This window comes from Euleptes europaea, chromosome 14 (assembly GCF_029931775.1).
Source record: "Euleptes europaea isolate rEulEur1 chromosome 14, rEulEur1.hap1, whole genome shotgun sequence".
In the NCBI taxonomy this organism is placed as follows: domain Eukaryota; kingdom Metazoa; phylum Chordata; class Lepidosauria; order Squamata; family Sphaerodactylidae; genus Euleptes; species Euleptes europaea.
The window spans coordinates 36,893,855-37,038,033 of NC_079325.1; the positions used below are offsets into that span (position 1 = coordinate 36,893,855).

Here is a 144,179-nt window from a genome sequence, read left to right on the forward strand (position 1 = left end):
ACTTTTTTGGCCCAGGCGTTCCTATTGAGTTCAGAGGGCAAAGCCCCCACAAGAGTCAGAGTGTCTGTTCTTCACTGCCAGGAGTTTGCCAGCGCCTTCCCCAGTCATCTTCCCTTTACCCCCAGCAAGCTGGGTACTCATTTCACCAACCTCGGAAAGATGGAAGGCTGAGTCAACCTTGAGCCGGCTACCTGAAACCAACTTCCGTCGGGATCGAACTCAGGTCGTGAGAAGAGCTTTTGACTGCAGTACTGCAGCTTAACACTCTGCGCCACGGGGCTCCTATTTATAGTTTAGCACAGTATTTATTTATTCATTGACAGCAGGTCACAACATACATAGATTGGCATGGGGCCCCTATGTTCGTGGGGCCCCCGGGCAACTGCCCAGCTTGCCCATACGTTAAGACGGCCCTGGCTACATAGTGTTATGACATCATCATGTTTACTTTGCGATCCCCGACTGGCTGGACTCATTCCAGGAAGGAGGAGGCATGAAGGAAAACAACGCTGAAGCAGCAGCAGAAACAATAGCTGCAAATGATTTCCAAAAGCAGACAGAATGTAGATTTTTATGGAAGGGGAAGAATTTATCTCCCAGATCTCTACGTTCCCCCCGCCCCCAAATGGGTCACAGCCTTAGCACACAGGACCATTGCCGAAGCTAAAAATAAGTCTTTGGTTCAAATCTATCCCTTGCATTTCAGGCTTGCCCCACTTCCAGGGAGCCCAGGGCAGTGTGCATGATTTTCTCCTCTTTCATTTTAACATCACAACAATCCTCTAAGTAGGTTACACAGAGAGTGAGCAACCGGTTGAACACTGCTCAAGCTTTGAGGCAAAGTGAAGACTGGAACCTGACTGGGGAGGGGCTGTGGCTCAGTGGTAGAGCATCTGCTTGGCATGCAGAAGGTCCCAGGTTCAATCCCTGGCATCTCCAGTTAAAAGGACTAGGCAAGGAGGTGAAGTGAAAGACCCCTGCCTGAAACCCTGGAGAGCCGCTGCCTGTCTGAGTAGACAATATTGACTTTGATGGACCAAGGGTCTGATTCAGTATAAGGCAGCTTCATGTGTTCATGTGAGAATCTATCCCCAGTCCTTCACCAAAACTCTAACCACCCTGGCTCTGTGCAGCCACCAACACAAAATCTTAGGCCAGTCATCCATCTCAGCCTCTGCCATAGATGAATAATAATACTGGCCCACCTTATAAGGCCAGCGTATGAATTGCCAAGATGAAATGAAGAGCTATCTTAAGCCCATAAATTTTGTGACCCACTAAGCCAAACACAGTCTACACATTTATTTATTTATTTATTTATTTCTTGCCCGCCCGCCCGCCCTGGTTGAGGCCAGGCTCAGGGCAGACCACATCATTTAAAATATATATCAGCCATAAAAATTTAAAACAATAAAACAATAACATTTCAGCTAAAAAAACAGGCAAGTCTCAAGATGGCTCCAGTTCTACTGACTTGACCGAGTAGACAGGCAGGTCACCCCTCAGATGGAATCCAGCATATAATACGAAGGGGGGGGGTAGGGAGGCCAGCAGATGATACTTCCGTAGCTGCCCTCAACTATAGGCATGGAGGAATAGCTCTGTCTTACAGCCCTGCAGAACACTTTAAAGTCCTGCAGGGCCCTGATGTCACCAGACAGAGCATTCCACCAGGCCGGAGCCACTGCCAAAAAGGCCCCGGCTCTTGTCGAGGACAGCCGCACACTCTTAGGGCTAGGGACCACCAGTAGATTATTATCAGCAGATCGTAATGCTCTTGGGGGGGTATACCATGACATCTGGTGCCCTGCAAGGTGCTTGGGAACCCCTCCTTTTTGCAGCGCCAGGCAGATGGCACAAACAGAAGGCTTATCTGGTCCCTTTCTGGCCATCCTACAAGACTGCCTTCAGTTTGGTGGTACACAGGTCCACCCGACCTCAATGCTATGTCATCCCAGTGCCCCGATTTTTCTTAGACCCCATCCCAGTTTCTCCACAAGGCAAACCAATGAGTGAATGGGGGTGGGAATTCATCCAGTCTTGGAAACCGTTTCAAGAAAGGATGAGGCAGAAGAGGCTGCCCTCTTCCCAACTGCAGGAGGCAGAAAACTTGCTCACGAGTTGCTTAGCAATGGCATGTAGGAAGATCCCTGCCCACTGCTTGTCTGTGGACGGTCTCTGCAGCTTTTGAGCTGGCTGAAGATCGAACACAGACAGCGGAAAAGAAAACGAGAGGATTAATCCGCATGGATCGCTCACCCTCCAGCACCGCAGGGACATTCGCATGCTGTTGTGTAACGTTCCTATTTTTGTACCAAGAATCACCATCTGAGCACCCATTTCTGAGCACTGCTCCATAGCAAAAGGGCTCTGCTTATGAGTGGGACCCACTTCTGAATAGACCTGTTTAGGATGGCTCTCCAAAAGCTGGCTGGCCCAATTCGAACATCCCCCTTTTGATTTTGTTTCTCCCTAGCAAGAAATGGGGCACCTTTACATTCATACCAGCAAAGTTAAATTGTGGAACTCCCTGCCCCAGGATGTGGTGATGGCTGCCAACTTGGAAGGCTTTAAGAGGGGAGTGGACATATTCATGGAGGCGAGGCCTATTCATGGCCACTAGTAAAAATGGATACTAGTCATGATGCATACCTATTCTCTCCAGGATCAGAGGAGCATGCCTGTTATATTAGGTGCTTTGGAACACAGGCAGGACAATGCTGCTGCAGTTGTCTTGTTTGTGGGCTTCCTAGAGGCACCTGGTTGGCCACTGTGTGAACAGTCTGCTGGACTTGATGGACTTTGGTCTGATCCAACATGGCTTTTCTTATGTTCTTATTTTATGTTCAGTTTCCCTGGCCTTGTACCAAGTTTTCCGCATTAAAATTAACACATTTTCAAGAACGATTTGTGTGTGCATTAATTATGTATAAAAACTGCAAAAATGGCTTCAAATGTATTTATGTATTTTATTGTCTTCATTTATACCCCACCTTTCTCTCCAACGGGGATCCAAAGCAGCTTACATCATTCTCTCTTCCATTTTACCCTCACAACAAGCCTGTGATAGAGCTTAAGGCTAAGAGTGTGTGACTGGCCCCAGTTCAGCTAGCAAGCTGTCATGGCAGAACGAGGATTCAAATCAGGGTGTCCCAGATCCTGGTCCCACACTCAAACCACCTGGCTTTAGGAAACCTAAGAATCCTCAACAGCAGCACCTAAGAGAACTGGAACCAATGACCAATTGGCAGAGACGTGACCTGTAGAGCCACACCCACTGAAAGCACTATATACATCAGTGGTAATTGTTGGGATCTGCACGACAGTGGACGGAGCATTGGCATGGCATCGCAGTCAACCCGGCTGGATGTTCACATGGCTGGGTGCATTACAGTGAGCACTTGCCATATTCTCCAGGAAGCATAAATGTCAGGGAAGTACCAACCCAAGGGGGCAGTAAGTGAACGGAGCAGGACCATCACTTATAGTTGGCTTTAAAAGGCAATTAGACAAAGTCGTAGAGTAGAGGTTCATCAAGAGCTAAATGTAACTGCCATGTTCAGAGGCAGTTGACCTCTGAATACCAGTGCTGGGGGGAAGTAACCAGAGAGGGAGGCTGTGGCCACCATACCCTGTTACTAGGTCTTCTGGGGATATCTGTTTGGTCACTGTATGGGCCAGGATGTTGACTCACCTTGGTCTGATCTTCTTATGTTTGACCATAGATGACATCAGCTAAGCTCTTGGTCTACCCAAGAAGCCCCAGTGACTGGCTAGGAGAACAGGAAAGGTTAGCTGAGTCACGCGCTCCCCAAGGGATCAAAGGCCAAGCCTGGCTGAAGGTAGCACAGTGAGTAGAGTGACTTCGGGGGGGGGGGCAACTCATCCAAAGCCAGGAAGAGTAAGCTGAAGAGTTGTCCTGTCCCTACAGAAAGTACGGCAGCTCAAAAAGGACATGAGCATCGCCAAGGATGAAGCAAGAGACCCACCCAGCATCCAATGACAAAAGCAGGAGCCTTGATCCAGTAAGCTTGATGGGATGGGCCTGCAACGGAACTTATGTACTCATATCTTGCTATTCTCTCCAACAAGGACCCAGAGCTGCTGACAGCGTCCATCTCCCCTCCTCCATCTTATCCTAACAACCACGTGGTGAGGTGAGTTAGGCTCAGAGAGAGTGAGTGGCCCAGGGTCACTCAGATGAGCTCCCATGGCAGAGTGGGGTTTTGCATCTTGGTCTCCCAATACCATTGAATGAGCCCCGTGGCACAGAGAGGTAAGCTGCAGTACTGCAGTCAGAAGCTCTGCTCACGACCTGAGTTCGATCCCGACGGAAGTCGGTTTCAGGTAGCCGGCTCAAGATTGACTCAGCCTTCCATCCTTCCGACGTTGGTAAAATGAGTACCCAGCTTGCTGGGGGTAAACGGAAGATGACTGGGGAAGGCATTGGCAAACCACCTCATATAGTCTGCCTAGTAAACGTCGGGATGTGACGTCACCCCATGGGTCAGGAATGACCTGGTGCTTGCACAGGGGACTACCTTTACCTTTTACCTCCTGGTACAATCTGAAACTCTAACCACTGTGCCTCACTCTGTTCTCTGAAGCCATAATGGGAGGACGTTATGACACCACCATCACAGTTATACATAATGTCAGGGCAACAAATCCTGATGCCATTGAATATCAAAGTCACCCAATATCGGCATGCACAACGCAACGGTGAGAATATGCTCCATCCTGCAGATGTGGGGTGGCGGGAGAGTCCATTCGAGTCAGCTCTTGTCAACCATTTGGGTTGCATCTGGGGGCATCGAGGGACGCAGCGAAGGCCTCCACTAATGACTAGGACTGAGAAGCACAGACACAGCTCCAGGGCCTCTCCAAAGGACGCTGCCGCCTTCCCATTTATAGCATTTGGCATGAACACGCAGGCGAGTTTATTCAACTTGAGTGAACAAGACTGGATTGGAAGGCTGCATCTCCCTCAACCGCAAGAAAAGATGCTGAGCTCCACTGGGCTGCAGGGCTAAGAGCACGCTTTGGACAAGGGTCCCTAAACTACAAAAATTCTATACTTTGCTGCTCTCTTTGAACAGCGGCAGAGCGAAAGAACCCTTTCACTTCCCGGGAAAGGCTGCAGGAGGCCAGGAGAAAGCCCATTCCAGCCCCAGCAGTGCTGGTGGTACCAAAGGGGTTCCTCAGTTCAGTCCTGGCAACAACGATGACAGCAGGTGTCGCCTCACCCACGGCCTTCTCCCATTCTGTTGCAGGCCACGGAGGCAAGCTACGACCACCCATCTTTTGGCTGGGCTGTTCTCCTGGCCCACTCCACCCTTGAGCAAATGGGGTGTTCTTGAAATATTTGCTAAAGTGAAGTTGGGATGTTTGCCTCAGGTGATTTCACCTGAGGGAACTGGAGGAAACCAGAAGGTTCAATTAGAGAGGAGGTGGAGGAGGAGAAGGAGGGGGAGGAGGAAAAGGAGAAGAAGAAGAGTTGGTTTTTATATCCTGATTTTCTCTACCTTTTTAAGGAGACTCAAACCAGCTTACGGTCGCCTTCCCTTCCCCTCCCCACAACAGACACCTTGTGAGGTAGGTGGGGCTGAGAGAGTTCTGAGAGAACTGCGACTAGCCCAAGGTTACCCAGCAGACTGCATGTGGAGGAGTGGGGAAACATACCCCATCCTCCAGGTTAGAGTCTGCCGCTCTTAACCACTACATCGCGCTGTAGACAGAGAGTGTCTGGCACTTAAATAAAATGGACTAGTCCATATTGGCCAGCTGATTCTCACCCCCAACAGGGAATGCTTTGACAGAGAGGTGAGCCTAACTCATCCAGGGTGGATATACCAACAGCAAGTGGAACCTTCATCATTAGGGGCAGTATAACTTCACCAAGATGGCAGATGCCTTTTCCCCAAGTTTATGTATTCATTCAAGGTATTTCATAGGGTCGCCATGAGTCGGAAGCGACTTGACGGCACTTAACACACACATTTCATTAAACCTTTAAATGATAAATTGTCTAGCCTCTTAAATACTCAGGCATTGACTGTGTTTTGAGTGGACTGGGTGGGAACCACTTCTCATTAACGTCATGAGTCTTGCACTGGATCAGGATCTCAGTGCACAATGTAGGAACCTAAGAAGAGCTCTGCTTAGATCAGATCCAGGGCCCCTTATCCATCCCTGGCCTCTGTGACCCACCTGTGGACTCCCTGGGAGCATCTGGTTGGCCAGTGAGCCAAATGGGGAATTGGGGTGGATGGAACTACCTTGGTCTGATCCAGCAGGGCTCTCCTTCAGTTTTTCTTTACATCCTGCCTCTCAGAGTTCTCGAGGAAGACTGTCCCTTAAAACACAATTAGAGAGTCTAATCAAATCATTTCTAAAATAATGCCAGCATTCAAAAAGCCCAAACCAAACAGCAACGGGAACCACAGCACCAAAGTTGAGAACCCCAAAGCAACAGTTACATCGTTCCAAATAACTGGGAGAATTAAAATAAACCTAAGGTCTTCACCTGATGACTACAACACAGAAAACTTGGTATCAGGTGGAAGGTGCAGGGAAGGGAGCCCTGAAGGTGGGGCACCACCACAAAAAAGGCCCTGTTCGCATTTTTCTTTCCCCCCAGTTTTTTTCAATTTAATTGTCAATTTCATAAAATACAAACAAAAACAGACCTTACAAAATAGCACCTCAACATAACAAATAGTATAAAACAAACACAACCCACACATCTAACACAAAACAGTTCTAACACAATAATATTATAACATACCAATACATACTATACTAAACACCACTTTTACTTTCTTCGGCTACACTAAATATAAAATGTCCCAACGAGTGTAAGCTGATATTGTATCAAAATATATATGCATTATATATATGCATTATATTTGCATTACTACTATTGTCTATATGTCCCTTTAACTACTCCACCCCCTTATATATATATTCAAAAGGGTTATATAAAAAAAAATTACAGACTTCGTCTGGTCAAAGTTTACTGTTACATATTATCTACCGTGGCGCAGAGTAGTAAGCTACAGTACTGCAGTCCCAAGCTCTGCTCACGACCTGAGTTCGATCCCAACGGACGTTTGTTTCAGGTAGCCGGCTCAAGGTCGACTCAGCCTTCCATCCTTCCGAGGTCGGTAAAATGAGCACCCAGCTTGCTGGGGGTAAAGGGAAGATAACTGGGGAAGGCACTGGCAAACCACCCCATAAAACAAAGGGGGTTACTGCACTTGTATTCCCAGCGATGTATTAAGAGTTTGAAAATGTTATAAAAAATACTGTTCGCACTTTGTTTGGCCCCTTTAGCTGTGAAGACGTCTTCCAACCATTTATAAGCCGTGGTATCCAAAAACCCTCATTGTCAGGCCTGCAAGCAACCCTGACAATGAGGCAAGGAATGTCCCTTGATCTGCTCTGATCTGCTGGGGCAAAGAGACTTCCTCTCTAGCAGAGGCTAGATGGCCATCTGTCAGCAATGCTGATTCTGTGAACTTAGGCAGATTATGAGACGGAGGGCAGGAAAGGTAGCGTCAGTGTTTGGCTCTCGAGGTGAAGTGAGCCAGTGTGGTGTAGTGGTTAAGAGTGGTGATTTGGAGTGGTGTTCTCTGATCTGGAGAACCGGGTTTGATTCCCCACTCCTCCACCTGAGTGGCGGAGGCTGATCTGGCGAACTGGATTTCTTTCCCCACTCCTACATATGAAGGCACCTGGGTGACCTTGGGCTAGTCACACTCTTTCAGCCCCACCTACCTCACTGGGTGTCTGTTGTGGGGAGGGTAAAAGAAAGCGATTGTGAGCTGGTTTGATTCTCCCTTAAGTGGTTGAGAAAATTGGCATATAAAAACCAACTACTACTCCTCTTCCTCTTCTTCTGCCTTACATGCCCAGCGAAATGCTGATCGCCAGTTTGGGGTCAGGAAGAAACTTTCCTCCAGGCCAGATTGGCCAAGGATGCCATCTTCTGGGCATGGAGTAAGGGTCACTGGGAGTTTGGGGGGGGGGAGGTAGTTGTGAATATCCTTCATTGTGCAGGGGGTTAGACTAGATAACCCTGGTGGTCCCTTAAAACTCTATGATTCTGTGATTGTCTCTGCAATTGCCCTCCAGGGCCTGCCAGAGGTAGACAGTAGCACTGACACCTTTTTGGGGGGAACCTACTGCACCCGACACCCACTTGGGGCATTGCAAGTTGGAGCCACTGTGGGGAGGTTAGAGTGTCAGTCTAAGGAGATCCAGGTTCAAATCCTCCTTCAGCCATGAAGCTCACTGGGCTTCCTTGGGCCAGTCATTCTTTGCTTAAGCTTAGCCTGCCATGCAGGGTTGTTGTGATCATGAAACAAAGGGGAGAAGTATGTATGCTAACCTTACAGGAAAGGCAGAAGAAAAATGGGATTTTTTTAGTTTATTCAATTTACACCCCACCCTTTCCCATCTTAAGATAGGCTCAGGACGGCTTCCAACAATATATGGATACAACACATTAAAACATAATTTAAAACAATTTACCACCCATATAATACAGATTAAAATGGCCATCCAATTTATACCTACAATTGCAATAAAATTATGTTGTAAAGGTGAGAAGCACATCATAGATTTCAAGCAGAGGGCCTATATAAATAAAGTGGAAGAGAAAGAGGGGAAGAAGGGAAGGGGATAGAACATTAACAGTGCTGGGTCTTGCTGCAAGATCCCTCTTCGGCCCACCTGAGCCTCTAATGGATTCTCTGGTGAAGGATAAGTGATTTTGCACAATTCACTGAAGAGTGTTTTTCTTTCTCCTTCCTTAATAGCAAAGGATAAATGAGAAGGGGGTTACTTTCTGTCGATGCAACTCCCTTCTCAGGGGTGGCACTTCAGAGGCACTGGCAACAAGCAGATTCTCGCTTGTGCATATCTTTTAGCTGGGGGCGGGGAGGAGACAGAGTATCCTCCTTGTGGAGAATTCTTTTCGAAGTCGTAAGGATGTCAGGGAATTTCCTCAGCTTCCAGTTCCAATGGCTTGAAGCTGCAAAACAATGACACTGAGGGCGCAACGTACCTGTCCTGCCCCTCACTGCTCTGTTACAGACATCCCAAAACAATATTTTAAGGAGGAAGGGGATGCCCAGAATCAGTTGCCCCCACCAACCATTCCAGATAAGCCCAGTAGGGGTTCCAGTGAAACTGTGTCTGGGTTTGCTGTTTTTTGAATGAGTGGGAGGCCCTTTTTTGCACACAGCTGAAGGGCTTGGCTCTGAGGCACCTGCCCAACTTAAGTGACCAAGGGGCTCCGATGCAGGTGTGATCTTGCTAGACTGAAGCATCGCATTTCGCAGCCCATCTTCGCGGCTTGCAACCTGCTACATGGCTCAGGTTCTTTGTTGACGGAGTTGCTTGCAAAGGAGACAAAGGGGGCTGCAAAGAGCTCAGCAGCAATTCCCTTCACCTCAGAGGGCAGTACTTGCTAAAGTCCAGGTGCTCAATACAAGCACACCTTCTAGGTGCTTTTTAAATAGATTCAGGTTTACCTGGCTGAAGCGAAACTGCTCAACAGCTCAGATCTAGCATCCTTTGAATGGGCATTTCTAGGGCTCAAAAATACATATGGTAAATTGGCTCTTTAGCCTCTAAGAGTCTAATGCAGTGGTTCCCAAACTTTTCAGGCCACCTCCCCCATCGTTCCACAAATTCAGCCCCAATGCCCCCTACCCTATCCAACAACACAGTTAAAGGGGCCCACCTCTAGCACCCCTTGCTGCGCCCTTGCCTCTTAGTGCCCCCCTAGGTCATCCCACCGGCCCCCAGGGGGTGGTACTGCCCACTTTGGGAACCACTGGTCTAATGGCTTTGTTTCATAGAATCATAGAGTTGGAAGGTACCACCAGGGTCATCTAGTCCAACCACATGCACAATGCAGGAAATTCACACTACCTCCCCCCATACCCCCAGTGACCCCTACTCCATGCCCAGAAGATGCCCAAGATGCCCTCCCTCTCATCATCTGCTTAACATCATAGAATCAGCATTGCTGACAGATGGCCACCTAACGTCTTCTTAAAAACCTCCAGGGAAGGAGAGCTTACCGCCTCCAGAGGAAGCCTGTTTTATTAAGGAACTGCTCTGTTACAAAATTCTTCCTAATGTCTAGACTAAAACTCTTTTGATTTAATTTCAACCCGTTGGTTCTGGTCTGACCTTCTGGGGCAACAGAAAACAACTTGGCTCCATCCTCTACATGACAGCCCCTCAAGTACTTGAAGATGGTTATCATATCCCCTCTCAGTCTTCTCCTCTTCAGGCTAAACATACCCAGCTCCTTCAGCCTTTCCTCATAGCATACACTGTTCAATGCAGAAGCTGGCAGAGGAGCTGCAGCCTAGGGCTGTGGAAAATACTTTGAACCCCTGTATGCTTGAGGATTAGCAAACAGGCTGCAGCAGCAAGCACACTGCACAAGTCAGGAATCTAGGCAGGCAGGCAAATGCATCAGGACCATGGACAGAGCACAATGTGGTCCAGCCAAGGTCAACAAGCTGGTGGCCTGGAGGAATGCAACAGCTCTGGCTAGAATGCACCACACTGAAACACTGGCATGAGGAGGGGGTGATTTTAGTCCCACCTCTCTGGCAGTCAATCCCCAGTTACTGATGTAGCACTCTCTTCCTGAGGTGTATGCATCAGCAACACCCTGTACCTGCTGCTCTCTCTGAGACCTGCATGATGGCAAAGGTGTGATGCAAGCTTGGGATGTTGAGCTGACATCTGGGGAGACTGGTGGGCAGATATTCCTTGGGAGGAGAAAAGGAAGCATGGCACACAAAAAGTTTTCCTTCTTTGTCACCTGTGGAGATCTCCACAGGAAGGGGGCCCCAAGACAGCCGCTGCCTTCAAGGATGACCCTGGAAGAGGGTGACCACCAGTATCGGAGGTCTTTGCAGGACCTCCCAAGGCCTGTATCCTCCCCACCCAGTATGTGGGCCATAACTCTGCTTTCCATGAAGCCTTTGCTTGCTTTCCTGTTACTCACCAGAGCTTCACTGGAGCCAGATCTCCCGGGAGTGTCCAAGTAACAGCAATAACTCTGTGCTCTTGACAAAGTTCTTATAAAAGGGTCATCCATTTGTTTTTGAAACTGTTAGCATTTCAGTGGAAATCACATGTGGCCTTTAAACATAAATACATTGTTTCCTTTAAAATGCCACTCCCTGCTGCCCACTCACCCTATCTTTATTGTTGTTATTGTGCTATTGTTATTTTAGTTGTATATATGTTTTCATTTAACGTGTCTTATTTCTTACTGTGCACAATATTGTTGATGCATTTGTCTAAATGCAACAGGCTATTAAAACGCTGTCTTCATTTTTCCTCCCTAGTATAAGATTTGTGTTTAAAAGTAGTACAAATATTTAGTGTTTATGTATTTATTCATTTTTTAGACTTATAACCCGCCCTCCCCAGCAAGCTGGCTCAGGGCGGGTAACATCATTAAATAGGCAAAAATAGAATTGATACACACTATTTGTACCCACCTAAGCTTTGTTTAAATAAATAATAAAAAATACTGTTGATGTGTTTTTGTTGTGATCTGCCCTGAGCCCACTTTGGTGGAGAAGGGTGGATGATGATCATGATGATGATGATGATTAGAGTTGGAAGGGACCACCAGGGTCATCTAGTCCAACCCCCTGCACAATGCAGGAAATTCAGAACTACCCGCCCCCTACACCCCCAGTGACTCCTTCTCCATGCCCAGAAGATAGCAACAAAAACCCTCCAGGATCCCTGGCCAATGTGGCCTGGAGGAAAATTGCTTCCTGGCTCCAAAGTGGCAATCAGTATCACCCTGGGCATGTATTATTATCAGGCTATAACAGGATATCACAGAAAGCAGTTCCAAATATAATGATTTTTTCTTCTGAGTGAGGTTTTGACTCCCTCTTGTGGCCAGCCCAAGAATCTCCTCTCTGATGAATGGGGAAGGGGAGAGAAAATGTTTCTTCTTTGGCAGCTATCTGAACTTTGTGGCAATGAAATTAGCAGCATGTCCTTCGGCACAACACAGCGCCATTTGTAAGGAAGATCCACCTGGTACCACCAATTTCCCCTGTGCAACACAAGCTCCAGCAGGTACCATAAGACCACGAGAGAAAGGCTTGCCTAATGGTATCTGTTGTCAGGGGCCACAGAGGGATGTAGCCAAATCTGAACCTGGAGAGGTTTGTCCTGGAAGCTGGAGCCAGAACCAACTTGGCAAAGGCAGAAGGCCAGAAGCCAATTAGACAACAGCCAAACCATGACAGATTCATGTCCCATTCATTCCCTGGTCTGCAGGCATGCAATTTCTGGCAGCAGGCCAAGATCAGGCTGAGCTGCAACTAAGCCTCAATGCTGCGGCTGGAGCCTTCCTGGAAGGAGCTGTCCAGGGCTTGGCCTGCCATGTGCTGGGTTGGAGAGCTGCTGAGCCAGCCAGGGGTAGAGCTCAACTGAAGGCTTACACAGGGAGCTGAGAAGAACCCCACTCTTTCCTGTAGACAGTTAAGCCTTGGGCCCTGCAAATATCCAGAGAGTGACGCTCTCCTCCTGTAGGAAATAGGAGAGCAGGAAGCCTGGAGCTGCCAGGTGTGAGCTTTTTGGCCTGCTCTGGGCTTTGGACTATTCTGCTCTCTTCCTAGGCATTCTGGAGATGGACTGCTGCTTCTCCATGGTTCTCTCTCAGCTGGGAAGTGGCATTCTATAGGGAGTGGGAACTTGCAAGGATGCAGGAAGATGTTTCACAGGTGGAGGGGGTCTCAGAACACAAAGAGCCAATGCCTCTTTCTCTCCAGATTCACGGGAAGGAGCCGTGGTCTGCACAACAGGGCTCTGCTAGGCTGCACTAGGCACATGGCCCGTATGTTGTGCACCTGAGGGTTAGCAGCAGAGGTTGTACCACATTCCATTTAATTGGCTGACTAAGCACACGGGGGACTTTCAGCCAGGTTCCACAGATGCTGGAGGCTCCCAGTGTTTCCTCTACTGTGCTCCAGCTCCACCACTGAAGATGACCAAAGAGGGGTACTGCAGCCAGCAGCACAGTTGGGGGTCAGTGATGCTAGTTGCCAGTGGGGTTCCACATGATCCTACAGAATTGCCGGTTTTAGCCTTACTCCTCACACCGTGCCATTTCAACACACGCTGTTCCCTTCCACTGTTCATCTCTTACTTCATTTCCAAGCAGCAGTGTGGACTGTGGCCAGTAGGGATGCTAACTCTTGAATGGGAATCTTCTTGTTCCTGGATGGGAGGAGCGATGGAACTGAGCTCAGTGTTTTTGTTCATTCCAGGAGGAGAGTCCAGGTAAAAAGGGGTCTATTTCTTTAGATGCATAACTAAGAGCCAGTGTGGTGTAGTGGTTAAGAGCAGTGGCTTGGAACGGTGGACTCTAATCTGGAGAACTGGGTTTGATTCCCCACTCCTTAACATGTGTGGCGGAGGTTAATCTGGTGAACTGGATTTGTTTCCCCACTCCTACACACGAAGCCAGCTGGGTGACCTTGGGCAAGTTACAGCTCTGTTAGAGCTCTCTCAGCCCCACCTACCTCACAGGGGTCTGTTGTTGGGAGGGGAAGGGAAGGTGATTGTAAGCCAGTTTGATTCTCCCTTAAGTGGTAGAGAAAGTCGGCATATAAAAACCAACTCTCCTCCTCCTCCTCCTCTGCTGAGGGGGGGCCACATCAGCCTTGCCCCATATTTTTTTTTTACCCCCGGCCTCAACACAATCCTAGCAGCTCCTATGAGACACTCACTCTTGCCTCATTCCCCTCCCCCCACAACCTTCCACATCCCCCTTTTCCATTTCCTCATTTTAAAGAACCTTTTTTGGCTCTCTCCTGTGGTGCTTTTTAAAAATAGTCTCAAAGCGGCCAAACAGACGGTGCAACATAAGAGGCCCGTCGTGCTGGCAGAAGGAGAGCCATGCCATCCGCTCCATTAGAAATGGCATTTCTCAAGGCTTTTTACGACTCAGCTGCAGCGGGCCGCAGTCCTCAACACAGTGTCCGCCAGGGAACACACTGCTCTGAAATTGGTTTCATGGAGTCTGCTGGCACGCTCAGAAGCACAAGAACATCGTGTTTTGTGCCATTTGATGGTGATCGAGGTGGAGATAATAAATACAATTAGCTGAAAATGTAGAAAGAGCTAGACTGGAATTGGGGGGGGGGGAGGCAGGGCAAGGGAGAGAAAACTCATCAGGAAATCAGCAAAGTGATTTGCCATCTGTATCTCAGAGGAACAAGCTGTTTGGGTGGAAACGTTAGATCTGGCGAACACCCAATAAAATGCTCACCTTTGCCCCTGAGTTGAAGAATGGGACACAGAGGTCATTTATGCATGGTCACTTTAACCTCCTTTATTCCCCGTTTCAGCCAGGATCAAAGTAACTTGGGTTGGGGAAAACTGTATGCATTGGCTGGAATGATCAGGGATGAAACTGTGTGCTAATGGAGGCATGAATACAGAAAAGCAGTCTCCCAAGTTCAAATCAACTCCCACCCTTTTAAATGCTCTGTAATTGGCTTACCTCGTGAGAGAAGATTTCCTTCCCCCCAGACCCAACTGCCACATAAAAAAGCATTTTAAGAACAAAAAACAAAAAACGGAGCAATCTGAAAGAAAGGGGGGGGAGAGATCCAAGCCTCATTTTTAAAAAAGCCTTTCTTTTGCTCAGAAAGAGCCCCGAGGTAGCAGGAAGCACATGAATCCCTGCCTTTTTACACACTGCTTTGTGATTGGCTGTGAGAGAAGCCAATCTTCTGTGCTTCCCCTGTTTGGCTATCAGCATGCTGCCTTGAAGAGGGGTTTGGAAAAGGGTGGGGCAAAACTCAACCCGAGAACGGAGCATGCATGCTCTGTGACTCCGGAATGAGCCAGGATGAACGGTTTAATTTGGGCCAGAAGAGGAATGGGAAAAGCCGGGCTCGTTTTGTGTTGAAACAGCATTGAGCTTCCAAGGAATGAGGTAACGTGCATTCCCAAAAATTTGATCCTGGCTGAAACAGGGAATAAAGGAGGGTAAAGCGGCATGTATAAATGACCCAAGACTATCGACTGGCGAGAAGCAAAACCCAGTTCCCACCTTCAGAGTCAAATTTAGATGCGAGGTTTTTCAAATTTATTTCTCCCCTGACGTTAATAACTTTCCTAACTATCCCAATGAATTGGCACAACAGTACCCATCAGGTAGCCTTCTTCCATCCCAATCCTCCAAGTAGCCCAATGTTAGGAGGGATGACTTGGAATTTCCCATCTAGGCTGCCTCATCCTAAAAACCTCTATTCCAGTTGTGCTTCTCCCTTGTGAGGAATGAACTTGTGATTCTTTATTTTCACACTATTTTCTCCTGTACAATGTATGCCTTTTTCTGCATATGCATCAACAAATCAGTATTAAACAAAAAAGGCATACATTGTATATAAAATAACCTATAAATTGTGCATAGAAACATACCACATACATCCAAAATAGAAACAAATGTAGAAGCCCAACAGAGAGAGAGAGAGAGAGAGAGAGAGAATGAACAAACGTGTTAACAAAGATATAAAACACACACACCTCTATGTATTGTGTACTACAATCACAAATAAAAATCACATAGAGCAACCAAAAACATGGAATAATATACACAATCGTGATTCAAGTATGCAATAGTATAAATATAATACCTATACATACACAAACAATACAAACGATCAAATACACATCTCATAGACAATGAATCCACAATGTATCACTCATTTCCATAACACTACGGTTGGAACTGAGCTGACAGAATGTGGAAATGAGTGCTACATTGTGGATTCATTGTATATGAGATGTGTATTTGATCGTTTGTACTGTGAGTGTATGTATAGGTATTATATTTATACTATTGCATACTTGAATCACGATTGTGTATATTATTCCATGTTTTTGGATTATCTGTGTGGCTGACAAAGATATAAAGGCAGCGACGGTTACATTGCAGTTCGCCTCCTTGTCCCTATGTTTATTTACCTTCTTTCATTTCTTTCGCTGACTTTGGTTTTTGTTCTCCTTTACCTTCTTCTCTGCCCCTTCCTGTTGGCTACTCCCGCCACTGCATTGCATTTATTTATTTCTTTACTGATAGGGCGCCTACTGAATTTTAGATTGTATAAGGTTTATGAGGTTTTAAATTTTATAGTATGTATTTTAAATTGATTGTTTATCCTGGTTGGTAGCCGCCCTGAGCCTGACTGTGGTCAGGAAAGGGTGGGATACAAATCGAATCTAATAAACTAAACTAAAGGAAATAAAGACAAAACATTCAAAGAAACGAAATCAGAAATTTTTGCTCAACACTTCCTGTTAGGAGGACCCGGCTTTTGATGCTTCCACTTTGAATGTCTGAACAAATGCTTCTGGTCTGAATGCCTGTTAGACCATCGATTCAGTATTGTCTGTTACGGCTGGTACTGCCCCCTCCAGGATCTGGTGCAGAAAAAGGTCTTTCCCAACATATGAAATCCTTTAACTAGAGATTCCAGGGACTGAACCGGAGACCGTGAAATACACGTGCCAGTTCTCTATGGCCATTTATGCTGAGTAATTAGCAGCGCGTTCCAGGCTGAAGTGCCCCGCATACTTTTTGAGCTTTTCACGCTGAACCATCATTCAGGAAGTGACTGCGAAGCCAGCACATACCTTCTTCGCATTCCTTAAGAGCCCCTTTAACGCGACCGTTTGTGTTTGCACTGCCCCGCCTCGAAGAATCCCCTCAAGGAAGCATGCAAAATCACAGTGGCACGTTAGCTATGCAAATGGCAGTTGCTAATGGAAGGAATGAAGGAGCAGGCAAGTGTGGGGGGGTGGAATTTCTCCTTTTGCATCGGGACGGTAAATAGGCATTTTAAAGGTCACATTTTTAAAAAGAGCTTTGAAAGAGCATCAAAATTGACCCTGCATAAATGGCCTATATGTTTAGCGCACCAGGACTGAATCAGTGTAAAAAAGGCCACAAATAAAACAGCCTCTCTGGAGTTTCCATCTCCGTGGTACAGCTCCTTCTTGGTTCTGGCTATTAACTTCAGCAATGAGAGACATCAGGCTGAGGACGTCTCTCCAAATGAGAGTGCGGCACTGTCTCTCCAGCAGTGGGCTGCAGCGCACGACGTCTGATGACACAACGGTGGCAACAGAAGTCATGTCGGAACAACAATAAAATTCATGGAGCAGAGAAACATTTCAGCACCTCCAGAGAAAGCCCAATTAAAGACTATTGCGAGCAGTGTTGCATTTATCTTAATTTACTGTGCCACTAGGAGCCCTGTGGCACAGAGTGGTAAACTGCAGTACTGCAGCCCAAGCTCTGCTCACGACCTGAGTTCGATCCCGATGGAAGTCGGTTTCAGGTAGCCGGCTCAAGGTTGACTCAGCCTTCCATCCTTCCGAGGTCGGTCAAATGAGTACCCAGCTTGCTGGGGGTAAAGGGAAGATGACTGGGGAAGGCACTGGCAAACCACCCCGCAAACAAAGTCTGCCTAGTAAATGTCGGGATGTGATGTCACCCCATGGGTCAAGAATGACCCGGTGCTTGCACAGGGGACTACCTTTACCTTTACTGTGCCGCTGGGGCCTGGAAGAAGGGGAGGAGATCAGTGCTGGCTAGATCAGATCACTGGTCTGTTTTTTGGGGGGGCAAGGCAAATTGTTCCCCCCTCGCATTCCTACCCACCTGCTCTTTGTGCACACATTAAGCAAACATTAGTTCAGAATTGATTCCGTATATAACCATGCATTCCCTATTCATTTCCACCACCACTCCACCCTCTTGGATTTGCTTTTTGCATACTTCATTGTTCAAACTGTTGCAGACATAATGGGGGGGGGAATGACAAATTTATGAAAACCTCAAATTGCGAAGCCTTCTCCGTGACAAAGCTCCCTATTGTATACAGCATGATGAACAAATAGGGTTGCCAACCTCCAAGTACTAGCTGGAGATCTCCTGCTATTACAACTGATCTCCAGCCGATAGCGATTAGTTCACCTAGAGAAAATGGCTGCTTTGGCAATTGGACTCTATGGCATTGAAGTCCCTCCCCTCCCCAAACCCCACCCTCCTCAGGCTCCGCCCCAAAATCCTCCAACCAATGGTGAAGAGGGACCTGGCAACCCTATGAACAAATGATGCTATACAAAATATAGTAATGCAGGTGCAATACTTTTAGGTAGGGACTGGAGATCTCCCAGAATTATAACTGATCTACACACTGCAGAGAGCAGTTTCCCTGAAAGAAATGGCAGCTTTGGAGGGTGGACTCTATGGCATCTCATCTCTGCTGAGCTCTTCCCCTCCCCAAGCACCCCCACCCCCAGGCTCTGCCCCCAAAGCACCAGAAATTTCCCACATTAGGTAAGCTTTTTTTAAAAAAAATCCTGAACACCAAATGGAACAACCTTACCTTTCTGATGGGCAGTTCTGAGCTTTCTGCAGCCGAGGCACACTCTTGGCGGCCTGGCCTGGGGCCAGGGTCTTAGATGGACCATAATCCTGCATTGGCAAGAAGTGCTGCTTCCCATTAGGTGCTGCTGCTTCGAGGCTTCCAGGGCTAGACCCACAGCGCTCTCAGTGGTGGGGAAGAGTCACTGCAGGACAGATACCCTGCCAGAGGAAACCAGAAAAAAATGCACATGAAAAAGCCCACACGAAAATTGAGCACAGAAAAAAACCTCACTGTCATAAATGCGCACAAGAAAAATGCCCACATGGAAAACTGCCCACCCGGAAAAGTGTGCAATTTTGGGGTGGGCTTTTTCCTAGGGTTGCCAACCTTCAGGTACTAGCTAGAGATCTTCTGCTATTACAACTGATCTCCAGCTGATAGAAATCAGTTCACCTGGAGTAAATGGCCGCTTTGGTAATTGGACTGTATGGCATTGAAGTCCCTCCCCTCCCCAAACCCTGCCTTCCTCAGGCTTGACCCCAAAAACCTCCCGCTGGTGGTGAAGAGGGACCTGGCAACCCTAGCTTTTTCCGTATGAGTTTTCCCCCCAGAAACCCTGCCAGGCTGGGTTTCTAATGGATAGGGTTGCCAGGTCCCTCTTCGCCACCGGCGGGGTAGAGTCTGAGGAGGGCGGGGTTTGGGGAGGAGAGGGATTTCAGTGCCATACAGTCCAATTGCCAAAGGGGGCATTTTCTCCAGGCGAACTGATCTCTGTCAGCTGGAGATCAGTTGTAATAGCAGGAGATCGCCAGCTAATTCCTGGAGGCTGGCAACCCTACTTATGGAGTGGTGTGCGTGTCTCACTAGTAAATCTAATACAGCAGCAGCAAATAACAGTACCTTACTGGAGCGGGCCCTTGGAATTCCAAGCCCCAGAGTAGCCCCACCACTTCTCCTCTAAGCATGGTATCACCCCACCAAGATGCCTCCAGGAAGCAAACCAGCAAGGTATAAAGGTAACAGGTCTAGTTTTTTATGTCAAAGGCACTCTGCCTCTGAATATGGAGGTCCCATTTTATCAGTCATCATGAGGGTTGGAGTTGGCCGCTTCAAGCTTTTGGGGCCTTATTGCTACAAATGCAGTTGTGTGTTTGGTTAGCATTAAGATTAAGATGCTGATAGTGAAACAGATCCTAGAATCATAGAGTTGGAAGGGACCACCAGGGCCATCAAGTCCAACCCTCTGCACAATGCAGGAAATTCACAACTACCTCCCCACACACACACACATATAGTGCCCAGAAGATGGCCAAAATGCCTTCCCTCTCATCATCCGCCTAAGGTCACAGAATCAGAATTGCTGTGATAGCATACGGGCCTGCCCAGACCTCCCAGACGGGACCTGGCAACCCGCTATGCAGGCACTTGACTACTGTGCTGGCCGTGCGCCCGCCCCAAGCGCTACGGGACAGTCGCTGCGCACTCTGTTGTAACGGACTCGGCCGCTCCTGCGAGCGCCGTGCAGCTAGCAACCAGGAAGCAGATGCAGGGGCAGCCTCCAGTAAACTAGAGGGAAGCCATGTTCCTGTACAGACTCTGTTCCAGCCGCAGCCATGGCATGAGAAGCAGTGTGTCACGTAGTCAGTGCCAAACACCCCCCCTTGCAACATCCACCGCTTAATGGGCCGTCAGCAGCCATCCAGATATCAAGATGAGCCGTTCCTCCAGCCCCGCAGCAGCAATCCCAGGACATTTACACAGATCGCACTTATGTTCCAGTGGGTTAATCTCATCAGCAGAGAATTTCCAGTTCATCACGGGTTGCAAAAGCCATTGGAATTAGAATAGATTTCCAAATTCTCACTACCCCACCCCAGTAGCCACAGCTTAGTTCTTTGTCACCTTTTGCCACCTGGGAACCTAGGAGGGGTGAAACCCCTCTCCCCTCCCCCAGAAAAACAGTATATCTGGGGTGCCCCAAACCCATATCTCTCTCTTGGATCCCAACCTAAGGTCTTTCCTGGCACCTTTGCCGTTACTCTGTTGGTTTGGTTTGCATAGCCTAGCCACGCTCCCTCCCGTCTTGCTGGTCAAGTCTACGGGATCCCCTGCCCCCCATCTCGGCTTTTACTTTTCAATCTGTCTTAGTCTACTTGAATTTGGACAACACCTCATCTAGATACGGTAAATATACCCAACCAAAGACCTCCTGCCACATTGGCAACTGTGCTTGTACTACTCTCTTGATACTCCTAGACTCTCTGTATGTTTGTGTGCATCACTGAATTGAATGAGAAAGACATGAACACATTTAATTTGAAACCATTGTCTGTCTTTATTCAAGGTCTCATTAAACGGATTCTGGTATAGCTGAGTGCGACCCCGCTATAAAAATACATAGTTACCGATTGCTCAGCTAATTTCCCCATATAAAGGAGCAATTCGGCTAACTGCTGACAGATTGCCATCTAACATCTTCTTAAAAACCTCCAGGGAAGGAGAGCTTACCACCTCCCGAGGAAGCCTGTTCCACTGAGGAACCGCTCTAACCGTTAGAAAATTCTTCCTAATGTCTAGACGGAAACTCTTTTGATTTAATTTCAACCCATTGGTTCTGGTCCGACCTTCTTGAGCAACAGAAAACAACTCGGCACCCTCCTCTTCCCCCTCATGAGATTTGGCAATTGCCTTTTCCTTTTTCAAAGCAGACAATAGGCTTATAGTAAATACCAAAAAGATTCATAGGTCAAAAGAAATAGAAAAACCAATAGGGTCATCTTATTAGAACAACCATTCTTCTATCTTCATGAAAGAACACGACAACATTTTTCCATACAGCACTGACACCAGTGGAAACTTCTCTGAAAGCGGAGTGGATTCAGTTTAGTTATGTGACTGATGATCCCACATTTCCCTGATTACCACTAGATGGTGCATCTGAAGCGAAATTGGAGCATTTTTAGAGGGTTCCCAGCTGCGTTTAATACAAAAGCCGAAATGCTTAAATATACAGCAATCACAAAAACACAGCATTAAATTTGACTCCAGTTTCAGTTCACGAGACAACTCGGTGTGACCCCCCCACACACACATTTGCCTGAGTCCAGGAAGGAACTCCCAGAGCTCCTAACCGCAAGGACACACCCTGTACCCTGCAAGATGACACTTGAATTTTTTTTTGCCACATCTTATGCCTTGTCTTCGTTAGAGATCAGCAACTCTTCACCATTTTGCCTGTTTATTTTCATATTTTCAGTCGTCCCGCTTCTCTTTTTTGGTATTGCTTTGTCAGATTTCTGTATGCATATCTTTTATACATACAGTACATACATGTTGCTCATTTAATAGTGTAAAGCGCCACAAGATCAGTTCACACAAGGAAGAAACAAAAATTAAAACAGGGACCAGGGCACTGAAATAGTAAGGAGGAGAAATGTAACCCCACCTTGGTACCAGTATCTTCTTATTCCCCAGAAAACATCTTGCTGTACCTGCCTCCTTAACACTGCAGTCTTAAGCAGAGTGTAACTCTGCGTGGGGTTTGGGGAGGGGAGGGACTCCAATTGCCAAAGCCACCATTTTCTCCCAGTGAACTGATCTCTATTGGCTGGAGATCAGTTGTAATAGCAGGAGATCTCCAGCTAGTACCTGGAGGCTGGCAACCCTATTTCTAAGTCCATCAACTTCAATGGATTTAGAAGGATGTGACTTTATGTAGATTGCAGGGTGGTCTCACTTCCCCCACCTGTTAGATTACCTTCCTTTTATTCCTCTGGAAACTCAGATTTCTGAATTTCCAGAGGTATAAAATTAGAAGATTTCTAATATGGCCTCTGCTGCTATTCAGAGGTATAAAATTAGAAGTTTTCTAATATGGCCTCTGCTGCTATTCACATGGGGGCCTGCTTCTTTATAGCAGGCAGCTAAATGTGTGTGTGTATAGAAGGGTGATCTTCATGCTGGAAAGGGGTGGGGGAAGAGCCCTTTGGCCACATGTCAGGAGAACATGCCCAAGCAGACCTTGGAAGGATGTGAGTCAGGGATGAGGCCTGAGGTCACTTCAGGCCAGGGGAGCAAGCTGTAGTGGTGGAAAGTGCTGTCACGTTGCAGCCAACTTAATAACAACCTCGTAGGGTTTTCAAGGCAAGAGACTCACACAGAGGTGCTTTGCCATTGCCTGTCTTTGCATAGCAACTTTGGACTCCCTTGGTGGTCCATCCAAGGACTAATCCAAGGTCCATCCAAGATCAAATGAGAGGGGGCTTGCCTGGGCCAGCCAAGTCAAGAGTCCTTAGGGTTGCCAACCTCCAGGTACTAGCTGAAGATCTCCTGCTATTACAACTGATCTCCAGCCGATAGAGATCAGTTCCCCTGGAGAAAATGGTTGCTTTGACAATTGGACTCTATGGCATTGACGTCCCTCCCCTCCCCAAACCCTGCCCTCCTCAGGCTCCACCCCAAAAACCTCCCGCCGGTAGCGAAGTGGGGTCTGGCAACCTTAAGAGTCCTCCTTATGCCAATTATGAAATATCTGCAGTCTGCTTTCCAAGTAAAAGGTTCTTCACCTTGGCTCAAAATCAAATTAACAGCAGCACAAAAAGCATAACCAAATTAACTGCAACCCAAACTAGAAGCCACAAAAAAACCAAACTAAAACCAAACTAAACAACACAGGAACAAAACGGTCTTTTGCCTGGAATCCTAGCAGCTGTATCCCACCAACCATTCTCCTAGTAAATTGTCCTGGTTTTTTTACAGCCCTTGCTTTTTAAACATTTTCCTTCATGGAGTAACCACCCCACTCCGCCACCCATGATCCTAAACCCATTCTGCCAATTCTGGCAGTGTTGCTGTGCTCAGAAGCAAACCCTTCTTGCCGAAAACTGATCATAACAATTGACTTCAAGAGGAAAGATGCCAACTGTCCATAAAAATGTCTTCCCCAATATCTCAAGTAAGGGGTATATCAGCATTGCCAGCAACGTCCAGACCCTAGAACAAAGGAACCTCTGTGCACATTTCCCTTCAGAGCCTGCAGAGGATATGGAGTGTCAAGTTTGCAGGGATGTCTCTGTGCCAGAGGCGTGGCTCCTATCTGTGTGGACTAATATGAGTCAAAGGCTAGGAAAAGATTACTTAGCTTTGCATCAGGTTTTTGTTTATTTTCTCTGGCCTGTTTTGCATTCTCACTGCCTGCCTTCCATCCAAAAAATACCCTTCTCTCTCAGGCAGAGACACTTCTCTCCCAGAAAAGCCTCCCCCCCCCCCTTGAGGAACACTTTTGTCTCTGTTCAGGTAAGTTGGCTTTGGAAGAATACTTCGGTCTGATGAAACAGGAGGTAGACTGAAGGGGGTGGGGATAGGGTGTCTCTATTCACTCTGTTCAACCATTGGGGGCTTGATCTACTCATTACTACATCTTTGTGTTTGTTGGGGAACAACAGGAGTCATAGCCCAGTTGATGAGTCTTCATTGGAAACTGACAGCTCCGCCCTTCATGCTACCTAAGCCCTGGTCCTGCCAAGATTTAGGCCGTTAACGCATGGCTCAGAGCTCCTTGTTTTGTCCCTGTTAGTTCTCATGTTTTTTGATCCCGCATTCTGGAAAACCTGACGCATGGTGCGAAGGAGTGCCAGTAGGAGCCCCCACTGCTGCTCTGCGCTCCTCCACCCCGCCAACCCCCAGGTGGAGGCAAGGGGAAGCCGGTGGTGGGTGGAGGCGGTGGGTGGAGGCGGTGGGAACTGGTGAAAGGGCTCTCAAGTAGAACTGGGTTGTGAGGTACCCTGTGCTGTGAAATACCCTGAGACATCATGCCATTAAAGGTGACTGAAACGGAAACTGAATACCCTGAGACACTCCTCTTCCCATTCAGGCTTCTGTTTGTGCCCACCACTTTCGCCCCTAGAGGAGGCTGCAGAGATTCTGGAGGCAGAAGAGGAGGAGGAGGAGGAGAAGCGTTGGTGTTTATATACCAACTTTCTGTACCTTTAAAGGAGAATCAAATTGCCTTACAATCTCCTTCCCTTCCTCTCCACACAACAGACACTTAGGTAGGTGGGGCAGAGAGAATTCGGAGAGAACTGTGACTGGCCCAAGTTTAGCCAGCAGGTTTCATGTGGAGGAGTGGGGCTTCACACCTGGTTTTCCAGATTAGAGTATATGATCCATTCAGGTGTCTCCACCGCACCAGGTCTCTAGCTGTCTCTTTATTTAGAAAATATATATGTGCACAGAACCTGTACAAGATAAAACAAAAACCCAACAAGCCATTTAAACAAAATAAGCCCATAAAAGTAATAAAACACAGACAGACAAGCCAATAAAACAAGTGAATAAAGCAATGACATGTCAATCAAAACCCATCAGGACACAAAAGCAGCACAAAATAGAGCAGTCTCAAATGAGGTTGACAAAATAATCCTCAGGCTAGGAGCAGACCGCGAAAGAGCTGTTGACAGCAAATCAAGTGCAGTTTCTAAAGACTTTGCCAGTTGCAAACATCAAGCTTTTTGTTGTTGCTGTTGGACTGCTCCACTGTTGACCTGTTTGTGGCTGTTCTGCAGGTTGCTTCACCCGATTCCTTCCTAAAAGTGCTGTATATAGCAATCAGCTTTTCATACATGTGTGTTTCCACACAGCCCAAACTGAATTCTAAGACCACCACATCCATCCTTGGTACACTGTGTTCCATAGACAATTAAATCAGTCACAAATCATATAAATCAATCACAAATGAACACCATGCTCACGGAAAATCCTACTGTTCAATGTTGATCTAAGTAGTTCTTTCAGCCCATTCCTGAAATTGTGGCGTGGGGAATCGGCGGGGAAGAGGCGCGGCAGTGCCTCCTCCGATGCTGAATCGGGCACGCCACAAAACACACACAAAAAGGCCGTTTGGGGGCTTTTTTTTTGTTTTACCGGGGCCTTTCGCCCCATAGGGAACAGCGAGGCTAAGCCTGCTGAAAAGCAGGTGCAGCACCGCTGTTACCGGCGTCGGCAGCGAGGGCCGAAACAGGATAGGAAGCCACCTACCCGGCGGCTCCTTCTCCCAGAACGCCCCCGGAATGCCCCCTGCACCGGCGGAGCCTCTCTACGCCGTAGCCTGCGCCATGGAGAGGCCGTGCTGGCGAAGGGGGGAGGCGCGGTCCCGCAGCCCTTGGCCGCCGCTGGGATTGGCCTCGCCGCCAGCGTAAGTGCGTTTAAACACGCGATTACACGCACTTACGCTGGCGGCGAGGTCACGCCACCTCCTAAGAAGTTTCGGCCCAATTTTCAGGAATGGGCTGTTAATGATATTAATGGCTCCTCATCTGTTTAGATAAGCCATGTTTCCCACCACCTTGGGTAAACTACTGAGGGTAAACAAACTTTAAGAGATTGTCTCAGATTTCAGACAGATAGTAAAAGTGTCCTCATGTCAGATGGAATGAAAGACATGGCGCCTTTCCTGATCCTACCCAAGGGATCCTCCCTGCCAAGCTACAGGCAAAGAAAAGGAGAATATTTTTACAGGCCACTCAAATTCTCTCTTGCAGAGCAGGCACAGAGAGATGTGAGAATGAGTTTCTCCTCCGTCCTTTCCCACCATCAGGACCTTGACTAGGGCCTTTTATGCATGGCTATTTCCCTCGCTGTCACCCCTCTGATAACTTTGAGTCTTTGTTTGGATTATGCATGCCATTGTCGACTGTCAGAGGCCACCTTGCTCTCCCCCTGCCTTTCCCCACATTTTGCTCGTGTTTTCAGGGACCTGTTTTATCTCAAATCTGAAAACGTGGGCAAAACGCGGGGAAAGGCAGGGGGAGAGTGAGGTGGCCTCTGACGGTCAGAAACAGCAAGCATAATCAACACAGAGACTCGAATTGTTGGAGGGGTGACAGCGAGGGAAACAGTCACACATAAAAGGGCACACTCTTTCTTTCTTTCTTTCTTTCTTTCTTTCTTTCTTTCTTTCTTTCTTTCTTTCTTTCTTTCTTTCTTTCTTTCTTTCTTTCTTTCTTTCTTTCTTTTTGATAAAAATGGCCCAGGCTCTACATCTCACCCACATACAAACACAGGCCTCGGGCTCCATCCCTTTCAATGTATTTCTTCCAGACCATACTTCGCTTATTCCTCATACCCATCATGGAGCAGGAGGGCTGGCTTGGAGAAAATGAAAGGTGGAACTCAGTAGAGAAGGAATGGCAGGCTAAGATAGGGTTGCCAACCTCCAGATACTAGCTAGCCATCTCCTGCTATTACAAATGATCTCCAGCCGATAGAGATCAGTTCACCTGGGGAAAGTGGCCACTTTGCCAATTGGACTCTGTGGCATTGAAATCCCTCCCCACCCCAAACCCCACCCTCCTCAGGCTCTGCCCCAAAAACCTCCCACCGGTGGCAAAGAGGGACCTGGCAACCCTAGGTTAAGACTTCGATCTCCCTTTTGCCTGCATGCCATTTTGCTAAAAAACAAAACACCCTGACCCACATTCTACCTGTGAATGGGTGAACTCATGCTCTACTCTAGACATCAGGAAGAATTTTCTAACAGTTTGAGTGGTCCCTCAGTGGAACAGGCTTCCTCAGGAAGTGGTAAGCTCTCCTTCCCTGGAGGTTTTTAAGAAGAGGTTAGATGGCCATCTGTCAGCAATGCTGATTCTATAACCTTAAGCAGATGATGAGAGGGAACGCATTTGGGGCATCTTCTGGGCATGTAGTGGGGGTCACTGGGGGTGTGGGGGGGAGGTAGTTGTAAATTTCCTGCATTGTGCAGGGGGTTGGACTAGATGACCCTGGTGGTCCCTTCCAACTCTATGATTCCAGTCGGACTGCGCCTATCAGGAGCATATCTCCTGCGTCACTTTCTCCCTCGATTTATTTATTTAATATATTTCTTCTCCTGCTTTTCTCCTCAGTGAGGCCCCAAAGCAACTTACCAACAAATACAATTTAAATATATTTAAACAAAACCCAGTATAAAGAACAAGCAAAAACAAACAAACAAACAACAGGGCTGATGATGTCTATCAAGGCCATGGGCTGCAAGCCAAAAGCCAAGAGCCCTTTGGTTCACCCCCCCAGCCACCTCCAGACTTTAAATATCTGCAACAGGAGAGAGCAAACACTGGATCTTACGGACTGGCAATTCCCCCTCTCCCTTGCAGCTGCTTCCTTACCCCAATTGCCCACAAGGGAAACAGAAAATTAAAGACAGGGTGAGAAGTGGAAACTGAGAACAGTGCAGCTGCAGCCATTGAGGGACCCCCAGAAAAATGGCTGTGTCCATTCAGGTGTGAAATCAGAGGAAATTGCATTCAAATCAGTTTCCCTTCCACTTTTTAAAGTCACTTCCTGAATGTTTGCCCTAGTGGGTTATGAGGAAATCACTGATACTTCGGTTTTTTGTTCAGTTCAAAATATTTGGTTGCTGACCAAGCCCGTAGACTTTTGCTGAACTGATGTGCTCTGTAACCCAGGCATTGTTTCCTGAACAATATGGCAAGTGGGAGCCTGAACATGGCTCTTTTAATGTACATCTACCTGTCATTGAGTATTAGGCAACTGAGTATGTTCCATCTTGTCCTGGTTTTGAGTCAGACATTGTTTTGAAGAGCCCAAGACCACTCCCTTCTTGAGAAGTGTCTTCACAGAAGCACAATTCATTGTCTGGGGCAACTGCAAGAAACAGAGTGAAAGGCGATGCCTGGGGCCATGTCGCATACCCAACATGAGAAAGCCGCGGTGGGAAAAGGATTTGCTTCTTTTGCTGTGAATCAAGTTGTTTTTGCACACAACACCTTCCCATCTGTTCAGCCACAAAGAGAAATACAGGATATGAGTGGGTAGCTGAATAAAGCAAGCCTGTGGTGAATTTACTGTTCAGAAGCTATGAGGGGCATGCATCCTCTTGAGAAGGGAAGTCTACCTCTGAGTGTTCTGGGGAAAGAATGGGCGCCCAGGGCAGGGTTGTCAGCATCTCGCCAGACTTATAAGTGATTTGGAATAATGGATGAGAGGCAAGGTGATCGGATTTGCTGATGTCGCAAAATTATTCAGGATGGTGGAAACCGAAGGAGATTGTGAATGGCTCCAAAAGAATCTCTCCAGAGTGGACCACAACATAGAAAACAAGGTTCAATGACAATTTAAATGTTTCACTGTGAGGGGTAAAATCTAGCAAATTCCCCAGCGGAATCTGAACTGGCAATGACTGATCGGGAAACACTCTTGGGGTTAGGGTTGCCAATCTCCAGGTTGCCAATCTCCTGCTATTACAGTTGATCTCCAGATGACCAAGATCAGTTCTCCTGGAGAAAATAGCTGCTTTGGAGGATGGAGTCTATGGCATTATACCCTGCTGAGGTCCCTCTAGGGTTGCCAGCTCCATCAAGGTCCATCTACTCAGACTGGCAGCGGCTCTCCAGGGTGTCAGGCAGAGGTCTTTCACATCACCTACTTGCCTAGTCCCTTTCACTGGAGATGCCGGGGACTGAACCTGGGACCTTCTGAATGCCAAGTAGATGCTCTACAAACTGAGCCACAGCCCCGCCCCATGGATGAGGATGCATGCATACAGAGATAAAAACCCCAGCACACTGCTGCCCTCTACCTACACCCCCCCCCCTTACTGGTCCACATGCCACTGTATGTTTGAATGAACATTTTTAGTACGAGGTATAACTAGTAAAATTTCAGTAAATTTTGAAGTCATGGGGGGGAAATTAGGGTTTCGGGGGGGGGGAATAGAAATTTAGGGGAAATTTTAAATATATGCAATACTTACTTTCCTATCAAGCCTAAACTTCTTTTACTGATTTAACAACACAAGCTGCATTGTGTATAACTTAGCATATATTATTGTCTTATTTGGAATATTTATGGAATAGAAAAGTATAAATTTCTTAATTTTCTCTAAGCAAAGCTGCAAGAATATCCAATAATTGAGCAAGAGTTGCAAACTGCTGCAACCTAATACTACCATCGTGTACATATCTTTATTTTTTGACATTGGAGATGTAGGAAAAAATAAAGCTGAAGTAGAATTTGTCGAGAATGCTTAGTCCAAGAGAGTTCATGGGATGGGCAGTTAACACCTAAATTACAAAACCCTGAGGTGTGAATCCACACACCTCAGTCTAGGTAGCTGCTACCAGTCCCTTTAACTATCTAAACAGCTAGAAGCCAAGGGACAAGTTTCTAACCCTCCTGGGATTGAAGTCAAGAAAGTCACCCCTGCAAGGTAGACCACTTGCAAAGTGAATATCACAAGACAACTTTTAACTTGGTAGCCAGAGTCGATCCAGGCCGAGGTACTGAAATTAGATTGAAGCCTCCTGAAGTCCAAGATACCACAAGAATATAACCAAGGTGATTTATTAAAATTGTGCAAGGGATATTAATAAAAGAAACAGTGGACAGTGAGGATAGAAAATAAAAACTCTAATTCAAAAGATTAACTCCACAGTAATAGCATTGGTTCAACTCCAGATGTTAGCACACAGGCTGAAGTCCTTCAGCTTTCAGAGTCCACTCCTCTCCAGGAGCAATCAGGTTTCAAGTCAGCAAGGCCATTTATTCATGGAAAGTTTTGCATTGGATTTGCCACTCTATAGATGCATATTTTCCCCATCCGAATTCTCAAAACTCTGCATGGGGGCTTATTGTTGAGTTTTGAGAATATGGCTGGGGAAAAGTGCATCTAAAGAGTGGCAAATCCAAGGCAAAATCTCCCATGTATAAATGGCACAAGACTCACCCACAAGACAGGTTCAAGGAAGGATCAACGTCCAGGATCATCAAGGGATCGAGGAGCAAAACTAGAAAGAAGGCTCTAATCCAGAGTATGTGTCATTGTTATGAGGGCCAGATGTGACATAAATGTCCTTGGTTGCGCTGGGCCATGTCATGTGTCGCCAGCCAAGATAGAGAGTGGGGTGTGTGTGTCTGCTCCAGCTGGCTCATGGCCGATAAGAACTCACAAGGGGCCGGATTCTCCCTCTCCCATAATACTAGAACACGGAGTCCTCTGCTGAAGCTGGAGTGTGAGAGATTCAAAACAGATAAAAGGAAGTATTTTTTTTACACAACACATACCGGTAGTTAAATTGTGGAACTCCTTGCCCCAGGATGTGGTGATGGCTGCCAGCTTGGAGGGCTTTAAGAGGGGAGTGGACATATTCATGGAGGAAAGGGGTATTCATGGCTATTAGTTAGAATGGATACTAGTCATGCTGCATACCTATTCTCTCTAGTATCAGAGGAGCATGCCTATTATATTGGGTGCGGTGGAACACAGGCAGGATGGTGCTGCTGCACTCGTCTTGTTTGGGGGCTTCCTAGAGGCAACTGGTTGGCCACTGTGTGAACAGACTGCTGGACTTGATGGGCCTTGGTCTGATCCAGCAGGGCTTTTCTTATGTTCCTATGTTCAGGCAGTATGTTTGACACTCCTGCTCTATCTCAATTGGCATGATCTTACTTGGCTATTCAGATGCATGGTCAGTAGGCTTGCCAGGCCCCGTAGCACCACCGGCGGGAGCTTCGCTGGGCCTTAGCGCGCGATGCACCTACGTCACTTACGGTTTATCTTGGTTTTCTAAAAGGGCACAGCTTGATGAGTTTCACGTAACAGCTTTGAATATTTTCAGTTGGAAACTGTTCCATTCCTTACAAGGCCTGAACTGATCTTTGAAAGAACAAGAAACTGCATTAAGGGACTCAGTTTCTTGGCAGAATTCTATCGTAAACCAAAGAAGGTGTATTATTTGGGCAGAAACACTTTCATACAGTCACAATAGGTAGGTTTACCAGCATATTTGGATATCATTAAACTTTTCAATGTTTTCCACATTATATACTCTTTAATAATGTATTCATTAAACACATGGTAGTAGAAGAAGAGTTGGTTTTTATATGCCGACTTTCTCTACCTCTTAAGGGAGAATCAAACCGGCTTACAATCACCTTCCCTCCCTCCACCCCACAACAGACATCCTGTGAGGTGTCTTGGCATGCAGAAGGTCCCAGGTTCAATCCCCGGCATCTCCAGTTAAAGTGATTAGGCAAGTAGGTAATGTGAAAGACCTCTGCCTGAGACCCTGGAGAGCTGCTGCCGGTCTGAGTAGATAATATTGACTTTGATGGACCAAGGGCCTGATTCAGTAGAAGGAGCTTCATGTGTTCATGAGTTCATATAGAACACAGTAGGGAGGAGTGCAGAGAAAGACATAGCGCAGCGATGAGGCAGAGGTATAGCATCCCCAGGGATTTTCCATTCAGATATCTGCGACTCACAAAAGCACATACTGAAATTTTATTTTACTTTCCCTGGGTTAAGCCCCACATGTAATTGGAATGGCCAGAAAGTAGCCCCAGGCACAGCTGAGATTTTACCCCTTTGATGGGGGGGGGGCTGCTCATGCTGATTGGCTGCCCCCTCATTTTGGCTCCCCCACGAACCCTCTCCTGGCTGCATTGGGGGGGGGGGTGTCTAGCTGTTGCTGTTGCTCCCCTTAGGGTTGCTAACTCTGGGTTGGAGAGGTTCCAGGAGATCTCTGGACCCCATCTGGAAGATGGCAACCCTATTTCTTGGGGAAATTCCAGTTCTTGCTCATTCCAGTTCCAGCGCAATATGAGCCTCTGTATACTAATGAGCATTTAGGCGTAAATTAATTATGACTTTGGACGCGTCTTCAAGGCAGCTGTTAAATAATGAGCTACAGATAGGGTAACAGCCTTATCTTTACCAGGCAGCAAATATATTAGATGATAGTTATGTGAACATGCTGGGAAGTGTGAAATCGATGGAGTAATAAAAGAACACTTTATAGGACTGTATAACTCACAGATGAATTAAAAATGGCTAAGAGTTTTGGTCTTTGTCTTTCCACATAGGCAGACGTTCTGTTCAATTGGACTATCTGAGAATCTGCCAAATAATTCATTGAGGGATAAGGCATGTCTGGTCAAGAAAAAAAGTATCCGAAAGGTTGGAATAGTTAAATAATCTGGAAGCCCTGGGAAAGATGGGGTACTCAGTCCGCAGAAAGAGGGTGCACATTTCCTTTTGGCATCACTACATAATTCGAGGTGGCCCCTTCGTTCTACATCTGTTAAGTATCTTACTCAGAACTAAAGGGAGTTCTGAAGGAGACCTTGGATAGGATATCCATAAGGGAGTTTGGAGAGCACTGGAAATGGCAGTTCTCTCCCCTTTCACGGAGATTGCATGGTTTCACATTCCCTCCACAGAAATGGTGCAGACATCCCCTTTGTGGGAGGGGCCCTGGCTGGCTCAGTGGCTGAGCACCTGCTGGGCATGCAGAAACTCCCAGCCTCCATCCCCGACACCATCAATTCCAGGGATCAGGGGCTAGGGAAGCCCCTTCTCTGCCCGAGAGCATCTGCCAGTCAAGGTGGAGGACAGACGATTGACAAGGTGGCTTCATGAGACCCAAGCTGGGTGCAGCTTTCAGAAGTGAGTGCAGCTCCGTGGATTGTGGTTTGTCTTCGGTTGTCACAATGAACCTTACTGACATCACTTATTTGGAAATGTTTCAATTCAGGAAAGTGCTGGTTTGATTAATAACGATGGGATTATTACATATAAAAAGGATACGAGCGAAAACATTTCTGTCTGGAGCCTTGAATGCATTAGCACTTTCAGATCAGACAATGCCTTCATAAAGAGGTAGAAAAGATCAAGTGTTAAAGACTAACAAAATTTCTGGCAGGGTATGAGCTTTTCTGAGCCACAGCTCACTTCTTTAGATACAGCTAGAACTGTCCATCTATCCTTAAGTTGAGAAGAGTGAATTAGACACCCAATGGCAATGTAAATGTCAAAAGCAAGTCAATGATATTAGGAAGTGTGATTGGATTAGGTGTGATACACAGAGGGGTAGTGTGTGTGTTAAGTGCCATCAAGTTGCTTCCGACTCACGGCGACCCTATGAATCAATGTCCTCCAAAATGTCCTATCTTTAACAGCCTTGCTCAGGTCTTGCAAATTGAGGGCCGAGGCTTCCTTTATAGAGTCAATCATTCTCTTGTTGAGCCTTCTTTTTTTCCTAAGAGGGGTAGAAGGTGTGGAGAAATCAGCATTGGTAATGAGAAAGGAATCGCAGATCTCTATTCAGTCCAGAAGAATGCAGACAGGCTAATACGGCTACCCATCATGATAGATCTTCATAAAGAAGAATGGGGACTTTCTGAAAATGGCACCTCTTGGAAAGTTAGAGGTGTAAAAAAAATCCCAAGAGGGTTTCCTGGGCAATATGTGGGTGATTGTGCGATCAGCCAGAAGACTAGGTTTCTGTTTTTGAGCAGCACGGTGTGTTCCCTTGATCCAGCTCTGCTCTTGGGAAATGCTTTTGGCCCTTTAGGCTGATTTTCCAGCTACACAAGTTCACAAGGTTGGAAGAGACCACAAGGGCCATCCAGTCCAACCCCCTGCCATGCAGGATCCCACAATCAAAGCTCTCCCAACAGATGGCCATCCAGCCTCTGCTTAAAGACCTTCAAAGACGGGGACTCCACCACCCTTCGAGGCAGCACATTCCAACGTCGAACAGCCCTCGCCGTCAGAAAGTTCTTCCTAATGTTTAGGTAGAGTCGCTTTTCTCTTACTTGAGAAGGCCAATGGGTGGCACAGGGGCACATGTCTTAGTAACAGTCTTCTTAGACTACTGTAAGGTGTTAATCATGGGGCTGCCATCTGGAAAAGGCAACTGGTTCAGAATGCAGTGAGCAAAGGATGCTCAAATGTGCCTAGTCTATATCTTTATTCAGTTGTATTTTGGTCCCTGGTTTGGTTCTTGGCTTCATTGCTACTGGTTTTGCAGATATGTTTATATTGTGAACCCCTGTCGTATAATTTTTATATGTAGTTTATCTAGTATTTTGTATAAAATAAATTAAGAAGGGAGAAAAATGCAATTAATATTAAAATGCATTGCACATATATAGAATCATAAAATCACAGAATTGGAAGGGGTCATGCAGACCATCTAGTCCAACTCCCTGCTCAATGCAGGATCAGCCTAAAGTATCTCTGACAAGTGTTCATCCAACCGCTGCTTGAAGACTGCCAGTAAGGGGGAGCTCACCACCTCCCTAGGCAGCCAATTCCACTGCTGATCAAATAGATTCCGCCACAAGAAGTATAATTCCAAACATTGTGAAAAGGGACCATCTCTCCACAAATTTACCTGACTGGAACACTATGCTTCTATGCAAGTCAGTCAGTTTAGATAGCAAACCTACTTTCCAAATACATAGAAGCCAACCTGAAATAGAGCAATTCTTCCTCAACAGACAGCAATGTACAGTCTAGCAGTCTCAATAAAACTTTCTACTAGTTCCCAATCAGTGCCTAGAATGCTGTCTTTCAAAAAGCACAGCTAAGTATCCGTTGAGTCATAGAGAATGAGATATGGTGCTGATATAACAATATATTCTTCTTATTTTCTAGGATCCTTCACCAAGCTATCTGAACAGGAGAAATATCATCCAGGAGCAGATACGGCCGTTTCGGAGTCTTCAACAGTCCCGCTTCTGATCAATACAAATTTTCACAATTCATTCAGATTCTGACCGCACCTTGTAGTATCCCGGCTGGGAACTCAGAAAGCTATCCTAAAGTAGGCAGATGGAGCATGACCTTCTGTGATGCTGTGACTCTGACATTCGAAGATGAGAATGAATTGTGAAAATTTGCATTGATCAATAGTGGGACCGTTGAAGACTCCGAAACGGCCATATCCCCTTCTGGATGATATTTCTCTTGTTCAGATACCTTGGTGAAGGATGCTAGAAAAAAAGAATATATTGTTATATCAGCACCATATCTCATTACTGTGAATATTCTACCATTTTACCTGTATGGAGATTTGAACTTTATGCTATTGAGACTTTCATGTCCATTGTGATGAATTATTGCACTTTAGTTTAGGATAGATGTAGTTGATATAATAGTATGTTAGATTCCTTTTCATTGCATTATTGTGTAGCATATTTAATATACCTTTGCACCTTGTTACATTTTTCGTGTCTGTGCTAATTTGCAGACCTTCAGGTGGTAGCTGAAGATCTCCCGCTATTACAACTGATCTCCAGGCGATGGAGATCAGTTCACCTGGAGAAAATGGCCACTTTGGCAATTGGACTCTATGGCATTTTACCCTATTGAAGTCCCTCCTCTCCTCAAACCCCACCCTCCTCAGGCTCCACCTCCAATATCTCCAGGTATTTCCCAACCTGGAGCTGGCAACCCTAATGGTAAATGATCTTGAAGGAATTTTCTTTTAGATCAGATAAATTCAGAGATCGAAGGATATTAACCCTGATCCAAACATGAAATGGTATTTCTTTATTAAAATTTTTTACAATTCGCAACAAAATTCATAGCTGGCATGTCTTAGTATAATGCTGATCTGCAGAAATAACATTTCAAAATGTAAACATTCCAAAGGGATAGTTGTGTTAATCTGGTATAGCAAAAGCAAACAAGAGTCTCGTGGCATTAGACAATTTTATTTCCTCGAAAGCTTTCTGCGTGAGACCTCACTTCATCAGATGCATTGGACTGTGTAATCCCATTGCAGATATTGTATCTATACCTCAGACTCTTCATCCTGGTACAAGTTTTAAATCTATTAAATTTTAAATAGTTTGACTGCTGAATATCTTGCCTAATGCCGTTGACTTCCCACTGGTTTATAAGTACCAACGAGTGTTGCTGAACCAATATTTAAACTCCAAGCTTTTCTTAATTAGATTGGCGTTTTCCATATCATGCTACATTTTAGTTATCGTTGAAAGGTGCCTCGAGTGCCGTTTGCATGGAGGTGGAGTACAAACAGATCATCTAAGCCTCCAAGTTAAGAGGCCGTGCACTTCTGAATACCAGATGCTGTGAACAATGGAGGGGAAGGAGAAACAACAGAAGGGGAGAGGGACTGTTGCATCCACATGCCACTTCACAGAAGCATCTAGTGGTCCACTGCTAGAAACAGAACCAGTTGGACTCCGGCAGTGCATTCCTGAAGGGGGGCAAAGGCTCTTAGGAGCCGGAGTGACCCCTACGCCAGTGTCTGTGCCACTTGTGCCATGCAAAACTGGCATGGACGACGGCATAGTGCCAGTTATGCTGGCGCCCCTGGACCGCAGCAACAGCGCGGGGCTTGGACACCGGCGGGGCCTCCTGCCAGCGTCCTCCTGGTGCAAGTCCCCATGCTGGCACCCTGGGAGGCATTCCCGGGGCATTCTGGGGGCAGAGCTGCCGTTATGGAGCTTCCAAACCCCTCCCGGGATGGATGGTGTTCCTGTGCCACCTTTTAAAGTGGTGCAGGCCCGCTTTCCCCTATGGGGGAAAAAGCCTTTTTTCCTGGTTTTATTTTGGAAAAAAGGCTTTTTTCTCCTCTGTGGTGGCCGGCAAGCCTCTGAGGAGGCTTCTCAGCTGCGCTGACCTGGCTGCCGTGATTTGCCCCCCCCCCTTCAGGAATGCATTGTTGGTCTGTTCCAGCAAGACTATCCTTATACAATTAGATCAGTAGACAATCATCAGCTTATTACCCTGGACAGTTCAATGGAACCTCCATGAACAGAAGCAGCATACCTCCGGATAGCAGATGTTGAGGTCAAACAACAAGGAAAGGACCTTGCCTTCATGTCCCGGGTTTGAACTCCCCAGAGGCCTCTGGCTGCTGATAGCAGGATGCTGGATCGTTGTTCTGACTCAGCCAGGCAGGTCTAATAGTACCTTTAAGTGCTTTGGGAGTTTCATGAGAGCTGCTTCTTCTGATAATTTATTTACTCTGTTAACAAGTATAAGGACTGCCCTGCCCCAAGTATCACGGTGTTCCTTCTCATCACCAACACTCACAGTCTACCTTTTCTCTAGACTGGCTGTTGCTGTATTCCCCCAAATTGTTTTGCTTCTGCACGTGTTTTGTGCAGGAACGACACTTTCCCCGGCTATTGTGCTTGCAGCTGCAACAGGAAGCTCAGCTCCTCCTTGTGGTTTTGTTTTCTTGCCTTTACCAGATGCAGAAGTTAAATACTGAAGCCGGTTGAAGATCTGAGAGTGCAAACCTCCGAAGGGCAGGTAGGTTTTATGGGGTGGCTGAAGGCTTCAGGAGTTTATAAGGGGCTGGGGAAGTTCCATTAAAAACAAGCAAGTCGAATATAGGCAGTGTGGGTGTTTTTCCTGAAATAAATTCATAACCATTTCAGAGATAACAGATTGCTAGCAGGCAAAGACCACATACCTTACCGGATAACTTATGTATTTTGCTTGGGAGAAAGCTGTTTCGGGCTTTATGCAGTCAAGGCAAAAGAGAAGCAGCCTTTCTCTTCTTGTTTATCCCCATGCTAGGAGCCCCGCGGCGCAGAGTGTTAAGCTGCAGTACTGCAGTCAAAAGCTCTGCTCATGACCTGTGTTCGATCCCGATGGAAGTTGGTTTCAGGTAGCTGGCTCAAGGTTGACTCAGCCTTCCATCCTTTGGAGGTCGGTCAAATGAGTACCCAGCTTGCTGGGGGTAAAGGGAAGATGACTGGGGAAGGCACTGGCAAACCACCCCGCAAACAAAGTCTGCCTTGGAAACGTCAGGATGTGACGTCACCCCATGGGTCAGCAATGACCTGGTGCTTGCACAGGGGACCTTTACCTTTTTTACCTTATCCCCATAGCATTTGTTATTCAGAGGTATACTGCCTCTCTCCATGGAGGTTAATCTATCCAGCTATCAGGGTTAAGAGCCTACACGAGCTATTAGGGTTAAGAGCTGACATGAACCTTTTGAGATACGAAGTCAGACCCCTGGACTATCTAGCTGAGTATTGCCCCCTCCGACTCTAGAAAGAGTCAGTGACTCATGAAAACTTGGGCAGCAAAAGAGCTTTCCAAATAGTTGGTTCTTTTTCTAGATCATGCCGGAGACTGAACTTGGGACTTCCTGCATGCAAAACAGGTCCACAGGAACATTGGCCCCTACCCACCTATCTGTCCCTGTCAATATACGATCAGACCAATCCTGGGGTTTATAATGTACTTTAATGCCACTGTCACTGAATCTTGTGGCAGCAAGTTCCACAGCCTAATGAATATGGACGAGAAAGGATTTTTCTTTTACCGGTGTCCAATTCACTGCTAATACATTTCGTTGGCTGACCTCAAATTAAGAGATTGGGATCCATGCTCTCTACATGCAAATATCAGTTTGTACAGGTCAACTCCCCAGTTCGAAAACAACCCCCTTGATATACCAGCTAACACTGGTCTGCTAAGGTTTCGGGATTTGTGGCTTATTTATTTACTTACTTCATTTACACCCCACCTTTCTCCCCAGTAGGGACTTCAAGCGGATAGCATCACTCTCCTTTCCTCCATTTTATCCTCACAACTAGGGTTGCCAACCTCCAGGTACTAGCTGGAGATCTCCTGCTATTACAGTTGATCTCCAGCCGATAGAGATCAGTTCACCTGGAGAAAATGGCCGCTTTGGTGATTGGACTCTATGGCATTGAAGTCGCTCCCCTCCCCAAACCCTGCCCTCCTCGGACTCTGCCCAAAAAACCTCCCACCAGTGATGAAGTGGGATCTGGCAACCCTAAGCACAACCCTTGGAGGTGGGTTAGGCTGAGAGTGTGTGTCTGGCCCAAGGTTGCCCCAGAAAGCTTCCATGGCACAGTAGGGATTTGAACCTGGGCCTCCCAGATCCTAATCCGACACTCTAACCACTACACCAACTCTGGCCATCAGTGGAAAGAAACTTTACTCCAATCTTTGGGGCTGCATGGGAGAAGAGGCCACTTGTGTGAGTTCCTTGGCACTCCCCCCCTCACCAGCTCTGGCCTATAACTGGAATTTCAGCTTGAACCACACAGTATTGCCCTCAAGCCCAGAGCAGCTATAAGAGGCCCGAGGCTGGAAAAGACAGCACCATAGCAAGGTGAATCAGGGCCAGAGAGCAGAAATTTAGGGCGAAAACGCACGGTCGCTTTAGCCTCCTTTATGCTCTGTTTCAGCCAGGATTCAGCCAAGATCGAATGCATGCGTTTTGCAGAACGTGAATTCGATCCTGGCTGAATCCTGGCTGAATCGGAATAAAGGAGGCTAAAGCACTTGTGCGTTTTCGCCCTAAGTTTCTGCTCTCTGGCCCTGATTCAAAGATCTGCTTTAGCATAGTCAAAGGTGTGTCTTGGAGGAATGTTGGACTGTTCCCCCCCCCCCTTCAACCATTAGACTGTATGGCATTTCGCAAATCCCTTTCAGTCAGGGCTGGGCATTTAACTGGTTCATTATTGTCACACAATGGCCAAGTTTATTTTTCACGAAAGCATAGGGTTGCCAGGTCCCTCTTTGCCACCGGTGGGAGGTTTTGGGGGCAGAGCCTGAGGAGGGTGGGGTTTGGGGAGGGGAGGGACTTCAATGCCATAGAGTCCAATTTCCGAAGCGGCCATTTTCTCCAGGTGAACTGATCTCTATTGGCTGGAGATCAGTTGTAAATAGCGGGAGATCTCCTGCTAGTACCTGGAGGTTACTAGAGAAGAAAAACAGTATACCAAAACAAGTTGCCAACGAGTAGTGCTATATTACAACAAGTGATATGACAAAATAAAGACGAACATACACAAATATATGTACATTACACCTACATGGTATAAAGACCAAAGTATCAAAACCTGGTATAAATTTCAACCTAAAAACAGAAGCTGGGTACCCAAGGTTGGGTGAAAAGAATATATATATATATATATATATGTGTGTGTGTGTGTGTGTGTGTGTGTGTGTGTGTGTGTGTGTGTGTGTGTGTGTGTGTAAATATTGAAAGTATAATTTATTAGAAGCGCTATGTAAAATTTAAAATTCTTTAAAAGCATTAAAATAGCCCAATGGCATATCCTGAGGTTGATGACTGTAACCTTATACCAAATGCGTTTCGGCACAACAAGTTACCAAACAATATAAGTATAGTTCATAAGGCAAAAGCCTTTGGTAAGTTCTTCTGCTTTAGAGATCTGCTTGGAACCTGTTTGGTCTTCAAAGTTTTTCTCCTACTATGGTTTTGTAATTATTTGCATTGATCATTGGGCTGACGAAGCCAAAAGTGAAACTTGTCAAATTGATCTGGATAACACGTCCTGAAGATCTTTTCGTTATCAATTCAGGACTCAAGCCTTCACTGCTCTCTTGGAACAGCTTTTTTGCCCATTTGAACTGCTTGCAAATGAGATTCCCTGCCACATTTTTTAAAATTAAATTTTAAGGGATACAGAAAGAAAAAAAGGGGGTGGGGGACAAGATAAAATAGGAACACTGAGCATTATTGGGTCGGTGTCCAAGCCGAGCCCTCATCAACATCCAATTTTAATATAAATCATTAACGGTTAGCATTAATTTTACTTACATTTCTATATCAACTTGATAGAAAAAGGTGAGAAGAAAAATTCAGTTTATCAAATTTAATAGTGATTCTACAGAATATAAAACCTTACTCTTACTGACAAACATAATTTTACTATGAAGCTTACAATAAAAAACACTGATAACCTTTCTTCTGTCTAACTCTAAAGTTACTTCTCTGTTCACATATATATATTTATGTTACTACTGATTTAAAACATATCTGTCATAGAAGGGTTGCCATCTTTGTTCATGTTCCTCCATCATCTTTCTTCGAAGCAGGTTAGTTAATTTTGCAACGGATGCATATTATTCATACATTTTTGTAATCCATTCTTTTAGCGTTGGTGTCTTTCTTTCTTTCCAGTATTTTGCAAACAGTGTTCTAGCCGCAGTCATCCCATATTGGTACAGTTCTTTGTTTGTGGATTTAATTTGAGGTGGGACCATTCCTCACAGAAAATATTTGGCTTGTAGATCAAAGTGCACTTGAATTCCCTGCCATTTCCAAGGAGATGTGTGCCATCTTTGCAGAGCAGCTGCCGTGTGAGAAACAGGACCTCAAAAGCCCTGCTCGGAAATGTCAATCTTGTTTGGGCTTCATTTCGTTTTGTATCCTAGCCTCCATGTTTCCTGCAACGTGTTTTGCTGGGACTTGGAGCAGCGGAAAGAGGGCCCGAGCAAAGTCAGCAGTTTGTTTCCTGTATTTCTCGAACGGGGAGGCCTTTTTGACGAAGCAGAAAGGAGGATGCAGAAGCACAAGGCCTTTTAGTAAAGGCAGTTTTCATTTCTGAGCAAGACCCGCAGAGAAGGGTGGAAGTGCCTTAAGGAGACTAACGGAGAAGCCCTGGCCTGGATGGCCCGGGCTTGCCCGATCTTGTCAGCAGGGTCTGCCCTGGTTAGTTCTTGGACGGGAGACCACCAAGGAAGTCTGGGGTCACTACTACCCAGAGGCCAACAATTAGGGTTGCCAACCTCCAGGTGGTGGCTGGAGACCTCCCACTATTGCAACTGATTTCCAGCCGGTAGAGATCAGTTCACCTGGAGAAAAGGGCTGCTTTGGCAATTGGGCTCTTTGGCATTGAAGCCCCTCCCCTCTCCAAACCCCACCCTCTTCAGGCTCTGCCCCCAAAATCTCCAGGTATTTCCCAACCCAGAGCTGGCAACTAGGGTTGCCAACCTCCAGGTACTAGATGGCGATCTCCTGCTATTACAACTGATCTCCAACCGATAGAGATCAGTTCCCCTGGAGAAAATGGCTGCTTTGGCAATTGGACTCTATGACATTGAAGTCCCTCCCTTCCCCAAACCCCGCCCTCCTCAGGCTCCGCCCCAAAAAACTCCCACCGGTGGCAAAGAGGGACCTGGCAACCCTACAGGCAACCCAACTGACAATGGAAACCACCTCTGTTCGACTCTTGCTTTGAAAACCCTTCAGGGTCGCCATTAGTCGGCAGCAACTTGATAGCCTTTTCTGCTCATGAAAGGGAGGTGGCTCAAGAAAGTGTCTGTCAGTGAGGAAGTCTCAGGTTTAAATCACACCATAGACTTGGTAACCTTAAAGAGACCAGTCTCTCTCCATTCAAAATATGGGGCTGATAATACTGGTCTACTTTTCAGGGATGTTGTAATAGTAGGGTTGCCAGGTCCCTCTTCGCAACCAGCGGGAGATTTTGGGGGCGGAGCCTGAGGAAGGTGGAGTTTGGGGAGGGAAGGGAAGGGACTTCAATGCCATAGAGTTCAATTGCCAAAGCGGCCATTTTTCTCCAGATGATCTGATCTCTATCGGCTGGAGATCAGTTGAATTAGCAGGAGATCTCCTGCTACTACCTGGCAGTTGGCAACCCTATGTAATAGAGAGACAACAGTTATGGAGTGTGTTGCAGCCTCCAAAGTAAGCAACCGTTCTGGGCCTGCACCATGCCTGGGTGAGTGGGGGGCCTCCCCCCCCCCCACAGTGTTCTCTGCCTTGAGTTCCATGATGGAAGAAAGGCAGGATCCAGTTATCTAATACAACAACCAGTATTATTTGACAAAAAAAAAACCTAATGACAGTTTGATGAAGACAGAAATACTTGAAGGGGGAAAATTTATTTGTGCTTGAACAGGAAAATGCCCCAAAGTTAAAACTTTCCACAATCCCAATGTAATTTGGGTCGAAAATGCACATGGATCCCCCTTGTGTAAAGCTGAAATGAATCCCTAGCCTTAAATGACGGTGCAAAATCAGGAATTTCAAAAATGTGTAGCTTAAAAAGCAATCACACGCCACATTTTGGAATGCAAAGGTGTGGGTCCTGTCTAGATGTTCAGTCATCATGGAAATGTTAAAACATGTATTTCCTATCTCGCTCTGAATGTGGGTTTGTGCGTAAGAAAACCCTCACGTGTTTGGAACAAGATTTGCACTGCAGCCCTAGCGTCTCAGTCCGAGACTGGCACAACAGATCTTTCTGCTCTTAAAGACGTTACACTTGCAGGAAGAAAGGCTCGGCGCTAGCGGATGGCGCAGCTGGGCATTTGTTGAGGCTCACCGGCTGGCAAGGGGCCCTTGATCTGGGAGCATCACCATTGTGGTGAGTTTTTCTTCGGAGACATGCGGCTCTCTCAGAATGCTCTGCAGCAAAGGGCCAGTCATGTGTGGGAAGGGCAATGCAAGATCAGTAGGGTTGCCAGGTTTCTCTTCGTCACTGGTGGGAGGTTTTTGGGGCAGAGCCTGAGGAGGGCAGGGTTTGAGGAGGGGAGGGACCTCAATGCCATAGAGTCCAATTGCCAAAGCGGCCATTTTCTCCAGGTGAACTGATCTCTATCGGCTGGAGATCAGTTGTAATAGCAGGAGATCTCCAGCTACTACCTGGAGCTTGGCAACCCTAAAGATCAGGTTCGCCTGGGCCATCCAGGTCACAGCAACAACAGCACAGAGATATTCAAATGAAAAGCAATACAGTAGAACTAACTAAGCTAGACACATTCCCTATGTTGTAGCTGGTTCCTCAGAGCATGTGCAGGGTTCCTTGTGGTAACAAGAAGTTGAAGGAGTCCTTGGCTCCTACCCAACTTCCTGTGGACCCAGTTTCCACTGAAGACGGAAAATTGAAGACGAGGGAAAATCCCAAATGTCCAGATATTTATGCTAAATGGAGTTGGACTTAAGCCAGCCTCTTTTCTAAGAAAGACAAGCAGATTTCTCCCATCCCATGCAAATCCCCATATCTGATGTCAGAGGCTACTTTTACCAATCAGCGCCATATGCAATATAGTCCCAGCTCCATCAAGTACTTGGTAATGGCACTGAACATCCATGGCAAATAGATGGTCTGGTCCAAACAGGATTGTCCTTTGTCCAAAAAGGATCAAGTCTGCCAGGATGGCCCAACATGGAGTGGAAGTGGATGGCTCATTGAAATGGAATCTCTAGGTGACCAAGATCCCAGGTGCTCTAGAGGGCCCACTTAAGCCTTTAGCAAGTTTTAGGATTTCTGTCACAGTGGCCTCTTGGGTTTGCCAATATTACATGTCAGGTTGAAACAAGTGCGGCAGTGGGGTGGTGGACGTTTGCGTCACAAAATGTAAACTTTGAAAATGAGCGGCTGCAACCCTGTGAGCAGTTATGGGGGAGTGTGGCCCAGTGCTATTCACTGAGGCTTACTTTTGAGTAAATACACTTCTTAACCAGGTTCAGGGGATGGGACTGAAGCTATCCTAGAAACCTAGAAACCCCCCATCAGAGATACATTTGGTGAGGGGAATGGCTGTCACAGTGATGAAAGGGGAACCTACTGCACATGCTCAGAATCGCCATCTTAAATTCCTTGAGCCAGTTCAAACAGGTTCCAGGGCTCAGCTTTCAGTATCAGATTACAAGAGTGAGCATCTGTGATGGTATATCCCTTATTTGGCACAGTGGTGGAGCTACCTAGACGTAGCTCCAGGACGAAACATAGTTTATACTGCTGGGGTAAAAAGAATGTGCTGCATGGCATAATGCCCAACGGGTGGAGGAGGGAGAAAAGCCACTGCTGGCTGAAACAGGTACCAAGATGCAAACATGGTTTTTGTCAGGCTTCTCTTCACAATTGTTTATTTTCTTTTGAAAAGAGGAGAGGTTTCTCACCAGGTCAGTAAGATGTTTGAACATGTTCCAAGCTTTTTGGTTTTCTTAAGAAAAGGATACAGAGGGAAATGTAAGGCAAGGCAAGTAGGAATAAGAGAGCCAGCATGGTGTAGTGGTTAAGAGCGGAGGTTTGGAGCGGTGGACTCTAATCTGGAGAACCGGGTTTGATTCCCCACTCCTCCACATGAGTGGCGGAGGCTAATCTGGTGAACTGGATTTGTTTCCCCACTCCTACACACAAAGCCAGCTGGGTGACCTTGGGCTAGTCAGTCACACTCTCTCAGCCCCACCTACCTCACTGGGTGTCTGTTGTGGGGAGGGGAAGGGAAGGTGATTGAAAGCCGGTTTGATTCTTCCTTAAGTGGTGGAGAAAGTCGGCATATAAAAACCAACTCCTCCTTCTTTTTCTTCTTGCCAGTTGTGATTGGAGGGTGGGTGGTCTTCAGTTTGTGTCCTGCCCAGTCGGAAAGCCAATCCAAGCGATCACTTGCAGCAAAGTGACATGCAAAAGGTGCACCGTCAAATCCTTTGCAGTGTTATGAAGGTGCTGGGATGGATTTCCAATTGGGCAGTTCAGTGACAGCATAGAGATAGCTTTGGCTCATTTCAGAGGGTAGCCGTGTTGGTCTGCAGTAGAACAGTTAGTTTCGAGTCCAGTAGAACCTTAGAGACCAACAAGAGTTTCAGGGTATAAGCTCTGACTCTCGAATGCTTATTCCCCAAAAATCGTGTTGGTCTTTAAGGTGCTCCTGGACTCGAATCTGACTGTTCTTTGGCTCCTTGCAATTCATGACGCATAATTCAGTCCTCTGTTTCAATCACTTTTTAGTGAGCCCTTGAAATTGTTCTGAACTGTATTACAAAAGCTCTGTGTCTTTGCTTTCTCACATATTGCTGTTGACCCAACACACCTGATATATTTTTCTCTGTTGTCTCAAAAAAGGTGCTTTTCTTAATTGTCTGTTCTGCCAGGATATGTGTGTGGTGTCTCTTCCCAGTATTCCAGCCTTGATTGTCTGCAAGCCTGATTCCTGGAACTGACCTTGTTTATGATAATCACATGTTCTAAACTGGGTCACAAATACCTTTTATATCCTTGCACTGCCATTTCTGAAGAGTAGTTCAAACAAATCATGCACCAATATGATGTCACCTTAGGGCTGCCAGGTCCCCTCTGGCCACTGGTGGGGGGTAGGGTTGCCAGATCCAGGTTGGGAAACTCCTGGAGATTTGGGGATGGAGCCTGGGGAGGACAAGGGCTTCAGTGGAATACAATGCCATAGAGAAAATGCATTTCAATAGAGAGAAATGTAAAGTTCTGCATTTAGGTAAGAAAAATCAAGTGCATAATTATAGGATGGGGGAGACTTGTCTCAGCAGTAGTGTGTGCGAAAAGGATGAGGTCTTAGTAGACCAAACACTGAACATGAGTCAGCAGTGATGAGGTAGCTAAAAAGGTAAATGGGATCCTGGGCTGTATCAGCAGAAGTATAGTGTCCAGATCATGCGAAGTTATGGTATCACTTTACTCTGCTCTGGTTAGACCTCACCTAGAATATTGTGTTAAGTTTTGGCCACCACAATTTGAGAAGGATGTAGACAAGCTGGAAAGTGTCCAGAGGAGGGCAACAAAATGGTGAGGGGTCTGGAGACCAAGTCCTATGAGGAAAGGTTGAAGGAGCTGGGTATGTTTAACCTGAAGAAGAGAAGGCTGAGAGGGGATATGATAACCATCTTCAAGTACTTGAAGGGCTGTCATATAGAGGAGGGTGCCGAGTTGTTTTCTGTTGCCACAGAAGGTCGGACCAGAACCAATGGGTTGAAAGTAAATCAAAAGAGTTTCCATCTAGACCACTGATTCCCAACCAGGGGTCCATGAACCACCAGGGGTCCATGAGAACTAAACCAGGGGTCCACAAAACAAAGTTATAAACCCATAATAAATTAATATTTACATGGGCGGCGTGGCGGCTCACGGGCGCAAAGCATGGCAGCGTGCAATGGTGACTCCGGAAGTGGCGCACGACAAGTAAGGAACATGCGGGGGCGGGGAGGCCGGGGGAGGGTGCAAGCGAGCCTCACACAACCACACACAATAGGAGAAACACTCGTCAAACCTTGTTTGATGATAGCTGTCGAAGAGGTTTTAGGGATGGAAGCCAAAAAGAAAATACAAGAAATACCTCTATTGAACAACACGGTAAAAGATTGAATTGAAATTATGTCAAATGACATCGAGGAGCAGCTTGTTTCGAAAATAAAAAATTTGCCATGTTTCGCTTTGCAGTGTGATGAATCAACAGATGTTTCTAATTGCAGACAGTTGCTCGTATTTGTCCGCTTTTTAGACGACGACAACACTATTAAAGAGGAATTATTGATTTCGAGGAAACGAAACGACGTCAAAAGGTATCGACGTCATGAATATAATAGCGGAGTATTTTGAGAAACATAGCATTATGTGGGAAAAGCTCGCTGGCTTCTGTACGGATGGCGCTCCAGCCATGTTAGGATCATGCTCAATTAATAAAACAGAAGAATCCTTCAGCAATAACAACTCATTGTATCATACATCGTCAGGCGTTAGCTTCCAAGACTCTTCCTAAAGCCTTGTTAATACCATGGAAATGGCCATAAAAGTGGTCAATGTTATTAAAAGCAGCGCCTTAAATACACGCCTTTTTAAAAAACTGTGCACTGAAATGGACTCCGATCATGAGACTCTTCTTTTCCACACCGAAGTTCGTTGGCTATCGAAAGGCAATATGCTGGGAAGGTTATTTGAACTAAGAAAAGAGGTTGAGCTGTTTCTAGCCGAGAAGAAAATTAAAGATTTACTAGAGCTGTTTTCTGATTCAAAAAGTCAGATGCATTTGGCTTATCTTGTGGAAATTTTCTCACATTTGAATAAACTAAACTTACAGTTGCAAGGTTCTGAAAACATAAATTTAGCAGGTGTGGGAAACATTTTTATGTTTGAAGACAAACTGCGTGCCTTTATTTGCAAACTTCAATTATGGGTAGGTGAAAACAATTATTCTGCGTTTGTGACATTAAAAGCACTGGTCGATGATAGTAAAGATGACATGATCACTGCAAATATACAAGACAACATCAGAAGTCATCTGCAAATGCTGGTCGATGAATTCCACCGTTACTTCCCGGAATATAACCAGACAGAATCAAAAGATACCCAAAAGCTGATTCACAATCCTTTTAGTATTGCTGTTGAAGAGGTTGCAGAAGAAATCCAGGAAGAGCTCATTGAATTCCAAAATGATAGGCACTGTAAGGATGCGTTTGAATCAGTTTCTCTTGAAGAGTTCTGGTGTAAAAAAGCAATTTCATATCCTACAGTTCGGGGATTCGCCTTGCGATATCTTATGCTCTTCTCCACAACTTATTTATGCGAACAAGGGTTTTCTGCTTTGCTTATAATTAAGAACAAGACCAGAAATCGATGGGAAGCAAGTGATGATATTCGTGTAGCTCTGAGCAACAGTATTAGCCCCAGAATTGCCCAGCTTGTAAAAAGGATGCAAGCTCAAAAATCACATTGATTTACAATTAAAAGTTCTCTATTATAAAAATATATATTCAAATATTATTCTAAGTTTAATGTTTAACTAACAGTTATGATTAAAGTTTATTTTCAAATTCTCAGAATTTTTATTTTGAACCTTGGGGTCCCTGAACTGAACAAAAAAGTCCTAGTGGTCCCTGGTCAAAAAAAGGTTGGGAACCACTGATCTAGACATTAGAAAGAATTTTCTGACCGTTCGAGTGGTTCCTCAGTGGAACAGGCTTCCTCAGGAGGTGGTAAGCTCTCCTTCCCTGGAGGTTTTTAAGAAGAGGCTGGATGGCCATCTGTCATCAATGCTGATTCTATGATCTTAGGCAGATGATGAGAGGGAGGGCATCTTGGCCATCTTCTGGACATGGAGTGGGGGTCACTGGGGGTGTCGGGGGGAGGTGGTTGTGGGCTTCCTGCATTGTCCAGGGGGTTGGATGAGATGACCCTGGTAGTCCCTTCCAACTCTATGATTCTATGAGTCCCCCCTTCAAAGCATCCATTTTCTCCAGGGAAACTGATATCTGTAGGATGGAGAAGACCTGTAATTCCAGGGGATCCCCAGGTCCCACCTGGAGGCTGGCATCTCTAATGCCACCAGCTGTGCAAGAGCAAAAGCAGCTTCTTCCAGATAACACAAACAAGCCAAGCCATGCACTGCAGAATCCATGTGGAAATATAACCAACATGTTTTAACAATACTTTAAAAAGTAGCAGAAGACAATGAGGGACTGGGAATCAGTTGGAAGACAAGTGAAACACACTGTATTCTTCATTGGCTGTGGAACTCACTGCGACATGACAGTCACTGGGATAAATACTTTAAAAAAGAATTAGGAAAATATTTGGATGTTTATTATGTGGCTACTACACAGACTTAGGAGCCCCGTAGCACAGAGTGGTAAGATGCAGTACTGCAGTCCAAGCTCTGCTCACAACCTGAGTTTGATCCCGACGGAAATTGGTTTCAGGTAGCCGGCTCAAGGTTGACTCAGCCTTCCATCCTTCTGAGATTGGTAAAAATGAGTACCCAGCTTGCTTGGGGGTAAAGGGAAAATGACTGGGGAAGGCACTGGCAAACCACCCTGCAAACAAAGTCTGCCTAGGAAACGTCAGCATGTGATGTCACCCCATGGGTCAGGAATGACCCGGTGCTTGCACAGGGGACCTTTACCTTACTTACTACACAGACATGCATCCCTAACATTTTTGGGGTCATGCTCAGGGTCCCCAGCATCGACAGCAGCTTACAGGTATATTCTGCTCTGTTCAGTCTTTATTACGGCCCTCACGCCATTCAGAAGCAGAGTAAAACCGATAAAAACATTACTATAACATTAATTAACTACATAAAACCTCTCTATACATCCCTTGTCTTAAGATACCTCCAGTTAAAAGGTTCGAATCTGAGTAAATTATGCCCTGGATGTTATCTTGGCTCATATTTTCATTGCAGAACACAGAAACTTCACCACAGAAACAGCAGATTACAGGCATATTAAAAATTACCAATGCAATAAATATATTACTACCGTTAACTTGAGGTTGGATCCTACTACTGAAGAAAGTCACTAAAAATTTCCAAAGCTGTTGAATTCTTTATTGTATGATCGCAGGAGACAGCAAAGCAGAATCTTCGGGGGGGTAGGGGTTACCTCTTCCCAACTACATTTATAGTCCTCCAGATAAGCATGTGCAACTAGAACTTAAACATGGAATTTTCCAGTGCAACTGACTTCTTAGTAACTTTTCTCTACAGCTGGCATGGGTTGATCCAGACCAGTTAGTTCTAGCTTCGAGGTCACTTACCCTTCTTTATCTTTTCGGCCACAGCACTTCTCACCTAGCCTACTTGACTTCGCAGGTTCTGTCTCCACTCGGTTCATTTTTTTACTTCCACAGTCCTCCCTTTGTGAATTCTTATTCACACTCTGCTTTACACATTCTATTCCACCCTTCATCAGCCTTTTCCTTTGCTTCCAACGTGTGCAAAACCATCCTGTTCTTGGTCATTAATTGGGTCGTCTTTTTCACGACACGTTTACAGCAATCAGATTTCGTGAATGTCAGCCATGTTTAAACAAAACATCCATCATCTAGAAGCTACGTATATACAGGGTTGCTAGCGCCGGGTTGTGAAATACTTGAGGAGGGCGGGGTTTGGGGAGGGGAGGGACTTCAATGCCATAGAGTTCAATTGTCAAAGTGGCCATTTCTCCAAGCAAACTGATCTCTGTCGGCTGGAGATCAGTTGTAATAGCAGGAGATCTCCAGCTACTACCTGGAGGTTGGCAACCCTACATATATATCTGAGTTGGTACTTAGTCTGCTGCCTCTGAATATACAGGTTTAACTGCAATTACTAACAGCCTTTGATAGACCCATGACCATGTGTCTAATCCTTTCCCCCCCCAACTGTGATGGCTAGCTCCTTCATGCTAGCATGGTATAGTGGCTAGAGTGACAGAGTTGGATCTGGAAGACCCAGGTTCAAATCCCCACTGTGCCTTGACCAGTCACTCTCTCTCAGTCTAACATACCTGTTCATTAGGATAAAATAGAGGAGGGTGGAGAACAATATTGTAATCTGCTTTGGGTCCCAGGTGGGGAGAAAAAAGAAGCATAACTGCGGAAAGACCCTTTGGCCCCCCGTACCAGTTGATGAAGGCTCTTATCTGCCTGCATGTTCTTTGCAATCTCTTGTGGATTTTGAAGCAAGGGGATGCCAGTCAATTGACCACCACAGTTTCTGTCTTTTACAGCTGAGGGATATTTTAATTTCACAACAGATCTGGTTTTGCTTATTGCAGAATAGCCATGACAAAACATACATTCAGAAGCATTTCCTGTCTAATGAGGCACAGTCACAGGGTGCTGAAGGCAGGAAAGCGGGGACGCTCTAGCCCAAATGCACGCAGAAAAAACAATTTCGAAGACGGCAACTGCAAAATCTTCCTTCAATAGGGACAAAAAAAGGTCAGTGAGGGGATTTATTAAGATATGTAATCTCGCCTTCCCCAATAAAGGGTCAAAACAAATGTGAAGAAAGGACATCTGTAAACAGATCTACATCTCTCATGGATTTTAAACTGCAAACAGGACCTGGGGAGGGTTGTAATCCTTTCCCTTGCATTCTTTTCACAATCCCTCCCTCGCCAGGCTATTTGGTAGGGTTGCCAACCTCTAGGTAATAGCTGGAGATCTGCTATTACAACTGATCTCCAGCTGATAGAGATCAGATCACCTGGAGAAAATGGCCGCTTTGGCAATTGGACTCTATGGCATTGAAGCCCCTCCCCTAGGGCTAGGGTTGCCAGGTGCCTGCTGGTGGCGGGCAAACCCCTGGTAAAGTGCCCTTCTGCCCACTGACCAGCTGAGGGTCGATGGGTAATTGTGCACGCGCAGGCCCACGTGCCAGCCGGGAAGCCTCTCCTCTCCCTTCCCGGGGCGAGTGGGCCGCCCGCTTCAGGCCAGCACACCAGCCGGAAACCTTCCCTCGCCCTCAGTTTACACTGAACTGCAGCCCCGAGCGCCAGGTGGCACGCACCAAACTAAAGAGAAACCTCCCAACGAAGGTGAGTGGGGACCTAGCAACCCTACTTAGGGTTGCCAACCTCCAGGTACTAGCTGGAGATCTCCTGCTATTACAACTCATCTCCAGCTGAAAGAGATCAGTTCACCTGGAGAAAATGGCCACTTCGGCAATTGGATTCTATGGCATTGAAGTTCTCCCCTCCCCAAACCCCGCCCTCCTCAGGCTCTGCCCCAAAAACCTCCCGTAGGTGGCAAAGAGGGCCCTGACAACACTACTATTTGGTGTTGCAAAAGTGCTGTCAAGTTGTAGCCAACTAATGGCAACCTTGTAAGGTTTTCAAGGCAAAAGATGAACAGAGGTGGTTTGCCGTTGCCTGCCTCTGCATAGCAACCCTTGACTTCCTTCCCAGTCTCCCATCCAAGCTCTAGCCCTGCTTAGCTTCCCAGATCAGACCAGATCAGGCTAGCCTGGGCCATCCCGGTCAAGGTGGAGGCTATTTACACGTTTCAAACCTGCATGAGACAGCTGAAGGTCCCTGGCCACATCTTGTCTGACTGAATTTGGAGGGGTGGGGATCAGGAAACCGGAGCAGCTCCCAGTAACTACAAATGCTAGACCGGTTTGTGGATTCAAACTAACCCGCTGCCTGCTGAATGCAGAAAGGAAGGAAGCAAAATGACTCCTTTGGCTTTACTCCCTCTAGGTCTTCCTCCTAAAGCAATAGTTCTCAGACCATGGGCCCAGGACCAAAAAAAAATGGGTCACAGTTCTCTTGCACAAGGGTCATGAGGCCCAGAGGGAGGAGGAGTGAGATTTAGGTCTGCCTCTGCAGCATGTGTGAAATGGAAATGCAATACAGCTTGTTGCTCAGTAATTCTATATATTTATGAATGCCGAACATGCAAAACAAAACAGAAACTTGTTCAGTGTTAAGCTGCTAATGTGAGATTCCTTCATTTGATGTTGGGGAGGGGGAAAGAAGCATTGAGTTCCTTTGCGAGTGGGTCCCGAAAGTACAATAGATTTAGAAGTGGGTCCCAATAAGTACAGTAAATTTAGATGTGGGTTCCACTTCAGAAAGTCTGAGAACCTTTGCCCTGGGACATTCTTCAATGTGAACATGAAACTTCAGCCTTCTCAGGAAATCTGGGCTCACAGAAGGAAGGAAGAGAGGGATAAAGATTGTTATGTGGTCTGATTTTCTTGGAGCTGGCTTGCTGGCAGCGGGCTTTGCCTTCCCTGCCGGAAAGTTGATGAATCTTCCCAAAGACACTGTTGGAAGTAAGGTTGCCAACTCTGCATTGGGAAAGTCCTGAAGATACTGGGGGTGAAGCCAGGAGAGGGCGGGGTTCAGGGAGGGGAGAGACCTCTGTGGGGTATAATGCCATAGAATCTACTCTCCAAAGCAGCCATTTTCTGCAAGGGAACTGATCTCTGTTGTCTGGAGATTAGTTATAATCTGGGAGATCTCCAGGCCCCACATGTAGGGTTGCCAGGTCCCTTTTCACCACCGGCGGGAGGTTTTTTTGGGCTGAGGAGGGCGGAGTTTGGGGAGGGGAGGGACTTCAATGCCATAGAGTCCAATTGCCAAAGCTGCCATTTTCTCCAGGTGAACTAATCGTTATCGGCTGGAGATCAGTTGTAATAGCAGGAGATCGCCAGCTAGTACCTGGAGGTTGGCAATTGAAGTCCTTAGAATTCAATTTGGGCTGTGTGGAAACCCGCATGCATGAAGAGCTGATTGTTCTGTACAGCACTGTTAGGAAGGAACAGGGGGAAGCAACCTGCCGAGCAGCCACAAACTGGTCAACGAACAGTCGAGCAGTCCAACAACAACAGCAAAAAGCTTGATGTTTGCAACTGGCAAAGTCTTTAGAAACCAAGAAGCCTGGGAATTTGGTAAGGGTGCAGAGCACCCCTCTCAGAACTACAAATCCCAGGGTCCTTGGGACAAAATGAGTATCTGTTGAACTGCTTCAAAGCTATAGTTGATTTAGCCTTCTACTTTGCAATAGGATGCCCCTTGAAGTCAGAGCACAGGATTTTCCTTTGCAACAGTTTACAGGGGAAAGCCGTGGGAGTGGAAGCTCCTCCTAAAAGAGGGGACATCCAGTTGTCCACATGGGGCAAGATCCCTTTATGGAAGATGCCAGAATTAGTGCTTCCTTAGCATTCCCTAAACCTTTCTTGATTCCCAGAGGTTACTGGTCTGCTGTCTTGAGCCCCAAAGAACTAGTGATTTAGTTGAGCTGTACTCCAAGCCTGACACCCAGCTAGGTCTTGTTGACTTGTTTTCACTAGGAGAGAACAAATATGAGCAAATGGTCTCCCCAGCTTGGGGGATCATCAAAAGAGCTTGACTTTTCCAACTCCCTTTGCTTGGGTGCGGTCAACTGCAGTCTCATAGTTAAGCAGGGACTATTTTGAATTTCGCCACCCTGCTCTTTCAGTCCCCCCTCATTTCACTTCCACTTCTCCCTTGTGCAGAACGAACTCATGATTAAAATATTGTCGAAGGCTTTCAAGAACCACTGAACTCATGATTCTTTGTAATAATGTCGTTTCCTCATGAATTTTTGCTGTAAGTTATACAAATTTGGCATCCTTGCTTCACCTTCAGAAACCCACCACTGTACATTCCGCTGTTACACATTATACATTGACAAATGGGGGGCCCATGAGACTCACAGGGGGGAGGATCCCATCTTTGCCCCCCATCACTGAGTTTAGTGTAGCTCCAGGTTCCCACCACCCCATTGTTCACTGCCACAGCTGCAGCCAAGCCTGGAACGTAGGGTTGCCAACCTCCAAGTACTAGCTGGAAATCTCCTGCTATTACAACTGATCTCCAGCGATCAGTTCACCTGGAGAAAATGGCTGCTTTGGCAATTGGACTCTATGGTATTGAAGTCCCTCCCCTCCCCAAGCCCCGCCCTCCTCAGGCTCTGCCCCAAAAACCTCCCGCCAGTGGCAAAGAGGGACCTGGCAACCCTACTGGAATGGCTCCCAATATCTGTTGCGGTCGGGCTCAGAGCAGCTCCCGGCATGCCCTGGGCCCAAGTAGGGTTGCCAACTGCCAGGTAATAGCAGGAGATGTCCTGCTAATTCAACTGATCTCCAGCCGATAAAGATCAGATCACCTGGAGAAAAATGGCCGCTTTGTCAACTGAACTCTATGGCATTGAAGTCCCTCCCCTCCCTAAGCCCCGCCCTCCTCAGGCTCCACCCCCAAAATCTCCCGCTGGTGGTGAAGAGGGACCTGGCAACCCTAGCCCAGAGTGGCTCCCAATGGCTGCCACAGCAGGATCACAGTGTGTTGTCTGCGCATGCACAGACAATACATTTTTATTTGGGGGACAATGGTTAAGGGTGGAATCAGAAGTGTTCGCTGCTTGAAAAATCTACATTTTAAAGGGTTTTTCTAAAATTCATTTGCGGCAAACTGTTGCAGACTACAAAAGCCAGCAGTGCCGCCAAACTAACACAGAAGCTGCCACTGTGCTATTTCCTCCCCTTCCCACATGATGTGGTGCATGAAAAGCAAGTGCAAAGCGGAACTATGAACAGGAAAGAGAAAAGACAGGTGGGGGAAAACAATGATAAGCTTTGGACACCTCAGCTTGTAAAGTCCTGATTACTTATAGCAGTCAATCAAGTAATTCAAGACAGAGGTTAACAATTAAGCAGGTCTTTTATTGATCAATAAGAGAGCAGATATAGCACGTGGAAGAACTCTTTTCTCAAAGTCAGAGCTCTTCGTAGAACAAAGGAAGACAACATGTTTTATAGGTCATTGACAGACAGCACTAATGATAATTACGTAGAAGACTTTAGCCACTGATTACATGGAACGTATAAGCAGATATTTACATATCCTATAGAAATCTTCGGAAGGTTTGACTATAGCTAATGATGAAGAAAAGAGAGTTAACATTCCATCATGACATTTCTTGCTCTTAAATCAAAGTTTTAGCCCCAATTAAGAAGCCTGCTTGTACCAAGCGAGAATGATCTCACATTCAGCTGACTGCAAACAGGTCATCCTGACCCAGGCTCCTCAGCATTAAATGTTACTTGACCAAAGAATACAGGTTACCCATAATGCAAAGTGATTCTAGACTTGTGTATGACAATATATATATGTGTGTGTGTGTCTTATGCTATCTGAATATACATATGTGTGTAGAATATATGTGTCTGATGCTTAGGCTCTTATATCTGAGCATGGCATCTTATATTAACTTGTGAATGTGCATATATATATGAGAGAGTATATGCTTTTCCCATAAATGAAGTTAATACGGCATTTCAAGCTCAAAAACCTTTTAGCCCCCAGAAGAGTGTCATGGTTTTGTAATGTGCTTAGGTTAGGGTAAATTGACAAAAACCCTTTAGATTGAGGAAAAACAATAGGTAAAAATTTTTTCCAGCTCTTCCTAATCCAAGAACTAAGAAATAATGCACATAGTTGGACCATTGGAGGTAGGGGCAGTCTTAGCCAATGGGCAACAGGGACAGCTGCCCCAGGCCCTGCACTCAACTGCCCATGGCCTTTCACCCCTGAAGGGGAGGAAAGAAGAGCAGGCTCCTGCACCTGCTTGTGCTTGACCTGTCTCTGGCTTGGTAGCTGGCTTCCAGCATCAGCTGTGGTTCCTGCCCAAATTGCAGTGTATGGGCCACTCCTTGCTTGGCCTATGTGTAGGGTTGCCAGCCTGGGTTGGGAAATACCTGGAGACTTTGGGGGTAGAGCCTGAGGAGGGCAGGTTTGGAGAGGGGAGGGACTTCAATGCCATAGAGTCCAATCGCCAAAGTGGCCATTTTCTCCAGGTGAATTGATCTCTATCGGCTGGAGATCAGTTGTAATAGTGGGAGATCTTCAGCCACCTCCTGGAGGTTGGCAACCCTACCTGGGCAGGAGGACAGTGATTCTGAAGCCCCATCCTGAACCTTTGGCAACCCTACCTGGGCAGGAGGACAGTGATTCTGAAGCCCCATCCTGAACTTTTGGCAACCCTACCTGGGCAGGAGGACAGTGATTCTGAAGCCATATCCTGAACTTTTGGTCCGGTCCCCAGAATCATGAAGACTGCCCCTGAATGAAGGCCTGGTCTACACATAAGCACAGTGAACACATGAACACATGGAGCTGCCTTATACTGAATCAGGCCCTTGGTCCATCAAAGTCAGTATTGTCTACTCAGACCAGCAGCGGCTCTCCAGGGTCTCAGGCAGAGGTCTTCCACATCACCTACCTGCCTAGTCCCTTTAATTGGAGATGCCAGGGACTGAACCTGGGACCTTCTGCATGCCAAGCAGATGCTCTACCACAGAGCCACGGCCGCTCCCCTAAGTGAGGTGATAACAGAGTAGCCAACTCTGGGTTGGGAACTACCTGGAGATTTTGGGAGTGGAGCCTGGGGAGAGCAGGCTTTTGGGGAGGAAGTTACAATAGCAGGGTATATTTCCATAGAGTTCACCATCCAAAGGAGCCATTTTCTCCAGAGAAACTGATATCTGTCATCTGGAGATCAGCTGTAATTCTGGGAGATCCCCATGCCCCACCTGGAGGTGGGCTGCTCTGGGTGACACAGTGGCAGCAAATGCAAAATACTGCAACGTTAACGTATTAATTGATTAACAAAAGGTGTGACATGCTTTGTGGTGTTGGATTTTGCTATAGATCAACATGGGTTACCTTTGGGGAGGGGGATACTTGAAATCCTGTAGCAAGAGGTGCTGAGGATTTAATCTGGCCCTTCTGCATTCAAAGCACAAGCACTCTGCCACTGCGTCGTGGTCCCTTTCCAAAGAGTAGGTGTAAAACTGTGTTTAAAAAAACAAAAACAAAGGATAGGTGTGTGTTCTTGTGCAGCTTATGAGTTCTTCAGAACTCTTAATGGCCTGGGCCATCAAGGCAATTAATTCTCTACCTACTTTTTCAATGCCCTTCAGCAGTCAATCCCTCCCTGCTAGGGTTGCCAACTGCCAGGTAGTAGCAGGAGATCTCCTGCTAATTCAACTGATCTCCAGCCGATAGAGACCAGATCACCTGGAGAAAAATGGCCGTTTTGGCCATTGGACTCTATGGCATTGAAGTCCCTCCCCTCCCCAAACCCACCCTCCTCAGGCTCCGCCCCAAAAATCTCCCGCTGGGGGCAAAGAGGGACCTGGCAACCCTACTCCCTGCGCTCCTGGGGAGAAACATTTTCAGTCATTTGAATCTTCTTGTTTAGTAACAGACATGTAAAACTGCCACTGTCTATAATGAGTAAGCATGACTCAAGAGTACTTTTAAAAAATAATCGTTATTAGCATGCAAGAAGAAACAGGATGTGAAAAAGTAAAACATTTCTATCATTCTTACAGAGGTGGAATATTCTTTGGTGACCTGTTCTGTAAACATCATGGTGTCAAACACTGAACAACTAAGCATGCATTGGTCACTGCTGACAGGATTTATGCACAGCATTTCTTCGTCAGGTGGGATGTAGTGCACCAAAAATGCTTTTAATATCACACCTGATGGGAGAGTTCTAGAGAAGAGCATGCACAATACATTGGGTTATTTTGGTTGGTCCTAACAAAAAGGAAATATATGCATTCTAACTTTTCCCAGAGTCTGTTTCTAGCAATAGAGTCAAATGCTGCTTTAAGGTCTATAAAGGCTGCATACAGAGCTGTTGGACCCTTAGAAGAACATTTTTTAATTAAATGTTGTAAAATCAGGCAGTGGTCTAAAGTAGACCTGCCCTCTCTAAAGCCTCCTTGTTCGTCGACAATTATGTCCTCTTGATCTAGCCAGTTGGTAAATTTGTCTAGAAGGTGCTTGGCATACAATTTACTAATAATGCTGAGTAGACTAATAGGCCTATAGTTGGCAGGCATTGAAGTCCCTCCCCTCCCCAAACCCTGCCCTCCTCATGCTCTGCCCTAAAACCTCCTGCCGGTGGTGAAGAGGGACCTGGCAACCCTTTGTGCTGTCCTCTCAGTGAAATTAAATGGGAATGCCCTTTCTTCTGTGAATACTGCCTTTCCTCCACGTGCAGACCAAATTTTTGTGAGCGCCCTGACTTGAAAACAGTGCCCCATTCCCAAACGCAAGAGGGGGCTGATAGCCATCCAATTAGATTTTTGTTAAGGATAATTTAGTTACAACATATTCACCCAGCCTTTCCTCCAAGGAGCTCGAGACAGCATACATTACTTTCCTCTTTTCTATTCTCACCCTCACAACAACCCTGTGAAGTAGGTTAAACAGAGAGAGAACGACTGGCAACGGTCATCCAGCCAGCTTCAGGGCAGAGAGGGGATTTGAACCTGTGGGTCCCCCATATCTCAGTTCAGCAATCTAACCACCACATCACAATTACTCTCAAATTCATGGAAGGTCTATCAACAGCTTTTAGCCATTAATGGGGCCTCCATGTTTAGAGACTGTGCACTTCTGAATACTGGATTGGGAACCAAGACCCTACTAGAGCAGGGGTCGGCAAACTAATTAGTCAGAAGAGCCAAATATCAACAGTACAATGATTGAGATTTCTTTTGAGAGCCAAATTTCTTAAACTTAAACTATAAAGGTAGGTACACTGTTTATTAACTTAATAAACTTTAATTAAAGTTTTAAGTCTTAATTAAACTATAGGTACACTGAATAAAACTTGATATCATACTTAATAGTGATCTTATTTATTGATAAAAATTAAATTGTAAGTCCCTGCCATTTCTCCCTCCCCGTCCGGAGTCCTCGTCTGGAGGCCTGGTCTACCGCCATAAAAGCCTATTGGTAGACCTGGCCTCCGGCTGAGTCCCATTGGGAGGCCAGGTCTACCCATTGGCTTTCTTGGCAGTAGACCTGGCCTCCGGAGGCCCATAGAAGCCAATTGGTAGATCTGGCCTCTGAAGGGGGACTTTTTCCCCTCCTCGGAGTCCAGGTCTACTGCCAAGAAAGCCAGTGGGTAGACACGGCCTCCCAATGGGACTCAGCCGGAGGCCAGGTCTACCAAAGGAAGCCCGCCCCGCCCAACAGCTGATAGGCGGGGGGGCCAGGAACCACCGAGCCACCCGCCCAGCAATCGCGCAGCTGGAGGGGAGGGGAGGCTTTAGCCTCCCAACCATTGAGGGCAAGGGAAAGGGGGACCCGGCCATTCTCCATGGTGTGTGTGTGGGGGGAAAGACAGAGCACCTGCTCGCCAGCTCTCTCTCTCTCAGGCGCGCTGGCTCCGCAGCCCAGCTGCCGGCGCAAGCGGGCGCAAGAGCAGGGGCTCCAAACCAAGTTTGGAGAGCCGCACTCAACGGGCCAAAGAGCCGCATGCGGCTCTGGAGCCGCAGTTTTGAGACCCCTGTATTAGAGGTATCTAGCTGGCTAGATGAATAATGAACTTTGGTCTGATCCCGCAAGGCAAGTCTTGTTTTTTAAACATTGCGTGTGGGAACGGGGATTTAGGGTTCACTTGTGGAACATTTCGAGAGGCTGCTGGCCTCTTATCGCCTTCCTCATCTGTCCTCCTAGCTCTTATCTATACAACCCTGAAGCCCAGTTGCTTCATAAGGAGCCACCCACCCCAGGAGAGAAGATTACTCCACACACTGAATTTGCAGCAACATCCCAGGCCAGCAGGAGCCTTGCCCAACTTTGAGACAGGCACCAACAGAAGTCAGGTTGGTGTGTTTGTGAAACAGGGCTTTCTCAGTTGTTGCCACCGGATGGTGGAACGCCCAGCCAGAGGAGGTTCACCAATGCCCTCTAGCACCAGACTTTTCAATTCCAGAGGGCCTTTTGTACTTTTTTCCAACCCTGATGATGTTTTAATCTGAACTAACAGCCTATTATATAGTCCCTTGGGGCTCTTTGGGCACTTTCACACATATTGAATAATGCACTTTCAATCCTCTTTCAATCAATGCACTTTAATGATCGTTTGTAAGTGGATTTTTGCTGCAAAGTGCACTGAAAGTGGATTGAAAGTGCATTATTTGAAATGCATGAAAGCGCCCTTATTGATTTTAAGGTGCTGTCATTAGTTATTTTCTGAATCAGAATTTTATTACTGCTTTAAGGCTGCTGCTGCTGGTTGTTGGTTTTGTTTTAGATTGGTTATCCATGCATTTTTGTTGTTTGCAAGTTTTAATTGCCAATCTCCTGCTCTGCCACCTTGTGCACTTTTTCATAGTTGTAGAATGATTGGACGAATACCCTAAACCAAATAAAAGACGCAGAAAATGATTGAGCGGGGGGGAGGACACTGCTGGACTCTCCTTTGTTTTGATGGGGCTTGTGCAGTAAGACTTCCAAGTGCACCAAACCCTTGAACAGTGTAGAGGGGGGCGGCATCTAGATGTCTCTCTGTTAGGCACCAAAATGCTAAGGCACGCACAGTCCTCAGGGTACAGATGTGAAGCAAAATGGAGCTGCTGATTCTTCTAGTTCTTGCGTGAGTTTTCAGCCTCGCTTGCAACTGCACAGGAAAAGATTCTTTTGAAGCCTTAGGGTTCGTTCACCACATGAGTTTAAAGGTTATATTATTTGGAACCTTAATTTGCAAAAACTGCTTCTGAACAAAAACGGGGCAGATGAGTTGAAAATTCATCTCAAAACTCTTCTGTTTCAGGAAGCTTTTTTCTGTGTGAAATGCTGCTGTTTTCTTGGTTAAAGTTTGGGGAAGTGTTCCTTATTGGTGGGCTTGTTCTGCTTCTGGGCTTCGCCGTTGTTGCTTTATAGAAAATTCTTGTGGCCGCCTTAATGTGGAGCTCAAATTTAGGAATGTCTAATCTGTATATCAATTTCAAGTTATCAGCTTAATTTTGACAAAAGTAATGGCAACCCTCCCCCTCACCCCAAGTTTCTCTACCAGATTTGTAAGCTCTGCAGGCCTCTTGCTAGCTGCAGAAAAGCAGCTAAGAAAGTGGATTGAAGCAGCTGCAGAAAAGCAGCAAATAGTATACAAAGATAGCGGCCAATCCTCTGCCTGATAGAAGGCTTTTTCAAAGACTGGGATGCTGAAAGGAAACAATTGTGAAAAAACCGCCCTACATACTTTTATTTACAGGTATGCATCGTGAAAGGCTTGTGGGTGGGTGTTGGGGTTCTGTGGCCAAACAGACATCCCAGCGGAGTGTCCATAGAGAGAATTTGCCATATAAAGCACAGAACTACCCTTACGCTGCAACTGGCGCTGCGACTGAAAAGCAGATGTAAACAGCACTTTTGGGGACAAGAATATGCTCTGATCCAGGGCGTTCTTAGTTCAAACTTCACCTCTGCCACAAACTCATCTGCTGGCCAGCCCCTTGATGAGGGCAGGGAATCTCTTCTTCCCAGCAGCCATTCCCCACCTCCGCTCACAGCAGCAGTGGGAGAAAAAATATTTTTTAAAAATTACTAGACAGGGCTGATGTCATTTCCAGGTTTTCCCCGGAATTGATGACATGCCACTGCTGATGCCCCCCCCCCCCCCGGTGTCCCTGCGCCCGCAATCTCCCATATTTGTAAACCAGCCTCCCCCAAGAGATTGGCTTGGTGCTGCCTTTGCTGGCATTTGGCTGCAAAACCAAGACATAAAATGAATGGCATGTGATGGTTCCAATACTTGCAACCATGTAATTATATAAATAGTAAACAAAGGGTGTAATGACTGCTCTAATTAATTTTGAAGAATTGCATATAATAAAAGTAACAAGAGGCCTTCCAACATATTATTATTGCTGTTTAGAGAACTCCCTTTTCCTTAAGAAGTGGGAAAAAGATGCTGAATTGCGCAATAAGTGAAGGTTAATGAAATGTAATTTGAAATTAAATATAGTCTTTACTACAGATTCCATGAATATGAGGTGTATCAATGTAAGATTTAGCGTGGTTGACTTGGATCCTGCAGTTAATCTCTAACATGTGAACACATGAAGCTGCCATGTACTAGCCTTGTTCACGAGTTACAGTGAACACACAGCCAGCATGGTGTAGTGGTTAGTCTTAGATAAGGATTTCAGAGAATCGAATTTGAATCCCCTCTCTGCCATGTAAATTTGCTGGGTGACCTTGGCTCAGTCACACACACACACAGCCTAACCAACCCTACAGGGTTGCTGTAAGGACAAGAAGGAAAATGGAGAAGAGAATGATGAAGGTCACTTTGGATCCCCACTGGGGAGAAATACGGGGTGTAAATTAAGTAAATAAATACATTTATGCTTGATTTTTGTTTATATGTGCACTGAATAATTCTCATGTTCTGTTCAACATATGTACACCTCAGTGTGTGATTTAAACCTCCTGTTTTGATTTGTCAAGTGAATGTGCACTGGTTCTTTCTTCCAAACATATGCACACAGGTACATGCAGGATGTACATGTGTTCAATGTAACTCGTAAACAGGACTACTAAGTCAGACAATTGGCCAACCAAGATCAGTCTGGTGCACTCTGACTGGCATTGGCTCTTCAGGGTCTCAGGTAGAGGTCTTTCCCATCACTTGCTACATGATCCCTTTAACCCAGGGATGGGGAACCTTTTTTCTGCGGGCCATTCAAAATTATCAACCTTAAAATCAGCCTGCTATATTTGGTCAAACATTTAGCCAAGAGGTGCGACCAGAGATGGCTCCGAATATCTGCTACATAGAGCGACATGCTTTTGAGGTCTGCTGTCCCCAGCTGGGCCTGAGAGATTCAGGCAGGGCAGCAAACACAAGACACAGTGAGCGACAAGCCACTCGGGGCTTGTAGGCAAAGGAGCCCGGTCCAGTAATGCCCCGATCCGGCACTTTCCTGCCCTACGCGTCTTTTGCAGGATTTAGAGGGAATACGTTTCTCGATGGCCCAGGTGGGAAAGGGTTAACACAGTTTCTTGGGCGGTCCTAGCAGCTCCATAGCTAATGACTCTTCAAGGGGGAAAACGTTTCTGTCATGGCCCGGCCAGTACAAGTTCCTTTTCTCGGCAAAACAAACTCACATCTGCCTTGAATACAGGCTATTCCTGCCGAAGGAGGGGGCGGATCGCCAGTCCTAGATCCTTCTGAGCTAGAAACCTGTCAGGACCCAAGAAGGACCAGACCAAATGATTTTGCGGGCCTTATATGGCCCCCGGGCCTGATGTTCCTCACCCCTGCTTTAACCAGAGGCACCAGGGATTGATCCTGGGACTCTCTGTATGCAACACAGATGCTCTACCACTGAGCCATGGCCCCTCCCCAAACAGAAGGCATTTCTGGAAGTCTGCAGCAGGAGGGGAGAAACAGGCAAAAATTGTCCACCCGTTTCTATTAGTGGAAATTTATCATGGGACTCAAGCCATTATCAACCCAAACAGATGTAGGGCTTGAGATTTCAAACTCAGAAGTATTAATAAATAATGATAATGGGGAAATAAGTGGACTCGAATGTATTCTCATTTTAGCCCACAGTTCCATTACAGCTACAATTAAGAGATTAGAATATACTAGTTAGTCCTTGCACGGTAATTTATAATTTGCAGAATATCAAGGGAGACATGGCAAAGATACCTTAATACCATTTTCAAACCGCGCTATGGTACCGTATGGCTGCTAGGCAGCTCGTTCAAGAATAATTTCAATATTGCTCCCTGAAAATATTTTGTAATGTTTCTTGTCCAGAAATTCTCTAACAGTTGTGTTCGAACAATAATGGACAAAGTCCCATTAACCTATTAAGAAAAACATCAGGGGGGAAAGGATAAAATAGGCGGGTCACATAGTATACAAATATTCAATATCATGAATAATTGTTCTGATTTTGTTCTGTTCAATCTGCAGATTTCTTAAGTTGTAAAATCGCATTTGCTTTTTTATTTTTTATTTGCTTTTTTAGTTTATTGTTTTGATTACCTTTGGGAGCTATCTAGAACTGTAGAGGAAAGCTGGGGTGCCTACGTTATAGGGCTGTTGTAAGAATTCCCCATATGATTCCCCACAACCAACATGCTTTGAACTCTCTGCAGAGCTATGTCAATATGAGACACTGTCCTTCAGTGTTACTCCTCTGAAGATGCCTGCCACAGTTGCTGGCGAAACGTCAGGAAAGAAAATTCCAAGACCACGGTTACACAGCCCGGATAACCTACAAGAACCTATGTCAATAATGACGTTTTATTTGAGATTCCCAAGAAAAAAGCATGGCTTTTACGCTGTCACGGTTTCATGAAAAGCTAAGCCTTGTCAATATAGACCTTTACATACACGGGTTAAAGTTTTGCTGAGCTGAATGCATCCAGGGCTTACCCACTGTAATATAAAAGCATCCCTCAGGGGAAAAAAGGGGTCATCTTCTTTATTTGCAGTAAGATCCCCCTTCACTTGCACCACAAGATAACCCCTCCAGGGATTAACATAACAGGAAGTGAAAGAACAATGTGCTCTCATGTGCTCCTGCTGCTGCAAATTGTCTCAGTTCAATGCTACAGAAAAATGCATCGTTGCTAGGGAGAACATGTTCCTTCCTCCACGTACTGATTAGCTCCCATTGGGGTCAGTTGCCAAGGAAGCCTCCTTCTGAACCTTCTCCAGTCAGCCCCCGCCGCCACCAAAGTCTAAAGTCTAAAAGTTTGTTTTTGAAAAATGCTGGCATCTCAAGTGGAGAGCCTTTCCACATGTGTAAGAATAACAAGCATTTATATAGTGCTTGTTGCAACCCCTTACAACCCTGTAAGGTAGGCCAATATAGTTATCCCCATATTGCAGATAGAGAGGGACTGAGAAAGAGTCACTTGTCAAAGGCCACCAAGTGAATTTATGGCTGAGGGAAGATTTGAATCCAGGGTCTCTCTGTTCACAATTCATAAATATATTTACCAACGCTTTCCATTTGCACTGTGTTGGCTGTGGAGCATGCTTGCACATGTTGCTTGATATTAGTTTCCTTCAAAACTGGGCTGCTTTATAGACACATATTTTCAGTGGCTTATCTTTTGCATTGAGCCTTTGGGGGGAGGCCTGGTTTCAGGGTTGGAGGTTCAGCCTGTCTGACCACTGTCTACTAGGGTTGCCAACCTCCGGGTATTAGCTGGAGATCTCCTGCCATTACAACTGATCTCCAGCCGATATAGATAAGTTCCCCTGGAGAAAATGGCCTCTTTGGCAATTGGACTCTATGGCATTGAAGTCCCTCCCCTCCCCAAACCCCGCCCTCCTCAGGCTCAGCCCCAAAAACCTCCCACCAGTGGCGAAGAGGGACCTGGCAACCCTACTGTCTACTCAAAGTAAGAGTGAATGTGGCACTGACCCTCCACAGCAAAGAGGGCCAGGTTAAAATGGTCCACCCACAGATTTTAGGATTCCAAACAAATGCTTTGTTGAGGCTGCAGAGGGAACATGGAATGAGAAGCTCGTAGAAGCCATCGACGAGGTTGCCTCTCGTCAACCTCTCCTGTGCTTTGGGGTGGAACCCAGCTGGCTCTGTGGTTTACCATGAAGCTGGGTGATATGAAGAGGGCTGGGAGACAGCTAGAGAGATGCTGGTGAAAGACTTGTCTGAATCTGACAGAGCGCGCTAGAGAACGCACTGAAAGTCCACTGACAGTAGCGGTGACAGCGGCAAATAAATGTTACTTCTCTGCTACCATTTCATGACATTAATGAGTCTTTGGTGTCCATCATAAATCAACGACTGACTCAGGGTGCCTTCCCTCAGGCACTCAAAGAGGTGGTTCTTGCCCAGTCTCTAATCTGCCCTTTCTGGGGATGGTGGTGGCAGACCAATTCCAGGTCCTCTTGGAGAACTCATCTGCTCTGGTCTGTTTTTAGTCTGGTTTCAGGCAGGACTATGAGATGAAGACAATGCTGGTGGCCTTCATTGATGATCTCCTTCTGAAAGTAGACAAAGGCCATGTCTCTTTGTTGCTCCTGTTGGATTTATCAGCAGCCTTTGACATAGGGTCATTTCTTATGTCATCTTGTTTAGAAGTTTAGAGGGAGAAGTAGGTATCAGGCGATGCTTTAAATTGTTCCTTATAGACCAGACTCAAATGGTTACCTTCAGAGACCAGTTATCATTAGCATGGGATTTGTCCTGTTGGGGTCCTCAGGGCACAGTCCTATGCCTGCTGCTACTCAATCTCAGATGTGAGGGCGATCTGGCTGCGACATTGATTGCCAGGGTTGATTCGGCTGATCTGGCTGGCTAGGCAGGTGTCCCCTACCTCCCTCATCGCTCCATGCGCGACCCTCCAGAAGCTGCGCCCTTGGTGGAAGAGGACGACCATCCAAGATAGAAGAAGCGTACCGTTCTTCGGGCAAGGGATATTCAATCTCTATGTAAAACCCATCAGAGAAATAATCTGTAGTTTTGGAACTGGGTGTCATGAATATACCGATGACACCCATCTCTGTATCTTTCGATCCAAATCTCCTGGTGATAAGACACGGGTCTTGAGACACTGATTGACTGTTGTGGTTAAACGGCTGAAAGCAAATAAGTTGGAACTGAACCCTGACAAGGCAGAGGTAATGCTTGTTGTGAAGGCTGAGGTCTTAAAGGATGCAGCTGACCCTTGTTGAGTAGGTTAAGAGAGCCTAGAGATGCCACCATGCAAATGTGCAAGATCAACAACTGACATACATGTGCATGTCCTGTGTGGCCCCCATCTTGTGGAATGGCCTGCCTGAGGTGGTCAGGAAGGCTCCCGGTACTTCTGACATTCTGCAAACTATTTAAAGCTGAATTGTTGGGGAGGATATTTTTATAAAGGTGGAAAACGGTGTAGCAGTTAAGAACGGTGGTTTGGAGCGGTAGACTCGAAACTGGAGAACCGGGTTCAATTCCCCCACTCCTCCACATGAGTGGCGGACGCTAATCTGGTGAATCAGGTTGGTTTCCCCACTCCTCCGTATGAAGGCTGCTGGGTGAGCTTGGGCTAGTCACAGCTCTTTTAGAGCTCTCTTAGCCCTACCTACCTCACAGGGAGTTTGTTGTAGGGAGGGGAAGGGAAGGTGATTGTAAATCGGTTTGATTCTTCCTTAAGCATTAGAGAAAGTCGGCATATAAAAACCAACTCCTTTTATAAAAGGAACAGGATTGTGACCTATACCACTGCGTTCACTACGTATTATCCTACTCTCACTGCTTTGTTTTTATACTTACGTTTTATCATTTCAACATACCGTACCTTGTCTAATACTTTATGCTTTGTTTCAGACTGCTGTCACCCTATTTATTTAATTTACTTAATTTATACCCCTCCTTTCTGCCCAATGGGGACCCAAAGCAGCCTATATCGTTCTCTTCTCCTCCATTTAGGGTTGCCAACTCCGGGTTGGGAAATCCTTGGAGGTTTGGGAAGGGAGCTCGGCATCAATTTGATGCCATAGAGTCTACTCTCTGAAGCTGCCATTTTCTCCAGGGGAACTGATCTCTGGAGTCTGGAGATGCCAGTTCCAGAAGAACTCCGGGCCCTACCTGTAGGCGAACAACCCTACTACCATTTCATCCTCACAGCCCTGTGAGGTAGGCTAGGCTGAGAGAGTGAGATTGGCCTAAAGTCACCCAGCAAATAGCGTGGGGATTTCAGTCTTCAGCATCTTAGTCCAAAACGCCTATTAGACGTCACCTTCTATTGATTGCATTGACTTACACTGCGCAATCCGCTGCAAGTCTCCGTGAGGAAGGAAGACTATAAATTCAAGTAAATAAATAAATTATGGTGGCTAAAGGCGTGTTCTCTGTGATGTTTTCCTCCCAGTTGAATTTGTAAGTTTTTAGCTTGCACTCTGGCCTTGGTTTGACCACTTAAAATGGGGGGAAGACATCAACATTTACTACATAGTGTAGTGGTTAAAAGCGGTGGTTTGGAGTGGTGGAGTCTGATCTGGAGAACTGGGTTTGATTCCCCACTCCTCCACATGAGCAGCGGAGGCTAATCTGGTGAACTGGGTTGGTTTCCTCACACTTACACACAAAGCCAGCTGGGTGACCTTGGGCTAGTTACAGCTCTCTTAGAGCTCTCTCTGCCCCACCTACATCACAGGGTGTCTGTTGTGGGGAGGGGACGGGAAGGTGACTGTAAGCCGGTTTGAGTCTCCCTTAAGTGGTAGAGAAAGTCGGCACATAAAAACCAACTCCTCTTTTTCTTCTAGAACCAACCCCTGAGTTTTCTTTTTTAAGAAGCGACAGGTTCTCATGCACAGTCCTGGGCCGAAACTTCTAATCTCCTAACTTTGATCCCAGCCATGTGCAAAATTGCTAGACAGAGTGGAAATAGCATTCTGGGCATGTTCAGAGTTGCTTACACACACACTCCTTCCAAACGCTTCGGCACTATTTTCTAAATTGTTTCCCCTGTGTACTGCAGGGTTGAGTCTTGCCTATCATGAAACCTTCTCAGAAATCTGCAGAAAAATGTATTCAAAGGCAAACATTTTAGATACCTTGAACAGTTTAGAAGGGGGGGGGACTACTCACCCCACCATTTCTCCTCCAAACATATGCACATGACTTTTTTTCAGTCACCAAAACCTCTCTAGTCAAAACAGTACTTTTGGTCAGCTCCACCTTCTTTCTATTTTTTCCCCTTCATCGCAAGCAACTGTATCAACACCAGCATGAGTTGCCAGATTTCCTCCAGTAAAACACGGAAACGTGGCAAGCAGACCAGAAAAATAAGAGACGTTCTGGCCGGGGAGATGGCTTTTTGCTGGATCTTGCCTTGCACAATGACCATTTTTAAAATACCCCTATCTCCCTGCTTCAATAGGCTTCTGTGGGCATAGTTCAGCATGCTGGGTCCAGAGGAATCCCCCTTGGAAACAAGAGAAAACGGATTAATTTTGACAGAAAGCTCTGGAACGGTTTGCTTTCATTACAGTCCTGCCTAGTTCAGCAGAACACCAAGCCGGGCAGGTTAACGTATTTTTCTGTTTTCCTGTTCAGAGAAGTCAAGTCCGGCCACACGGTATGTATCAACTCCAACTTCTGAATTCATTCACCTTGTAGGAAACGTCTTTCTTTCTTTCTTTCTTTCTTTCTTTCTTTCTTTCTTTCTTTCTTTCTTTCTTTCTTTCTTTCTTTCTTTCTTTCGAACCTTTTGATTGGGAAGCAGCTTTACTCTTACTTTCCTCCCCTTAGATCCCTTTCCTAATTCTTCTTTTTTGCTTCACATAAATGTCAAGGTCTTTCACCTTTGAGGAATATTGTTAACAGTGCCAAATGGCCTCTTTAAAAACACTCTAATTCTTCCCAGAGTTAATCTGTTCTTAATTCTCTTTCCCCTTTTTGGCTGAAAGGCATTGCTTTCGTGTTGACTTTTAAGGAGCACCGTTACATGGCTTGGATAAAAATCGTCTCTGGCGGCTAAACCGCTGCCAAAAACCCTAGGGAAAGTGAACAAGAAGGAGTGTGTTTACCTTTTCAGGGAGGTTGAGAGCTGCAGGCTGGGTGAGATAGCCGTTTTGGATCGGTAAATTACATGTGGTACAAAATGCTGCGTTCACAGAACTCTTGGTCAGAAAAAAGAATGTAGGGAACAAAATTACAGGATATCAGGGCATTCATATTTGTTCCAGTTTTAAAACTTGGAACAAGTCGTCGGAGGGGTGACAGCGAGTGAAACAGCCATGCATAAAAGACCTGACTCTCAGCCTAGCCTCACAGCTCAAAGGGTTGTTGTGGAAGGGTCTTACAGCTATACGGCTCAAACTTTACATTGGCTCCGAACCCCATCTCTTCTGCAGTCTGTTTTCATGGCAAAATGCATTTTCCGTCCAGATTCCTGTCTCAAAAAAAAAAAAAAAGAGAGAGAGAGAGAGAGAGAGAAGTTGCCTGTCTAAACTATCATACTGATGACTGCTTTTCCTCTTGGGAGCCCAGAGCCAGGGTCATTTAGCCCCACAACGATCCTGTGAGGCAGGACAGCACGATAGCTAGATATCACGCCACTACTGGATCTTCCCTGGGGTCCTGTCAAACCTGGGACTTCCTTGTCTGCTGAGGGAGCTTGGGCCAGTCACTTTCCCGGAGCCTAAAGTACCCCACAGAATTGCTGCAAGGATAAAATGGAGGAGAACAGTCAGTGCCCCCTGAACGCCTTAGAGGAAGGACGAGATAAAAACGCAATAGCCGGACCTGGCTTCTGCGCCACCAACTGAGCTTCATAACCAAATAAGGATCAAAACATGCTACCGCTTCCAAACAGCTAGCTTTGCATGTAAAGAATGTGGGCGGGCGGCTCTCTCGGCTGCCCTTGGAGCGTCTCTTGGGAAGAAGAGTGCTCCGAGGCGGCATTTTTCGCAGAGCGTCAACCTGGAGCAGGCTCAGCACTTGCCTCCCTGCTTGCTGGACTTTAATGAAACAGGGTGCTTTGCAAGCTGCTCTTCCTGTAGCCAGATACCACCGGTCTTACTTCCGGTGAAGACCACTCCAAAAATATGCTTTTTTGCACTGCTTGCAAAGAGCTGTGTGGTTTCCGGAGGGCTGTCACGTCTCACTTCTAGGTTTGGAAAATAACTGGAGATTTTTGGGGGGAGGAGCCTGAAGAGGTCAGGGTTTGGGGAGGGGAGGGACACCGATGGGGTATAATGCCATAGATGCCACCTTCCAAAGCAGACATTTTCTCCAGGCGAACGGATCTCTGTCGCCTGGAGATCAGTTGTAATAGGAGGAGATCTCCAGCCACTACCTGGAGGTTGGCACCCTACTCACTTCCCAAATGGCAAATGTCAACTTTTACCAGTAACGCTTATTACACCAACACTTAACATTGACTTACAGCGTATTCCTGAGGGGGGGGTGAATCCCCTTAGGAGGAGGCGTGACGTCGCCACCAGCGTAAGTGCATCTTATCACGGGACAAGACGCACTTACGCTGGTGGCGAGGGCAGTTCCGTCAGTGCCCGAGCGCCATAGAGCTACTCCTCACCCCTCCGCCGGCAAAATGTCCCCGTGGCGCAGGCCACAGTGGAGACTTGCGGCACTGGAGTGGGAGGGCGTTTCTGGGGCATTCCCAGGGTCGGGTCGGGGGGGGGGGGCAGAGTTGCTGTTAGGCAGCTTCCTATGCCCTTTTGGCCCCGGATGCCGGTGGCCAGGATGGCATTGCTGTGCCTACTTTTTAGCAGGCGCAGCTGCTAAAAGCCCCGTTGAAAATGAAAAAAGCCTTCTAAAGGCTTTTTTCGTCCTGGCGGCATGCGGGAAACGGTTTAGAGGAGGCTGCGCCTCTTCCCCACCATCCCCGCACACTGGCAGCTCAGGAATGGGCTGTTACAGTGTTCGAAGCAGTTGGTATACATTACGCCACTGATCCTTCTTACAACCCTGACAGCTAGGCTAGTACTTTGGTGGCAGATGAGGAGCTAAGAGAAAGTGGAGTTTTCTTGAGGCCGTTATGCGAGTCAAGTTAAAATGGGATGTTATAGGAAACCCGTGATGAAAAACAGCACCACCGTCAAACCGTAAAAGATCTGGGACCAAAGTATCTGAAGCACCGCCTGATCCCACATGGATGGAGCCCCTGCTTCCTATCTTTGATGAGGAGCGGGTGAGTGGCTACTTGGAACAGGGCCTTCACAGTAGTGGCACCCTGCACTTGGAAGTCCCACCCCATCACCATCAGATTGACAACTTTTTAGGCATCAAAAAGCAAACTTATTTATACAGCTAACTTGGGGTGGGGCCACAACTCAGCGTTTTTGCATGCAGGAGATCCCAGGCTCAGTCCTTGGCACCTCCACTTAAACAGGTTGTAGGAGTTGAAGAAGCTGCCTGAGCCCCTGGCGAGCTGCTGCCAGCCAAAGTGGACATTACTGAATTCTATGGAACAAAGGTCTGACTCAATACAAGGCAGCAGTTGCTGGAGCTCCAAAGGGCAATGGGGTAACTATTTCATCTGTCTCTCTTCCAGAGATTCAGCAGGCAAAGGACCCCCTCACCTTAGCTCACCAGTGACCAACGGAAACATTGGCCATCTCAAATAGATACCTCTCTTCGACCATTTTTTGATCCAAGATTCAACTATTGAAATAAAATAGCAATACAACAATTACATACTAGTAACAGCATATAATTTGCATATTCTGGGGTTGAATTCTAGCTACCTGTGTTTCCAGAGGCTTAAGGCTCCAAGGAGATGCAGCCTTCCTGAACTTTCTCCTAGAGGTGACCTGCCGCATACCCCTTCCAGATGCCTGCTGCTCCTCTGGGGGTGGAATGCAGCTCTTCAGGTTATGGCTGTTGCACAGGGCCAGACAGAAGGGGGACAACTCAAGGTCCCTTTGGAAGATTGCAAATAGTTTTTGCCTGTTTGGTAAAAGGGAAAGGTGCAAGCACCGAGTCATTACTGACGCATTAGGTGATGTCACATCCCAATGTTTACTAGGCAGACTTTGTTTATGGGGTGGTTTGCTATTGCCTTCCCCAGTCATCTACACTTTACCCCCAGCAAGCTGGGTACTCATTTCACCGACCTCGGAAAGATGGAAGGCTGAGTCAACCTTGAGCCGGCTACCTGAAACCAACTTCAGTCGGGATCGAATTTAGGTCATGAGCAGAGGTTGGACTGCAGTTCTGCAGCTTACCAATCTGTGCCACGGGGCATTATTGCCTTTTAGTGGGGGGGGGGGGGTTTAAATGAAACAGACATGAGAAACAATCCCTCCCCAAGCTGCAACTTCCAAATGCCTGTCATTTAGGTGGCAAATGTGAAAACATTTGAACAATTAAAAGCAACATTTAAAATTATACAATAATTCAATAAAAACACATAAACATACACCAGAACCAGGGAGGAAGGCCAATACCTGCTATCGAGGGTATGCCAGGGGAAACAAAAAGTTTTCATCCACTGGCAGAAGACACTCATAAAGGAGGCAGATGAGTCTCCCTGGGGAGGGAGTTCCAAACCTTTGGTGTCAGGACTGAGAAAGCCCTTTCTCAGGTCACTACCCATCTAGCTTTAGATGGCAGGGGTAACTGAAGCAGGGCCTCCAAAGATGACCAGTGTGAATGAGTAGGTTCGTATGGAAGAAGGCAGTCCTTAAGGTCATCTGCACGTTCCAAACATATGCCATGTATGGGCCAGAAGGTGGCTAATATTTTTCTTAGCTCTGCTCCTGTGCCTTGGACTATCTAAAATGGAGCCAAGGATGTTCCACTTAGCATGGGATGTAAAGCGAAGGGAGAGTCACTATGGCACAATGTCAGATTTGAAACCCTGGGCACTGGAGTTGCTGAACTATTTCCATGCCAAGTGTAACATCCTTGGCTCCATTTTGTCATGGGTGACCATGAGCTAGCTACCCACTCTCAGCCTAACTTATCCTCACAGGGTGATTGTGAGGACAAAGTGCAGAGGCAGAACCCAGGACATGCACCACCCTAAACTGCTTGGAGGAAGGACAGAATAACTAGCCCTGGCTTTAACATAAGAACATAAGAAAAGCCATGCTGGATCAGATCAAGGCCCATCAAGTCCAGCAGTCTGTTCACACAGTGGCCAACCAGGTGCTTCTAGGAAGCCCTCAAATAAGATGACTGCAGCAGCATCCTGCCTGTGTTCCACAGCACCTAATATAATAGGCATACTCCTCTGATATTGGAGAGAATAGCTGCACATTATGACTAGTATCCATTTTAACTAGTAGCCATGAATAGCCTTCATGAACGGGTCTACCTCCGCCTTCCAAGTTGGCAGCCAACACCACATCCTAGGGCAGGGAGTTCCACAACTTGCCAACTGTCCTTTAGGTGTCAGGTACTTCACACCTTATGTCTTCTCCTTCCAACTACATCAGAACCAGCGCAAGAAGTGGGTCAGCTCATTTGACACCCCCCCCCCGCACGATTCAACCTTTTCATTGTGCTAATTGACCAGGCTAGGATGCTCGACTCGAATCCTGACCTACTGGTTGCAGAAGGGTTTAGACTTTCGCTTCTCATTTTTTAAAGATCAGAGAGCCATTGCTTAGCACCCCAGTCAAGCAACTGACACCGGCCTCTCCGATAACAGAGTCAATACACCAAACAGAGATAAATGCTTAATGTCGTTTTAAACACAACAGCATCATCGCTTGCTGGAACGTTTCAGATAAGAGTTGGATGCAGCTGCCACAATCAAAAGGCTTGATCACCTGGCCACAACCGGTGATAAACGTGGCAATGGCTGAGCCCCATTTTGAACAAAAACCTGGCTATCGCTCTAGCTTGCTTAAATATTAATTATTTCTTTTTTTTAATATACAAAAGATTTTATATTTTTATAAATATAAACAGAACAGGGAAAAAATAGAATAAATAGAAGCCATGTCACAACAAATGATTACATCAAGAAAAATGAAAAAGAAAATGTGCATAAAATATAGTAATACAATACACAACTAACAATGTATAATGATAGCAACAATTATAAACAGTAAACAGTGATATAATAATTCACGTGAAATGGTGATTATCATGATAGTAGATCACAGCCTAGATCAGAAATTATCATAATAATAGATCTTGGCATAAATCATAAGATACCCTATCTGACACTTGGTAAGAATAGACTTTTAAAAGCTTGCAATGGTGATTACTATTACAAATTTCTAAAAATACTTCCCGACGAGTAAAATTTGAGTTCACGTATTATCATCTATCCATAATAAATGAATATTTATTATTTCTATAGTGAGCTTGTTGCCTTCCAGGATACAAGAAAACAGGTCCCTGCCCCCAAGGAGTCTTCAGTTTGAGAAAAAAGAAACAATGAAGGGAGGGAGGGGAAGGAGACAGAGAAAAACAGGGGAAGAATCTGCATTTATTCTACCTAAAAGGTATCCATCATTATTAACGTTATCTGTATAACGCTGGGGGATTTGAACAGCCAATGCCAAGCGTTGTTCATCAGGCCACGCTAAGAACTTCATGGCTGCCTTGGCAACCATGGGACTCTCCCAGCTTATATTGTGCCCCATACACGTTGAAGGACACAAGATGGATTTCTACATAAAGCAAAAAATTGGTGATCTGCACAGTCGCGGACTGATCATTATCTGCAGAAGGCACATTTGGATTTATAGCATTTTCTGCAGGGAAGAAAAACCTCCCCACCCCCACTCTGAATTTTTCCATTTTGGGGGGGGGCTTCACATCTCCATCCACAGCATCTCCTTGTCCATTCTAGGCACTGGCCCAGCCATGCTGATACATGTGTCTGTAACTTCCAGTTTAATGTAATGTGTTGGACATGATGCTGCCCTTGAAGCCAACTGGGAAACTTTAATTGGTCCAAAATGCAGCCACCCAATTTTGGGTTAGTGTTGGGTAATGTGCTGCGAGCCTATTTTAAAACAACTACACCGGATTCCAATTTGCTTCTGCGTTCAACTCAGGGTGCTGCTTCTTTCTTTGAAAGCCCTTCCCAACCTGGGAGCCACATACCTCAATGTTATTCTTCTTCCACGCGGCTGTAGGGCTCTTCCATTTCAGAGGGTTTATGATTAACTGTTGGAATTTAAGTTTTCAGTTGGACATTCTGTATGGTGCTTTAATCTGTTAAGGTTCTTCGTTGATATTTGGTTTTAGTTTACAACCAATTATTTTTAAAGCACATTGTTCTAATTGATTACATGCCTCCTTGAGCTTCAGAAAGGCACGGTATACTTTCTAAAAGCTCTTGGTTTTAAACTTCTCCTTATTTCCTTTAATTAAGGACGATGCACTCCAAAGGAAAGGTTGTTCTGTTATGGATCTTCGCTTTTGCTGTCTTCTCGGCGACAGTAGTTGTTTATTTGGACTGGTAAGAAATCCAGACTGATGCATTTGAATATTTTCTAATGAATAGACTACTGCCCCTTGCAAGGAATCCGCCACACACCTCTTTTATTGGTTTGCCTTTTAGATAGCAATATTTTCCTCTCTCCATTCTGGCTTTCAAGTAGAGCTGCCAGCTCCAGGTTGGGAAATACCTGGATATTTTGGGGGGTGGAGGCTGGGGAAGGTGGGGTTTGGCGAGGGGAGCCACTTCAGTGGGGTATAATGCCATCATGTCCACTCTCCCAAGTGGCCATTTTCTCTGGTTGGCTGGAGATCAGTTGTAATAGCGGGAGATCTCCAGCCACCACCTGGAGATTGGCAACCCTGCTGTCATGATTCAGCCTGCTGAGACCTCCTCAGATGAATAGGAAACAAAAGGAGGCAGTTTAAGAGCAGAGGAACAGCCGCAGGCAGAAGTCAGAACAGAGGGACAACCACAGGCAGAAGATGGCTCACTGTGTCCGCAGACTTCCAGCTCAAGGACTCCAGCTGGGCCTGACACCTTGCCACAAGCAGCATCCCCAGAGGCCTCGACAAAGCCACTGGAGGAGGAGACGAGTTTGACTGGAAATGCATCAGCGATGCGGGAGTGCGAGGCTGCAAGCCCAGTATAGAACCGTTCCTGACAGCGACAAGGCAGAGCAGGGATGAAGCACATCACCAGGTTGATTCAAGAATGTCAGAGTAGCCTAACTGGCAACAGCTGTCTGTGCTACAGAAGCAAGATAAGGGCCTACTTAAGCCATCAATTCGGCTTGGCTGTTGTGGAAGCAACTCATTACCCCTCCATCGTGTATTGGCCTTGTCTCCTGTTTATACTTCGGATTTCTGGCATCCTGACTTCTTGGACTGACTCATAACCTTAGACTGCTCTCCGGACTATGCTTTGTGCCTCTGGCCCTTGTTATCTGCCTGCTTCAGGACACCTACTTTCCGGGGAACACAACTTTCCTGGGAACAAGAAACAGGTTCTCCCCATCACAAAAGTGTTAGCAAATAAACTCTTCTTAAGATGCAGTAGAATGGCTAAGAGCCTGAGCAGTGAGCCAGGAAGTACACAAGGTTCGAACTTTCCTCCACTTATTATAACAATGATTTTGAATTTCTCCTCCCTGCTCTTTCAACCCCAAAATAACTGGTTCAATTTTGCTTTTGATTCGGTGAACACTGAACCCAGGATTCTTTCTTTTGCTTGTCATTTTTGATTCGTTGAACCAACTCCCACCCCCAAGTATGCATTTTCAATTTTGCAAATCAGTGGACATCATTTATACATATAAAAATACTTGTATGTATAATACCACATAAAAACCATACAACATGCATCCACAATACAAATGAACCTATGAACCTAATGGCAAAAAGCTGGAAAACAAAACTGCTAACAAAAATATGGATAAAAACACAAAACTCATCACTATGTACCAGATAGCCTTAGACCAGATGTGTTTTCTTAGCCTCAATGCCCCTCATCTGCAATGGGGAGGGGATAATAATGGACCTTCCTGTTGATCTCAAGCTATGCCACAAGATAATGAGGTGGAGAAGCACTTTGGACTCTCAAGATGTACTACTGAAATTCTTATTGCCACTACCTGGGAATATACAGGCCCTGAACAGCACTGCATATAACCAGGACTATGCATGGCAACTGGATGCAGAAATTCATTCGTCTCTCAGTCTAAATTAGGGCCAAAGTAAATCCCCCCCACACTTTCAATTAGCAATTTGAATTTTTACTCCTGTGCCTAAAGATTTAACTCAGGACTCAAGGGTTCTCTGAGCACCTCCATTTTGATATGACCCTAAGGTGAAGCTTCATAAGTCATGAAATACCAAACATCACTGCATGCTATCTTCCAAATGCTGTAATTTACAATGCTCTCAAGATGTCAAAAATAAACAGATTTGGAGGTAAATATCACTGCATGCTGACTGTCAGTTATGAAATAGCACTATGCATTGATGATCAAGTACTAACACTGCCAGCACTCAAAAGTTGAAATGCAATGACACTGCAATAGATGCCACATATTCTAGCACTCAAGAACATTTGGTACCTAAATGCACAAGGAAGAACTTGGACAGTCTCTGGGAGGAGACAAATTCATTTCAGCTCTAACTGAGATGTGGCTCCCAGTTGCATGGAGATACAGCTGATCCACTCTGGTACAACTAAACGTGGGTCTGCTGGCTTCCTGTAACTATATGCAATGTTGGTTATCTCCAATCGGATCCTCAGATGGGTATTCTAACTGCAAAAATCAGCTGTGGCACTGGGAAATGTTCCTGTTTTTTGGTGTGTGTGTGTTTTGCCGTCAAGTCACATTTGACTTATGGCAACCCCTGGTGGGGTTTTCAAGGCAAACGACATTCAGAAGTGGTTTGCCATTGCCTTCCTCTGCATAGCAAGCCTGGTCTCCCATCTGGGCTAGCCTGGCAGTTTTTTATTGGAGAGCCCATAGAGGGAGGAGGAAAGAGTTACAGAGAAGATGACGTGCGCCCAGAGTCAGAAGGTGTATTAAGCCGGAGCCTGGGGGGGGGGGTTCCCTTGCCTGCCTCCCTCCCCGCGTGCAGGCTTACAGAATGGAGTTACAACTCCCTTTTCATGCACCACAGCCTCAATCCGTAATTGAGGCCACTGCAGCTGATTTTTTTTGCAACTAATTTGCACATCTGGAGATCCAGTCATAGATCCACCCGGGGACTTAGGGCATTCCATTGAGGATGGGCAGGGTGTTGGACTCTGAAGAGGGTTGCTGCTCTTTCTGCTTAGTGCTGATGCAACATGTAGAGTGCAAGTGACCGCAACACAGCTGCTGGTAACGCTGTATTGTTCCTGTTTCAGCAGGGATGGAACACTGATGTGGCTATACAACAACAAGTAAGTGGCCAACCGAGTTGAGGGGAGAGGCTTTTTTTTACGATAGACAGAAGGGGGCTTGGGCTGCCCAATACAGCCTGGGGTTTATTCTGTTTGGCACTGGATTTCCAAGGTCTCTTAGGCAGGGGCTCTCCTAATCTGATGCCTGAGATCCTGGAGAAATTTTGGGAGAAGAAGTTCATTTGAGACTATCTGCATGCAGTCATGTGTCTTACCACTGAGCTGTGGCCCTCCAGTGCAGAGGTGGTGGTGTCCACAACAGCACTTACGAACAGTCCCTGGGCCTCCCACAGAAGAGAATATAAGAACTTAAGAAAAGCCCTGCTGGATCAGACCCAGGCCCATCAAGTCCAGCAGTCTGTTCACACAGTGGCCAAACCAGGTGCCTCTAGGAAGCCCCCAAACAAGAGGACTGCAGCAGCATTCTCCTGCCTGTGTTCCAAAGCACCTACATATAATAGGCATACTCCTCTGATCCTGGAGAGAATAGGTATGCATCATGACTAGTATCCATTTTAACTAGTAGCCATGAATAGCCCTCTCCTCCATGAACATGTCCACTCCCTTCTTAAAACCTTCCATCACCATATTTTGGGGCAGGGAGTTCCACACTTTAACTATGTGTTGTGTGAAAAAATATTTCCTTTTATCTGTTTTGAATCTCTCACCCTCCAGCTTCAGCAGATGACCCCACGTTCTAGTATTATGGGAGAGGGAGAAATTATGGGAGTATTATGGGAGACGGAGAAATTATGGGAGTATTATGGGAGAGGGAGAAAAACTTCTCCCTGTCCACTCTCTCCAAACCATGTATAATTTTATAGACCTCTATCATGTCTCCCCTCAGCCTCAGAGGCAAATGCATTGTTTTTATGCATTAATTCAGTTACACTCCTGGATTTTCTATCGTCAAGTCGTATCCTCAGCGTATGGATCAGGTTAAACATAAGTTTGTCATGCCGTTTCTGTAAGTACTGAGGATAGCATAGCTGATCGGGTTTAATGAGACTGACGGCCCCAGCAAGCTGGGCCCCAGTGAATCATCTGGAAAACAATTGGCTCTTGCAGCTGATCTGACTGTTTCAGAGAGGTTAAAAAAAAAAAACCCAGCTAATGTTACGAATGATTAACTGATGATTTTGCATTATTCTACGTTGCATGAACAGATGGTGCTCTGGGTCATATTCCTGTTGCATGAAAGGGACAGTAGGCCCAATCAAATGGGACAGAGCCGTGCTTCCCTTCTCCGCACAGCTTCCTTTTTAAATGAAATTGCTGCCTTGGACCACTGTGTTCTGGAAGTTCGGAAACCGAACAACAATAGGAAAGCGCTCATTTGCAGTGCAATCCTATAGAAAGGGGTAACTCTGTTTAGGATTGCATTTTTAATCTCTTTCCATCCTGCTGTTTGTCGTCCAAAAATCTTCCTCAGCTGTTTTTCCAGCCACGGGGCAAAAACACAGCATCCTTTTCTCTGTGGAAAGAAAAGCAGCTTAGGGCCACTGTGTGTGATTTTTTTTCTTTTGAAGTGGACAGTGGCAGGAGCGGAAATGCTTGAACAGCCTCCACTGATCATTACAGCCTTCCAAGGCTGCTTTTCATTAAAAAAAACATCGAGGGGGAAGTGACATGAAATTCTGTGCCCCAGCTCAGCAGAAAGAAATGCCTAGTGAGGTTGGACCACTGGCACACATATGCCCAGGGAGTGAAGTGGCAATAATACTCAGGCCCTGGTTCTCTGCCAAGATATAGATACGCTCCTTTGGAAACTAGCATTTGCATCTTTCAGTTTCTCCGCAGAGAGTGTCAGATGCCTTGACTAAACATTCTGTCCTGATGAGCAACGCACCTTACAACCTGCCTGGAAACTATGCTTGTCCATCATCAAAAAATAGATGTACCATTTTAAAGCACAGGGAAGGAGGAAATGAGATAAGCCAGCCTTCCCACACAGCCAATCAATTCAGAAATGTGGTATTTACATATTTACAATGGCCTTTATCAAAACCCAGCGAGAGAGGGGCTAAAAAGCACTTTAAACGGCACCTGTGAAATTGGCCTGTGTTTGTGTCTGCTTCCATCCTAGGACACTTTTGGGTTACCAATTCATTCATTCCCTGTAATTATCTGCAGGTCAAATTGAAAGTGTGTGTGTGGGTCTAGACAGCATTTAATATAGGACAATATTTCTCATACCCACACGCCTGATCCTATTATATGTTTCCTTAGAATTAAGATGCATTCTTCTTGAAAGTTTCATTTTCTTCTTTATTATTTCCTCTTTGGAGCTGGAGCATTCATGAACCATTTGTTTTTTAATCATTTCTTAGTTGATCGTCATCTTCATTATATGGTCTACAGACCTTCCACTAATACAGCAATTAAACCAAATCAGAGTACTTGTACATGTCTGGTTAACAGAGTTTTTTCAGCATCCACGATCTAGCCTCAATGGTTACATTTTTAAAAATGGCCACACTTCCAGTAAAATGTACCAGTTCATGTTTGGAGAAGAATTTACAGCTTTGCCCTTTGCAGCCGAAGTCACTGCTTGCCGGTTGTTGTTGGTTTTAATAGTAATAGGAGTGCAATTAAGACACAAGGATTATAAAAAATATATTTCTGTTACAAGTTAGCATTGGCTTTGGATACAAACTGAAAAGCAAAACTTGATTTCCTCAGACAAGAAGTAATAATTAACAACTGATTCATGAATATCCCAAAGTGAGAGTGTCTTAGGTCAGGAGTCTCTATCCTCAGTGGTAGCGCATCTGCTTGGCATGCAGAAGGTCCCAGGTTCAATCCCCGGCATCTCCAGACTAGCCAAGGAAGTGATGTGAAAGGCCTCTGCCTGAGACCCTGGAGAGCCGCTGCCAGTCTGAGTAGACAATACTGACTTTGATGGACCAAGGGTCTGATTCAGTATAAGGCAGCTTCATGTGTTCACACACCTTTAGATTTCTACAATATCAATCTACGAAACTATACTAACCCAAGTCAGGCCATTGGTCCATTTGTTCTAATGCTGTCCAACTGTCAGCTCACCAAGTCTCATGTGTGTGTGTGTGTGTGTGTGTGTGTGTGTCTTTCCCAGTACAACAACCCAAGATCCTTTTAATTAGAGAATGTGCTGAACTGAACCTGGATACAATTTCTCCAGGCTAAAGAACTGAGGCTAGGTTCTAGCTAGGGTTGCCAGGTTCCCCCTTGGCCACTGGTGGGTGACAGGTAGGGTTGCCAGCTCCAGGTTGGGAAACTCCTGGAGATTGGGGGTGGAGCCAGGGGAGAACAGGGACTACAGTGGAGTACAATGCCATAGTCCACCCTCCAAAGCATCCATTTTCTCCAGGGGAACTGATCTCTGTAGACTGGAGATGAGCTGTAATTCTGGGAGATGCCCAGGCCCCACCTGGAGGCTGACATCGCTACTTCTAGCTATAGTAAAGGTAAAGGTCCCCTGTGCAAGCACCGGGTCATTCCTGACCCATGGGGTGATGTCACATCCCGATGTTTACTAGGCAGACTTTGTTTATGGGGTGGTTTGCCAGTGCCTTCCCCAGTCATCTTCCCTTTACCCCCAGCAAGCTGGGTACTCAATTTACCGACCTCGGAAGGATGGAAGGATGAGTCAACCTTGAGCCGGCTACCTGAAACCGACTTCCGCCGGGATCGAACTCAGGTCATGAGCAGAGTTTGGACTGCAGTACTGCAGCTTACCACTCTGTGCCATGGGGCTCTTACTTCTAGCTATACTAATATGTTATTTCCAAGTTCTTTGAATATGTGCTCTCTCTGTGTGTGTGTCGTATATACAGGAGCCTAAAGATCGTTCAGTTGAAGAATGAAACAGAGCCCTGGCTGGCCATATCCAACTGGTTAAAGCCCAGGTAAGAAGAACATGTAAACCAGAAATGAAACCCATAGGCCTGAAACATGTATATGTGGCTCTGTGGTAGAGCACCTGCTTTGTAAACTAATTCAGTCCCCAGCATCTGTCGTTCCCAGCCTGAGGCTCTCAAAAGGCAGTGCCAGGCAGGGTAGACACTCCTGAGCTAGATGCGCCAGTGCTCTGATTCAGTATAAGGCAGCCTCAAGGGGGAACAAAGAACAGGAGACCCATCATTGTTGTTGTTGGCAAGTCACAGCTGACTTATGGCGGCCCAACAGGGTTTTTAAGGCAACAGGCATTCAGAGGAGGTTTGCCATTGCCTGCCACAGCGCAGCGACCCTGGCATTCCTTGGTGGTCTCCCATCCAAATACTGACCAGGGCTGACCCTGCTTAGCATCTGAGATCTGATGAGATCAGGCTAGACTGGCCCCTCCAGGTCAGGCAGGTCAGACCGAGCCATCTAACACAGGTCATTAGAGCTTATCAGTAGGGCTGGAGGTCATATTATTGGCCATATCATTCTGTTACGCCGCTCTGCACATGCTCAGAGGTACCCATTTTTCTTACTGCTTCACAGCACTCTGCCCCAATATTGGAAACAGGTTGTGGGCATGAGCATGAATTATGTCGGCAGTGTAGGGTTGCCAGGTCCCTCTTCGCCACCAGCTGGAGGTTTTGAGGGCAGAGCCTGAGGAGGGTGGGGTTTCGGGAGGGACTTCAATACCATAGAGTCCAAGTGCCAAAGTGGCCATTTTCCCCAGGTGAATTGACCTCTATCAGCTGGAAATCAGTTGTAATAGCAGGAGATCTCCTGCTAGTACCTGGAGGTTGGCAACCCTACTGCAGTGGTGGGACTACCTGAGACATTGTAGGGGGAAGAAGTATAGGAGAACCCCTTCCTGACTGCACACAGGTGTCCATGGGAAGGGTTGCTTCATGCAGTGTCCTGCCTAACCTGTCTGTTTTCTTGCAGGAATAGATATGCTTATCAAGAACCAAAGACAATACCCCCACTCCAGTGGTTCAATCCAAGGTAAGAAATATAAATACAGAACCAAGATACTGGGGAGTAAAGAAAGGCGTACATAGCATCTGAGGGTACTACATGACCCTCAAAGAAGAAATGCCACAATCTTGGCACCACAACAGATACACATCTGATTATCTCAATAGAGAAAGCAGCTCTTGAGGGCCATTTCAGGCCAGGAAAACACCATGGGTCGAAGGTTTACCCCCACACACACCAATCAGAACCAGGACAACACACAATTGATAACTGTACTTTTTAAAATAAGCTGGAAATTCTGCTTGTGGAAATGGTTTGGCAAAGGGAAGCCACGTAAATTACATATTATAGCTACAGAGCTCCCTGCGGCCATTTCAGGACTAAAAACGGTGCAGGTGTGGAGAAAGCTGAAGCCACCAGCAATCAGAACTGGGCCTACCCACATCTGGGAGGGACCAAACTCCCTTGGAGTTAATGCAGGGGTACCATGCTTAGCATCTGAGCATGCCCTCCAATGTGTAAGAAATGAAAACAGGGATATGTGTATAACACCTCAGTCCTCATAGCAGGACCATTGCCGAGGCCCTTCCCCCATCTACTGAGTGCCAAAGGCCCCCTGTTTCCTCTGTGTGTCTAACAATCTGTAATCCACCAGTCAGCACGTACCTGAGCAGCAAGGGCAGGCAGTGTGTAGAGTATGAGCCTTAGCGCACATGTGTTTATGCGCATGCACACTAGAGATGAGATGCATCCAGCTCCCGTTCAGAGACGGAACTTGCAAAAGACCCCTGGCAAGAAGTGAATCCTGAACAACGAGGAGTCCAGCAGTTGTTACAGGCAAAACTGTAACGCAGCTTCCTGTGCAGGCAAAAACAAGAAGAACAGGGCAGTGATTTAGCAGAGAGCAGGACCCAATGAACTGGGGCAGTCAGACTATATGATAATGGCAACATGTTAGCTCTGTCAAATGCAATGTTTGGGACCTGCTGAAGTCTCCCAAAAGCACGTCAAAGAGCACATTACAGAAGAGAAATGAACAGTTATACGTGTTCTGGGTACACCTAAGCTAGCTTACTGTAAAGAATGCTCCTGGCACATCAGTTCAGCTTGACAAAGGGTGCATCAATGCAACTCGGGACACAGTTTTCACCACCCCACCCCAAACATACACTTCTAAATAAAGAGCTCCCTAACTTCAGTGTGTGCTAAATTACAGCTTGGGGAAGTTCCATTTGAGCTCCAGCAATCCAGCAATCACTATGTCATGACAAAATAAAGTCCCCAACAATCTCACCCACTAGCCAGCACCAGCAGCACCACACAAAAAAGGCACGCGTTCATGGAACTGAACAGCAGCTCAGGACCAAAAGAGGAGGGATTCGTTACAGTAATGTAGTTTTCATACAGGTGCTTATCAAGCACGTAAGATAGGGTTGCCAGGTCCCTCTTCGCAACCGGTGAGAGATTTTGGGGGCGGAGCCTGAGGTGGGCGGGGTTTGGGGGAGGGAAGGGACTTCAATGCCATAGAGTTCAATTGCCAAAGGGGCTGTTTTTCTCCAGGTGATCTGATCTCTAAGGGCTGGAGATCAGTTGAATTAGCAGGAGATCTCCAGCTAGTACCTGGCGGTTGGCAACCCTAATGTAAGAGCAGCTCGATCAGAGCATCATCCCCCTTCAGTAGAGAGTTCAGGAAACACATGCCGTACTGACTGGAACGGCACTGATAAAAATGGTGCTCCTCGAACAAATTTACAGTGCTCATAATTGACACATTGAGCACGTGGAACTGCTTGCCTTCTACCGAATCAGGCCATTGGTCCATCAAGGTCAGCATTGTCTCTTCTGACTGGCGGCAGCTCCTTGGGGTCTCAGGTAATCACCTACTAACCAAGCTTTTAAACTGGAGACGCTGAGAATTGGGAACTCCTGCATGCAAAGCAGATGCCCTAACTAGTGACGCACAACTTCACTGCTATAAGCTTCTCTCCGACGACCCATGGGAGCATGTTGTTCCATAAGAGTATGCCCGTGAGTCACTCAGACTTCTTAGAAGTAGGGTAGCCAGGTCCCGCTTTGCAACTGGCGGGAGGTTTTTGGAGCAGAGCCTGAGGAGGGCAGGGTTTGGGGAGGGGAGGGACTTCAATGCCATAGAGTCCAATTGCCAAAGCGGTCATTTTCTCCAGGTGAACTGATCTCTATCGGGTGGAGATCAGCTGTAACAGCAGGAGATCTCCAGCTAGTATCTGGAGGTTGGCAACCCTACTTAGCAGCCTTCTAAAACTACAATATCCAGGATGCCTTGGTGGGGGAAGAGTCAACACTGCACCTGATTGCGAATGACTTGAAATTATTTTAGTAGAAATCCGCCCTTATTTCAGATATTTTAATCTTGCACTCTTAGCATAATTGTTCCTGAAGTTTCTATAACAACCATTCAAGCTACAAATCAATACAGAGGTTAATAAAGAAACCAAAGTAAAACCAGCCACATTGCAACTTAAAACATCAATAAATGCTGCTGTCTAAAAATAACTACAACAGGATAGGAAGAAGAAAGGAAAACTACACAGAACAAAGAAATCAGCAAAAAGGTTCAAAAAATTAAAATGCATTCACTTGGTACTTTAAGCTCAACAAGCCTGGCATCAGGCAAATCTCCCCAGGGACCAATTCTGTACTCAAAGTGCCACAACTAAGAAGGCCCTGCCTTTGTGTCCCCACCTCTGAAGGTGAAGGAAGGAACACACAGGGCAGAATTTTATCCTAACAGCGGAACATGTTCATTTGAGATAAAGGGGTCCACTAAGTACCATTAATATATTATGATATAACCTTGTATTTTAGTAATCATCATAATATTTTTTTTATATTTTCTGTCACATTTTGCGATTTTTGAATTACATTATCTACTATTTGGATGTTTCTGTAATAATTTTCCAGACCCCTTGATCTTGTCATTCTGAGGTTTCCTCCTCTCTTTTTTGTTTCCTCTCAGATTATATGTAAAACATTTGCTGTAACACCAAGCTGTGGCCACTCTATTAAGTGGGGGGTGTAGGTATGGTTGCCAATCTCCAGGTACGAGCTGGAGAGCTCCTACTATTACAACTGACCTCCAGCCGATCACGATCAGTTCCCCTGGAGAAAATGGACACTTTGGCAATTAGACTCTGTGGCATTGAAGTCCCTCCCCAAACCCCGCCCTCCTCAGGCTCCACCCCCAAAGTCTCCAGGAATTTCCCAATATGGAGCTGGCAGCCCTAGGTGTAGGAATAATACCCAGGGCGAGACTGCAAACTACTTTTCCTTACAAAAGATGGAGGCAGGAAGTTTAATACTTGCTTTTGCAGAAACTCACTTTAATACCTATAACAACTAAATGAGAAAGGATGAGATGCAGACTGCGTAACTACCACTGGGCTGCGGGGTGCACATCATAATGCAACCCTCTACCGATATTGTTCCAGCCTAGGGGGGGTGTGTTCCCAAATGAACTCCCTTGGTCTCGCAGGACTGAAAGCATGAAGAGAGGTTGTGCTCAGAACAGGCTGGGTGGGAGCCCAACTTTAAAGCATTTTTGTTCAGGGATCGTCACGGGTGTTTCTGCTTGGACTGAAAAAACAAACTGCCTGCAAATGGGCTGCTAAATTAAGTACAGACAAGAGTTGCTGGGAAATGGTTTTGTTTAAAAAACAAATAAATGCTTTCCGAACATCTGGACACTGTTAGCGTTCTGCAAGGCAACGCTGTTCATCTTCACATTTCCCGCTGTCCTCTGGCAAATGTTTTACATGACGTTGGACATCTGTGCCAGAGGCTTTAATTCTGCGTAGAGCTTTTTATATTTGCCTATGAACAAGCCATGAAGTTGCCTTAGACTGAGTCAGACCACCAGACTTTCAAGGTCAGCACTTTTTACTCTGACTGGTAATGGCTCTCTAGGGTCTCAGGAGGGCGGGGGTCTTTCACACCATCTGCTACTTGATCCTTCTAAACTGGAGAAGCTGGGGGCTGAACCTGAAATCTTCTGCGTGCCAGGCAGATGGGACATGCAGAATACTTTCTGGACCAAATTCTTGCATTCTCTACTTCTCCCTGACTCAACCAGGATCCAAAAATCTTTCTGAAGAGTTGTAAATAGCCACTCAGAAACCCAAGCATCTTATTATAATATTCCTACTAGGGATGCCAACCTCCAGGTGGGACCTGGGGGTCCCCCGGAATTACAACTCATCTCCAAACTACAGAGTTCAGTTCCACTGGAGCAAATGGATGCTTTGGAAGGTAGACTTTATGGCAATGTACCCCACTGAGGTCCCTGTCCTCACCAGGCTCCATCCCCTAATCTCCAGGAGATTCCCAAGCTGGATCTGGCAACCCTAGCTCACCATACCCTGCCAGTGGCCAGGGGGACTTCCTACATGAACAACAACAACAAGAAGAAAGCCCTAGTATTCACAGGATAACACACTGGAATAAGTAACCAGAGCACAGAAAATAAGTATTTCTTCACACAATGCATAGTTAAATTATGGAACTCCCTGCTCCAGGATGTGGTGATGGATGCCAACCTGGAAGGCTTTAAGAGGGGAGTGGACATGTTCATGGAGGAAAGGGCCATGGATAGCCATGGCTACTAGTCAAAATGAATACTAGACATGATGCATACCTATTCTCTACAGCAGGGTGGGGAACCTTTTTTCTGCCAAGGGCCATTTGAATATTTATAACATCATTTGCGGGCCATACAAAATTATCAACTTACAAATTAGCCAACCAAGCCCCAAGCAGGCAGCTGCCCCAGATGACCCCCCCCCCCCATGCAGGCAAGCAGGCAGGCATCCAACCAGTGGCGCACTCGCCCACCTGGTGGCACAGGATTGTCTGTTGCATCAGCCAGGCGTAGCTGTCCAGCCGCACGCCAGAGTTGCTCCTGCTCTGCATGGTCGGGGCCGGATTCTACAGCTGGCTCCTGCTACCTTCGCCTGCAGGGATGAAATGAGGATACACTGGCTAAGAACTCCCCCACCCCCGAGCGCATCCTGCCCCTGCCCCCTTTAACCCCTCCATTGTCACCACTTCCGCCCCCAGCCCTCTTGTAGTACAGAGGGAATACGATTCTCCAGGGCCAGGTGGGCAAAGGTTAATACAGTTTCTTGGGCGGTCCTAGCAGCTCCATAGCTAATGACTCTTCTGAAAAGGTTCCTTTTCTTGGCAAAACAAACTCACATCTGCCTTGAATAGAAGCTATTCCTGTCTGCAGGAGGGGGAGGACCACCAGTCTTAGATCCTTCTGAGCTAGAGATCTGCCAGGACCCACAAAGGGCCAGACCAAATGATTTCGCGGGCCTTAAATGGCCTCCCCGGGCCTGACACCCCCCCCCCCCGCCCTACAGTATCAGAGGAGCATGCCTATTATATTAGGTGCTGTGCATCACAAGCAGGATACTGCTGCAATTGCATTTTTTTGGGGGGGGGAAGCTATTTAAATGTAAAAGTCAGAAAGTTATATAACATTTTTAAAAGACAGAAAGCAAAATGGCAAAAGGTAACAAAACAGGACAAAAATGTAAAGCCTGGTGCCAGATTTTATTTCCCACAATGACCTCTGCCACTCAGGAATCTTTCAGCTGAAGAAGCATAGGAAGTTTTACCATGTTGACTGGATGCACAAAAACAGTGGTCTCCAACATGGTGCCTATTGAAGTCCCGCCCCAAACCCCTGCCTTGTCAGGCTCTGCCCTACAAATCTCCCGCCAGTGGCAAAGAGGGACCTGGCAACCCTATGTAAAAAGATTTGGGACCCCTGCACTAAAAATTCAAAGAGCAACTCTACCATTTCAAAACTGCAGGCTCTTCATCTTGGGGTGGGGATGAGAGGATCTTTGCCCAGTAAGGAAACTAACCAAATAGTCAAGGACATGGGGACGGGCAAACAAAGGGGTTGACATCTGAAGTCTAGGAGAAGCAATTTAGGGGTTAAGCAGCTGAAAACAGTGCAGTCAGTACTTTAACCCAGACAAGCTACCTCACACACCCCTCCAGGCAGGAAAAGGAGAGACTTCCTCCAGACCTTTCTTACAATTATCAAATGTCATTATACTTCAGAGTAAACAGGGTTGCTTGTGCCAGTAAGAGCAGCAAAACCAGGCCACCCACAGATGATGCAGAAACGCAGAAAAACAAGGCTTTCCAACTGAATGAAAAGCCATAAAAATAGCCCAGTGTTCCAGGGGGCATGGGACACTGAAAACGATCAGATGACCTAGGGTTGCCAACCTAGGAGGTGGCTGGAGACCACCTGTGATTATAACTGATTTTCAGACAACAGAGATCAGTTCACCTGGAAAAAATGCATGCTTTGGAGGGTGGACTCTGTGGCATTATACCCCATTTAAACCCCTCCTATTACCACACCATGGCACAGAGTGGTAAGCTGCAGTAATGCAGTCCAAAGCTTTGCTCATGACCTGAGTTCGATCCCGGCGGAAGTCGGTTTCAGGTAGCCGGCTCAAGGTTGACTCAGCCTTCCATCCTTCCGAGGTTGGTAAAATGAGTACCCAGCTTGCTGGGGGTAAAGGGAAGATGACTGGGGGGAAGGCACTGGCAAACCACCACGTAAACCAAGTCCGCCTAGTAAACATCGAGATGTGATGTCACCCCATGGGTCAAGAATGACCCGGTGCTTGCACGGGGGACCTTTACCTTTATTACCACTTTACACCCTGCTCATGATCCACCCCAAAATCTCCAGGTCTTTCCCCACCAGCAGCAGACAACCCTAATCATGTCTACTAAAAGAAAAAAGAAAGCAGGGGAAGAGGTTGTCCTACTCATACTCTTCACAGTTTAGCAAATCCCAGGGAGGGAGATTAGGAATGGGGATTTCCAAATTGCCCCACCACACACACACATTTATTTTAAGAGGACATCCATGTAGTACAATTTTATCCCACCCTGGCTTCTAATCTAGGAGCTCAGAAAGGGTGGCATGCATAATTCTCCGTTTCTCTAAAGGCTACAGTTTAGAGCCCGGCAGACACACAGAAAATCCCACATCCACCTTCTAAAAAACAGGTGGATACACTAAGGGGGAAAGGGGCGGGGGACGCCTTGGCATAGATCCACAATGTGGTTTAGAAAAAACCTGACATTTAAAATGGTAGCCCAAAGAGGCTGAGAGGTGCCTTGCTTACAACCTTACTTAGAGGCTCTGCTGGATCTCTAGAAACAGGGCTGCTGCTTGACCAGGGAAGAGCAAAGACCTGTGTTTGCAGGGGTCAGTTTCCAAACCCACAGTGGGGCACCAAGCTGTCCTCTCCACCCTGAAAAATCCTAATTCCTGGTGGGAGATTGAGCTGCTGCTGCTACTGCAGCAGCACACTTGTAGCCCGCCCACGGGGCACTAAATAAGGCCTGAAAAAGACTAACCTGGACCAGGAGGAGTCACCAAGAAACCAACTCCATTTTGAGTCAAATGTTGGCCCAATTCCCAGAGCTTGATGATTCATCACGGCCCACCTGGCAAGCCAAAAAGTGCAGGGAATTTAAAGGGGCCACACAGCGGGGATCCCTTTGGAGACTGATATGCTTATGCTACTAGCTAGGGACAGGAAATTGTCATGTACATAACAACTCATGGGGGGAATGTAGGGTTGCGAACCTCCAGGTAGTAGCTGGAGATCTCCTGCTATTACAACTGATCTCCAGCCGATAGAAATCAGTTTACCTGGAGAAAATGGCCGTTGGACTCTATGGCATTGAAGTCCCTCCCCTCCCTAAACCCCGCCCTCCTCAGGCTCTGCCCCAAAAACCTCCCGCCGGTGGCAAAGAGGGACCTGGTAACCCTAGGGGAATGTTGTGTCAAAAATGGGGAAGGATACTCTGTGAAGACTCCGAGGTTTTTTTTAATGTTGACTTGACTTGAAAGTTGTGGTTAGGGAGCCTTTGAGGAGGTTTGTGCCCACTCAGTGTTTGCCTAAAAAATCTGAGCAGCTACTGCTATATTTGGAACCTGGCCATGCTAACTCCATATGTACACTCCATATGTACACTCTGACACTTTGGTAATTTCCCCCTGCCAATTGGGACTAGCAGGTTGAGGGCCCAGAAACATCCTGTGCAGGTCATTCTAGCTGCTACTGGAAGGGGTTCGAGTAGGGGGCTGACTCCTAATACCATTCATCTGCTGGAACATTGAAAATGGATTTCAGGGTTAAGGCTGAGAAGGCTGGCTGGAATGTGGAATCTACCTGCACCAGCTGCGGTGTTTGGGGGGAGAGGGTTGTCAGCCTCCCGGTCGGGACTGGAGATCTTCTGGAATTACAACCGACCCCCAGATTACAGAGATCAGTCCCCTTGGAGAAAATGGCTGCATCGAAGGGTGGACTCTATGGCATTATACCTTCCCCTACCCAAACTCCATCCTCCCCAGATTCCACTTCCAAATCTCCAGGAATTTCCTAACCTTGGAGGCAGCATGCTGGGGGAAAGTTGTGCCTGCCCAATTTCTGCCTTTGCTACAGCTGCTAAGGATGACTAAAAGGTGAATCAGTGAACACTGTCTAATGGGTTTAAATAATCTCCCTCTTTCCCTCTCATTTGTCAGCGCTCGCATGGATGTGCTCACAGAGACCCTTTGGTCAGCCCCCATCATCTGGGAGGGAACCTTTGAGAGATCAATGTTAGACGATTATTACAAGAAGCAGAACGTCACAGTTGGCTTGACAGTTTTTGCCATTGGGAAGTAAGTGCAGCTTAATCACTAACTACAATATTGTGGTTGTTATTTATAATAAATACTTATTAAACATTGCTAGAGCTTTTTTTAAAAAAACACACACACACACACACTAAAAAAGTTTCATCATTTTTATTGCAGATGTTTCCGAAATCTGTGCGTTGAGAGATCAGCTTCATGTGTCATGTAAATTAGTCGTATAAGTTAAGGCACTAGTGGGTCCCGATATGACCCCACACAGAGGATTCTGTTGCATTTCTGCTCTGGCCTCACCTACATCCAAGCAGCCTCTTCTGAACGGAACATAAGTCATTCTGCTGCATCTCTGCATCAGGTGTGATCAGTCAGAGATTTCAACAGAGGAGGAAGCCCTGTTGTTCTCTGCCTGATTTACTGCTCCAGGCTTACTCAGTGGGGATGCTTGGAACAATGATTCATAACGGCAAGAGGTAGAATTTTTCAGGGATTGCAAGTTCTCACTCTCTCACTCTAAAGGTAAAGGGGGTGCATAAAAGTGAAAGTATGAGTGGGGGTTTATTCTGTTTATTTTAACAAATATGAACACATGAAATTCAATCTGATCTCACCTTCTGTGTCAATACATGATACAAAGAGTCAATGGGCGAAAATTCATGGGAGGTTTTACCTTGGATTCGCTGCTCTCTAAATGCACATTTCCCCCACCCAAATTCTCAAAACTCAAAAACAAGCCCCCGTGCAGAGTTTTGAGAATTCGGATGGGGGAAATGTGCACCTAGAGAGTAGCAAATCCAAGACAAAACCTCCCATGCGTTTTCGCCCAATGTGAGTTTATAACTCGCTTTGCTGCTGCAAAATTCTAAAGTCCGGTGGTCAAGCTGCATACACCTGAAATGTGTAAGGGAGGGAGGGGAGCAATGTTCAGCCACGGATGTGTGCCCACAGACCCAAATGTCAATGGCAGGGAAGCAGCATGGTCAGGTTGGAAGAGAGTATGTGCATTCAATGTATCTATTTTAGACTGAAGTTTTCATGGGGGGGGGGGGGTTAACCCAAGATATATTTCAGTGATCAGAACAAGGAGAAACTCTATTTTCTTGCAAAAACAGCCAAGTGGCATTTTAAACGGCAAAAAAAATATCACCTACTCCCCTATGGGTTGCAGTCAAGCCAGGGGGCTGCCTGAAGCAGATCTTCAGAACCCAGTCCTAGATTGGGACTTAATTTTGGGAAAGGCTTGTAACTTTTCTTCTGGTCTACTCCCAGGTACCTAGACAAATATTTGAAGGACTTCTTAACCTCAGCGAACACCTACTTCATGCCTGGCCACAATGTTATCTTCTATGTCGCGGTGGACAACCTCTCAGGAGTGCCGTCGATCAAGCTGGGTCCCCATCGGACGCTGAAGGTCTTCCAGGTGGAAAAGGAGAGGCGGTGGCAAGACATCAGCATGATGCGAATGAAAACCATTGGAGACCTCATTGAAAGCCACATTCGCCATGAAGTGGACTTCCTCTTCTGCATGGATGTCGACCAGGTCTTTGAGAGCGACTACGGGGTAGAGACTCTGGGTGACTCAGTGGCCCAAATCCACGCTTGGTTTTATCAGGAAAACAGGGGATCTTTCACTTACGAGAGGAACCCTGAGTCAGCTGCATACATCCCCTATGAGGAGGGGGACTACTATTATCATGCGGCAGTGTTTGGTGGCACCCCGCAGCACATTTACAACCTCACCAGGGAATGCTACGAAGGCATCAGATATGACAAAGAGCATGACTTGGAAGCCATTTGGCATGATGAAAGCCACTTAAACAAGTACTACCTCCGGAACAGGCCCAGCAAGGCATTGTCTCCAGAATACTGCTGGGATTATAAAATTGGCTGGTCCTATAGCGTTAGGAATATAAAGTTATCCTGGAGGCTCAAAGAATATGAAGAAGTCAGAAATAACTAACTCAACATTCCTGGAAGCAAAAGGAGTCAGGTGGCCACTCTGAGTGCAGAATGTGTTCCTCTGGAAGTGTGAAGAAAAGAGAAAAATAACATTTGCCAAAGTATTTTAATCCCGTAAACTGGGAAGTTCCCCATCCTCCTCCCAACAATTATAGCTTTTTTTTTCCTTTTAAAAGCTAGCAGACACAGAAAGACAAGTTACGAATCAAATAGCGCATTGAGAGAATCTACCGGTGCTTTAGATTTGGTCTCGGGCTTTGTGAGATATTTTTGGCAGCTTGGGGAATATTAGGGCCCACTCACGGTTGTGTGATGACATTGGAGTGATCAGCATCAGGACATTGCAGTGAAATTTTCTGTTGGTGGCAAAGACAACAGAAGAGACAGAGGATCAGGGGTGTGGACAGCACAGGAAGGCCAAAGAGGTCATAAGAGAACCAGAGTGAACATTGTGAAATCTCTTAGCTGATGATATTGGGACTTTCAGTTCACTCAAACTATCCAGATTTTCACTGGAACTAAAAAGTTGGCTCAGCCTTCCATCCTTCCGAGGTCAGTAAAATGAGTACCCAGCTTGCTGGGGGTAAAGTGTAGATGACTGGGGTAGGCAAAAAACTCTACCCCTGGCGGTCTGTGAAGAGCAGATGGCAACTGATGAACAGATGGACAGCAGGCTTCTTGGCATTTCTACCAGACCTGGCCAATGCTGAGATGTACTACTACCTGACATTTGCTGGACTAAGCCTGCAGACCCCTATTTCCTTCCAGGCCAAAAGAGGTCTGAGCAACAGTTCCAAATGCTAGAAGCCTCCTACGTAGGATTGCCATCCTCCGTGGGGGGGGGGGGGGCGGGGGCGGGATGGACCTCCCAGAATTACAGCTGATCTCCAGACTATAGAAATCCATTTCCCTGGAGAAAATGGTAGCATTGGAGGGTGGATTCTTTGGTATCACATCCCTTCTGAGCTCTCTCCCCTGCCCAAACTCATCCCTCCCCAGGCTCTGCTCCCAAATCTTCAGGAATTTGCCAACATTGAGTTGGCAACCCTGTCAGTCAATTGTAGCTAAAGCAAAGTGTCTTAAAGACTAATGTATATGCTATGGCAGAAGAGCCAGAGTCTCTTGTCAGATTTATGAAGTGCCTCAGATGGCAGAAATATATTCACACATGGAGGCGAACACATGAAGCTGCCTTATACTGAATCAGACCCTTGGTCCATCAAAGTCAGTATTGTCTACTTAGACCGGCAGCGGCTCTCCAGGGTCTCAGGCTGAGGTCTTCCGCATCACCTACTTGCCTAGTCCCTTTAACTGGAGATGCCAGGGAGTGAACCTGGGACCTTCTGCATGCCAAGCAGATGCTCTACCACTGAGCCACCATGTTGGGGTCAGAAGGTCCAGAATTCCAAGAGCCGGGTGTGCCACATTACATTATAGAGCACAGATGAAAACAGGAGTCAAAGATCCAACTAGAGCGGGTGTGGAGTAGACTATTCCCAAGGACAGTTATTTTCTTTGGCGGGCCAGGACCCAAACTTGCATGTGAATGTTTCCCTCTTTTGCGTGTGGGATCATATTCTAAATTATCCATTGAAAAAACAAACAAACCCGAAGGGTCATCTCTTTATGGACACAGAATGAAGAAAAACAGACTCCAGGCAATTCAAAGGAGAAGCAGCTTCAACGCTGATGTTCCGTTTAAGACTGAGGGAGGAAATGACCTTTTGATGCTTTAAAACAGACCTGGAGGCAGGCGAGATTTAACTGGCGCGATTCCAAACCCAACAAGCCTGCAGTCATTCATTTGGGTGTTTCCTGGGTGTTCCAACTCCAGGCATTTCCTTGGGGTCTGATGTATTTTAGAATCCTGCTATACACATGCAACTTGCTGCTGATTTCAACATCCTGTCCGGTTTTCTAAAGCAACTTTCTCGTTCTGAAGGGTGTTTATGACATTGATTTGTGAGTGGCTGGTGGCATCTCAGAAGCTGAAGGTGCACTGAGCAAGGTCTCCAAGAGAATAACCTGTAGAAGCTGAAATAGATTGAGGGGGGAGGCATAAGCAAATATGCACAGGTCAGAGCAATCAAACCCCCTCTTGCTTCAGAATTGGGTTCCTTGTGAAGCTGCCTTGTAATTATTTGGTACTGTCCACTCTAGGCTTTCAACCTTCTAGCCAAGTTGCTTTGACTTGAAATGCCAGGGATTGGACTTAGGACCTTCTACATACAAAATGCAAGCTTCGTCACTGAACTATGGTCCCTCTCCCTGTGGGACTCTTTCTTGTAAGGCAGAATGTGAAGTTCCCTGAATTATTAACCACTGTAGAGGGATAGGTGCCCGGACTTGGATGGCCCAGCTAGCCTGATCTCATGAGATCTCAGAAGCTAAGCATGGTCGGCCCTGGTTAGTACTTGGATGGGAGACCACCAAGGATTATCAGGGTAGCTATGCAGAGGAAGGCAATAGCAAACCACCTCTGTCAGTCTCTTGCCTTGAAAACCCTACTGAGTCACCATAAATCTGTTGTGACTTGACAGCATTTTACACACAGAGGGATAGTTAAATAGAACTTCCATGTTCAGAGGCAGTCTGAATGTCAGCTGTTGGGGACAGCTAACAGTGCATGACCGTTTACATCCTGTCTTGTCCATGAACTCCTAAAAACATCCAGTCAGTTTCTTCTGAGAGCTAAAGTCTGGGCTAGGTGAGTTTTAGAGGGTACAGCAAACGCTGTTTTTTATATTCTCCAAAAGCACAGGGGCTTTCGGCTTATGCTTTCCACGTATAACAGAAGTAAGGCATGCCCAATTTGAACCAGCCAATTTTACATGGTTTAGATCACTCCCCTACATATCTAGCCCCTATTCACTACACCTGAAGGTAGGAGTGTTAGACAACCTGCCCACTTTCGTGGGCGGACTGGGGCAAGAAGCAGTGCTGGGAAGATAATTTAGAGGCTGCGCAGCAACCTGTGTCATGATTGCCTCCCTCCAACACAGTTAACGTTGCTTCTCTGCATCTCACCCAGCTCCCAGCCATCTCAGCCAATTCTGTTTCCTCTGTAGCAGTATTCTACAACTCAGCGTGGTGTTTGTCAAAACTTCTAGTTCTTCCACCTGGACTCCCTGCCCATTGCCAGTTTATAAGGTGGAGAACAGGATACTCCCTGGGCCGTTGAACAACTGGGATAACCTTTCTCTGAATTTCTTCTGCCCCTTTTGGACATACATTCCACAGGTCAAGCCAGCCCTTGATAAGATTCCCTGAGCCACAGCCAGCCCACCAGCCATGATGATGCTTGGTGAGAGCCAGCATGGTGTAGTGGTTAAGAGCAGTGGTGAAGAGCGGTAGTTTGGAGTCTGATCTAGAGAACAGGGTTTGATTCCCCACTCCTCTACATGAGTGGCGGAGGCTAATCTGGTGAACTGGATTTGTTTCCCCACTCCTACACACAAAGCCAGCTGGGTGACCTTGGGCAAGTCACAGCTCTTGGGCAAGGCAGAGCTCTCTCAGCCCCACCTACCACACAGGGTGTCAGTTGTGGGGAGGGGAAGGGAAGGTGATTGTAAGCCTGTTTGAGTCTCCCTTAAGTGGTAGAGAAAGTCGGCATATAAAAACCAACTCTTCTTCTTGGTAGCTCCTTGCAGCTGATTATCAGTTCCCTGGTGATGATTATCAATTCCCTGGTGAGCCTCATGGATATGGCGGATCCATGTTCAGTGGGATGCGTTCAGTTTGGTGCGGTCCAACACACTGTACTCCCCCATAGGTACTGCTCCAGCAGCAAGTTATTCCCCACCTCTCTTGTGCAAGATCAGCATAGTGCCTGGCAGTTCCTGACACAAGGACACCACCTCCCCAAAGATGCCAGCAAATGCAACCAATCCCTGTCTTGGCAGCAAGGCAGATTTAAACAAACAAACAAACAAACAATGAAATGAGACTTCAGAAGGTCTTATGTGGACACACTCAGTTCGCCCTTGAAGAGATGGTTTTTGTTAAAAATATTTGTACATATCATGAAGATAATAAACCAATCCTTATTTTGGCAAGATTTTTTTTTTGCATTTGTGCTTGGATGGCATTCTAGCATTGCATTTCTGCATTAACTCTTGCATGAGGGTTAGGGTTGCCAGGTCCCTCTTCACCACCGGCGGGAGGTTTCTGGGGCGGAGCCTGAGGAGGGAGGGGTTTGGGGAGGGGAGGGACTTCAATGCCATAGAGTCCAATTGCCAAAGCGGCCATTTTCTCCAGGTGAACTGATCTCTATCGGCTGGAGATCAGTTGTAATAGCAGGCGATCTCCAGCCGATACCTGGAGGTTGAAGCAAAGAAATCACTTATACTGTATATAAACTAGTAAACAAATTTCAGTATAAGGGCTCAATAACTCAAGACTGATTATAGAAATGACAATAGTGAAAGTGAACACAAACAGTGCAATGACTATAAACTACTTATCTAAAATGATATACAGCTAAATACAAATCACAAGGAAATGTGATATTCTGGTATCATAGGTTGCACAAAAGATATGGTGGACAATCCAACAGGTAAGTCCAAATATGGAATAGAGCACTATAGTAGCCTACAAAGGCAAAGTCTTTTCATCAATGGCATTCTTGTGAGTTTGAGTAGAAGACGGGCTGAGTTCTCCCGGAATTAGCGATGCATACGAGCATTCGTACATTTAGCAGGAGCTACGGCATAGAAGATATTTGGCATGAACAAAGGCAAATAGGAACGGTCTCTGGATTGATTTTCACATTTTCGCCACAAATTGTGGATTCTTCAGCCAATACTTAAGATGTTTTTCTTAGGTTTCTTGCACCTAGCTGGCTGCTCTTGTTGAATAAACCTGTGTGACCAGGACTATTTTTAGTGGTTAATTATAGAGAAGCCTAAATCCTCTTCTGAGGGGGGAAGATACCGATTGTAAATCCAGCCACACTTCTTGAAGCACCCGCAGGCCAAGGTGGTGGCTGTGTGCCATGCCTAATGGCATTGCTGGTTTGGTGCTGACTCCTTCTAGCTGTCGTCCTTCCTTTTTGAGTTTGTTCTATTCTTTGGATCTTGTTAAAGCCCATGGGCTTCACAGCTAGTTCCACCTGTGGGTAGAGAGTCAATTCATCCCCCACTGGCAAGATTTCCCTCACCAAGCCACCCTGATCTGTTGGGCCACTTGTACCAACAGGAGGGGAAAACACATAACCTCATCTTCGTTTGATAGCAGGGGGCAGCCCTTATAGCAGGTGAGTCACTATAGGCCCAAAGCAAAGGACTTACCAAACTTGTGATTTACTATTTTAGCCCTCTTATGATCGTTGTGAATTTTACCTTCTGTGTTTTATCCTTTTTTGTGTTTATTGCTACACTAGTTTAGGCCTTTGCTGAATTTGCCCCATGTAGGGAAAGACATTTGCATGGTTTATTTTTCCAAGAGGCTAATGTGGCAGGTGTCCCAGCCAAATCTGTGTAGACCAACATCAGTTTAGAGCAGAAAACCTGTTGATTGCAGACAACTCTTGCAGACAAATGAAGATGGGGCCCAGACGAATGGCATCAGAATACCAGAATCCTGAGCAGCCACCTGTTAAAATGATTGCATGCTCCTATGCAGGACCTGCTCAAGCAACCTATTCTTGAGGCTGCTGAAAGGAGATCATAATAGAAGGTTAAATTCTAAGGGACAGAATGGGTCAACAGTAGGGTTGCCAACCTCCAGGTAGTAGCAGGAGATCTATTACAACTGATCTCCAGCAGACAGAGATCAGTTTACCTGGAGAAAATGGCTGCTTTGGCAATTAGACTCTGTGGCATTGAAGTCCCTCCCCTCCCCAAACCCCGCCCTCCTCAGGCTCTGCCCAAAAAAACTCCCACTGGTTGGGAAGAGGGACCTGGCAACCCTAGTTGACAGGCCTTGGGTGTGCAGACTGATAGCATACCACACAGACTCCTTCATATTTGATGCAAAAAATAGGATTCCATCCTCCTAAGCTTGACTATGATTGCATCAGTACTTGGCGACACTGGGGAAATACTGAGCTGAACATCTTTTGACGAATGACCTGAAAACTAAAGGGGTATATCCGCCTGCTAGGTGTATCAATGAGCATAAGCCAGAATTAAGCTCAAGTTTTTGAGCTGTTTTCTGTATATGGTTCTGATGGAAAGATCATACACAAGCTGCAAAACTCAAATCTGCCTCCAATGCTTAACTAAATCCAGGCCTGGAGACACTGGGGGGGAAACTACACAGAATACTTCTATTTTTAAGGTTCTAGATGGAAAAAAACGCCTTCCAGGGTCCTGCGCTGCAGACATTTGTTGACGTAGTGCTTCTGTTAATTTGGATACGGAACAAGATGTAATTCTGAGAATTGTTTTAGGCACTCCCAAACGCTGTTCTTCTGTGAGCTGAAAATAGCTTCTTGCCTGTCCAAATGAGGATCTGTTTTTGTTTTTTTATTAATAATTCAAAGTTTGAGACATGGAGGAAGAGAAAACTTCCAAAATGCTATTTCTATGATTGAGCTTTTTCACCTCACAGAAAGAAAAGCTGGTTGAAGAGGAGAACTCCTTTGATAAGTGTTTATAGCTTCTCCCTAGGATATTTTCTGAATCTGAAGCTAGCAAAACTAGTTTCCTTTTTTTTTTACTTCCTGTCAAATTTGCAAAAAAAAAGGAAAAAGTGGGAAAAAGATAAAAAATTGTTTCTCCTGCCTTGGCTGCCACAATGGTCAAGGGAAAGAGGGTCAAAGGATACGAATGTTGTCATTCCCCAGCCAGAATTCAGTGAGTTGGCTTCCAAATCCTCTCTTGTAAGAATTCCAGTCTCAGTAAAAATCCACAGAGCTGTCAGCCCGTCTCTGGAACGCCTGCAAGGAAGAGGCATCACAGCTTTTCCATTGGTTCTTTTCCTAGCCACAACATGAAATAATGTTTGCCTACTAAAATGTGTACTGAGAACAAGCCACCGGAAAGTTCTCCTAATTAAACTACAATTGAAATGAACAAAAGCTGCTGCAGAACACGTATGTGCTATTGCACCAAATGTAAAGGTAGTCCCCTGTGCCACCACCGGGTCATTCCTGACCCATGGAATGATGTCACATCCCAACATTTACTAGGCAGACGATATTTATGGGGTGGTTTGCCATTGCCTTCTCCAGTCATCTACACTTTTCCCCTAGCAAGCTGGGTACTCATTTTACTGACCTCAAAAGGCTGGAAGGCTGAGTCAACCTTGAGCCGGCTACCTGAAACCAACCTCCGTCATGATCGAACTCAGGTTGTGAGCACAGCTTTTGACTGTAGTACTGCAGCTTACCACTCTGCGCCATGGGGAGCTATTGCACTAATACCGTTTATTTTCCCAGATATCACATAGGAGAATTTCCTGGTGCCTATTGTAGCATTCAACAAAGATTTTATTTGGGTTAGCTCTGGCTACAGCCATAGTTCAGAAATGCAGCCTTACAGCCATAGTTCAGAAATGCAGCCTGGAATTCCAGTTTCACCACAAATATCAAGGCCAATGGGATTTTGTTGAATTGAAACTCCTTGCAGACAGAAATGAGACTTGGAATACTGCTGGACAGCTTAGGACTTTACATCTGCAACTGGGTTTTGTGGAATACATTTCAAAGAACTTACTATCAAATTAAGAGCTAGCTTTAAGTGTCAGTGGTGAATTCCATGGATACAGTCCAGGAAAAATTGAAACATTCCTAAGTACTGGGCATTTCAACAGAAAATACTAGAGATGTGCTTAACTCTCCCCATAAAATCAATACAACTCAAATCCTTTGGCATAATCATGCCCAATATGTTTATACGTTTTTCGCTTAAAATTTCTGAATCCAACATCATCCAAAATAGCAGTGGTTAGAAACATCTAAATTAAAAGTTTCAAATGTTACAAGCAAAGGAACATTTGCTGACTTACATAACATTGAACAAGAGTGCCAATGGGCTGACTTGGATAAGGCAGTTTTGTGCATTCAATTTTTTAAAAACAATATTACAGAATTTTTTTCTTCTGTGCAGTTTTGAAACTATTGGTAGGAGTAGCAGATGATGATATGAATGCTAGAATCCAATGGAATACATGAAAGGCCCTTTTGATTTCCTTTAATTCAAATATCCATTCGACCACATATAAATCCTCAGAGACTTTCCACAAAGAATGATCAATTCCCAATAGGCTGTTCTCTCCAGCATGTAAAGTGAAATGATATAAATATGCAGCATTATACAATGTTTAAAGCAGTTCCCATACATTATCTCAGCAAGCTTTGCAATAACCTTTTAAGGTTAGCTGCTACCCTGGCTAGTATTTGGATGGGAGATCTCCAAGGAGTACCAAGGACCTGAGTTGGAGGCAGGCAATGGCAAACCACTTCTGAACATCTCTTGCCTTAAAAACTAGGGCTGTTGATTCGGGTATTCCCGAACCAAAAAACAGCCGAATTTTGCCTGATTCGGCTGTTTTTTTGTTCGAGAGCAGCCGAACCAAAAAAAGGTGGGAAACCGCCAAATCTGCAGAGTCGGCAGTTTTCCGCCTTTCTAAAAAAGAAAGAATGCAATGTCCCACGTCGCAATTAAGTCACGCTGCACTTTAGTATTGCTTGAAGTTTCCTTTTTTGTAATTGTATTCCATTATATTTCTATTATAATTCATTAAAAAGATTTTTTTCATTAAAATGTTACTGGCTAAATCAGTATTGTCAATTATTATGATTTATGGGACATTTTAATATACACCAACTGAAGAAATAGACTCTGAAACAGGATACTTACCGGACTCCTGTCTTGGTTGTATATGGTCCTTATTTATTTATTATTGCTGCAAAAGAAAGTGTATGAATTATATGGTTTATGTGAGGTAACAGAACCAAGAATTCTTATGTGAAATACCTAAAAGAATTATTATACACTTGCAAAGAATTTTTTTTTGTTGGTTTTCTTTATGTACATATTTTTTGCCATAGTGACTGCATATATTTAACTAACTTCCTATATTGTGGTCCAAGTATAATATTGTTGTAACTTCCAGGAGGTGGCTGGAGATCTCCTGCTATTACAATGGATCTCCAGAAAGAAATTGCTTGTTGGTTCCGATGTTTAAGTAAATAAACATTTAAAATTATCATTTGTGTAAGAATCATGCTGATCATTACTGCATAAAATATCCTAAACTTAATTGTTCTCATTCATCTTATAACAATCTGACACTAACAAATCATAGATACTAAAATCAATGCAGACACTTCTGTTTGGAGAGAAGATTGGATGGTTTGGGGAAACTGTTTATTTTTCATTAATGTTTTCAAAGTTCTTCCATCTAGAAACAGGACAGACCCTGGAAATAGCAAGTAAGGCTAGTTTTGGCCCAGGGCAAGGAGGGGCTCTTCCAGGCTGTAGATTAGAACCAGTAGTTAGTTGCCTTTATTCTTTTAGACTTTTGTAAAGAGGTCAAAATTTGAGTTGAAACGTGAGAATTGCTTAGATCAGTTCTGAATTCTTCAAGGGAGCTGAATTCTATATTAAAAACTTAAACTGATTCCAATGGTAGCTCCATTGCCTTCTCTCTGTAATGTTTAAATGTTGCTTCTTTTTAAATAGGAGAGATCGGGCTTCAGGGAATCCCAGGAAAAATGGGACCAGCTGGGACAAAAGGTAACATGCTAAAAGAGGAAACAGGGATGGTTAAACAGGAAAAAGGGCAGGAGATGGTGCATACCTCTACTTCTCCTATACATAACTTTATTATGTGAAAATTATTTATTGTGTTTATTATTTATTGTGAAAATAGAAATGCCATAACATTAAGTTAAAGTTTTATTTGAATGCAGCCAGTACCAAAAATGATTAAATTATCAGATTTAAAAAAACTATAATTATACAGCACCATCAATGTACATACAGAGAATTGTAAGCAAAATAAATACACATTGACCTCTTTCTCAAGGAGCCAACAAACAGAGTGAAGTTGCTCCAAGAATGTGAACAAGTGAGATTACATAGATTTAGATTCAATTACAGTTTGGGGTGTGGATTAAGACATTGATCCAAAGGCATCCTGGAGAAAGTAGAGTCTTTGAAGGGATTTGAAAGAAGTATCAGCACCATCTGGTGGCTAGGAGAAAGTGATGGGCATAAGGAGTAGGAAGGGAGAGCTGTTTCAAAGAGGAGGAGACGCTTTCTAATAAAGATATTATTCAAGAGCCGCCTGAAAGGTATTTGAAGTCTCCGCTTTCTGTTGCCCATGAGCCTCTGAAGAAATATGCTAGCTTTTATGCACCTATAGAACTCAGTCCAAAATCTATTCCATGGATACAAAATTGAATGCTAATTATATCAGAACACTCTGTAAAGGGGGTTAGTATCTCACAGTGGACTTCTACAAATCGCTCAGTGGCCCATTTTCCTTCATCTGAGAGCTGACTTCCTCAGAGTCCCTTGGTTCTAAGTATGCCAGGAGAGTATTTCTAATTTGTTTCTCTTTTCCTTCCCTTTTAACCAGGAGAAAAGGGTGACACAGGTCCATCTGGCATGAAAGGTAAGACTAGAAGCTAATACAGAGCCCTTGAGCTGCATGGTTCCCTTTACCAGTGCTGATTTTATGGAGAAATGTAGCTATGAAAGCTTTCCTCGCAGTAGGAGAACTCCATCAGTTGGAGGAATCTGGTTTGCTAGAGGTTTGCAATTGTGTGTTTTTGCTTTCATTTTTAAGGCGCTAAAGGAGAAGCAGGACCACCAGGAAAATTCGGTAAGTGGTAGATAGCTTGGTCCTCTTCTTTGTTTCCATTTTACATGGTTTCCAACTGAAGCACATATTAAGTGATTCAACTGAGAAGCCTCTAAATACCAGTAATATTAGGAAATATTCGTCTTTTTAAAGGTATCAGTAAATGCAGAAAAGCAGTTCTAAGAATGTTATTGGTTTGTTTGAACCAAATTTCTAAAGGAAGAGCTGATGACATTGTTGAAAATTCGTCATTACGTATGCATTTAAGGTTTTCCTTTCCCAAGCTCTTGACTAAAAGTTCACAAAGGAACTTACAAAAACAAAAATGCAGAGCAGAATATTAAAAATATGGGTCCCAACTCTGTTTTATATTGTGATATAAATTTGCTAACTATCCTGAGACTGACCTCATGGGACTGATCAGCCAAGTATTTTTGGGTGGCCCACCTGTGACCCCTCTTGTTTTGGTAGTTCCATGCAGACGTTTGTTGAGCCCCTGTTGGTCTGTCATAAATGGCTGGTGACCATCATTCAAGTTGAGGAGTCCACCAGCTAGCCTGAAGGAAAAGAGCAGGTCATCAGCCTGAAAAATAAAATCAATGAGCACAATCACATGAACACATGAAGCTGCCTTATACTGAATCAGACTTGGTCCATCAAAGTCAGTATTGTCTACTCAGACCGGAGCGGGTCTTCAGGGTCTCAGGCAGGGGTCTTTCACATCACCTACTTGTTTCGCTCTCGGACAAGAATACTGCCCCTTTTGCTGCCTGCCTGCCTGCCTAGAGTCCTGGCACTTCTCTCCCTCTGTCCCGGAGGCTGGCAGGCAGGCAGGCGACACGCCTTTCTCCCCCCTCACCTGGGATGGGCCTTGGAGCTGGGCCCACACCTCCAAGCCCAAGGGGATGTCGGACGGACGGCTCCAGGGGGAGACCGGCGGGGCCACCCCATGTGCTCCTCGCGCGCTGGGGGTGGTGGTGGTGGCAGCTCGGTCTAGGGCAGCTGGACCTGTGGGGGGGATGTTCAAGGGAAGGGGCTGTTGGCCCCTCTACCCCAGCGGGGAGGGGGGATTTTTGAGAATTCGGATGGGAAAAATGTGCATCCTGAGAGCAGAAAACCCAAGGCAAAACTCCCTCCCATCACTCTTCTGAAGAGGGGCGGCCAGCCTGCTCTTATCTCCCTCCTCTCTCTCGATGCACTGTGGCCGGATCATGGCCGGCGTGCAATCCAGGGGCCTTCTTTCCTCTCCCCCCCCCCCCGCCATGCACACAGGTGGATCGGGGCTGGCGCGCAAGCTAGGAGCCCTCCTGCCTCTCACGATGCAATGTGGCCAGATCATGGCCGGCGCGCAAGCCAGGGGCCTTCTTTCCTCTCCCCCCCCCCTGCCATTCCCACTTTCAGCTAAACACTTCTCTGGGCACATGGATGCAATTCCTGCCCCCCCCCAATCCTGTCTATCATTAAAGGGCAATGGGTTCCACACCTATAGAAAATAGAGGGAAGCTTTGAGGAAAACGCTGCCTTGTCGTCCCGTCCCCCCCCAATTTGGAATCTGACTGTTCCAAAAGCAGAACAGGGCGAGGGTGGAAGGAAAATGGAGGAGACCAGAGGGACTGGGGCTTGTTTTTTGCGCTGGGGCTGGTGAACCGCAAGAGGTAATCTGCTGGGCGGAGCTGGGGCGGAGCTGGGGGGCAGGCATATACAATGAGCCTGCTGGAAGGGGAGGCCTCCTGCAAAAGGGACAGACCAAACCGTTGTCAAATACAGCATGCTTTGTTCCCATGAAAAACCAAAACTGCATCGAGATTGACAGGGATAAATCGCAGCCATGAAAAAAAACATTTAAATCGTGGGTTTTTTTTTAGTCCGTGGCAAAACAGAAGCAAAATCTACCAGAGACAGCATTGCTGAAAGGAATCATTAGCACGCTCAAGCAGTCATGATAGTATCAGGCATACAACTACAGTACTATATGCCCACATCCTTCCTAAACAATGTTTAATATGTATTTCAACTGTTTTATATGGATTTTAACTCTGGGTTGTTTTTACTCTTTTTAAAGTTGGTTTAATGAGGTATGTTTGGGAAAGTAGTTTATTTTAATGCTTTTATAATGTATGTGATTATGTATGTTTTAAATTGTTAGCTGCCTTGGCAGCCCTTGTAAAGACAGAGAGGCAAGGTATACATTTTGTAAATAAATAATAAAAAATAAAGATGCCAGTACTCCAAACGCTCACACACAGTCAAGAAGGGTAAGGCAAGAGCCAAAAGAGATAAGCAAGAGGGTGAAGCAGTGGCTTATAGTTACCTATCAGAGCAAGTTTCCAGACCTGGTCTGAACATCTGGGCAGCCAATAATTCAAAAATTTATCCAGAAAGGAGAGGAGGGAAGCAAGAGATCTGGATATGGTTCAGTCCTGAACCAGGGCAAAACTGGGCATGAGCACATCAGGATATAAGAAGAGCGCTGCTGGATCAGACCGGTGATCCATCTAGTACAGCATTCTACTTTATATCAGTTGTCCAGGAAAGCCAACAAAGTATAGACTACAGAGGCCGGAGTACAGAGGTGTTCCCCTGATGCTGCATCCCAGTACTGGTATTCAAAGGATTGTTGCCTCTGAATTAGGAGATTTCCTTTACTCACCATGCCTAATAGCTCTTGATGGAGCCGCTACTCTTGAATCTGCCTCCCCCTTTTTAAAGCATCTGGCTTGTTGACATCACTACTGCCAATGAATTCCACAATTTAACTGCTCATTGAGTAAAGAACTATTTCCTTTTGTCTGTCCTGAACCCATTGCCCATCAATGTGATTGGGTGGTCCTTAGTTCCAGCATTATGGGAGAGGGAGAAAAAGCTCCCTCTATCCTCAATTGTATAAACCTCTACCATATTAGTTATCTTTTTTATAAATGTAAAAGTCTCAGACTCTTGCAGCCTTTCCTCATAGGAAAGGTGCTGCAGCCCCTTGATGATCTTCATTCCCCTAATCTGTAATTTTTCCAGCTCTTCAGTGTCATTTTTGAGATACAATAACCAGAACTGCACACAGTACTCCAAATGAGGACTCACCATAGATCTATACAAGGATATTACAATATTGGCTATTTTATTTTCAATTCATTTCCTACTAATTCCTAGCATGAAGTTTGCCTTTTTCACCACTGACACACTGTGGGGTATTCTTCACGGTGGATTTTGCGTCGGTTTCGAATCGGAGCAAACAATAAACCGATTTAAATATCTTTTTCGTGGCAGCGCAGATTCTCCCCCCATCCCGAGGCATTTTCAATTTTTCACGGGAGAAACAGCGCACTTCTCTGCGCTGCTTACGTCTTCTGCCGCTCATGACTCACCGCTCCAAATCCGCCTAATCCCGCCCACTCTTCCCATGATCCTGTGTGTGTGTGTTTTTTTGGGGGGAGGCATCCTGAGAGCGGCAAATCCAAGCCAAAACTCCCGTTACCCTTCTGAAGAGGGGCAGCCAGTCTGCTCTGGGTCACCCTCCAGCCGGTGCGATCCTATGTGTGTGTGTGTTGGGGAGGGGCATCCTGAGAGTGGCAAATCCAAGCCAAAACTCCCATCACCCTTCTGAAGAGGGGCATCCAGTCTACTTTGGGTCTCCCTCCTGCCGGTGCGATGCTGTTAGAATGGCAACTCCCCCAGCCAATCACCGTTCTTGGGGGAGGAGAAAGGAGACGTCCCAGGGAGCGAAGCAAACATTTTTTCATGGGCATCCGAGCAACAAAACGCTCTTCTACTGGAAAGTATGGCTCAGAAGTGGTTTGGATTTCCTCTCTTTTAACCCGGCTTATTTTGCTCAGTGGGGGAAAACACGGATCTGCAGTGAATAACCAAAATTTGCCTCCGACGCAAAACAGCATCAAATCTCCGTGAAGAATACCCCACTGAGTTGACATTTACATCGAGCTATCCACTACAACCCCAAGATCTCTTTAGAACCCAGCAGCATAGAAAGTTCAGATTTTGCATTTACCGTACATTTACCAGAATAGTACTTCATTTGCCACAATGTTATTTGCTAATCAAGGTAGACCATACCAGGCACCTGTTGTCAGGGCCCAAAGCTGCAACTCAAGCAGCAGTCCACATGGAGATCCAGTTGGGTTGCCAGCTCTGGGTTGGGAAATACCTGGAGATTTTGGTGGTGGAGTTTGAGGAGGCCAGGGTTTGGAGAGGGGAGGGACTTCAATGCAATAGGGTCCAATTGCCAAAACAGCCATTTTCTCCATGGGAGCTGATTTATATCCCCTGGAGATCAGTTGTAATAGTGAGAGATCACCAGCCACCACTTGGAGGTTGGCAACCCTAAGATCCAGAGAAGTAGTGAAATGCAGCATTTGCTAAAGGGAAGCTTGGATGATACCAGCAGGAATGTATACTTTGGGGTAGATTCTGGCTTCAGTTATAGGTTGTAGAGCTTCAATAAGAACAAAGGCTTCCTTTTACTGGGCTTGAAGTAAATGATGAGGGATCCTGGAAAGCTAGCTTCTTGCTTGGCTGAAGGAGAGAAGAGGTTCCCATGCCCTGGGAACACTTCAAAGAAGGAAAGGGGACAATTAAAAATGATTTTTGCCTCAATCGTATCCTGCTAGTGCTAAGGATATTCAGCTGGCTGCTGTTAGAAACTGAGTGCTGGACTAGACTGTTCATTGCTCTGATCCTGCAAGGCTGTTGTATTCTGTTGAAAGACTCAGGATTGGGTCAGACTTTGCAATGGAATAATTGAACTGCTACAGACCCTGATGTTCACCTATCCACACTGACAGCCCTAAAGAAAACATGCAGTCTAATCACCACAGTTGAAGGATACTGCATTCTAAAACATCCTCAGACTAATGCTCACACTGGGAAAGGATCAGGGCTGTGGTTTAGAGGCTGCCCAGCATCTTGTGCCATGATCTCCTACACCCAGTCTGGAAATTGGCCAACATTGTTTCTCAGGATCCAACAATCTGTACTGGAATACTCCCTCCCTATATTCTGTAATTAATGGTACTAGCTAGATCTTCCATTTTCCTCTATTAAGCCAACCAGCTCTTTGGTGTATTGTCTGCTTTTAAGCCACTCTGGGTTAGCAATGCCATGTTTACTGAGCTATTGAACAGCTGAGCTAAACTTGTTCTGTACCACCACCCTCACCACCTCCACTTTTTGTTCCTGCATTGCATATGTCAGGTCTGCACCATGCATGATCTACAATGAAGGCAAAATAGTTCACCACCCTTTTAGGGACCTGGCAACCACTTCCTGTTTTTGCAGTCTGGGGCTAGTAAAAAACACAAGATGATTTTCAAGCCTCTGGTGGGTCATCATATGGCTGGAGGCTGCGTTCAGTTTGGTAACTCACAGCATAGCATATCTTGCTCTCACAGGTTCTACTTCAACAGTGAGACTTAAAATATTCCTGACCTCTCAAGTGTGTTACCTGGCCACCAGTGCTGGCTCTCCAAGTCTTTTCTGCTGCATGGAAGTTCAACCTCCCCCACCAAGGATGCGAACTCATCTTGCAAATATCCCCCATTCCTCATGTTTGTGATGGATATAAAATGGCCCAAGACTTCAGAGTCCTAAAGTGCACCCGTTACAATGTGATCCTTTCATTTAACTGTGTTGTAAATGTTGCCAGAATAATAAACCAAAATCCTTATATTATCCAAGGGTTGTTTATTTCTGCTCAGTAGGCATGCGAAAGATACATGTCTGTATAAACTAACGTGTGAAGTTGTTGATTTGGTTGGGATTCCCGCTGGCTAAAGATATTTGCATGTCAGAGGCAGAAAGTCCAAACTGAACCTTTTGCCACTGTATTCATTAGCCTGGGACAAAGGCCACGAGGATGCTTTCCTGTAGAGGAAGCGCTATTAAAATGGAGGATTTGCAAGATGTCTACTTTACATTCCCTAATCCTGGGAGCAACCTGGGAAACTTTTTTCTTTTCCCTAGATTTAACAGCTATTGGCTATTGATCTACCATTTCACACTTTTGAAAAAGAGGAAATTACATTTAATTTTTCCATGACACACTGAAGAGAAAAACTGCCACATCTCTCACACAATTGACCAATCTACCTGACAGCAGATAACGCAGTATCCGCTTCTCAAAAAGTGTCTTTAGCTGCTCTATCCAGGAAGTGTCATCTACTCAAAATGCAACTGAAGAGAAAGTCAAGGATCTTCCTGCTTCTTCCTGCCTTCATAGCTGTCTCTCCCCAATCTTGACTATTCCTGTGGCCTGAATTTCATTTCTGAGCGTTTGTAGGAATAGTTGTATCCTTTGCCAGAATTCCAGTTCACACCATCAGCAAAAGAGGAGTGAGCCCCAAGCCAGTACATCCCATTGAGGTTGCTGTGGTGACAGTTGTTGTACCACCAGGCTCCTTTGTAAGTCACAGCACATTTATTGTTGCCAGGATCCTGCTGTCTGTCTTTGGTGGAGAAAGGCATGCTGTTGTGGTAAGTGAGTGAATCACCTGCAAATGACAGATTACATTCTTGTTTACGGTAGACTGCACTGGTTCACACATACATACATGTCCATTACGTGATCAGCGCAGAAGCTAAGGTTGCACAGATCAGTTCCCCAAAAACCTTTGCATCACCTCTGGTTCAAGGTCTTCCAATGGAATTAGTTCATACATTTAGATCCCAGTCATCTAGAGCTTATTCACATGTGCTTGAACATCAGCTGGTTTCTCTTAATTTTATGTCCGGGTGGTAGACATCTGAACTGATTCCACACACAAAAGCCTAATGTCTGGAGCCATTTGAAAGTGCTACCTGGATGGACACAACAGCTGAATACAGAAAAATGTGAACTACATGTTTTCATTCTACAAGAATGTATCACCTCTGAGATAGTAGTGTTTGGTAGAAGAGGTCTTGATCAGGGCCCCATATGTAGGCTGACCATACATACCGTTTTGAACGGGACAGTCCCATTTTTGTCATATTTCCTGGTCGTCCCATCTTTTTAATTAAAATGTCTATTTTGTACCATTTTGAATAAGCCAAGCCAGTTTTGTTCCCTCACCCTCACCACACAGCTTTATTTTACACTCGGAAGGAAAAGGCACAACTTTCCAGTTATGGGTGGAAACAAAAAGTGGCCCATCAATCAACACGTTCCCACCCGCTGTGCTGTTGCGAGCCTCTGAAGCTGCATGCCAAAAAAGGCACAAGGCTTGCCTTCCCCTCCCCTCTGGCCACCTCGGGATCATTGCGGCTAGTTTCTGAGAGTGGGTGAAAGCAAGGAGGTGAAGCCCGGATGCACTAAAACGAATGACAGGCTAGCCGATTAGTAACAATAGGAGAGGATGCACAGCCCATTGAAGATAATGGAAGCCTGGGTTGCCAATTGGCTTGCATGAGCTCCATTGAGCTTATTGCTTGAGCTGCATACATTACAGCACAAAAAGAGTTGCAAAGAAAATGTGGAATGGATTTTCCAGTAAGGTCTTTAAACCCAGATACACTACTCTGGGACTGGAATGACAGCCCATGGGACTAGCACAAGCGTTCTGGGACCAGAATGACAGCCCCCAGAGTGGAATGACAGCCCCTGGGATGAGCAGAAGTGTTCTGGAACTGGATTGATAGCCCCAGGGTATGTCAATCCAATTCCAGAAGTGTTCTGGGACTGGAATGACATCCCCCAAGATGGAATGACAGCCCCCAGGACTAGCACAAGTGTTATGGAACTGGAATGACAGCCCCCACCCCAGAGTGGAATGACCAGCAGTCTGTTCACACAGTGACCAACTGGGTGCCTCTAGGAAACCCACAAACAAGATGATGCAGCAGCATTCTCCTGCCTGTGTTCCAATGCACCTAATATAATAGGCATGCTCATCTGATCCTGGAGAGAACAGGTATGCATCATGACCAGTATCCATTTTAACTAGTAGCCATGAATACCCCTCTCCTCCATGAACATGTCCACTCCCCTCTTAAAGTCTTCCAAGTTGGCAGCCATCACCACATCCTGGGGCAGGGAGTTCCACAATTTAACTGTGCATTGTGTGAAGAAATACTTCCTTTTATCAGTTTTTAATCTCTCACCCTCCAGCTTCAACAGATGAACCCACGTCTAGTATTATGAAAGAGGGAGAAGAGCTTCTCCCTGTCCACTCTCCCTGTACCATGCATAATTTTATAGACCTCTATACTGCCTCCCCCTTAACTGCCTTCTTTCCAAGCCAAGCAGCCCTAAGCATTTCAACTGCTCCTCATAGGGCAGTTGCTCTAGTCCCCTAGCTTGCTGGGGGTAAAGGGAAGATGACTGGGGAAGGCACTGGCAATCCACCCCGTAAACAAAGTCTGCCTAGGAAACGTCGGGATGTGACGTCACCCCATGGGTCAGGAATGACCCGATGCTTGCACAGGGGACCTTTACCTTTTGAGAAATATAGTGATTAGCTAAAACAACTATAATATAGTGAAATGTTGTATGTAGTATAAAATAACAGTATTATTTTTAAACTTCTCAATTTGATTTTAGCCAGTTCCCCTCTACGTCGACATAAATTTTTGCATGGGTTCTGTCACTGAAGAAGCTCAATATGTTTGGGTAATAAAACTTTTTTTTATCATCATGCTTTTTCATGATTACAGAATATTACATAACCCCTGTCCAATTTTTTCCATCCCAATGTCCCGTTTTTGTCTCAAGGAAATATGGTCAGCCTACCCATAGAGGAGTGCAAATAGAGGCTGATCCTGTATGAAGTTGTAGGAGTTATTGCTTAGAATGAGAAAAGAATAGTTAACCGATTTTTAAAAGTGTGGCATTCTTTGTGGACAGTCCATTCCTTACTACAAATTCAATTCAGATGTTGCAAACAAATCTGGCTCGTATGTGGTTAAACTTCAGGCCCATGTGAACCTTCCTTCTTTCCCTATGTCAAGACTGAAGATGGAAGTCCAATTAATTCCAATTAGCAGTGAAGTCCAAATGAGGGCATGGCCCATAACTGAGGCTAGTGTCACACACAAGTTAATTCCACATAATATGGATTCTCCATATTGCTTTCATAGCTGCTGCAAATGTGGGATTTTCCTTGCACTTTCCTACCACCAGCCCCTTGTGGCCACCATTTTCCCCAATGCAACACTGAAATGCTTTTTGAGGGCTTTTTAAAAACAACAACTGGTAATTGCTATAGCATACTAGTGTGAGCATTATAGCACTAGAACAATTACCATTTTTTCCCCAAAAGTCCTCCAGTGGAATGGTATGGCATGGCTAGGAAAATTATTATTATTATTATTTATTGCATTTATATCCTGCCCTTCCCGGCAGGCCAGGCTCAGAGTGGGTTACAACAAACATCATACATCAAAATGGCACCTGCAAGAGGCTTACAGCAGGAATATTGTGCTGATGTGTGTACGGGGGACTGCTGAAAATGTGCAAATTCCTGTCCAGATGGCATGATAATGCACTTGGACCGTTTTCTTTCTTAAAAGATTGGGGTAAAGCAGGTTTAGGAAAGAACATAGCAAGGCCAGGGAAAAGCCAAAAAAGAGGCAAATTAAAGCACAACATCATGTGAATTCTCCATCTATATGTAGGATTTTTAACCACCATTGAATCCTGGTTAAGAACCCTAGTTATTGTGAAGGAAAATAATCCTAAACAGTCCAGGCAATCACATGTCAAGACCACAACTCATTGGAGTTAGATGAAGATTTCTGTCTTCAACTAACACAGAGTATGAGAGGAGGGTAGGACAGAAGGAGGCATGGAACACACAAGCCTGAGTTTAACCAGGGTTGTACCTGTCTCAGACAATCAGGGTTTGTGTATGTGTGTGACAGCTGAATGCACCTTAAGCCTACAGCAAACTGCCTTTTCGTTCTTCACTTTAACTCTCCTATGGCCATCTCCACTTGGTTTTGAGGACAGTTTGATACATTTGGTAGAAACTAGTTGCAGTTGATAAGGCAGCTGCAACATTCCTTCTCCGAAGCATTATAGTTTTCTCTTCTGACTGTAGCAGAGTCCAAAAAGTCAACAGCCACGTACCTGCAGTGCCCCCAAGGAAGGCTCCAAGTGCCAGACGGTACTGATCTGCCTCCCCTGCAATTCTGAAGGACTGATATTTGGCCATAGTGTGTGTGTTGTCAAAATCAGTGAGATCAACACGCAGCTCATTTTCTCCTATCCAAAATAGAAAGATATTATGTTGCTACATTCAGAGTCTGCAGTAAGAACATCCTCAATTCCAGAGACAGATCAAGGAACTAATCCAGTCACAATCTATCAAGAACCTTTCATACAAGGTTTGCTGAAATGTGCATGGGATTGCTCACAAGTGCATAATTCTGCTTGTGCACTACATACTCTGTTTTTCAACAGTGCCTGTGCAAGGCTGATTGCTCCATGGACTGTACCCACAGGAAAATGCAATCTCTCATCTTACTTTACATAAAATTAAATTACATAGAACATTTCAACATAAATACCGTATATTAAAAAAAGACACAGGTTATTTTTCAGGATATAAGGCATTCAGGATATAAGGCACTGTGTCCTGTCTTCCAGAAGAACAGATTCATGTCCAAGTGGAATTTTAAAAACTGAAACCCAGGAACAAAAGAAGAAATAGGTGGGATATTGCTGAACATTCCCTGGGAGTTGTTGTGAAAGAGGAAAAGATTTGGGAAACTCACAGCCCATTCCTGAGCTGGCAGCGTGCAGAGTCAGCGGGGGAGAGGCTTTTTTTGTTTTCAACGGGGCTAAAAGCCCCATTGAAAACAGCAAGGCTGCGCCTACTAAAAAGCAGGCGCAGCACTGCTGTTCCCGGCACCAGCGTAACAGGCTGAACCGTGATAGGAAGCCGCCTAACCAGTGGCTTTTCCCCGAGCCCCACCCCGGGAATGCCCCCCTGCACCGGCGTGGCCACTGCACCAGAGCCGCCCTCCCCGCCAGCGTGTGTGTAATCTCGTGATTACACACACTTATGCTGGCGGGGAGGTCACACCATTTCCTAAAGAGATTCGGCAAGAATCTCTGGAATGGGCTGATGGACTTTCTGCTGAAGCCTTTCCACTGGGACGACATCTTATGCAATGGTTACATCTTGGCCCACTCCTGAAGTGACACATTACTGAACTGCCTGTATCAAAATATATAGAGGATGTATTGATGCCCCCCCCCCAAAAAGCATAGATGGCTTTAAAAAGGGATTGGACAGATTGGACTCTCTGTGGGTGCATCCATTTTCTTGTTCTTGCTACAGAGCATCCAACTGTAATCTTGCCGAGAACGTTAGGGCCTATAAGGAACCCAGCTATGAAATCCTCTGTACACAATGAAATAATGAGACTTCGGAGCTCTCTGACTAGATGATTACCTAGTTCTGAATCTCAGCAATTTGTCCTGTGGACTATTAACATTTGGGCCTAGGTTTGTCATCCAGCCATAGACAATAATGGTAAAGAGCAGTGAGGACTTACCTCTGTTTCCCTATGCTATATGGGAAATGTCGGTGGGGGGGAGGTATTTGGCTAGGGTTATGCCTGCCTCATAAAATATACCCCCCAAAACTAGCTTCATCCCCATTTTGCTTGCAATAAGCAACTAGAGGTTTGATCAGGCCAATTTCTCCTGCCACAATTGGTTTCCCTTTTTTCCCTCTTTAGCTGATGCTCAGCTGTAGGTCCTAGAACCTAACCATGATGCTCATCATTCACTGGTCCATTTAAGATTTTTTTCTTCAATTTATAATCAAATATCCAGAAATCCTCACCTGGTCTGTGGCTGGCCCTGTTTCACTGCCCTACTGCTAGGCATGGTGCTGTCATGTTTGCCAAACTGAGTAATGATTGTAATAAAAGAGAAAACCCCAGTCAGCATGAGGGTGAAATGGAAGGTGGTATGCAGTTTACCTAATGAAGTCAAGAGGTGAATGTTGTCATTCCCCAGCCAGAATTCAGTGAGTTGGCTTCCAAATCCTCTCTTGTAAGAGTTCCAGTCCCGGTAAAAATCCACAGAGCCGTCAGCCCGTCTCTGGAACACCTGCAAGGAAGAAAGATGACTTTTCAGTTTGATCTTCTCCTAACAGTGGCATGAAATATAATGGGGGTGGTTGGGGGATAATAGATACCAGAAGAGGGTATTAAGGAAAACAGGTACTCCCCTGACACCATGGTTCTATGTTGTGCCACGGTGGCTTCTGCCACTCTCTCAAGGGTATGGAGAGAGAAGAGAAGCCCCAAGTTCCCTTTTCTGTCCAGAGACCACAGTGACTGAGGGAAGAATAATATTGTAATAATTCAAAGAAGAATCACACTGCAATCCTAAATACAGTTACATCCTTCAAAGTCCATTAACTTCAATGGATTTAGAAGGGCATAACTCTGGTTAGGGTTGCAATGTGTCCCTAAAGTAAAAAAAAATTATATAACAATATTTAGTTGTACTCTTCCACTGGTAGGAAATCTTCAGATAGAAGTTACAGCTGGTCTGTTGAATAATTATATACAGCTATTCCCTTGAAAGACTGGATATTTTGGAATAAGGCAGAAAGCATCAAATGTGAGAAGACTGGGAATGTGATGAATTTATAAAGATCTGGGAGAGGTATAGATAAGTATTCATGCAGGGGGTTGTTTCAAGTTCTTCAGCAATCTATTATAAAGATTGTTCTGTGGCAAGGACAGCGAGCAATTCTTTTTCTTATAAAATTAAGGAACAGTGGACGTTGATGCTGGCAATCAAATGGTCCACTGTTCCTTAATTTTAAAAGGCTTTTCAGGGCTATATCACAGATTTAATTTTCTACAACTAATTTACAATTCTAATTCCAATCTATTTTTGATATACACTGAAGGTCAATTTCTGTTTTCCCCTGAACTTATCAATATCCAGTGATGCCTTCATTATTACTGTACAGGGAAGATTCAGAGGGAAGATTTTAATGTGATTCCAAATTAACCAGCTACTTTTCAATGACGGTGAGATTTCTATTGACATTATTCTTTCCTGGATTCTATTTCACCTTTTTGCACATGTCTTGTTGTGTTATGTATGAGAAACATCTGTTTATCAAATAAAATCACAGTACGTATATAAATTAGACCTTTCCCAAGAAAAAGAATTGCTTGCTGTCCTTGCCACAGAACAATCTTTATAATAGATTGCTGAAGAACTTGAAACAACCCCCTGCATGAATACTTATCTATACCTCTCCCAAATCTTTATAAATTCATCACATTCCCAGTCTTCTCACTTTTGTTGATTTTATACCTATTTGGTCGAGATGCAAGAAAAGCAGTCATTTTTTGAAAGAAGTACAGGAATTAATGTGAGGACCAGACTTGTATTTTAAAAATTCTTGTATTAAAAAATTCTTAATATTGGAGGACCAGAAAAAGACCCCCTACTGAGAGACTGGCCTCTGAAGACATGGCATATTATGAAAACGAGTACAGTTATGATAATTTATCATAGTTTATTAGGTAGATTGAAGGCAAGTCAGAAAAATCTTTTCTGGACTTCAGCATATGGCACACAGTCAGATAATAATGAGGAATACTTACATAGCTCCTTTCAAAGGATTCACATACATTATCTCAACAGTCTTTCCCATCCAAAATAGGCAGCTTGAGCAAATTTTAACTTTGTCCTGCTTAGAAAGTAAAGGGCATAAGACTTATAGCCACTCCTAGGAAGAAAAGGAGCCAATCTCTTCTTTTCCTTTCAAACTGAACTTACAATCCAGCCGCCTCCCTCTGTGTCCATGTCGCACAATACAATCAGGGGCACACAGTCCTGGGGGTAGATGGTGTACCAGCCGCTCAGGATCACCCCCTTGGCCAAGAGCTCTTTGCAGTTCTTTGCCCCTAGATGGAAGAGGAAAGCAGTATTCGCGGAGGGAAATTGTACCATAAATCACAGATTTTTTGCTTTGTGGCACAGCCAGCAGAGTATAAAGAATCCCAGTTTGGAGAAAAGAACTGGGCCCTTGGAAGAAACAAAAGTCTCAGGAAATGGCACTCTCTGATCTCCCATCAGCTGGATCAATATTGGGCTGGGGGAAACAAAAGGTTTGTGCTGAAAGTCACCAACGTCTGGCCAACTGAGGCAAGAGAACAATGGTCATGGGTCAAGCAGCTTCTGCTGCCCAGAGCACTCAGAGCCCAGAGTACAGGCTGTGACATTTTAAATGTGAAGAGGTTCTGGGAAAACACTTACCCTGTTTACAGTGGAGGTCATTCAGCTCCTTCTCTCCTGCGTAAAAGGACACAGCAAGAGAAGGAAAGCAAATCAGACTAGAAAAACAAATAACTACTCTGCCCTACCATTTTCCATCCTACAATTCTCTGGCCTTTTATGCAGGGACATTTCCCCGCAGTCACCCCTGCTGATTGCTTTGGAGCTTCCTTTTGATTATGCATGCTTTTCCCAACTATCAGAGGGCGCCTCACTCTTCCCATGTGTTTTGCCTGCATTTTCCAGATTCTGTCTAAAACGGCATCTGGAAAACACAGGCAAAATGCACGGGGAGAGTGAGGCAACCTCTGACAGGAGGAAAAGGCATTCATAATCAGAAGGAAGCCAAAAGAGTAATGGAGGTCTGGGGACCCAGGGCATACAGTTTTGCAGGGAGGCTGCAGCAATTTGACCCGTGTTACTGCAGGCAGGCGTCTCCTGCCAGGAGTTGGCATAGAGGAACTGAACATACAGGCTGGAAACCAGGTGGTGACTGCGTTGGGCTGAGGGCAGAGACCTGCGTTGGGCTGAGGGCAGAGACCGGCTGGAGAGGCACTTGGCTAGAATGCTGTGCCTCGGAGCGGGGCTGAGAGGAGAAAAAAATGCACTGAGGTGGAGAGAGCCAAATGCAGTCAGCTCCTTGAGTGAAAAGACCTTGCAGGGGGAGTGCTAACTGAAAGGGGCTAGCAGGGCATGCATAATTAGAGGTGGCTGCTAAGAAAGAGGTTGCAAAGCGACTTTTTGTAGTTGAATCTTGGATTTGGCCATGGATGACCAGGCATTTTAAACTGTCACAGTAAGGGTGGAAGGAAGCCCCTACTTCGGGTGACCCTTCTTATGAAAGAGAGCAGGTAGAGGTCTGGGAAGGGCTGAACAGTTCTTCCCCAATACAGTCAAAGGTAGAACACACAAAAGCAATGAAACCCAAATGTAAAAAAAAACACCTTTTTGTTTTCTCCCCCACCCTTTTTTTCCCCAAGGAGAGAGAGTACATAGTTGCTATTAAGTTCTAAAAAGCTGGTGGATATCCATATGATAGAGACAAGTTATATTAAGAGCAAGCTAGAATATATAAGGGAGAAGCCTTAAGAAGTCTGGCATAAATGACCAAAAACAGTATACACTTTGTATTAGGTGGTAGCATTCATAAAGCACTGAGATTTTATTAACAGGAGAAAAAGGCTGACCACTGTAAGAAGAGGGGGGAAATTGGGGAAAGGGTCTATCTCCCCTCCCCCTTTTCCTCTGTAGTCGAAGATGACGGGGGGAAAGGACCAAACAGAAGAGGGTGCCTCAACAGGTCAGAGATCTGTAGAGAGGCCAAGTTCATGGAACAAAAACAATCCATTCTAACAGAATAAAGCTACAATGGCCCATGTATGTTTGAGTCCATAGGCATATTACAAAAACATGCAGTTGTCACAAAACAGATAAATAATCCTGAAAAGAAAGCGTTACTAATTTCTAGAAGAGGCGAGGGTGAGAACAAAAAGGAAAAAAGTGCCTCTATGCATGCACAGAGTGCTATTGGGCAATGGGAGGGAAAAATCATTTGACTTGCAGAGAAAGGCAAATAGCAATGGTGGTGAGGCAAAAAACAACCTTGAGACTAAAGGGAGCAGGACAAGAACTCTGGGGCTTGTCCCCACCCCCATGATACTTGAAGAATATGAAATATAAGCTGAATACTATTGTAGTAGCACCACATAATTCAAAAAGGAAGGAAGCGTCCAAAAATGACTTAAACTGACTTGAAAGAAAATAAGGGATACAATGGGTCACCTAAGTCCCATTTTACACAAACTGGTCAACAAATAGAGAGAAGGGGAGGGAACCCCCAAAAAGATGTATCTCTCCCCCCACCCTTTATTATCAGAGGGAATGACTGGCAGGGTGTCCCACAAAAAGGAGAAAAAAACATGTGGCAATAATTTTGATTAGATGTCCTAGGGGGAAATAAACACAATTGATAGCATGAAGAAATGAAAGTGTTAAACACCATGTGATGTATTTATGTGAGAATAAATGGTCATAAGAGAGACAATAAAAGGTGATGTTGCTTCTGTGCATGTACAGAGTGCTATAGTGGGATGTAGGTAGACAAAAGGTAATGATGACTCCTGTAGAGAAAATGTTATGTTTGCATGAGACCACTGCAACTCTCTGACCACACAGAGTGGCAGGAACACAACAGCAATCCAAAATAAACAGATTAAAAGAGACTAAAAGGGTTGATCTTTCCTAAAATTTATATCACAGAAGAACTTTAACAAGACTTTCATTAATCCATGGTACCTTAAGGAACAGCTCACTCGCTTGCTCACTCCTGCTCATTCTACTTGAAGGTTTTTTGCTGAGTCACTCCACAAGTGCTCTAAACCGGATATCCTAGTGAATGCAAAAGATGGGAAGAGGGGTTTACTCACCAAAAGTTGCAGGGCTCCCTGGCTCTCCTTTGTCCCCTGAGAATGAAAGTGTAAACACATTGGTTACTTGGTCTCGTGGCCTCCAAATGGCTAGCAGTCCCATGGGCAGCACTGCCTGGGTTGGATTCCTTTGGAGGAGAAAAGGACTAGAGTCTTACTTATTTATTAAAATGTCTGGAGATTCTGGGGGTGAAGCCTGAAGAGGGTGAGGTTTGGGGATGGAAGGGACTTCAATGGGGTAGAATGCCATAAAGTCCACCTTCCAAAGTGGTCATTTTCTCCAAGTGAACTGATTTCTGTCACCTGGAGATCAGCTGTAATAGCGGGAGATTTCCAGTCACCACCTGGAGGTTGGCAACCCTATATAACAGGCATGCTCCACTGATATTGGAGAGAAGAGGTATGCATCCTAACTAGTATCCATTTTGACTAGTAGTAATGGATCCTCCAGAATCCTCTATGAACATGTCCACTCCCCTCTTAAAGCCTTCCAAGTTGACAGCCAGGTAGTGGCCTGGAGTTCCCCCAGAAGGACAACTGATGTCCAGGCTACATAAATTTCCCTAAAGGAATGCAGCAGCCACAGTGGCCCCCTGATGAAACCATCCCCCTCACAGAATCAGTGGGGGGTGCAGGATAGCAGAGGCATCCAGCTAGGGTTGCCAGGTCTTGCTCATTCCCCTGTAGCTTTCCTTAATGGCTGATTTGGGATGGTTTTATCCAATTTTATTTATTGTACTCGGTTTTATCCAAATGTATGTTCTTCCTTTTCATATGCCAATAAAGGCTTGTGTTGTTGTGGGTTGCCAGGTCCCCCCTCTTGATCGGCAGGAGATTATAGGGGATGAGGCTGGGGTGGCTGCATGTGTGCACACGGGATGACATTACTTCCGGAAGTACTTTTAGAAGTACCACATTGCCACGGCCACTTTAGCACTCAAACCCCCAGAAGTGATTTCATCGCATGTGCACATGGTCACAGCTCTGGAGCAGCTGGGTGGATTGGCAGGCAATTGCCCACCAAAACCAGCCACCTGGCAATCCTACATCCAGCTGAAGTAAGGGAGCTGCGGGATGTGTCGCTGTTAGAAGCTTCTTTGGTGGAGCAGGGGTGTGCCTGCCAGCACCAACATCCCTACAGCAGCATCGGGCCCTCATCCAGGCCTGGTGGGGCAAAGCCAGCCCCGCTCTGCTGAAAGGGGCAGTTCCACGAAGGATGCAGCTGCAACAGTGCTGGCATGTTCACTTAGACAAGAGAAGGGATCCTGAGAGGGCAGAGGTGCAAACAACCTGGAGAAAAAACTATCCCGCCTCTTTGACAGATACTTAATGGGATGCTATTTACCAGGTGATATTACTTACCTCCATGCCATGCAAAACTTCAACTGCCACTTAACTCATTAAACATCTAAGGGGCAGGGCATTTTTCTCCAGGTGGGCAGGGCATGGCTGGGAAACTGGGCAAGGACTGGGGATAAAAGGGACCAAGAAGAGGGGGATGAGGAAAATGGAAGGAGAGAAGAGGGGGGAGGAACAGAAAAAGAACTAAAGAGAAGGAACAAAAAAAGGAATAAGGGAGTCAAAGGCCAAGATGAGCTCTGATGAAAGAATTATGGCACTCTCTAGTGGTCCCAGTGGATCAAACGATGGACTTCGTATATATGTTATGGATTAATTGTTAAAGATGTGCCTATAGCTGCAATTGGTCCTGGTGTTTCTTTGTGGAGGTATTATTATTATTATTATTATATTTTATTTTGTCATTGCCTCCTAGTAGGCAACAAGGAACCAAAGAACCTAGGAGAAATGGAAGTCCTAAATCAGCTACAGAGAATGGATGTTCTAGGACTTGCATTTCTCTTAATCTTTATGGTATGCCATAAGAAATGAACCGATGAACTCTGACCATGAAAGCCTTCGACAATATTAAGAGAAACTGTTTGATAGTTGCCTTTAAAGGCACTAAGGCGGGTTGGGAATTGAGAAAGGGGTTGGGGTACTGTTGGCTGGTGTCCTCCTACAGGTCTTCAGATTGGATTCATATCCCTAACACTAATTTGAGGTTGAGTGATATTTTGCACGAAATTTAAATTTATTGTCTGAATTTTGGTGGGAAGAAATGCCTTCACAGGAAGGGGAGGAGATAACATTACATTACTTAGATGTAATGTGAAAGGATATGGCAGCACACCCTTGCTGAGCTTCTTCCTCCTCAGACTCCACCTTCCCCAGGCATTGCCCTCAAATCTCCAAGAATTTCTCAAGACAGTGGTAGCAATCCTAGTTGTAATTCTGGGAGAACTCCAGGCCCCACTTTGAAGTTGGTAATCCTAACCTGAAATGTAACATTGCTACCATTGTTACATTAGGGTTGCCAACCTCCAGGTGGTACCTAGAAATCTCCCGCTATTACAATTGATCTCCAGGCAACCAAGATAAGTTGTCCTGCAGAAAATGGCTGCTTTGGATAGTCAACTTCATTGAGGTCCCTCCCCTCCCCAGGCTTCACCCCCAGGTATTTACAAGCCCAGAACTGGCAACCCTTTGTAACCTATAAGGGTTTCTGGATCAGGCTTGTTCATTGGTCTTGGCAGTTGGGAGCCTCCAATGTGGGTGGTCCTTGCTGGCTATGGCTGCCTTCCCCCGATCCCTCTTCACCCTTGCCTTGCCACATCTGGGTGAACTACTTCCCTGCCCAGCATTCCACACAAACTGGGTATTTACAACATGGTTTCTGGGCCAGTCTCAACCCCAGAATCTAGTTTTTAAACAAAACTGACACCCACATAATTACCTACCTGTTGCGCCATCAGGGCCTGGGTCTCCTTTGGGCCCTGTTGCACCGGGAACCCCTGGACCTCCTCGGAGGATGGCGAACTTCTCATCACCGTTCCGGCACATGATACTCACATCTGCAGAGAAATTGTGATATTTGCCATAAAGAGCAACCTGCTGACATGAAGCATATCCAGCTAAGCATGAGCTCCAGAGGCGTTAATCCACATATTATTTACATCATTTATAGTCCATCTTTCTCACTTGGACTCAGGGCGGATTAACACAGAGTGAGTCAATACAATCGACAGGATGGGGTATACAATGAACAGTAGGATTAAGTTTGTAGAACCAACCAACCAACCAGATATCTAAAAACAGAACTGAAGCAAAACATAAGTCTTAACATGACACATTAAATGATACAAAATTACACGAAACTAGGGGGTCACAGAGGGAAGTGAGAAGTGAAGGAAACAGAGAAGTGACCGAGAAAAGAAAACAGAAAAGAAATACAATTTGTACCTTCAGTGGATGGAAAACCTAATACATGACTTTCTTCATTGCACTTCTATGCATCGTTTGCAACTGTGGATTTTTGTATTACTGTCATCTTGTGCAACGGTGGTAGAGGCTTTATTCTCCCTTGTATGTGAACATTGTTGTTTATTAGCATGTTGTATTCCCTTTTTGTGGGGTATTTTTTGTAAATTTGTTTCCCAATAAGAACTGCATGTGTGCATTTTGTGTGGCTGTTTATGCTTCTTTGTTCCTTGGCTATTTACAAACAAAACATTTAAATAGCTACCTTTCTACCGGTAGGACAGGGGGGGCCACAGGAAGGAAACAAGGTTGGAAGGGGGCCAAGGAAAAAGGTTGAGAACCACTGGCATAGACCATAGTCCCCTAATAACTTATCAAAGTAACTTTTATTACAGTGCAACTCTATTGCCTGTGTATAAAAGCTCTTTTGAATCATTCAGTTTTGCATAATTTGAGGAAAGCCAGGAGAGAGGGAGCCTTCCTGACCTCCTCAGGCAGGCTATTCCATAAGGTGGTGGCCACAGCGGAGAAAGAACATATATGTGCAGTTGTTGATTTTACCCATTTGCAGGTTGGCACCTGCAGACGACTTTGCTCAGATGATCGCAACTGTTGTGGTGGAGCACAGAGGGAAAGGCAATCTCACAAACATGAGGGTCCAAGGCCATGAAGGGTTCAGTATGTAATAGCCAGTACCTTAAATTAAGCCCAGTAACTGATGGGCAGCTAGTGGAGTGACTGTAGAATGGGAGTAATATGCATGCTCCATCTAGCTCTGGATAATAGCCGAGCTGCGTCTTTCTGCACCAACTGGAATTGATTATGAGGGAAGACCAACATACAGTGCATTACAGTAGTCTAGTATGGATGCCATGGTGGTGTGGATCCGGGTGGCCAGATCAGCTGTATCAAGGTAAGGGGCCATCTTATGGGTTAGGCTAAGTTGGGAGAACGGCTTTTTTGCAGCTGTGTTAACTTGCTTCTCCAGCAATAACACTGGGTCCAGTATATCCCCAAGGCTCTTCACTGAGTCTGCAAGGGTCAGCTGAATGCCATCAAAAGTGGGGAGCACAATGTCCTTCAAGGTCTCTGCCTTCTCAACCAACACTACCTGCTGCAAGGCAGAAGCGTGGTACAAACCCAAAACCTTTGTTGATTTGTGAGGGAATGCTGTGCCTGGAATCTGCTGCAAGCAAAGCAGGGGATCTACCACTACAGAGCCACAGCCTGTTCCCAGAGTAAGTGAATAGGGTGTGTAAACAAAATGGTGTATCAGGAGAGCGGGTGGTAGCGCAATGACCCCTTCTCTCATACCCAGGTTGGAATCCTTACTCTGACACAGAAGATCGCTGGGTAACCCAGGATCAGTCACACACTCTCAGCCTCACCTACTTCACAGGGTTGTTGGAAGGATAAAATGTATGCCACTTTGAGTTCCCAGCAGGGAAGAAAGTAGGGTATGAATGAAGCAAATAAATATCAAAATCAACTCACACTCAAGGTTAATACCTGACCTGCCATGCATGCGATTTTGTATTAAAATGTGTGTTCATATTCTTTTTCATTCAAATATTTAAAAAGAAAAATAACTGGATTTAGGATGAGGTTTTTTTAGGGTGCAGAATTACCACTAGGCCCAAAGACCTGTACTTATTTTTAAACACTTCTTCAAAATATAGTTAAATGCTAACTTCTGAAAATTAGTAACATTCAAGAGTTTGTGAATGAAAGACAATGGAAATGTAACCTGATGCTAAACCGGAGCCCAATTCCCTTTCAGCTTCCATTACGCAGCAGATCACATCCCTAAGTTATAGCAGATCACCCTGGTCCCAGGTTACCCTGTTTAAGACTCACCTGGACAGGTGTCGGTTGCATTTCCAGGAGCTACTTCTTTCATCAGGCAGAACAGTAAAATGAAAATTTGCTCTGCGTTCCTCCTCATTGCTGCAACTTGGATAACGTTTCTATCTGCTCTGCCTTGAGTATTTAGGAACTGAAAGGGTTGTTTAAAAAAATGAAAGATAAGCATTGCAATACTTCAGAACTCTGCCTCACTGCCGCTTCCCGGGGATTCCCCACTGGCCACACTACAGTTATGTCATTCTTCCTCCTACCAAATTCATTTTAAGAAACAAAACGTAGCCATGAGAGACTGATATGAGGGGCTGGTTTTTTCCCCCTGGTGGGAAGAAAAGCAAATAGAGAAAAACAGAGAGGCAAGGTGGTCAAGATTTCCATAGCACCAAACAAATGCACACTCAGCAGTCTTCAGCTCCTGACTGCAGCCTTCCATGGCTGCTTTTCATTTAAAAATACCCCCACAAACGATATGAGGAATCACATAACTGCCTGTCATCAAATGTGGCCTGGCCCACAAATGCAGCCTGCAGTTTTTCATTCATTCCTTACATTTCTATCCCAGTTTTCCTTCCAGGAGCTCACGGTAATATGATCCTACTTTTGTTAAGAACATAAGAAAAGCCATGCTGGATCAGACCATGGCCCATCAAGTCCAGCAGTGTATTCACACAATGGTCAACCAGGTGCCTCCAGGGTGACAACCCTGCTGTGAGGCTGAGAAAGACAGTGGTCAAAAACATATGGCTGTTTAGTCTTGCAATTGTCCCTGGAATGTAGCGAATCTCCCTTGTCCCAACGCATGGACACCTCCCTCCCATGGGACCAACCCACTCCCTTGTGGTACATTACCTGGTTTTCCTATCTCACTGTTTCACTTCAACTTGGAGTGTTTGCAGGAGCATTTCAGCATGCACGGGTCGATTCAGCTTCCTTCTGGCATCCCTTCTTCCAAGGCTCACCCCTTGGCAGGCTCTCTCTTCACCTTCGCCGCACAAGAGAAGCGGTGGCAGGGGACTGGCCACCGCCACAGGAGGACAAGGAGGAAGCAAGGCAGAGGGCCTGAGAGAAGCAGCAGCAGAGGACACCTGGGGGCAACGGCCCAGCCGGCAGCTGCCAGATGGCCTTCCCCGGCAGCCAGGCCCTCTACCACCAGTCCGACACTTTGGTAGTTTGTTGAAGTACAGAGCTACTCAAGTCCCTCTTATGCATTTTTTTTTGCTCACAGATTATAAAAGTTTGAGAAATGAGAGGGACAAACCAACGACTCTCTAGCCGTGCGTTAACAGCCAGTGAGTGTCCCAGGATCAACCACCAAGGAGGGATTCAACCCAGGCCTCCAAGTCCAGTCAGTGGGAGCTGTCCAGGGTTCTGCAGAGATTTCCCCATGTATAATTATCCACTTGCAGGACAGAAGTTGTAGGTGTGAGCTTGATGCATGGAACTCTTGGCTTTCTGCTTCTCCAAGCTTGGTGCCCTTGCCAACCAACCCCTCCTGGAACTTCTTTTGGTTGGTGTAGGTCTGAGGTAGAGAGCCAGCATGGTGAAGTGGGTAAAGTGTCGGACTAGGACCTGGGAAACCCAAGTTTACATCCCCACTGGTGCCATGGAAGCCTGCTGAGTGATCTTGGGCCAGCCACACACTCTCAGCCCTGACCTTGGCTAGTATTTGGATGGCAGACCTCCAAAGAATGTCAGGGTTGTGATTCAGAGGCAGGCAATTGCAAACCACCTCCCAATGTCTCTTGCCTTCAAAGCCTTAAGAGATCGCCATAAGTCAATTATGGTTTGATGGCCAAAAAAAGGTCTGAGGTACATCTGGATCTTGTAGTGGTTTGCAATATATTTAATATTAAAAGTATAGATTATTGACAAACTTCAGCATAGATTTGAATGAATTCTTTGAATTTTCCTGAATAAGACATTAAGAGACTGACTGGGACATGTGAATGGATGGAAAAGGATGCTTGGAATGACACAGAGAGAATATTACATAGTGCAGTTAGCAGAAATCAGCTGCTTGGGAACAGGGACCAGACAGGCTTGTGGTTTGCTGATAATGAAGGCACAGGAAAAAAATAGGTTCAATGTGACACTTTAAACTCTCTCACTCCTCCCCCCCTCCCACCAATGGAATAGAAAGGAGATTTCCTTACCTATGTGATTTTGTTTAGACTTTAAATTATATGAAAATGCATTATATGCAAATTTAATAATGACTTGTTTTGTCTTCATGGTCAATACCCTTTGAAGAAGGATGTGTGAAGTGGACATTTTATTTTAAGAATGCATTTTGATATATGATTTTCATGCATCATCTGTCCATTTGACATGGGATCAAAGTTAAAGATTAAGGTTTATCAAATTGAATTTTGTCTGATTAATGCATTTTATGTCTTTTGATGTGTGAAAATATGTCTTTTGATGTATGAGAATGCTATAATTTCTGTTAGATTTTTTTCCATGTAATGTGTAAGAATCATATATTTTTGTGTTTTTTACATTTTACATAATTTTACTTTTTCATTTCTATTACTGAAGTATTTACAATAAAAATTTTTTTCAAAGTTTGTATCATTGCTTGGGGTGGCTGGTTAAATTAGATAACGTATTTTCCAGTGCAATACAAAATCTAAAAATTTAGCCACTTATCACAGCAATTGACTACTTCAGTCTTAAGACCCCAGAATGCTTTAAGACATCCCAGAAGACCAAAGAGAACATCTCCCTTCAACCTCTTTCCCTTCTGGTCCCTTCCCTCTTTAAGCTGGGTACCCAAGGTTGGGTGAAAGGAAAATATATATAAGTCTATGTATAAATACTGAAAGTATAATTTATTAGAAGCGCTATATAAAAGTTAAAATTATTTAAAAACATTAAAATAGCACAATGGCATTTCCTGAGGTTGATAACTATAACCACACACCAAACGTGTTTCGGCCTATGGGGCCTTCATCAGTGGTTAATTAAAACCCTTTGTAAACCTGCACACATTTACAGAAATACATTAATGAATACAAATACAAATACAAACAATTCAAACCAAACCAGGCATGCATATATGTTGCAAATTCTATTCTCAATTACTCAAACATCTGGTATAATAGGTTCTTGTTGTAATACTGGTTAGTATAAGTCTCTCAAATACTATGTGTGCAGGTATCAACCTAGTAAAGGCTCCATCCTGCTTTGCATTTGGTCTGTGCATGGATTTGCAGATGAGGTGGGGACCGAAATGGTCATTTGTATGAATGCAAACTTCTGCTTAACAGCCCCTCATTTATTATTACTGTTAAGGTGGCTACTGAATTTCATAACCCATAAACCCCCATTTCAGATTCATTTTTTCCTATGCAAACTGAATGCATTTACTTTCAGACCATTCTCTATTCCTCCCTGTATTTGTTTCCTGTTGAATTTATGCAATGTCAACATTATTTTTTTACAGCAATTGTATATAAATGACACATGGGGGCATGTACTGTGTAAATGTTTAAAATGTCATGAAAGAAACAATAATCAAGAATATTAGCAATGACCATGAAAATTCAACAAACAACATACCCCAAAGGAGCAAATTCATACACCCCCAAATACAATTAATATGAATGTAGACCAGTTAGTAGCCATGACCTGGATGGCCCACGCCAGCCAGATCTCATCAGATCTCAGAAGCTAAGCAGGGTCAGCCCTGGTTAGTATTTGGATGGGAGACCACCCAGGAATACCAGGGTTGCTGTGCAGAGGAAGGCACTGGCAAAACCACCTCTGTTAGTCTCTTGCCGTGAAAACCCCCCAAAAGGGGCGCCATAAGTCGGCTGCGACTTGACGGCACTTCACACACACACACACACACCAGTTAGTCCAGATGGCATTTTAGAGACTGATACAGCTAAACCAACTACCAGTCCTTGCCTCAAGGTAATTACCATCTAAATTTGCCTCAAGGTAATTACCATCTAAAGACACAGGAGGAAAGGGAAATGCAAGGTCCCATTTGGTTATGTTATTGAAGGGAAAGAGCGAAAGTTGCAGAGTTCAGGCTTTGATGGGGGGCATTTGCAAAAAGGATCAGTGCCGTGACCATCACACAAGTCTGGCTTCTGTCTGGCTCCCTTGCCAAAAATGACAACCATCACAAAAAACGTGGTTGCTGCAGGTGGTGCACCAGGTTCCAGCCACCTTCGGTTTATCCCAGGGCCTGTGCCCTCAGAGCTAGCTATGTGAGGTGGGTGTCCAGGGCTGCACCCATCTATGTATACAGATGTGAGGTTCCTTCCATGACCCCCGGCTCCTTAATTAGAGCAGCTGGATGTCAGAAAGAATTCTGTTCCGCAGACGTCCTTTGCCAGCAGAAATAAACCCACAGACCGATGAAGCAGAATTTTTGCTGCTCACAGGATGTGGGAATTCTTAGCTCTGAAGTCACTGTTGCCGCATCCCCATTTCAGGGGAACAAAACAAATGTAAAAAGCAGAACCGAAAACTCTGGAGGGGGGCTGGGAAAGCCCCTATCTGCGCCCACAGGGTTGCCAATGGGCATCCACTGCTTGCCTCTGTGTCGGCTGGCTCAGGGTCAGTTATGGATGTGCAGGACCCTTTGGCTGTGCTACACAGTGCGCAGTTCATGGCTTCTTCCCACACCTACCCTGGCCCACTCACCTGCGGCCAAGCTATGTTGGGTGCCGAGCTGAGGGGACACGGACAGCCTTGGGTGTGCAAAAGAAGCCCTCCCTGCATATAGAGACTTTTACCAATTGTCCTGGGTGCCGGGTGGGGCGAGGCATGGGACGGGGGAGAAGTGGCATGTGGGGGGGGGAGCGGCTGATCCCCTATGAATAGGGGTAAGACCATGGGCCACCACTCATCCTGTAGCTGCTGGATTATCCCTCCTCAAAGGCGCCAGAGGGTGTAGGACCTCAGAAGGCAGCCTGTCACGGCACCTCCTGTTCGAGATATGCTCCCCTACCGACTCGCACTGAATGTGCAGAGGGCCGACTTTGGTGTCAATGGGGGGGGTCACTGCTGTAGCCTGTGCTACCACTGGCAGATAGCCAGGGACTTATAATGGAACTTGGCATCTTTCTGTGGGGGGGCTGTGCCACTGAAAGAACAAACATCCCTGCCCCTGGCTTTGCCCCCATATGTCACGACTTCTGGCAGCCCTGTCCGTCACAATGCTGCCGCTTCACACAACACCTCCACGGAACACACCAGTGGGCACGCTGATGCAGTTGTGGCCAGTGACCGCAAAAAAAAAAGAGAGAGGCTTTTTTCCTGCTAGCTGCCACATAATTATATAAGCAAAAAAGGGGGAAAGAACTCAACCAGAAAAGTTCAGGGAAATGAAGGGTTGAGCTGGAAACTAAAAATACTTATAAAGTAATATATTTATTTGGTGCACACAATAAAACATAAAAACACGGGCCTGGAACACAGACTACATATAAAATCACTAGCCTGGCTAATGTATATTGTCACTTGTTGATGTTACAACACGTCCAGAAACATTGAACATTTTGCAACAGATACTTGTGTGAGCAAATTACCATGCGGAAAGACCCATGATTAGGGTTATTAATTTACGTCTAGCCACAGAGGATATAAGGTTTATAAAGTTTTGATATAATACCTTGTAAAGTGCACTGCCAGATGAGTTTTTAATAATCATGCTCTGTATAATTGGACCACTGAGGAAGGCCCAGGAAGCTGAAACTTGTATGTTCCATTGGCCATTTATATTATGTATATCACTGGTTCCCAACCCATGGACCCCCAGGGGTCCGCGAGAACTAAATTAAGGTCCGCGAAACAAAGTTATAAACCCATAATAAATTAATATTTTCAATTAAAAGTTCTCTATTATAAATATATATATTCAAATATTATTGTAAGTTTAATGTTTAACTAACAGTTATGATTAAAGTTTATTTTCAAATTCTCTGAATTTTTATTTTGAACCTTGGGGTCCCTGCACCGAACAAAAAAGTCCTAGTGGTCCCTGGTCAAAAAAAGGTTGGGAACCACTGATGTATATCAACAATGGTGTTGATTATTCCTGCCACATTATTAAACCCTACAAGAAACAGACTAGCGGTGCTATAGTTGCACCATGGTCAGCTGCCATGGTGCAGGTAGGGTTGCCAGCCTCCAGGTACTAGCTGGAGATCTCCTGCTATTGCAACTGATCTCCAGCCGATAGAGATCAGTTCACCTGGACAAAATGGCTGCTTTGGCCATTGGACTCTATGGCATCGAAGTCCCTCCCCTTCCCAAACCCCGCCCTCCTTAGGCTCTGCCCCAAAAATCTCCCGCCAGTGGTGAACCCTAGGTGCAGGTGTGCCTCAGGATTGCTCTGCCTATTTTCTACAAACAATATTGCAAATATGCCTAACAATAAGGCTAGATAGCTGCACCCTATGCAATTTTAGCCCATTATGCTTATTTCAAAAGGGGGGGGGGAAATGTCAGAGGAGTCTTTTCAGTACCCCCCCAAATTTCCCACTTTTCCATTGGAAATATTGAATGCTATATAACCTGAGTGAGTAAAAGCTTGTCTTAAAAAGCATGTCACTCATTCCAAAGGGGGGGAAAGAAATCTCAGGAGTTTTTATTTTTTTATTTTCAATGCTCCATAAAATTTCCAGTAGAAAGGTTTAGGAAAAGACTCCTCAGATTTTCATGTTCCACATTTTGAGTGAATAAAACCTTGTTTTAACAAGAATTTTACTCATTTCAAAGAAAAAACAATCATCCGTTTTTTCAGTTTTCCCCCAAATTTCTCTTTTTGTCCACTGAAAAAACTGAAAACATTACTTGGGGGAGGGGACATTCCACCCTAAATTTTTCATTTTTTTTCCTGAGCCTTGACATCTCTAACCATACCATTTTAAAAACATACTATTAACCCTCCTCTTCTAAGCGTTTGCCTTAAAAACATGCAGTTTTAGTAATTTTCTCCGTATTCACAGTTTTTTGTTTTGATTTACAGACTATGAGAAAGTTTCTTATGTGAGTCATTTAACAAATGATTTAAACAGGACACCTTCAAAAATATAAAGAGAGGGACAGAACCACCTACCACTTACCAAGTGTGCCTGGGTCTCCTTTTTCTCCTAAGAGTGAAACCAGAAAAACATCACTGCACAACTCTGAGAGAAAACCAGATTTCTCCCAACAGATGGAGCTCCCGTACCAGAACACTGCTAAACGGAACCACACAGCCAAAAGCGCTTAAAACTGCTAGATTTCATGATATCCACCTTAAACATAATCTGCATGTCAGGGGTAGGCCGGAGCAGCAAGCAGTCCTGTCTGAATCCAGATATGCAACAAGACTGAATATTTGGATTTGACCACCCTATGGACAGAGATTTGACCAGAGGAGAATTCTAAGACAGACGACCAGAGCAGCTTCTACTATGGGGTTAACAGGTCCCTCTTTGCCACCGGCGGGAGATTTCCACCGGTGGAACCTGAAGAGGGCAGGGTTTGGGGAGGGAGGGACTTCAATGCCATAGAGTCCAATTGCCAAAGCAGCTATTTTCTCCAGGTGAACTGATCTCTATCGGCTGGAGATCAGTTGTAATAGCAGGAGATCTCCAGCCACTACCTGGATTGGCAACCTTATTCTACTACTTATTCCTGGCCTGGCCAACCCAGAGGCTTCACACTACCTACCAATCACAAGGGCCAATTCCATGTCCTTATTCCCTTCTGTGCTTGGATCCTGGGATCCTGACAGCTTGGCCAGGTTTTCAAAAGAATGTTTATGGGTTGCCCAAAGTAGATAGATTTTAGAATCTTCTAAGCGGATCGCTAATTCCTTTGTTGTACTAGGAATGGCAAATCAAGATATGGTGGTCTTAATTCAAGACTGGCCAGTCATCAGAAAAGTTGCAGCAATGGAAACTGAAGAAAGGATACAGGGAAAGGGGTTCTGACTCCAGTCCAAACCTGGCTTCTAGCACCCCTTGGCCTAAACAGAGAAAGAACAAATAAAGCCCTTGTCCCAAGGTAACCACACTGGAACTCACCCTGTCAGAGGCAAAGATGGCCCCAGACATTTATCACTGAACCATTGATGGGATGACAGTTCATCAGGCCTGGTCCCTGTCCCCCACCCCACCCCCCGCCATCTTTCCACTAGAATGTATGTGTTTGTGCCAGATAGTTTGCAAATCTCTTTACTGGAAAAGGGCAGGCAAGCAGGAACAAGAGAAGCCCTTTGAAACCTGACAGCTACAGCCAGACTGTGAAGGAGAAAGAGTGATAAATAATGGACAAGAGAAATGAAGGGGAAATCACCAGCCTCTTCCAGTGACTTACTAAAGGGTTGGCTCATAGGGTGCTTTCTCTGTCTTCTCTGGCACATTTGCTGGGCATTGTCAGTAATTAATCTGATTCATTCAAGGGACTGGTTGCTGGGAACCCGAGAATAAGCCTCCACACTGCCAGCCCTTCATCCATGTATATCCCAAGTTGGCCTTCATCCGTGTACATCCCAAGTTGACCTGATATAACCCAAGGCAAAGCTGCACCTGTGTGAATATGAACCTGCTCTTGGCTTCTGAACTAGTTTTGACCATGAACGCTTATGGGAAACTAACGAGTCTGCAGGTTCAGATGGGGCACCCACCCAAGGATTCTTGAGGAACTCAAATGTAAAATTGTTGTTCTACTAACAAGCATATGTAACTTGCTGTTAAAATCAGCCTCTGTACAGGAGGACCAGACAGTAGCACAAGTCACACTGATTTTTTAAAAGGTGTTTAGAGGGAATCCGAGAGCCAGTGTAGTGTAGCAGTTAAGGTGTTGGACTAGGACCTGGGAAACCCAAGTTTAAATCCCCAGTCATGCCATGGAAGCTTGCTGGGTGACCTTGGGCCAGTCACACACTTTCAGCCCTAACCCTGGCTAGTATTTGGATGGGAGACCTCCAAGGAATACCAGGGTCATGACGCGGAGAGAGGCAATGGCAAACCACCTCGGAAAGACTCTTTCCTTGAACACCCTACAGGGTCGTCATAAGTCAGCTGTGCCTTGATGGCAAAAAGAAAAGAGGGAATCCAGAAAATTACGGGCTAGTTGTCCTAACATCTGTTCTAGGTAAATTAGTAGAAACAATTATTAAAGATACAGTTACTAAGTACATAGAAGAACAAAGCCTGATGCGGGGAAGTCCTGCCTCACCAACCTTTTGGAGTTCTTTGAGCAGGTGAACAAGCCTATGGATAAGGGTGATTTGGTAGACATTATATACTGGACTTAAAAAAACTTATGACAAGTTACTTCACAAAAACCAAGTACGCTTACAGCCCATTCCTGAAAATACAGCGTGCGGAGACGGTGGGGAAGAGGCGCAGTGGCGCCTCTTCCTAAGTCGTTTCGCGTACGCCATAAAACAAAAAAAAATCACGCGATTACACGCACTTACGCTGGTAGCAAGGTCACGCCGCCTCCAGAAGACTTTCGGCCCAATTCTCAGACATGGGCTGTTAGTAGTCATGGGGTAAGAGTATGGGTCCTCTTATAGATTAAATGACAAAAAGCAGAAGGTAAGAATAAATGGATGGCCCAGGCTAGACTGAGCTCATCAGATGTTGTAAGCTAAGTAGGGTCAGTACTAGGGAAGGGAGACCACCAAGGAAGACTGCTTTCTACTAGCATAAGGAAACATTCTTCAACTTAAATTGGTCTTTAGCTGGAGGAAGAACCACTTAAGTTGGAGGAAGGCTCCTTAGGCTGGAGAAAGACTCCAGTGTGAAGTGGAAGGATACTGGCAAGCAGGTTTTCACCGCAGTGGCAAAGAGCTAAACACTGAGGATGAGCATATTTATAGAAGCATTTCTCTGAGCACAGGAGTTCATCCTTACAGTTATACTCTACTAGTTCCTTGCAAGTTCTTGTTCCATCAGTTGTGCATCAATTGTGCTTGGTTCTTGTCCAGATGAAGTGCTCGGGAATTGGAACACCCACTGCAATATCTTGCTCATTAACCAGATGGTGGCTTGATAGATGTTTTGATTACTGCATTGGATCAGGGCATCCTGTGACAATGATAGTTTTTGCCTCTATACATATTAGAGTTGCTATTACTTGCTATTACATATTAGAATTGCTAGAACCGGAGGTGCTAATACAGCCTGAGACCACTAGGTAGCAGCAGTTAGTCAGGTAATAGCCAAAGCAGAGGCAGAAAAATATATTTTAGGCAAATAAACTTCAGAGATTTCAACTGGTGTTCTGTTGGGATATAGCAATTTTGAGGCATGCTCATTCTATAGAGGTTCAAACCAACTTCTACAATTTCCAAAGCAGATGAATATCTCTGTGGCTGTTTTGGGTTTCTGAAGTCTGCAAGGCACAGATCTTTCGTAGTTGTAACCTTTCTTTGAAGGTGATAATATTGGTAAGGAAGACTTGGTGCTGGGAATGGAATGCACAAGAACAAAACACTCCTGTTTCTCTAAGAATGGGGGCAAGCTCCTTTTTGGAGCAGCCTTTCAACAAAGCTCTCTCAAATAGGGTTGCCAACCTCCAGGTACTAATCAAATGAACGGCTTGCAAGTACTTACAGGAGTAGGAAATTCAAAATATGGCACAAGACAAATATTTCCAAAATAGGAAAATAACAATGCAGTTCTTGCTATTAGAAGAATGTATTGAGAACAAATAAGATACAAATACACTTCTGGAGCAACAAATATGTGACAATGGGTCAAAATTGATCCCAAAATAAACACAAAATATAAGAATATACCGGCGCAAAGGCTCAGTTCATATCAAATACGTTGTAAATTGAGTTCATAGATATTGCATCACATGGCAACGGAAACATGACGTGGTACAATGGAAATCCGGTATAATCCCATTTCGTATAAACTTTCTCAAGTCTTCAGTCTTTCCGTGCAAAATTCATTCAACGCTTAAAGGAGTGTACCTTTCCTATGTCTTTGGACGGCAATAATTGCCGTCCAAAGACATAGGAAAGGTACACTCCTTTAAGCGTTGAATGAATTTTGCACGGAAAGACTGAAGACTTGAGAAAGTTTATACGAAATGGAATTATACCGGATTTCCATTGTACTACGTCATGTTTCCGTTGCCATGTGATGCAATATCTATGAACTCAATTTACAACGTATTTGATATGAACTGAGCCTTTGCGCCGGTATATTCTTATATTTTGTGTTTATTTTGGGATCAATTTTGACCCATTGTCACATATTTGTTGCTCCAGAAGTATATTTGTATCTTGTTCTCAATACATTCTTCTAATAGCAAGAATTGCATTTATTTTCCTATTTTGGAAATATTTGTCCTGTGCCATATTTTGAATTTCAACCTCCAGGTACTAGCTGGAGATCTCCTGCTATTACAACTGATCTCCAGCTGATAGAGATTGGATCACCTGGAGAAAATGGCCGCTTTGGCAATTGGACTCTATGGCATTGAAGTCCCTCCCCTCCTCAAACCCCACCCTCCTCAGGCTCCGCCCCAAAAACTTCCCACCGGTGGCGAAGAGGGACCTGGCAACCCTGCTCTCAAAAGACTGGCTGTTAGGCTTAACAGGCCTGCTCAGGAGAGTCTGAGAATCAAAACTTGGATCTTATGGCCAAAAAACACACAATGAAATTGTGTCGAGTGTTGCATGGGGGGGGGCAGTTTATAGGAGGACAGAGGAAAACAAGGCCGTAGCATCAGAAATCATTGTGTATATAAAAGCTCTTATGATCTTGACCACCAACCTGATCTGAGAAGGCATGAAAATGCAGGCTGGTCTGTTGCTTTCATTCTTGACATCACCCAAGAAAAGCAAAATTAGCACATTTCTGTCCTGCCTCAGCTTGACAGCTGACTTGTCCTGACATTCCCTTTGTCTTTACTCTGGGTTGCAGTTTTGCAGCAGGTTTAAAAACCAAGTCAGTTTGCTTATTCGCTTGGCTATGGTTTCAAGCATGTTTTGATGGAGAACAGCCAAGATGCAGTTTCTGCTCTGCCATCATCCCCTCTTAATCGTTGACTTCCGCCACTCTTTCCATACCGTTTGGGAACAGCCCATTCTATTACTGGAGGCCAGGTCACCATTAAAGTCTCTGGTCACCAGATTGGAGCTTGAACGAGCAGGAAATTTAGATACTTCCATTTGGTTTTACAGAAAGTCCTTGAGCAAGTCTGGCTTACCCAAAAAATGCTTGAGGATCCCGATTTCAGCATTCCTGTGCTCAGATATATGCTACTTGCAGTTCAGGACTCACACTGCTGTCTCAGGTGGCAAGATAACCTTTTCTCATTTTATTTGCATTAGGAACTGTTTAATGCGACTTCGTCAAGGATTGAAGAACCAGGGTGGTATTGAGGCAGAGTTTTGCACTAAGACCTGGGAAATTTGGGGTCAAGCCCCTACCAAGCCCAGAAACTTGGGCCAGTCATTCTTTCAGCCTTACCTACCTCACAGTGATTTCACATGGAAATAGGGAAGGATTAGAGGGTTACCGTTTCTTCTTAAACAGCACAGCTTCTAGAAAAGGTCAAAATTGGGCATCTGTCAGCACAGAAACTGTACTAAATAAATGTTAAAGAATAACTTACAAAACAAGTTAATTGGATTTTAAACAATTTGTTGTAGCAGTCTTTATGCTTCTTATTATAGTGACATTTTTAGCCGCCTTGGGGTTGGAGACCACTAGCAAGGCAAGGTTATTAAACAAAAAGGGACGTCTGTGCTGACAGATGGCCAAGTTTGTTCTTCCCCAGAAACTGTGCCACTCAAAAAGGTAACCATTTAATCCTTGATGTGTAACAGAAAATGGGGTAGCAAATCAGTGGTTAGAGTGTTAAGTCTGCCCACCTTCGTTGCCACTGTTAAGTCCGTGTAGGGGAACACACAAGGTCGGAGATGGAGTTCCAACAGCAACCGCTTTATCGTACAAACGAGAACAGAATTAACTACAGTGACCAGACCCCTGCTTATATGCCCGCTTGGCCGCCTGCGGCCACTCCCCCCACAACCGTGATGGGGGGGAAAACCCCAGTAGCCAATGGGAGCATACAGTTCAGGAGCCTTGGGGAACTCCAAGCTGCCCAGGGTTTCCCCTGATGCAATTACAAGGAGCTTGATTCCCTTGATGCTCACACACATGCACACACATGCATACATAACACTGAGTATGCTCAGAAAATCATGTTGTCCTGGGAACTGTACTGGGGTGGGGGAATGCTGGTTCAATTTTTCTCTACCAGGAGCCAGTCTCTTAGGCCTCCTTGAGAACTAAGTGCGCACCACACCCTTGCCAAAGAGGGATTTGCTGAAAGGCAGCCCCTCCTTGTGGGCCCTGTGGTATTGCAGCCAGCCAACAAACATGGAACTCTAGTAAGGCGCCATGAGGTCTTCTTCACCCAGGAGGGCACAGCCCTTCAGCCTCAGGGCTGACGCAGCAAAGAAGGGGAACCAGTTCTGTGTGTGGTTGGCAGGATGCTTCCCTCGCCGTCTTCTGTTGCGCAACGAGACATGCGTACGTGCAGACAGGTGCATTCTTCTCAACAGAGCCACAGTTCACTTCCACAGTCACACCGGTATTAAAAACCCATTTGCTTCTGCTCTTTTCATGGGATTAAATTACTGCCCACCCTTTTTCTCTTTGACTCCAGAGAAGGGAAGTAATGACTGTTCTGTATTCCTTTGCAGTGAGTATGGGGGGACACTCCCTTTCGCAGAATGCTGCCTCTGATCTCAGAACTGCCTGGCTAGAGCAGACCCACAAAAAAGGGTCCCATCTTCTGTTTCTGAGGGCAGCCAAGCAGACGCCTTTGGGAACCCACAAGCCCGACATGGCTCTGTCTACAGCATCTGGACCTGGATGTTCCCCTTGGCTATCAATGCAAAGAGCCATCTCTGCACCCATCCGCCAGGAATCTGTCCAGTCCTTTTCAAACATAGTTGAGCTACCATCCATCATCAGTTACTTATATGTGGTGCAAAGCTAGTAATTTCTGTCTGGGCAGAGGCGGGAATTACATCTCCAGCATCCACGGGGAAAATCAGCAATGGAGCTTCTGATGGGAATTTAACACCAGACTACCTCTGGTAAAACGGAAGACCACAGTGGTTCCAGCACGAAACTCAAAAAGTGAACACATCTATAGCAAAAAAAAAAAATCTACTTGGACGTGCTGCTCCCAGTATTTCAGATCTTACAAAAGCTCTCTTTTTTTTTTAACATTCTGTGTTTTTTGTTTATAGGTAGATAGGGCTAGCTACACACAATCTTAAGCAATAACTTGACTTGCCCAAATCCACTGCAGCTCTGTTTTGCTTTTCTGCCTCACAATTTTCCAATTTCCCTTTCCCTCCCCATCCATTGCAAGGAAAGCTCCATGCTCAGAAAAAGAAGAGAGTCAAGTTGCTGCATAAAGGCAGCATGGAAAAGTTAACCATTTATTGATTTATACAGAGGGAGGCCTGAGCAGGTTCAGCTCTTTGGGAGGGGGTAAGGGTTGAAACCTCTGCTGGTCATGGCTATCGCTGAGAGCAGGGGGTGCAGCTTTGCGGACAGATCTTGAAAGATAATGGAAGTCAACAGTTGCACAAACACACACCCTGCAAAAATCGAGAACCCCCCCCCACCTTTATTTAAACCTTTTATGTTGTTAAGCTGGAAGAGGTAATGCCCGAGGCCCGAGGTGATGTTCTTAGGGAAGTGCAACTTCACCCCTGGAATGTTCAACCCTCTTATTCTTTCCAAAGACCAATTTTGAGATTTATGTGAACTTCAGCAACTGTCTAGAGAGGTATTCATGTGTGTGTGTGTGTGTGTGGGGGGGGGGTTAGCACTAATGGCTGCGGCAGGAAATGGGAAAGATCTGCCCTACACCAGGGTCCCCAATCTTCTTGAGACAGGGTCTTCTTGAAATTTTGAGGTGGTGACAGAGTGCCACCACAATACGGCTGCCACACAGAACATTATGAAATATCTGGCATGGGGCACTGCGGCCAGTCAACCAGCTTTGGGAGGTTCCAAGCCAGGCAAGATCCTATGATGGAGGCTGCTGCTTCTGAATGGGAGTTCTCTGCAGTTGCAAGGTGATGCCTCCCATGTTTTTCTGAAGCACCTCCTGCTCCAGTGATGTGGAAGAAAACCAGAACTGGCTCTTTGCTTTGGGGAAGGAATGCTCTGTGAAATATGCAAATAGGTGCCAAGAAACCCACTGGCAGATGCCACGAAGCCCAAGAGTGCCACTGTGGGGATCACTGCCCTACACCATTCTTCTAAGGAAGAGAAAGGAAGGAAGGAAGGAAGAGAAGGATAGACTTTCAAATGCTGGGAATGGCTTACAGAACCATTAGATTCATAAGGGATGCATGGCTACTCACAAAAACAGCAGCAACAGGCTTTCCCTCTGGCAACACCTAGTATCACCACGCTGCCTGGTTCCTAACCCTGCCAAAGACGGAAGTGGAAAGTGGAGTAAGTTGCAGCCTGGTGATATCATGTCATGCGTTTCCTATTCACAGGAGGAAGAGGAGGCACAGAGCTGCTGTTTTTGGTGACAGTCATTCATCTCTCATAAGGTCTAGATTCAGCCACAGAAGAGACAAAGCAACAGAAGGGGAACTGCATACGGTTCGGGTGGTTAAGGAGACTCCTTTTGGTCCCAAGGCTCAAATACAAACACAGAAATTACCTCGCTAGGTCAGGCCAAAATGCTTATGCTGCAGTCGCCAATCAGAAGCCTCTGGCTGGGAATCTCAAAAGCGGGGTGTGAAGGGGACAATTCCTTCCTGCTGCTTGTCATCAGCATGTGGTATTCAGAGATATAGTTCCTCTGAACATGGAGGTTAACATGCAATGACAGAGCTCTCCTCTTCCACGTACTGCCCTAATCCTTTCTAAAAGGCGGCTGTTCCCCACTCTGGCACAGACTGTCAACTGTTAATTAAACATTGGGTGAAGAAATGGTTGTCTGGGATTCACTTACTCTCTTCTTGTGGCTTAAGTTGCGGCCTGGGCTTGCTTGATCTGTGGGGGACCCGGACTGGATGAACTTTGGGCATCTAAAACATATCCCAATGGGGGGAGGCTGGTCAGGCTGTGGGCACAGCGGCGGGGTGCAGATGCTTCCTCTTCTGCTGTAGGTCTGCCTGAGAGGGTGAGCAGGGCAAGGCACCCTTTAAACGTTTTGTCCCGAGGACATTCCCCCTCGTCACACACCCTTGGTTGTTTTTTTTCAGATTTACATGTAATTTACAGTCCAGGCTCTGTGAAGAAGCTTCACCCTGGGGACTGATGGTCCGTCGTGGGCTCCAGCCTCTCTGCGGCATCTTCC

General features: G+C 45.6%; 3 protein-coding genes across 3 annotated transcripts in view; 1 reads left to right on the forward strand and 2 right to left on the reverse strand.

Moving 5' to 3' along the window:
* Window positions 1-51,913: 51,913 nt before the first annotated feature.
* Window positions 51,914-95,247, forward strand: LOC130486812 (N-acetyllactosaminide alpha-1,3-galactosyltransferase-like). The gene is given in 6 exon segments (XM_056860112.1): window positions 51,914-52,105; window positions 69,764-69,919; window positions 69,921-69,961; window positions 76,688-76,774; window positions 93,180-93,317; window positions 94,557-95,247. Coding segments are annotated over 6 exon segments (1,305 nt in total).
* Window positions 95,248-112,220: 16,973 nt separating this feature from the next.
* On the reverse strand, window positions 112,221-127,935 carry LOC130487101 (ficolin-2-like). Its single transcript, XM_056860491.1, is given in 9 exon segments — window positions 112,221-112,501; window positions 116,056-116,190; window positions 117,921-118,050; window positions 119,749-119,876; window positions 120,229-120,264; window positions 122,673-122,722; window positions 125,304-125,336; window positions 125,467-125,584; window positions 127,848-127,935. Coding segments are annotated over 9 exon segments (969 nt in total). The 3' UTR covers window positions 112,221-112,250.
* A 16,189-nt stretch (window positions 127,936-144,124) lies between these two features.
* Window positions 144,125-144,179, reverse strand: part of LOC130486813 (dual specificity testis-specific protein kinase 1-like) — a 17,886-nt gene continuing 17,831 nt past the window's right edge. The window contains exon 8 of the mRNA XM_056860113.1: window positions 144,125-144,179. This exon is cut by the window's right edge and continues 47 nt beyond it. Within this exon, the coding sequence (XP_056716091.1) occupies window positions 144,125-144,179 (55 nt within the window).